The sequence below is a fragment of the Melospiza melodia genome, chromosome 27, assembly GCF_035770615.1.
Source record: "Melospiza melodia melodia isolate bMelMel2 chromosome 27, bMelMel2.pri, whole genome shotgun sequence".
NCBI lineage: Eukaryota > Metazoa > Chordata > Aves > Passeriformes > Passerellidae > Melospiza > Melospiza melodia.
In genome coordinates this window covers 5,783,159-5,925,663 of record NC_086220.1, presented here as the reverse complement: position 1 = coordinate 5,925,663, position 142,505 = coordinate 5,783,159, and the positions used below count along the sequence as shown (strand labels likewise).

At 49.4% G+C, this 142,505-nt stretch overlaps 2 protein-coding genes and 1 long non-coding RNA gene across 7 annotated transcripts; 2 read left to right on the top strand and 1 right to left on the bottom strand.

Annotated features, from left to right (window-relative positions):
* The first annotated feature begins 15,156 nt into the window (after positions 1–15,156).
* LOC134430044 (uncharacterized) lies at positions 15,157–24,762 on the top strand. 2 transcript variants are annotated; one of them, XR_010030710.1, is made up of 3 exons: positions 15,157–15,338; positions 15,429–15,557; positions 24,050–24,762. It is a non-coding gene; the product is annotated as an uncharacterized LOC134430044 (long non-coding RNA). The 2 variants fall into 2 exon arrangements; XR_010030709.1 differs by lacking the exon at positions 24,050–24,762 and adding an exon at positions 18,930–18,964.
* Positions 24,763–35,464: 10,702 nt separating this feature from the next.
* On the top strand, positions 35,465–53,021 carry CTPS1 (CTP synthase 1). The gene is made up of 19 exons (XM_063177239.1): positions 35,465–35,487; positions 36,063–36,239; positions 36,553–36,723; positions 37,356–37,456; positions 38,594–38,710; positions 39,329–39,412; positions 39,658–39,738; positions 41,767–41,918; positions 43,800–43,932; positions 45,344–45,432; positions 46,221–46,315; positions 46,793–46,855; positions 47,588–47,631; positions 48,318–48,414; positions 48,638–48,693; positions 48,778–48,874; positions 49,109–49,253; positions 50,263–50,353; positions 51,529–53,021. The coding sequence occupies exons 2-18, from the start codon at positions 36,074–36,076 to the stop codon at positions 50,345–50,347; spliced, it is 1,776 nt and encodes a 591-aa protein (XP_063033309.1). The 5' UTR covers positions 35,465–35,487; positions 36,063–36,073; the 3' UTR covers positions 50,348–50,353; positions 51,529–53,021.
* Positions 53,022–53,991: 970 nt separating this feature from the next.
* SCMH1 (Scm polycomb group protein homolog 1) lies at positions 53,992–120,197 on the bottom strand. 4 transcript variants are annotated; one of them, XM_063177579.1, is made up of 16 exons: positions 120,096–120,197; positions 104,454–104,560; positions 100,717–100,801; positions 98,118–98,186; positions 93,148–93,218; positions 90,867–91,101; positions 88,377–88,465; positions 87,630–87,873; positions 75,715–75,947; positions 75,058–75,184; positions 73,873–74,073; positions 73,153–73,338; positions 66,177–66,308; positions 58,418–58,621; positions 57,373–57,527; positions 53,992–56,007 (listed from the first exon to the last, which is right to left on the bottom strand). In XM_063177579.1, the coding sequence occupies exons 3-16, from the start codon at positions 100,739–100,741 to the stop codon at positions 55,882–55,884; spliced, it is 2,097 nt and encodes a 698-aa protein (XP_063033649.1). In that variant the 5' UTR covers positions 100,742–100,801; positions 104,454–104,560; positions 120,096–120,197; the 3' UTR covers positions 53,992–55,881. The 4 variants fall into 4 exon arrangements, with proteins under 4 accessions (XP_063033649.1, XP_063033651.1, XP_063033650.1 ...); XM_063177581.1 differs by lacking the exon at positions 66,177–66,308; XM_063177580.1 differs by lacking the exon at positions 104,454–104,560 and having other exon boundaries at positions 120,096–120,182.
* Positions 120,198–142,505: the final 22,308 nt, after the last annotated feature.

Here is a 142,505-nt window from a genome sequence, read left to right as displayed (position 1 = left end):
AAAATAATAAATCAGCCTTCTGAAACATGGAGTCAGATCCTCATCTCTTCCCCAATCTGAAAACCCCTGTGAACACCATCACAAGAGCCATGGAGCAGAAGGAAACAAACTATGGTGGTCAGTTCCATTTTCTAGTGCTGCAGAGAAAGACACCAAAGAACCAGAACAGTCTGAAATCCATGCAGGAGGAGGAATGGACACATTCAGCACGCAGATATCTCCTCCCAGCTGATGGATGGGATTGATTCCATTGATTCCATGGGTGCATTCCCTTCCTTTATCCAGCACCTGGGACTGTGAGGGCTGGAGGGGTTCGGAGCTGCTCTCACTCAGCAGCTCAGGTGAGCAGAAACAGCTCCTGTGGAACCATTCCTGCAAGCCCTTATTTTCCCCTGTGTGTAAATGATTAATGGAGGATATTGTGGGAAGCAGATGTACAGTTACCACAGTGCCTGGGATGAGTGGCAGGCAAGGCTTGAGCACATGGTGAGTGCTGGAGTGAGGAGCTTTGTGCATGCTGCAGTTATTTCAGCCTTCATAAGATTCTGGTTAATTATTAACACCATAACTCCTAACCTGGGGGAATATTTATAAGTAAGGATAAGTTCATAATGAATCCCTTTCAATTTTTTGTCCCTATTGCCCTCCCTCCCTGGATACCATTATAACTTTATCTCCCTAAAATCTCCCCATTATCTCACTTTCCACTACAGTAACCTATTACCATCTTTAATTTTTAAAAAGGATAATAACACAGAAGAAAATGTGAGCATGGGGATTATTCACAGTCACTCACCTACAGTGGCATTTCCTTGCTCTTTTCCCTGCTGTTTTCTTCCAGTTTCCAGGACTTTTACAGAAGCTGTGTCCCAAGAGAGGGAATCTGGATTTTGCTTTTGACTCCCTGAAGTGACTTTGCCTGTGCTGGGAGAGAAGCAGAGGGGTAGGATTCATATGAAAGACATTTAAAAAAAAATAAAAATTAAAAAAATAAAAAGAGCTACCCCTGTCCCACATTTTTATAGAGAATTGGTGAATGTCAAAAGTCGAGTCTTGGTGGATTTTATATTTCAAAACTCTTTTAGGAAGAGTTTTTCATTAAAAGAAAATATTCACCTTTCTAATAAAGATTTGTTCACACAACATAGACAGACTTCTTCATGACAACAGCTGCAAAACTCACTTTGAATTCACAGTTTTCCTGAATTTCCAGGCTCTGAGAAGGATGGATGGACCCCAGTGCTCCCAGCTGTGCTTGTGTCTGTTGCACCTGAGCAGCTTCACCTGGAGGAGGGACAGACAGACAGACAGACAGACAGACAGACTCCAAGGGGGTGGCTGGGTCACTGAGCACTGGGTGCCAACCAGGATGGCAGCAGAGGGGGCACAGGAGCAGCATTTTACATTAACATTTTACACAAATAAAACGTTACACAAATTTACATTAACATTTTACACAAATAACAGAAAAAGGCCCATCTCCAGCCAGCAGGCAGAACCAGGAGCAGGCTGTCAAGATGTCTTTTCAAAGACCTTTTTTTTGTCATGGAAAATGTGATTTCATCAGAAAAGCCTTTTCAGAAAAAGCCTCTTTCCTGGACCTGTGCAAGACTGCTAGGGAACTCTGCACAAAGATTCTGTGCTTGAAACCCAGACAAAAAATTGGCAATTTGATAATCTTGTCTTGTCTCTCACATAGTTTTTTATTTTTCCAAAACTGTCCTGTGTTTTCTCACTAGAAAAATGTGTCTCTGGGGTGTATTGAAGGCAGAGAACAAGGAGCAGTGAAAGTGAAGGGAGTAAAAAAAAATATTATCAAAGCAGTATTTCAAATATATAATGCTTCCTGAGGAAGTAACACGTTCAATTTTCAATAACCATGTACTCACTTTAAACCACCTGTGTCTTTAAATGAGTAAAAGACAAAGTACAGATCTTTTCCTGGTTAAATAATTAAAACATGGTGAGAGACAGTGTTTGTCTTTAAAATGCCTCAGTTCAAGCTGCTCTTCCAGTGGGAATAAAATATGATCTTAAAACAAGGAAAACCAGGAGTTTCCATAAAAAGCCCAAAGCAAAGGAATCCACCTCAGAGTGCAGCTAAAGGGGGCTCTGAAATGCTCAGAGGAATTGGGGTGAACCCACAAAAAAACCCTCTGGCCACCCTGCCCAGGGTTCTCCTGGAGGGATGGGCAGTGGGGGCATCTGTTGAAGGCGAAGGGAGACGAGCCATCCTTGTTGATCAGCATCGACTCCGAATTTATTGATCCAAAGGCACGTTGTTATAACCGTGTTAATTAAGATCATACGTATTGCAAAACTCGAGCTCACGATAGGCTACCAAGCAAACATTAACCCCTCCCTTTGTTTCCAATACCTGTGGTTTGTTTATTGAAACCAAGATTTTTGTTCTCACCCTGATATGAAGGGTTCTCAATCTCCATGTCTGTTCTCAAGGACAGAATGTTTACCTGTTATGAGAAGACCGTCTGAGAATCCTGCTGTTTATAAAATGTGCCTGAGAACCTAGTTATTTACAGAAACGGGCTTGAGAACTGCTGCTTTACAGCTGCCTTTTACTTTTCTATCAGCTGTATATTTTCATGGCCTCTTTCTTTAAGCCATGTCTGAGCAAAATTCTCCAACAGGCATCTCCTGTTCCCTGAGTTCTGCTGTGCCCCTCCTTGGGGAGGTTTTCATGCTGCTCACCCTTCCAGCATTGCCAGGAGGAGCTGGGGCTCTGCTGAGGGGCTGCAGCCTGTGCCGCCTTCCAGAGACACCCCCTTGGATGCCAGATGAGCCCAGGCTGGCACCTGAAATGCTGTGGGCTGGGCTGAGCTCAGCTGGCACCTTGGAGCCCCATGAGAAGCCTGGTGGGTTTGCTGCTGCTCCTCTGGATTCCATATCCTCAGTGACCTCAGATTGTGTCTGTCTTGGGTTTGGAAAGACAGGAGTCTGCTAAGGAAGGCAGGAACCTCCCCTGAAATGGAGAATGTAAACCCTCCCCACCCCTCCCAATTGCTATAAATTTTAAATTAAGGGGCTTTCAGGCAACAAATATGGGAGCAGAAATAATAGTTCTTTAATATGGAAAGGAAAAAAAATAAAAGGATAAAATAAAAAATGCAGTGAACTAAACCAGCACTGCCAGAGCCAGAACCCAACCTGACACCCTGTGGGTCAGGCTGGTGGCAGCAGTGCCATTGGAATTGTGGCTCAGCCCTCCTGCAGTGTCAGGGCTGGTTCTGCTGGAGCAGGGATCCTGGAGAAAGGTGCAGTCTCTGCCTCTGAAGATCCAGGGGCAGAGGCAGCTGCTGTTCCTCTGGGCAATCCAGTGCAGAAGCCGTGCTGGTGTTGCAGAATCTCCAGATTCTATCCGGGTAGGAATGCTTGGCTCCTCCCTCTGGGCTCCCATCTCCCAATGGGATGCTGTAGTTCTTATCAGCCATGCAGGGACATTCCATAGCTGTTATCAGCAGGTGTCCCCTCCTAAGGGAGGTGTGAAAGTGGTCACTCATAGAGAGAGATAAGGCAAACTGCCCATTTGACAAAGATAATCTGCCATACAGATGGTAATAGAAAACATCTTGCATTGCAATCTTCAACAGTGCCTCAGTGCCCCCCTGTCCTGAGGTGCTCCCACACCAGAGCTGGGGTCCCTTCTTCACCCACCCTGCTGCTCCCCAGGCTGGCAGAGGGGCCAGGGAGGCAGCAGGGACACAACTATGTGCAAGTGCCTCTTTGGGCCAGAGGAGCTGCAGAATCCAAGCCCAGGGAGGGCTGGAGATGAGGTGTGGAGAAATTCCATCTCTGCTTCTGCATTGCTGGCTCTCAAATCCCTGTCAGCTTGCTGGGTGGCGGAGGCACTGCAGGACACAGCTCTGGGAAGAAATCCCTTGGGTGATGGCACCCTTGGGTGATGGCGCCCAGTGGTGATGGCACCCTTGGGTGATGGCACCCCTGGGTGATGCCATCAGCTCCTGCAGCTTGGGATTTGTGTCTGGCCCATCCATGGGATCCACAGGTGGGATGGGCCCTGCCAACAGCAGTTGTGCTGTTCTTGGGGCTGGAAATACCTCCCTGTGCTGGTGCTCCTTGCTTGGGGCTCAGACTGGCCACAGCTTTCTGTTTCTGCTGGCAACATCTGGCCTCAACTAACTGTGACATTAAAAAGAGCAGAATTTGTCCCTTAAATCTCAAATTGCCAAGTTTAGTGTGGCTTGGGTGCTGATTTCAGTGCTGGCTGGGAGCTGAGGGGAGGCACAGCAGGGATGGGTCTGGCTGACTCTGAACTCCAAGAAATGTTATCAAATATTTGCCAAGATTTCCAGTGGCTTAAGGGTTTTACACCTGATTTATACCATTAAGAGGAGGAATTAGAAATTTACTGCTGTGCAGGGAGATGGTTTTATAGTAGCAGAATATGGTTTTTATGGTTTTATATTTTGGCAGAATGTCTTATATTTAGGTTTTATATTTAGGCCTCAGAGCAATGTTTTGTACACACTTTCTCACCACACCAGCAGCTCTGATTCAGCTCTTCCCAGCTGCTGCTTTTAGGAAAAGAGGCCAAAGCCGTGCCCTTCCCTGTCAGAACACTGCAGCATCAAAGTGCTCAGGGATAACAGCATATCTGGGAATTAGAAGAGAGAAAGGAAGAAAAAGGAAGAAGGAAGGAGTCAGAGAGTTATCAGTGTCCCCAGGCTGGCTGCAGAAAAGCAGGAGAGACTCTGAGAATCCCAGAATCTGCCCTTGTCCCCTTTCCCTGGTGCTCAGGGCTGGAATTCGAGGCATGCTGTAAGTTAGCACTGCAGATACTGGAATGAAAACAGGAAATGTGGAGAGGCTGCAGGCACTCAGCATGCTGGAGATAGCCCTGCAGAGCTCTGTGAGAGAAGGAAAAGAGTTACTTGTGCAGCAAACTGCTCTTCTGGGGAGGTTTTTGTTGAGGTGTGTGTCAGTGCAAGGCTCAGCAGCTCAGCCAGGGCTGCTGACACCCAAAGGCTGCAAGAATGATGAGCAGGACTCCATGATAGAAGGATTATATTATATTATATTGTATTATATTATATTATATTATATTATATTATATTATATTATATTATATTATATTATATTATATTATATTATATTATATTATATTATATTATATTATATTATATTATATTATATTATATTATATTATATTATATTATATTATATTATATTATATTATATTATATTATATTATATTATGGATGCTTACAGAAGGCTAAAAGATATTAATGAATCTTGTGACTCTCTCCATAGTCTGACACAGCTTGCCCCAGTTGGCCAATAAATCAAAACAATTCACAGCAGAAACCAATGAAACAATCACCTGTTGGATAAACAATCTCCAACCACATTCAAAGCAGCAAAACACAGGAGAAGCAAATGAGATAATATTGTTTTCTTTTTTCTCTGAGGCTTCTCAGCTTCCCAGGAGAAGAATCCTGGGCAAAGGGATTTTTCCAGAAAATGTGACTGTGACCCCCTCCCAGCCTTTCTCCTGCCCCAGCAAGAGCTGTGATGTGTCCATGTTCACTTCTCTGCTCACTCCTCTGCTTCCACCCTGCGCACTCTGCCCCACAAACACCACAATGGCCCCTGGCAAGCACAGGAGGGTCCTGCAAACACTGAGGCCAAGTGGCAGGAATTGAGAAACTGAGACATCTGCCCAAAAGAACATGGAGAAATGCAAAACACGGGGATCCAGAGCCAAAACTCAAGTGGGTGTTTCAAGCATTCCTTGGGTTGCTCAACCTCTACCACAGCTTCCTATTGCACAGAGCAGCGGGTGCTGGGGCCATTTGCTGCTTTCTCAACGAGGAAATTGTAGGAAGATAAACTCACCAGCATGCTGAGATCTCCAGGAATGCCAAGCACTTATTGACATCTGATTCAGGGTTCATTCATCTGGGTGAAAAGAGATAATGAAGGGCTGCATGTTTGCATTGCTTGGTGGCACTGAGGTGATTCTGAGTCACAGGGACCTGTCCCTGCACAAGCTCTGTGCCATCCACTGCCAGGGACAGATGGGGAAGGAAACCTTGTGATGGTTATTGAAACCTTGTGGTGGTTAATGAAGCCAAGGCGTGCCATAATTACACCTGTGGAGGTGCAATCCAAATCTGCCAGGCTGAAAGCTCTTTGTGGGATTTCTCTTCGGGAGCACACCTTGGCCAGGTGTGCTGCCATGAGAGCTGCACTGAGGGCTGCGATTACACACTTGTTTACAGCCAGGGGAACTGATTGCCAAGGCTCAGATCATGTCACTGCACCTACAAATGAAGGTTTTATTAATTCCTTCTCCATAACTGGCCTATTTTCAGTGACCAGTTTGTGAGAATCACTGCCCTGGTCCCAGTCTGGGGTGTGCTTCAACTGAAAGTGGTGGGGCTGACACCTGGAGAAATTGCCTGCTTGATTCAGACCACTTTGACTCACAAATGTGAACACTCTGTCCATAAATCTGCTTTAAAAGGAAGTTTTCCTTTGCTTTAATGGAAGTTTTCCATCACTCCTGAAGGAAGTTTTTGGTCCTCACTGATGAAACCTCCAGGAACTGTGTGTGTGAAGTCATTCCTGCTGGCCCCAAACCTGGGCTGACGACTGGTTATGTAACTGTGGTGTTGCTCTCCATGACTTTTCCACTTTTTCCAAAATTGTTCTCGAAATTGTTCTCAAAATTGTTCTCAAAATTTTTCCAAAATTTTCTCAAAGAGCCCTCAGGTGCTGTTTTTGAAGCACAGGCAAATAGGACACTCTAGGGGCCATTTCATGATGCGAGACCCATCAAATGTAGAGTAATTGGTACCTGGATAAGAAAAGAATATTTTCTGGACATCTGGAGCACTGAGCTGCTGTTCTGCAGCTCTTCCAGCCTCAGTGCTCCCACAGTCAGCACATTTTGATCCCTGCACAGGGTTGTTCTTGAGGGCCTCAACATTTTCCCAATGCCATCCCTGCATGCATCCAGCCACCATGGAGCAGCCATGGAACAATGCCATTCCCTCTGCATTTCAGTTCCTGCAAAACCTGATCTCTGCACAGGGTGGAGCACAGGCAGCTGCCTCATTGACTAAACAAATGTCTGAGAGCTGCCTGGCCTTCAATCTTCCCCATCCCCAAAGTGACCCCAGCTCAGAGCTGCTCTGGCTCTCATGGGGGAGTGGACACAGACAAGGTCTGTGCTTTGCTGGATTCCCAGCACATGGATGGTTGGGCTGGTGGCGAGTCACTGCCTCGTACATTCTGTGTGTTGTACAGTTACAGCAAAGTGAAATAAACTCATAAATGTGCAGCAGATGAGAGGATACTCAGGGAGCAGTAACTTCATCATCAATCCTACTGTCAGCTGGCCTCGCTGGTTCCTGAGTCTGACACCCCTGGTCCAGGGGTTCAGAACCTTCCTACAAAATGGTTTCTCTAAGCAGGAGGAAGGTGTTGGGACAAGTCACCTTAAAGGACACATCCTCACTCCAAAAAACTGAAAATCTGCTCCCAGCATGGAGGACACACAGCTGCAGTTGTGCACCTTCATTCACAACAACAAATCACAAATCTCTTGCACAATCAGGAGATGAAACCACCATCAATAGGTGGAGGAAAGCAGTGGGTGGAAGCTGCAAATGGCACCATCAACCACATCTGTGAGGGACAACTTGCAGCATCAGCGTCCTCTGTAACCACCACCAGCTGCCTAGCCAGTTTGCCAGGGATCAGTCTGGGACAAGTGCTTCCTATTCCAGGGAAAAGGAGTAGAAATGCTTCTAATTGCAAATATCAAAATATTCTGATGAAGGCAGAGACGTGCATGAACATAGTGCAGGAGTTTGGGGAAGTTGTGCTACATAATTAATGAGAGCCATTCCATACATCCGTTGACAGATGAGGGGAAACGACCTCAGGTTTTGCCAGGGAAGGTGCAGGTTGGACATCAGTAGGAATTTCTTCACTGGAAAAGTGTTTAAGCATTGGAATGGCTGCCCAGGGAGGTGGTGGGGTCCCTATCTCTGGAGGTGCTAGAGCAATGTCTGGATATGGCTCTCAGTGCACTGGTCTGGTTGACAAGGTGGGGATTGCTCACAGGTTGGTCTTGATGTTCTTGGAGGTCTTTTCCAACCTTAGTGATTCTATTCTATGATTCCATTGCAACAAGAGAAAGGAAATGCATTTGAAAAGGTTAAATCTGGCACCAAGACTCTCTATCTCTAAATCAAGTAACTTTCCAGTGATTGACACATTTCTTGTTAAATTGGTGCTCCCAAGTCCCATAACCTCCAGGTGAATATCCCAGCCTTTCACACTGGGAGCCACTCCAGTGGACAGAACAGCCCTTGTGGCTGTGCCTCAGGGGGCAGCAGGGAAGGAACCAGCATGGGAAGGTGTCTCAGGGTCCTGGTGGAGGGGCTTTCACTTTCTCTTCACACTCAGAAAAGTTTTGCACCTTTGCACCTTGAGTGAAGGTCACCTTGGCTTCTGCTGTGATAGGGGTGGGTGCACAGATTTGCTCCTTCAAGCAGAGGGGACAGAGTTCTGAAGTCACGTCCTTTGCAGGGCACAGCAAACCCTTCCACCAGCATCTGTGACATTTGGCCATCAGGGCTGACTTCAGGCAATCCTGCCCTTGGCAGGGACTCCCCAGCTCAGGACACACAAGCAAGGAGTCAACAAAGCCAGGACAAATGATTTCTCACTCCAGACCAGGAGAAGCTTCCAAATGCTCTGGTACAGCCACGGTGCAACATCCTCTGTTCTCAGGAAAACATGAACCATCCTAATTATCTGCGCTGCCTTCCAATTAAAAGGCTGTTGCTCCATCAGCCTCATTTCCTGCCCTTCCCCCTGCTCAGACCCTCAGCAGGGTCAGACCCTGACAGGCTGCTGTGTCCTGCTGGCAAGGAAAAGGATGGCTGCTTATTTACTTTGCTGATGGCTCTGCCTAATGTCCTCTGGTCTGACTTCATGTCATGTGGTGAACAGAAATGGTGACTGGAGAGTGTGGGAGGATCCAAGGAACTCAGGCCCAGTTTAACTGGAATTTTATCCTTAAAATAGAAGGAGAGGGAGGAGGAGGATATCCTCCTGCTCCATAAGTTAGGGTAAATCTCCCAGGGCATCTCACTCATCATGGGTACAGAAAGCATGATGAAGAGATAATGTGAGACAAAGCCACTGAAGACATACATCTCCCACCTCAGAAAATCTGTGTTTCTACGTATCTATTCCTATCCAGTTTCCCAGACTGGGTGCAAATCCTTCCCACTCCCTTTGGGATCCTTCAATTTGCCTCAGCAACATCCAACACGCCTCAGACTGGAGAGGTGAGCTGCAGAAAAGTTACAGCCCAGGTAACACAGGGAAAAAAGCCAGGAACAAGTCACCATTTCATCAGGTGTTGTTTATTTTTAAATTATTGTACTCTCTGCAACCTTCCTCCAAGCCATGGAGATGGCTGCCTGTTTGCTGCTCACTTCCCACAGCTGGAGGGTGCTGGACCGGGCCGGTCCTCACTCCACAGGGATGCTCAGGTTGCTGAGCCGGGTAATGCCGGTGAGCACCTGGCCAAGCTAATCACATCCCCCTGATTGAGGGGAGAGACACAATTACCCTTATTTGTCTTGTCAGAGCACGGATGCGATGTGTGGCTGATAGTAACCGGCAGCCACTTTGCCTCGGGGCTGCCCCGGGTAATGATTTACATAGAGCAGCCAAACCTGAAAATCCCACTAACATTCCCTTCTAATGAAGCTCCAGGTATCTTCCTCAAAGCCGCGGCAAGGCAGTATCCAGGCAACACAGGCGGCTGTCCCTCCACGAGGAAGCGCTTAGATGAGCACCTCCAAGGCTAATTAACCCTTGGGGCAGCGCTGAGCCCTCTGCTCCATAACAAGGGCTTTGCATCCCTGCATCTCGTTGGGCTCCGCATCCTCGTGGGGAGGGGCTGGCAGCTTGGTTCTCGGAGTAGCTCTGCTGACACGTGGAAGGAGTTCATTCAACCTGCCTTGAGTTTCCAGGCTCCTGAGCAGCTCCAGAGACTGAGGGAATTGCGTGTGACGCTGTTCATGCAGGGCAGGAGGAGCAGGAGCAGCCCTGCCTCTCGCTCCAGCTGTCCCACCAGGGGCTCCCTCAGAGCTCCATGGCACAAACTCGTGAAGCAGAGGAGCACCAGACTGTCAGGATTGTTAGCTGGTCAGAGTGACCCTGAGAAGAGTTTGAAACTCTCTTTTCCCAGCCTGGCACTTGAAGAAGGAGTCAGGGCTCTTCGTTTCTCGGTCTCAAGGCTGTTCATTGTTTCTTATCTATAAAATTCTTTTTCCAGCCCTGCCGAGGTCCATCCAGCAGGACAGTTCCAGGCACTCTGCCTGCCCCCAGGGCAGTGTTATGTCTTTATACTACAAACTACCTGCACAATATTTACAATTACTTTCCAATACCTATCACCTATGTTAGACAGTGAGCTTCTACTCTAAAACAATCTCTCAGTGCCAACATCACAGCAGAAGATGGAGGCCAAGAAGAAGAAGGAGAAAGGCTGGACAGGCCCAGATTCCTCCATCTTGTCTCCTGAACCCCCATACCAAAACCCCTAAAATCTACTTTTCCACCCCATGATAACTTCACTATTATTCTACCTAAACTGTTGTGGCTTGCAGATCTTCATCTAAGGTTGGTAATTTGCTCCACGGGTCATATTCAAACCCACAGGTGTTTTGGGCTCTGTGCCAGGGTCTCTGAGCCCCCTGGCATGGATCCTGGCCATCCTGGACAGCCAGAGGGATGTTCTGGGTTCCCACACCAGACACCACAAGGTCTGACCTGCACAGTGGCTGTGCAGAGCTTGGGTTTGATTGAAACCTGGAGAGGCTCCAGCAGTAACCAAGCCATGACCAGTCAGGAGGATTCCAGTGTGTGCCATGTGCTCTGGGAGGACTTGAGCAAGGGAGGTAGGAGCAAATGACCCTCTGTGGTGCCTTCCAACCTGGACCAGTCTGTGATTCTTTATGCTGTTGCCTACTGCTGGATGGAGGATTTCACACTCCAGCTATATTTTTGGATGTACTTGTGGTTTTTAGAGTAGGCAGTGGAAGGTGTGAGTGGACCAAGGACATGTGTACAGGAAACCTTCAAGTTTTGCACCCAAGTTTTGCACCTTCAAGTTTTTGCACCCATGTTGGCCATCCCCAGGTGAAATCCCATCCCTAATCTCAGTGGATTGTTTTTTCTTCCAGTACTGGAGGAGAAAAGAAGAAGGTCAGGAATTATATCTGCAGTCCTGCCAAGTCTTCAGAGCTGGATTTCAGTTACAGGCACTTATTTAGACCTAAGATATTAAAAGTTTTTCCCTGCAATCAGATAATGCCCAGGTGAATCACAGATGGAAGCAGAGATGATGTGATGTGCAGTGATGATGAGATTAGGCTGTGCAAGTGTAATGTAGAAGCCAAAGGGGCAAATGAAGCTTGAACAACTTTTCAGTCAGCATCTCTACACTTTCCCTGCTTGACTTTGCAGCCCTGTTGTTCTCAGCACAAACTTAATTTCTTAATTTGGACTCCACAGTGTAGACATTAGGTGCGTAGGTCCCAAGGAAAGATTCAGCATGTGAAGGTGAGAATTTTTTAAGGTGCTCACAAGAACAATCCTGCCATGGGAGGTGTTCCAGTTACTGCATCCCCAGATTTCTCTTGGAGAGTGCCACCATTGAAGTGACTCCTGGCTTGCAAGGTGACTTATTAAAGGCATCAGTAAACTCCTCAGAGAGCCTTGGGGGAAATCACAAGCAGCAGTTCACTTTCTCACACCTGGAAATACCTCCAGAGCTCAGCAAACCTGCAGTTCAGCAGGACTGGGTTTGATGTTGGTTTTGGGAGCGGCAGCCTGGGGGCACCTCTGCACGATGGAAGCTTGTAGCTCTCTCTTTAATTGGAGGTGAATTTAATTTCGGTAATGAGCCTGGCACATTCCAGTTCCTGATTAGATTTGCACAGTGATTAACCCAGCAGATATTCACTTGGCAAACTGCCCGGTCCATTCCAGTTGCAGTGGACTGAAACCACTTCTGCTGCTCCTCTCACACTGGGAAGGAAGGTCATCTGAAGGTCATCGTGGCAAGAGAGATATGGCAGGGCTCAAGCCTGGTTTTCTAACATTCTCCTTGGGAAGGGCCTGTCCAGCTCCTCCTGTTGGATCCCACTTGGACTGAGACCTGCAGTGGGCAGTTTCTGGTGCTCCATGGGACAGGAGCAGCTCCTTGGAGGAGGTTCCCAAAGACAAAGTTGGGCTTGCTGAGCTCCTGGGGATGCTGAGCATCTCTCAGAAAGTGCTGCCAAGCACTTCCAGATCTGTGTCCTTAGGGTGTGCAAGAGGACTCCTCTTGTTTTCTGTCCTCACTGAGAAGAACTGGAGCTGTGGGTACCTCCAAGGATGTTCACACCCTGCGCTGACCTGGCTCCTGGCCTTGGAACAGAGCTGGATGGAGAAAAGGGATGAGTTGTCCAACATGTTTTGCATGCAAAGAATCCCACCCCCAGGACTTCCAGGAAAATGTTCTTTACCTTCACTAATTGACTCCCAGAAGGAGAATAAACCAGAAGCTACTTTAAGATGTAAAAGTCACTTTAAGATGTAAAAGTCACCTGTGAGTTGATCAGAGCTTCCAAGTGATTTCCACATTCTCCCACCACTGCCCCAGAGCAGGACAAGGTGGTGGTCAGTGCCCTCTCTGTGGTCACTGCCCAGTCCCTCTTGGATAGCAGCTCCAGCTCTGGGCAGGTCATAGAGCAAACTAAGAACCACACACAAGACATCAAAGCATTTTCTCTGTTGTGATTTAATTTACTGGTTATTGTGTGTCTTCACTATGACTATTATCAGAGCAGAGAGTGAAAATGGCCAAACCTAGTAAATTTATTACAAAAATCCGTAGTTGGTTCAGGAGAGACACTGGGTGATGGCTCCACCCTCCCTCACACGTGGTTTATAATTTTATTTTGCTGACAAAATACATTTTTTTCCTTCTTCCATGGACTGTCTGAAAGGGAAATAAGCCAGAATCAAGAGATTAGCATGTGTGGCTCATGTTTATAATTTGGCACTGATAGGATATTATAATATAGTCCAGATGCCTGGGAAGATGTTTAATGTAAGCCAGAATGATTGACATGTCTCCATACAGGATCTGAAGGCTGTCAGATCTGAGGTTATTGAGTGCCCCACTTACTGACAAATATATACACCAGCTAAGTAGGGCACAGAGCACCAGTCCACCCTGCTGAGCTCAGGCCCTTCTCCTGGAGCTGCTCTCACAGGAGCTGTGAGGTGCTGATGGCATTAGCAGAGGATATTGGCAATTCCTAAAACCATTAACAGCCCCAAACCTACAACTTCTCTTGTGCAAAGGAGGTTTGGAAAGGGCATTGAGTCAGGTAAATTCAGTAACTCCCATTAATCCCTGACCTTGGGCTGCAGCACAAGTATAGGAGATATTTTCACCCCCCGATGAAGGGGAGAGAATGATGAGGACTCCATTGATATCAGAAGGCTAATTAATTACTTTATTATACTATATTAGTCTATACTATATAACATTACAACTAAACAGAATCTGCTAAGCACTCAACCCTGCACACACTGCACAGAATCTCGTGACTGTCACCCAACAGTCCTGACACACACACACACACCTGGCCCTGACAGGACAAGGAATTCCCAATTCCTTGGGGGGAAAAAGCACTGAGCTTCTGCCAGTAATTAACAACTTAATATAATTAATATATAATTAATTGATTATACATATTAATACAATTAATATATAACAATATAATATAATTCTTCCCAATTCTTCTTGGGAAGAATTGTGCCTTGCCTTTCTCTGTGAAGAGAAATGTGGGGCTGCACACTTGGCCCTGACAGGCCAAGGAACCAGAACCATCATTTTGGGTAAAAAATCTGCACATTGCATCCTGCTTTGGCACAAACACAGGCACAGCAAATGAGATAAGAATTGTTTTTCCTTTCTCTGAGCTTCAGAGAATGTGAATCTCAGAAATATTCTTGGGAAGTTGTGCCTTGTTTTTCTCTGTGAAGAAAGGACTTTGCCCCGCTGGCAGAGGCCTCGGCACAGCACCAACCTCCTTGGGCAGGGTGACAGCAGGCTCAGGTCGCACCAGGCTGCCCCCATCTCCCCTGGCCTGCAGGCAGTTTGTGTTGGCCAGGCTCTGCCCACGTTTGGGGAGGCCCCTGGGGTGCATTGCCTGTGGTTTCTGCCTTGGGAGCTGCTCCAGGTGGCTCAGGAGAGCAGTGGAGCTGGCACAGAGGGAGGGGAGCCCAGCAGCCACTGACCCTTGAATGGTGGGGGGACCAGGAGGGGACAGTGACGCCTCAGCCACACAGGAGCTTCTCAGGTGCACCAAGACTGTGATGCTTTGGGAATATTTCTGCACGTGGGCATCAAAACATCTCTGTTAGTGATGCCTTATGAAGCTACCTAAAACACAAGCTAGAGACTGTTAAAGGAATTAAGTATTTAATAAAAGGCATCCAAAGGATACAGCTTGGGCAGTGCAAGAGCCCAGCCATGGCTACACCCAAGATTCACCACGGGTCATGAGTTTTCACACTTTTATAAGTTTTGGTCCATTTATATATTGGAGTTAATTGTCCATAATAACAGCTTCAGGTTATGAACTCCCATTTTCCCAGTTTGCTCTCCTCAATTTGCTGTTGTTTACACTTTTTGGGCCTGAAGCTGCAATGGTGTCCTTAGCTGCAATGGTGTCCTTACCTGCAATGGTGTCCTTAGCTGGAAAAGGATTGTTCTGTCTACTAAACTGTGAGGAGAACTTGCTAACACTTCATACGAAGTTCAGAGTTACACACTAATGCAGCACAGAATCTGGAAAATATGAAAGCTAAAACTTAAGGCATCATTAGCATTCACTCACTTTTCTTTACACAATAAAGGCCAAACTCTGGGATTTACATTGTCCTAGAGATGTTTTTGCCTGCATCAGCAAAGCTTGGATCCTGCTCCCTTTGAACCCAACCAAATATTTGGGCAAGAGACATCCAAACAGATTTGAGAGCCATGTCCTGAGGTTGATGAACTGACCAGGGCTTAGTGGCTTTAACAATTATTCCCAGGCTGACTTTGCCTTGCTGCAGCTCCCACTCAGGGGGTTTGCCTTGGGCAGCATCTTTGCTGTCATTGTCTTGGGTTTGCAAGACACACAGCAGCACCCTGTGCTTTGGATCCAACTTAATGGGCTCAGGCAGCATTAACTGGGAAACGGCATCCTGGGGATAATGAACAGGTGTCAGCCCAGACTCAGGGTCTCGTGTTGAGGGAGGATTATTTTATTATAATTAATATTCTTATTTCTTATATTGTTAATTACTGGCAGAAGCTCAGTGCTTTGGGGAACGTGCAGTAATGCCTCCATCCGTGCTCCAGATGATCCTGCGGGCTTGGAGAGGACTTGTCAGAGCTCATCAGGTTTTGCAGATGACTGGCCACTACATAGCAACCAGAGGTGAGTGGAAATATTACAGACACACAGGGAAATCTTCTTTCAGACTAATCCCCGTGAATAATTTTGTTTGCATTCATGACCTCTTTTATATATGAGTATTTGGTAGGAAAACACTTCCTTCTAAAGAAGGACTCGTGAAAAACAAGCATGTCCTAATTACTCGTGCAAATATTCTCATTTGAGTATTTATGCAAATCTACTTGCCCATGTGAGCTGGTATATCAAACTACCATGAATATGTATTTTCTTGAGGAAACACATAAGCTGAAAAAACCTTTTTGTCCAACTTCCCTAAAATTCACTTCAATATTACAACACTTTTCTTGTTAGTATTGATAAAACATGGGGTAAATTATGACTATGCGAGTTTATGTCTGTTTAAATGATTGTGCAACTGCAAAGGATTAACAGGGACGTGCCAGGGAAAGATCACAGTACACTTTAGCCACAATTTGGTGCAGATTGTGCAGCTAGAAACCTCTTCTGAAGAAAGAATTCATTTTCTTGTGCAGGCCTGTTGGCATAGCTGAAGTGCACTGTAGCATGCTGATCCCAGCCCAATGGCCCTGTGTGCCCTGGAAATGAGATTTTTGTCCTGGGTTGGCTTAAAGAGTTTCCTGGCCCACCTCACATGAAACTCTCCAGACCCAGTGGGCTTCATTGAATCATTTAGGTTGGAAAAGATTGTTAAGATCACCAAGTTCAACCCTGGACTTAAGACTGCCAAGTCCCACAAAGCCACATCCCTGGGTTACACATCTACACATCTTTTTAACCCTTCCAGAGATGCTGGCTCCACCTGTGCCGGGGCTTGACCACCTTTTCCATGGAGAAATTTTCCTTAATACACAATCTAAACATCCCCTGGTGCAACTTTGGGTCATTTCTTCTTATTTTATTCTCTTTCATCTGTGAGACCAACCCCCACCTGGGTACAACCTCTTTTCAGGGAATTGTAGGGAGAGAGAAGGTTCCTCCATCCATGTCTCTCTGTAGATGGGCACCACATTTGAAAATCTAAAGTCAGCTGGGACCTCCACAATGAGTCAGGAAAATAATAATATAACAGCTATTTTTCGACTTCTGGATGAATTTTCCTGGAAAATTCTGGCAATTTTCCTACTGGAAAACAGTAGAAAATTGTCAACTAATTGTTGTTTCATTAATTTAAAAGTGTTAATGAATGTCTGTTTGATCTGTAGCCTTTACTGGAGGAACACTGGTGGATACTCACCTCCTGCAGGTACAAATTTTCATGGAGGAATTTCACGTTTTGGACTTTGACTATGTGTAATGTGATCCATGTTAGCCAGATGTGTTTTGCCTCTGAAGAGCTGAGTTTTGGGTCTGAGGCAATGCAGCTGAGACATCACCAGCCTTGTTCTCTCCCCTCTGTGGCAGATAGGAGAATTTGAGGCACGAGGTCAGCCCATGGACAGTGCACTGCCCTGCCTTGTCTGCCTGCAGGAGTCTGTCCAAGGGGAATTTGGAGCTGAGGGAGGATGTTAATCAGCCTTAGAGGGTCAGGTTATCCTGCACAGCACATCCCTGCCATGGATGCTGCTGAGGGCACACCAAGCCCCCTGACCACACAAGCTCTGCGGTGCTGTGGGAGCCCACAGGGCCACTCTGCAGCCCCCATTTGGGGACACTTTGTCTCCTGCTACACCTGGCACTGACCATGGGGCACACCTGGCACTGAGCTGTGCGAGGGGGAGAGCCTCAGACACCAGCCTGGCCAAGCCAAGCTCAGGCTCAGACACCAGCCTGGCAAAGCCAAGCTCCTCTCCCCCAGTTGCTCCCTCCCCCACGAGTCTCTGAGAGCTCTCCCTCCTCTCTCCGAGCGCGTTCCTGCAGATTGCTTTGTGGTAATTAGCACATCGGTGGGGCTGGGAAGTGGAACAGGAGGAGAAGCTAACGAGGTCAGAAGACAGCATGTGGCATCCCCGCGAGGAGAGGGAAGAGGATTCAAAACCTGCTGCAATCAAAGATGCACCTGCCTGGGATGAATCCCCGGGGCCAGGAGAGCAAAAGGAGAGGGAGAGGATTTCATTCTGCAACATAAGGCAGCAAGTCTTTCTCTCCTGTTTGTTTCAGAGACTAATTAGGTCAATGTTGCCCTTGTAGATTCAGCCTGGAAACCTGAGGTCTGCCTGCTCTGCAGATTGCAGGTCCTGGCAGGCTGGAGGGGATGGGGTAGGAGCATTGAGGGGTAGGATGGTGGGGATGGACAGAGAGCAGAGAACTGCCAGCCACAGCTCAGAGCAGGGACCAGAGAAGAGAGGGGTAGAGAGGATGAGAGGATAAGAGAGTAAGAGAGCAAAGTTCCCGTTACAATACAATAAATCTTCTTCTGTGCTGAATATTCTCATTCTCACTATCCAATCTAGTCCAAGATACAAATCCTACAGCATTTCCATACAGCCCATAAGAATCATTACATTCCCACACTGGGTTACATTTTAAACCCTAAAAACTCCTCTTTGGGCCCTTCTGCCAAGCTGGCAGGGTCTGCTCTGAGCCTTGGGCCTGTCTGCAAGCAGAGGGGATTGTTTGATCCAAAGGTGATCACCTTCAGCTGGCCATGCCATTGTTTTCCAGTTGTTCAGTAACTGAGGGATCTCAAAGCTTGCTTTCATTTCAATCTCACTTATAGTTTCTATATTCTCAAAATCTTTTGCCAGGCAATCATACTTATAAGGCTTTCCTGTTTCACCTTCCCCAACAGAGGGGCTGGACTGCAGGATGGGCACAGCTGGTTCTGGATGTGGATGGGACTTTTGGCCCCTTTGTACTTGGTCGGTTTCAGATGTTTTCCACCCCCAATAACATCCCTGAGCCTCACACATGGAGATTTACTGAAAAGTAAAACAGATCTGGCTTCAAACCCACATTACCATTCACAAGGTACCTAATGTGCTGTTCCCACCTCGCTGCCAGCCCTGAGTCAGCTCACAGCCGGCTTCAGCCACAGCCTCGTCCACCTGTTCCGTGTTTCTTATATACCACAGACATTCTGGGAAAGTTCTTAGGGATCATCTCCAGAAACCTGAATTTTGGGAGCATTTTGCTTCTGTGTTTGCTCTTGGTGGTGGAATGCTGAGCTGCACAGTGCAACAGTGGGTCAAGGAATGCAGCAAAATCAGGACAGGCCAGAAAGGATCAGCATGGAAGAGAGAGAAAAAAGATCCATCACCTCTCACCTCACCAGGATTTCTGCAGAAAGAAAAAGATAAAATCAAGATGTTACATATCCTGAACATGTTTCATAATTTTATTTGACAGCAATATACAAATATAAACCCTAAATCCCTGGGTATGAAGGTAGGAAGCAGCTGCAGAGGGAAGAAAAGAGGAAATTCTTTCTTACAGGGGTTATTATTGCCCAGAGAATCTGCTGATGCACCATCCCTGGAAGTGTCCAAGGCCAGGTTGGATAGGGGTTGGAGCAACTTGGTCCAGTGGAAAGTGTCCCTGTCCATGGCAGGGGAGTGGAACAGAATTCCTCTACAACTGCAGCCCTCTGCCAGCGCAGCTGAGGTGGGATTTCCAGGGATAGTTCATATCTCCAGGTAAACAGACACACATGGAGGGGCAAACCACAGCAGCTGTTGAAATGAAGCTCTCACCAAGCTCCCTGGAGCACTGCCTGGCACAGTGAGCCTGCGGGAGGGGGAAGCTCTTTCCCATCCCTGGTGGGTTCAAGCTCATGTGCTCACACGGGGCCCATCTCACGTACACCCTCCCGCCCAGCCCAGGACTCAGGCTGAGCTCCAAGCCTCCCAACCAGCCACCTCTCCATTTCACAAGCCCTGAAACCCCTCCAGGGCACAGACTCAGGACTCCAATACAGTTGTTTCAAATCTCATCCACTCAGCCATGCAGCTTTTCTTCTGGCGATGGTTTGTTTAGCCTGTCCCTAACAAGTGACCCATGAGGAGCCTGGCAGTGTTTATGCTACTGCTGATTAGCAAACAGCCCTGGGACCCGCTGGGAAAATCCCAGCCAAGTCCTTGTCTGGCTGCTGACCCATGTAAACAGCAAGAATTACTCCTGTGGCTGCAGTGCTGCAGGTCTGGGGTCAGGGGATTAAGCTGCAGGGAGTGAGAGCTGCTTTGCTGCTCAGTGACAGCATCTGCGCAGAGCTTTGGTGCCTCACGCTGACAGGCACCACCTTCCCTGCTCTGCCTAACTCAGCTCTCCCAGCTTGGCAGGCAAGCCCAGAGCACCCCTCTGTTTGATCTGCTCTCCTCATGGGTCTGGGAAACCAGCAAGGGGTGCAAAGGAAGCAAAAAGAGGTCACAGAAGAAGCAGAGAGAGAAAGCACACACAAAGGAGTGAGGGTCTCTAGATGTCAGGTGTGGGACATGAGTGCTTTGGGCATTTCCCACCCTCAGTGCTGTCCTGCAGCAGCTCTAGTGACCAGATCAGGGTGAGCATGGTGGGGTCACTGGGGCAGAGAGTGCAAAGGCAGCACGAGCTGGTGTGATGGACTCTGTGTGACAATCCTGCCGTCCCCACACAGCTGAGGCCACAAATGCTGACTCCACTCAGGGTTTCTGCTCAGGTCTCTTGAACACTTACTTCCTACAAGTTTGCAGCCATGCCTCTGGCTGTGCCTTCCATCCTTTGCATGCTTGGAAAGAATTATTCCAGCCAAGTGGCATTTGTGGTTTTTCACAGAGCCCAGGCAAAAACCAGAGCTGCACATGTGAACTGACAGCTCTCAGAGGGGATGCTGCACCAGGGACACAAAAAGAAACAGTCTCTGCTCCTCCTGTGCCTGCTCCACTTATTCCACATGAGAGGCACAGGGGCAAGGAGAGCAGTGGAATGATACAGGGATGATGGTGAGGTGCAGTTTTACTCTTTATTTCTTATTCCCATCTCCCTGTCTGGAGCTGACTCGAGGCTCTGCCCTGGAGCTGTTGCCCAGTGGGGAGCTCACTTCACAGCCCCGAAGTCAACAGAAACTTTGGGACCTTCAAAACCAAAAAAGTCTTTTTTTTCAAGAAGATGTTTCCTCTGATGTTTGCCACAGAAGGGAGAATGGGCACATGAAGGGCCAGGGTGACCCAAACTCTGAATACAGACCAGGAGCAAAGGGACAGCAGGTAAAGCCCTGGGCCATGGCTGATGGCAGGGGTACCCTCTCCAGGATCTTTGTTGGATCCAGTGAAGCTGTGGTGTCCCTGCTGGGCTCCCTCCCTTTGTCATGAGGGTGATGATGGTTGGTGCCTCACCAGACACAGTTTGGTAACACTGAACTTTAACCTGCCCAGGAGAGGTGACAGCATGGTTTATGCTCAGCAGGATTTCTGTGGTTACATCAAATGGGAGAAAGGAACACAAACCATGGGCTTGTCAGCTGAAATTCATGCTTGCTGGAGAAATTTCCTCACTTCCACATGATGGTACCAGGAATTGCAGGGGGAGCCAGCTGCTGTGACACAGCTGCTCCTGGCATGGTGCCTCAGACAAAGAGGATGGATTACTGGGACCTGGGGGACATTAATAAAAGATAGTTGTCCTGAAAGAATTTTGTCTATCTCCAGGCTCCATGCAAAGAGAGCTCTCCCTTCCCAGGCAGCGTGTCTGTAACAGGGCTGGGAACAGCACACCTTGTCCTGTGCACCAGCCCCAGGCCCTGCTCGTGGTGGCTCTGTGCTGCCCTGGGTCCTTTTCCTTCTCACTTGAACTTCCAACACCTCCCCATACTCAGGGGATAATTAATAAGACATGTTTTCCTTCATCTTCACTGTAAACTGATAACCCACCAGTGTCTCTTACAGTGGAAAGCCATCATTCACCTGCCCCAAGGGCTTATCTGATACCTGCTGCTCACCTTGGCTCAGCACAGGACCTGCCAGCAGGACTATTCAAGGACATGGTTTCCTGCTTTTTGCTGATCTGGGTCACTCATCAATTTAAATTCGAGTTAAAAGCCGTCAGCTGCTTTGCCTGATAAATACATGCACATGGGATTTGCTTCAGTTCAAGAGAAAGTAGCAATTTCTTTGACTAAAAGTTGCTTGGAAAAACTGTGGCTTACAGAAATTAGTCTTGCAACCTCCCAGCTTCGGAGACCTGCTTTCTGCCCTGGTATCGCATCGCTTTGTTATTCACCTCAGCACTCCGGAGTTAATTGCAGAGCTCACACTTTCTCTTGGCTCGTTCGCTTCCTGCTGTTTCATGATTCATTACTTGTAAATGAGTCCCTGCGGTTCCCACAAAGCTGATTCCCAGCCTCACAAAACCCTCAGATCTGTCCCTGGGCTGAGCTTTCCCTGCTCACGCCTGTGCCTGCTACTGGGGAAACTGTCGCTGAGTTACAGGTACATTTGAAGAATAGCTTCATCTTCTTGAAAAAAAGACTTTTTTTTTTTTTTTGTTTTTGGAGGTCCCAAAGTTTCTGTTGACTTCGGGGCTGTGAAGTGAGCTCCCCACTGGGCAACAGCTCCAGGGCAGAGCCTCGAGTCAGCTCCAGACAGGGAGATGGGAATAAGAAATAAAGAGTAAAATTGCATTTCACCATGATCCCCATATAATGCCATTGGTGTCCAGTGTGGATTCTGGCCACAACTGCTTCCCCTAACCAAAACAGCACCAGTGCTCAGGCACAACCCAATCCTGTCTCTGGGAAGAGGAATTCAATCACCTCTGAACTAGAGCAGTGATTGTTGTCACCTGAGATGGACAGACAATAACCAACCCAGACCAGAACCATGGATTTTGCTGCAGATTGCAATAATCCCCCCAAATTTCAGGGTGAAGCACCTGCTTCAGTGCATATGGTGAGTTCCTGTCCCCCAGGGCATCAGAGCAGGCTGGGATGGACAGGCCACTAAGAACTGGCTTCTTCTGGACCAGTCACCATGCTCTGAGTGGGGAAAGCCTCCCCAGGATTTGTGTGATTTGTCCACAGCAGGACAGGCACAGCCTCACCATGTGCCTCAAAGTGAACTCCTGTCTTGGAGCCCCTGTGGGTGTGGGCAGGCCCCTGAACACTGCAGCTCCTGGTCTCTAGGGCTCAATCCATCCCTTGATCCAGACCAGGACAACAGGGCAGGGTAGGAGTGACCTCAGTTTCCCAGCTGAGGGGTCAGGATTGCTCCTGACTATTCACCAGCAAAGGATGAAGGTTAAGGATCAGTCAGAAGCTTGCAACACAACCTGGCGGTCATTTGGGGCATCTCCCCACTTCCTGGGGGGACATTTTAAAACAACCTGCCTAACAGAGGGGTGTGCACAGCTTTGACAGTGAGTACCATGGATCACTGAATCCCTTCTCCTGGGCTGATGGTGGGGGATGCAGCCCTTAGTGCTCACAGCCATGTCCTGTTCATGGACAGCTGTTTCCCCTCTGGAATGAGCCCCAAGCAGCAAGCTGGCATGACAGGAATCTTCATCTCTGGACCCCTTCTCCTTTGTATTCAGACAATGACAATGATTTCATTTTTGTTGCACTTTCTTCCTTGTCACCAACATTTCTTTTGTCCCTTTCTTTCTTTACAAATGTTAATTTCCGTCTTTGTCTCAGCCCGAGCTGTTTCAGTGCATTGTCTTCTGCCAACTGAAATGAAATCCTCCTCGATAGACAGATCTGAGAAAATTAACATCATGCTGCAATTTGGAACAAGCACAGCTGCAGCAGCTGCTCAGAGAGAAAGAGAAGAGAAAGAGGCACAAGAACAAGAGGAGTGAAAAGCACCTCCGACCCAGGAGAGCTTTGTGGCCATACTCTGCCTGTGTTCATCAGAGTGGCATTCCTTTATGATTTGAAATCAGTAAAAATGCCTAGGGACAATGTCAGGCAGGGTTTTACATTCCTGCTGAATTTGCATCAGCTGGGGCAAGAAGAGGGCTGGGAACTCTGGGCCAGTCACCTGCCTATGCAAAGATAGATCTTGGAGCTCATCCTCTTGGGGTCCTCATTCAAATGTGTGCAGGATGGGGAAGTGACCACAAAGAGCTGGAACAGATTTACTGAGGGCAAATTGGGTTTACAGAGAGGCTGGAGAGAGACTTTGGACAAGGGCCTGGAGCGACAGGACAAGGGGAAGTGGCTTCCCACTGCCAGAGGGCAGGGTTAGATGGGATATTGAGAAGGAATTGTTCCCTGTGAGGGTGCTGAGGCCCTGGCACAGGGTGCCCAGAAAAGCAGTGGCTGCCCCATCCCTGGAAGTGTCCAAGACCAGCCTGGATGGGGCTCAGAGCAACCTGGGACAGTGGAAGGTGTCCATGGAATGAGAAAAGCTTTAAGGTCCCTTTCAGCCCAAGCTGCTCTGTGATTCTGTTATTCTATGAAAACACAGAGCTGCCTCTGCCTCCTTGTCCCATGACATTCCCATTAGCTTATTCTCATTCACACCAATTTGAGTAAGACCAGAATGGGCCTCAAAGGGTTAGAAATGATCACATAAAGTTTTTTGGTTTAAAATGTTATAGTTCAGGAACTCAAATTTAACAGAAGTGCTGTTATTACCTTCCAGATTACATCTTACATCTCCAATGTGCACAAATGCACTGAACAGAGGTGGAAGTCTCTCTGGGTATTGTATGATTTTGAGAACAAAAGCTGAACATCTTCCCAGACCACCAAGACAAATGCCAGAATCAGAGCTAATGAACAGCACAACCAGCTGCAGCTGCAGAACCAGGACACGAAGGAAAAAAGACTTTTCAGCACTTCTGCTTCCAAAGTGAACTTTCTTCCTTGAGCTGAGCAAAACAGCACTCAAAGAAAGGCTGGCAAAAAAAGGATTTTGATCCCTCAAGTTTCCAGCAGCCACCACTCCAGGGATTTTGGAGGAGGTTAATGGTATTTAGTTATTTACAGGACTGAGTCCAAACGAACTGGAAAGCTCCAACTCTGGGAAGCTGACTGATAATGTTGTGGTAACCAGCAGAATGCCTCAATTAATTCCTCAATTAAATCCTCAATTAACTTATCAGATGCAGGATAGGCTGAGCTGGACAAGGCAGTTGATGCCTCAGCAGAATCCTTTGCCAGGATGGAAGGAATGTGGAAATCACTCAGGATTAAAATTCCTCTGGCCCATCCAGTTGCCCCTGTGCAAGCACAGCAGGAAGGCAGCCCCAGGGTGATGGCAGGGACAAAAGCTTCCCTGATCTGCCCTCATGGCACATCCCCTCCTGCTGCTGGACTCTTGAGGACATGCTCAGCCTTATACTAAAGAGATCAAGAGGGAGACTGTGGTGGTATTTGCAGGGTTCCAAGGAAGAGATGAGAGATGAAAATATTGACTCCATGTTTCAGAAGGCTGATATATTATATTATATTATATTATATTATATTATATTATATTATATTATATTATATTATATTATATTATATTATATTATATTATATTATATTATATTATATTATATTATATTATATTATATTATATTATATTATATTATATTATATTATATCATATTATATTATATTATATTACTATACTAAACAAAAGAGAAAGGAGACATCAGAAGGCTAGAAAAGAAAGGAATGGAATGAATAATAAAATCTTGTGACTGACCAGAGTCCCAACACAGCTGGACCTGTGATTGGTCATCAAGTAGAAACAACCCACATGGACCAATCAAAGATGCACCTGTTGCATTCCACAGCAGTAGATAACCATTGTTTTTCTTTTCCTCTGAGGCTTCTCAGCTTCTCAGGGGAAAAAAAATCCATGCAAAAGGATTTTGCAGAAAATATGTCTGTGACAGGAGACAAGAAATAAAAATGGCAAATGCTTCCCTGTGGGGTGGGTATTGCTGATTTTACACTCCCAGAGTGATTTTACATTCCCAGGGCGGGTTCACTGCTCCCTCTCTCAAACACAGGCAATGGATGGCACTTGTTATACCTGCAAACAACCCAGATGCGCTTCTGCAGAGCTTCCTTCTCTTCCTGACCCACCTTCTTCCACTCTTGACTGAAGGAAATAAATCCTTTTACCCCCCCACACTCAGCTCTGTCAGGGTTGTGTAATTTGCACTGCCCCTGCCTGCAGGGACTGCCTCTCTCTTCACACCTTCAGCCCCTTTGAGCTCTTCATGCTTTTGTGCCTTTCACAATGTTGGGCCTCTTCTCGGCAAGGATTTGGGTTTACAACCTGCTCACACCTCACAAGATCCCGTCTGTGTGTGTGCAGGAATGTTCAATAAACGAGCTGGAAGCTTTAGCTTGGCTGCAGCACAGCAGGAGAGAGCACTCAAGCCCTTTGACTTGAGAGTTTCTTCTGTACTTGAGGGTTTCTTCTGTAATGACTCTCTTTGTGCAAGGAAATGTTATAAATGGAGGCAGGAATTTGTAGCACAAGTGTGTGAGTATTTCTTTATTGTCAGTTAAGCAAATCCAGTATAAAAATTAGCTGTGAAGTGGCCTCTAAGTGAAAAACTCATCACATCTCCATCAGCCCAGCAGAAGTAGAGTGCAAATGGGTTTGTGTCAAGAATACAAATGGTTTTATTTCAGGAGTTTTGATTGAATTAAATAGAAGTTGAAATTATCCTGCAATTGAATTAACTGAATGTCACTGTATTTCTCACACATTTCGTAGATTTTAAAGAGCACTTAGAGCAGGGTTTTGTGTCCTTAGGGCTGCATGAACAATGAGTGATTTGTCCTTTTCCATGAAGTGCCTTTTGAGATATCTCACACCGGTTGTGTGACACTCTCACTACCAACCAACAAAGCATGTATGCACTCAAAAAAGGGCTGAAATCCCTCAAGTTTTTGCCTCTTCAAAATTAGAAACTAACTGACACACCAGGAGGAAGAGTCCACCTGCAGAATCAGGTTCAAAGTGCAGAAGTCCAAGAAAATCAGTGGAAAGGAGTAAAAGACCTTTTGGACTGTTGTCCCTGCACGGTGGAGCTGCTGTGTCCCTTTGGGGGGATTCAGGGATGTCACTGGTGGTGACAGGCTGTCCTCAGGGGCTGTGCTGCTCAGTCATACCCTGTGTTGTGCTACACCCAAATGTTTTACCCAGGGCTTTATGTGTTTGATCTGGTGGCTCAAAGCCCATCCAGCTCCTGAAACAACCCCCCAGTTCTGCTGGTACCCTGCTCCTGTCACCTGCTGCAGCCAGAGGCTGCTTGTTAGAGGCAAGGCTTTTTGTTGGATTTCTTTGACTGTGGATAGTGACAAAAACTCCCCACTGGATGCTGGGGTGCCCATGGAAATGCCATCTCCCCCTTGGCATGTGACCTGCATGTGGCTGGGGCAGAGCATGAGCTCAGCTGCTCTGTGAGGTTTCCTTGCCAGCTTAGCTTCACCTTTATAGGAGTCCACCCAGGAACCCCCCAGGGCATTCCTCCTCTCTCAGGGCTTTGTGTCATCCTGCATTTCCTTCATCCTCTCACCGGAGCCTTTGTGTCTTTCCTCCTCTCACCCAGCTTGCCAGGAGGAGACTCACAGGAGTGACACTGTGGGACCTCATCTTTCTCAGGCAGCAATGCTGCCCTGGAAACTCTTCTGCCTGCATGTTTGCTCCATGCTTCTCCACCTCTCTGCTCATGCTGCTTTCCTCACCCCAGTTCCTCTGTTTGCTTAGCACTTTGTCAGTGGAGCTCCTTCTGCCTGTGCTGAGCTATGCTTTGCTGCTCTCAGGCCAAGGCTGGGTCCCACAGCTCCCACACATCACTGTGCTGGTGGCACACTCTCTCCTGCTGGTGGTCACATATGCTCTGCTCCTAAAATAGGATTCCACCTTTTTTTTACAGACAAAAAAGCCCCAAAAATGAGGGAAAGGGACACTGGGTGTGAGTCAGCTGTTCTGTGCACGAGAGTGATCTTGTCAGATTTGTGTTGCAGAGTGAAACATGGAGATCAGTTCTCACCCCTTAACTCTCTCAGAAATTGTGACAGTGTTCACAGGGGTCCGAGGATGAGGGAAGAGACAAGGATCTGACTCCACGTTTCAGAAGGCTGATTTATTATTTTATTATATATATTATATTAAAACTATACTAAAAGAATAGATAAAAGGATTTCCTCAGAAGGCTGGCTAAGAATAGAAAAAAAAGGAATCAATAACAAAGGTTTCTGTCTTGGCCAGAGAGTCTGAGCCAGCTGACTGTGATTGGCCATTAATTAGAAACAACCACGAGACCAATCCCAGATGCACCTGTTGCATTCCACAGCAGCAGATAATCAATGCTTACATTTTGTTCCTGAGGCCTTTCAGCTTCTCAGGAGGAAAAATCCTAAGGAAAGGATTTTTCATAAAAGATGTCTGTGACAAGAAATCCTATGGGACCTCCAGCAAACACTGAGTGCCTTCATTCCTAGATCACAGAATTACAGAGCCATGGAATAGTTTGGATAGAAAGAGACCTGAAAGCTCATCCTGCTCCACCCTCTGCCATGGGCAGGGACACCTTCCACTGTCCCAGGTGCTCCAAGCTCCATCCAACCTGGCCTTGGACACTTCCAGAGATGGAGCAGCCACAGCTTCTCTGGGTACCATGTGCCAGGGCCTCACCACCCTTACAGGGAAGAATTTATTCCTGATATCTCATCTAACCTTTCCCTCTGTCAATTTAAAACCATTTCCCCTTTTCCTGTCACTACTTGCCTGTATAAAAAAAAGTCTTCCTCTCTCTTTTTTCAGAGGCATCTACAAACTTTTGGGAGAATCTAACATTTTCTGAGAGCTTCCTGGCTGATCCTAGTCCCTAAAATTTACTTTTTGCACCCTGTTACCTGTTTGCATTCCAAACCTTCCTGTGTAGTACTGGGAAAAAGCAGCTCCCTTATGCCTCGAACAGAGCTGAGTCCCACACTGAGGTGAGACTGTTCCTAGAAAATGGGAAGACTCAGATATTCTCTGGTTATGCAGAATTCACCTTTGCTACAAGGCAAATGTTGAGGTGAAAGCAGAGTTCAATCATTACAATGCAAATATTGTCAGTACAGATTTAAAGACAGAAAAATGAAGCACTTGAGCAGAGCTTTAAATGAACTCCAGCTGGGCTGTTTTGTGTGGTCAGTGAGCTGATGGGACACTCACTCAGTTGTGGCAGAGAAACAGTATTTTAAAAAATTCCAGTCTTTGACACATCCATAAAAGCATCTTGGATTAGGGACAGGTATAATTTCACACCCCCAAAGCTCCTCTGGGATCCTGGTGCTCCCTCAGAGTGTTTTGCTGTGTCACACAGGTCTCCTATGCATGGTCACACCTGATTTTCTAGCCATGGTGGCTTCTGTGTGTGATAATCTGGACTTGACCAGACGGTTCACAGTCCATGTGTGAGGAGAGGGCTCAGCTCTGTCCTGGACTTTTTCATATGTTAGCTGAAAATGTCCTTCATGGATCAATTTTAAGATGTGCTGAGAGCCAAAAAGGTTCTGGGGGAACAATGGCCCTGGTGTGTGGGTGCATTTCTCTTCACAGAGAAAAGCAAGGCACAACTTCCCAAGGATTTTCTGGGATTCACGTTCTCTAAACCTCAGAGAAAGGAAAAAACAATTCTTACCTCAGAGAAAGGAAAAAACAATTCTTATCTCATTTACTGCTCCTGTGTTTTAGAACAAGTAGAATACATTGTAAAAATTGTTTACCTAAAAGAAATTAGTAATTAAATTCTAGTGTAAGTGTTTTAAATCATTAACCAATTAAATCCATGTATGTGTGTCAGGACTGTCAGCTGACAGTCACAAAATTCTGTACAGTAAAGTTAAGTACTAAGCAAATTCAGTGTAATATAGAATAATATAGTATAATAAAGTAATTATTTAACCTTCTGATATCAATGGAGTCAGATGCATCATTTCTCCCTTTGTCAGAGTTGCCCTGCTTTTACTACACTGGTGTGTATTTTAATTCAAGGAAAATGCTATAGAAAATCACATTTATTCTTTCCCCTGACTTTTCTGTTGAGAATATGAACTCTGGGACAGATGAGACCCCTCCCTGTGTGTCTGTGCAGTGCCTCCCCTCCTGCCCTGGGCATGGCACACTTGGTTGGCATTAATGTAAACCTTGGCCACACTCTGTTTATGTGTGGTACGTGGCAAATAGTGAGGCCAAAACCTGTTTTGCCTCTTGGCACCTCAGTGCTTTGCTGAGTGTTCCTGCCCTGCAGAGCTCTCCAGGTTTGCTGAACCTGACCCTGCCTGGGTGAGTGCATTGTTTTTCTAAGCACTGACACCATGTTCTGTGCCTGGCAGTGACATTCCTGCCCCCATGCAGGTCCCACCACAGCAATTCTGCCCATTTACCAAATGCCCAGACAGGCAACCTGTCCTGCACTTTATCACAACATCAAAACAGGTGTGACTGACAAGGTCACAAGCAGCAGGGATGGCTTGGGTTTGTTTGTGAACCTATAGGCACACCCTGACATCCCAGGGTGAGGTCACCTCAACAAATCTTCCTGCACATTTCTCACCCCATCCCTTCAGCTCTCTGGACCAAGCCTTTTCTTCAACACTTGGTTCATTACCACAACCATGACTGAAGAGCAGCTCTGTGAGATAATTTTATGATGGCTCCTTGCTGCTGCTAGAAAGACAGGGAACAATTAGTCTCCTTGGCCAATAAGAACAGAAGGTGCTACTTGACAGCAGATCAAATTTAAGACTTGAAAATACAAACTTAAGACCTGAAAATACAAACACAAGACTTGAAAATACCAACACAACAGTCAGTGAATGAAGATTTGAGTACCAGAGAAAACCCACAGAAAGTCAAGCTCACAGCATCAAAGAGGCAGATGAAAATGGACCTATGGAAATATGACAGGCTAAAAACATTAAAGGCAGATGATTGAATGGAAAAGCCAACCAGCATGCTTCCTGTGGGTAACAGGTCTCTTTTCCCCACACTTGGATGACTCACTACAGAGTCCTTGTCCCAGCTTCCCCTGGTCTCTACTAGAGGCACCCTACAGGCTGCAGGGCTCCCAGACCTGTCACAGCACTGCAAATCGTTACAAACCTAAATCTCATGGTTCATGTGCAAGGGCCAGGCAGCTCTCCTGAGAGCAGAGGTAATTAAATTTTGCTCAGTCATGCAGGTAGAGAGAAGCAGCTCTTGATAATCCTGCCTCTTGTCCTTGCATGTCTTTGTAACACACTCTGTGGCAGCTGGCTTGGCCTCTCCAGAATGCATGGGCTGGAAATGCACTCCTGCAGAGCACTGGGGGAGCTGAGGACACTCCTTAGGCTTCACATGGTCTGTGTGGCTTCTGTCCTCAGAAAAAAGGTGTCACAGAATCACAGAATCACAGGATGGTTTGGGTTGGAGGGAAGTTTAAAGGACATCTTGTTCCAAACTTCTGGGCAGGGACACTTTCCCCTGGAAAGGGGGCAAAACCACCACCAGTACAGTCCCCTCAGAGAAGGAAACTTCATTTGTTAAAGGAAAACATTCTGTTTAATTAATTAATTAATCTCATTCCGTTTCTACAGCTTCTCCACTCATCACATCTGCATGAATCTTTCTGCAGACATGAAGGTTCGGCAGAGCCTACACCCCCAGCAGGCTGGCCAAACAGTGACAGCAGCTCAAGCAGCTCCTGTCACCCCTTCAGCAGCAGCTGGCTCGGGCACATGTCCCTTTGCTGTGTGCAGGACAGGCAGCTCTGACTGAAATGAGGGAACCAGCACAGTGCAGGCTCAGCCCCCTGCTCTGGACAGTGCCAAGAGTGGAATTAAAGCCTCAACTCCCCAGCTCCAGGCACAGAGGGCACAATCCCACCAGTCAGTAATGAAAACAGAGAGCTCTGACACCCAGTTCATTGTAGATAACAAAAGACTGTTCCCAAAAGGTCAGAGTCCTTGACTCCATCTTACACAGGAGAAACTGAGGCACAGAACTGTGGCATGACCTCTCAGGGCTGAGGGCTGAGAGCTGATTTCAGTTCAGCACTGTGTCTAAGGCCAGCACTGCTCCATCACACAGACGTGAGAGCTTTAATCCCCATCACACATCTTCTGCACCTGCAGAACTTTTCCTCCCCATCCCCCTGTCTTTGGTGACATGCTGTCCCATTCTCATTCACAGTTTTCCAGCCAAAACATTCCCTTCCTGGCACGGATGAGCTCTGCAGCACACCAGAGGCTTCACTCCTTGCCCCCTAGGAAAAAGGCAGCTCTTCTCCGTGGAGAAAAGGAAGTGGAGAGGAAGAGACCTGAAGGTGAAATCTCCCTTTCTGAAAGAATCAAGACCTGTGGAAGGATCACAATTTTTTAGTCCCAGCGGCTTTGGGATGGCACCGCAGAGACTGATGGAGAGGGGGGCTCCCAAATGCCCCCCAACACGCAGGGCACGTGTGGTGCTCCAGGATCTGGTCCTGAGAGCAGCTCTGAGATCCCCACGGGTGCCATCACGGCCTGATGGTGTCCCTTTGTTACTGCACAAACTCTTTTACTGGTGCATTCCACCATCTAGTGGAGATCTCGGAGAGGACAGAGTGCAGTGAGGTGAGAGGGCAAGAGAAAAAACCACAGGACAACTAAAAATGGAAACGACCTCCAAGATCATCAAGTGCTACCTCTGCCCGAATCCCACCCTGTTCACAAACCATATCACGAAGTGGCACAGTTAATAATTTTTTGAACACTTCCAAGGGATGGTGTCTCCACTACTGCCCTGGGTGCCCTGTGCCAATGCCTGACCACTCTTTCAGTAAGAAATTTTCCCTAACATCCAACCTGAATCTCTGGCACAACTTGAGGCCATCTTCCCTTGTTCTGTCACTCATCCTCTCAGCTGCTCCTCATCAGAGTTGTGCTTCTGTACATGTAGTAACAGCTCTTGTTCCTACATAATTTTCTATCTTATTCAAGATCCTTTGGTTGCTCAGGGTAACAGATGTGTTTACTTTGCACTTAGATGAAAACTTGATCCAGTTCAGAGCACAACTGAAGACTAGTAAAAGGATTTGAACATTTTACACAAACCTTGATTAATCCTGCAAATGGAGACTTCAAGGAGCCATACAGAAGGCTCACAGGGAGCATCCTGCTGTGTGGAAGTGGGACTGGACAATGCTTGACAGTGATTCCACATCACCCCTTGTGAAGTTTATATTAATCACGAGGTGAAACCCAGTGATCAGCACTGGAAACCAGTGGAAACCAAACACAGAACAGCTTTCCCAGTGTGTTCAAGCACTGGATCCTGGCTTTGAACCATGTGCTGATGGGAGCTGCTGAGGAGAACCTAAAAATGGGAATTTTTACAGTCATCTCTATAGAAGGAAGTCCCCATCCTACCTCAGATAGTACACACCTGCATTGCTAAGAAAGAACTTCCACCCCAAACCACTCAAGAAGCCCTTCAGAAGGCTTTGGGTCACAGCAGGAACTATTTCATCACCACTTCAGCAGTCACAGAGGGTGAATATGGTGATATGACAATCACCCCCACGCCTTGATTTTTAGCTGTTTGCAATATTCTGTACTTAAAAATCAGCCAAGATTTTGCAGCTTTTCACAGGTACTCAGAGACAGAAATGCCCAGCACATGAGATGCTCTGCCTGGAGGTGTTCAAGACCAGGCTGGACAGAGCTTGGATCAACATGGGATAGTGGAAGGTGTCCCTACCCATGGCAGGGGATGGAACAAGAGGACCTTTAAGGTCCCTTCCCACCCAAACCATCCTGGGATTCTGTGATTCCAAGTGTGCTGTCTGTCCTTGGTGATACCAGAGTTCTGCAAAGCCCTCTGCTGCTAACAAGGGATGGGGTCAGCATGGATGGAGATGGTGACAGGGATGTCCTCACCCACACTGCTGCCACCTGGGGCATGTGCAGGGCATTTGGAGTAGGAATCAGTCAGAAGAGCATGAGCTGACACCCACGCACCATGATATGAGTGCTAAATGTACACATCAGACACCTGTGGTGATAAGCAACACTGGTAACAATAAAGACAAAGTGTTTTCTCTGCAGTGCTGCCCAGTGGTGGGGTGGCAGCCCCACAGGGGTCTGCAAGCTCCTGGATATTCTGTCAGGAACATTCCAGTTCAGGGCCATCTTCAGCCACTTCTTTGATAGGTCACAGAGAAAAGAGTCACTGCCTGAAAATGGTATTTCAGTCTCAAAATCTTGTTGCAACAGGTCACCCTGTCACCTTCAGGAGGGACCATGTAAGAGGAGGCTGTCCTGACTGTCATACATAATATATAATTTATTATTATCACTGTCATTAATGTTATATTAATGTAACATCACAATAAGCCTTTCCTTACAAATAGGCCCCTAAACTGCAAGGAAGTTCAAGTGAGTGTTTGAGGATTCCAGTCTATTCATTCCTTGCATAATCCCAGTAACATATTAACATTCCCCCCAGCTATGCCAGTCCTCCCAGCAATGTTTTCCAGTTAAGTTGTTTTGTCGTGAATCAAATCCTGTTAAATAAACAGAGCAGATCCATTTCATCTCATTTCACATTTCTGAAAGGGAAATATTCAGTCTGTATTTTGCTGAGAGCTGAGAACAAGGCACTGTGAGGGCAAAACTTACTGAGGGAAAAATTAAGGGTGAAACACACACATCCACATACACTTCAGCAAAAAGCAGATGTAATTTTGCATAACTTGAGATATTTGTGATCTGACTTTTCTGGGTCACTGTTATTCCACACCATTTAATGTTCACAATAGCTCCCACTGTGTGCAGTTCTCTCCTGAGCACCACGGGATGTCCAAGCCCTGAGGCCTTTAATGAGGCACTGAGAAGAGGATTTGTGTGTGCTGAAGTTAATGCTCCCATCGAGGTTACACACATCTCCACAAGAATGGACTTCCCTTCAGCTACAAGACACTTATCTTGTGCCTCACTCATGAAATGGGAAAAGCTGGGATGTCTAAAGGGAGAGCTCAGCCTCCCTGTGCCTTATCAGGATGTGCCACCAGGCAGTGACAGTGACAGCCCGAGCACACACAGCCCTTGCTGCTGTCACCCATCTCACTGCCACCAAACCTGTGGCCACCATTCTGCAGAAAATGTGTTGGAAATGTTGTTTTTTTTTTATTTCCCACTTAGGAGCTACTTGTGGGACAGCAGAAAACAGGAAGAGTGCTTTGTGGAGGAACAAATGAGCATGGCCAGGTAATTCTGAAAGCAAACGCTTCCTCCAAGGGGGCAGCAGGCACTGCACTCCTGGGCAGGGTCACCAAGTGCCAGCAGCGAGGGGACAGCCCCGGAAAACAAAGAGACATCTCTGCCCACAGAGCTATCAACACCCAGGGGACATATCCTTGGGGAAATGTGCTGGCAGGACACACGGACAGCAGAAAATGTGGCCAACAGTGACAGAATCCACCTCCGGCACAGCTGAGGGAGCTGGGAAGGGCTGGAGCCCCAGGAGGGGCTGAGGGAGCTGGGCAGGGGCTCAGCCTGGAGCAAAGGAGGCTCAGGGGGCCCTTGTGGCTCTGCACAGCTCCTGCCAGGAGGGCACAGCCGGGGGGGTCGGGCTGTGCCCCAGGGAACAGGGACAGGAGCAGAGGGAACGGCCTCAGGCTGGGCCAGGGCAGCTCAGGGTGGATATCGCGAATTTCATTGCTGAAAGATTGTCCTGGCCTAGACTGTCAGGGCAGCGGTGGAGCCCCCATCCCTGGAAGCGTTCAAGAAAGGTGTGGATATGGCACTTGGGGACATGATTAGCTCATAGGTCGGACTGGATGATGGCAAAGGTTTTTTCCACCCCACCTCATCCCGAGATCCCACGGCCGTGCCGGCCCTCCATGAGGGGGCCGGGGCGGGGCTATCCCGGCTCCGGCGACGCCCCCGCCCTCAGGCTCTGGACCCGCCCCCTGCCCGCCCCGCCCCGCGCATGCTCAGAGGCGCAGCTGGGCCTCATGCGGTTCCCAGCCGAGCCGGCCGGGAGCGGCGCCGCGCGCGTTCCGCACCTCCCGCCCGCTCCCCCCGCGCGCGCGCTGTCCGCGCGCCCGGCGGCCCCAGGTGAGAGCGGCGGGCGGGACCATCCGGGCAGCGCTGAAGGGGGGGGACGCGACCGGGGCGGGCGGCAGAGCGGGACCACGCGGACCCCGCGGGCCTGGCGGCGGGGCCACGCGGGCGGCGGTGGCGGGAATTTATGGCGGGAGGAGCGGGCAGCGCGCCGGCCCTCAGCGGCGGGCGGGACACGGCCCCGGGGGTCGCTGTCAGGAGTGTCAGCGGGCAGGGCACCGGCCCTCAGCGGCGGGCAGGACGCGGCCCAGGGGTCGCTGTCAGGGATATCAGCGGGCAGGGCACCGGCCCTCAGCGGCGGGCGGGACACGGCCCGGGGGTCGCTGTCAGCGATGTCAGCGGGCAGGGCACCGGCCCTGAGCACGGCCCGGGGGTCGCTGTCAGCGATGTCAGCGGGCAGCGCACCGGCCCTCAGCGGCGGGCAGGACGCGGCCCAGGGGTCGCTGTCAGGAGTGTCAGCGGGCATCACACCGGCCCGGGGGCCGCTGTCAGCAATGTCAGCGCCCAGAGCGCGTTCCCCCGGCAGAGCCCGCGCTGAGGCGGTGCCGTTCGGTGTCTGTCGTGTCCAGGCTCGGGGCAGATGAAGTACATCCTGGTCACGGGCGGCGTGATCTCGGGCATCGGCAAGGGCATCATCGCCAGCAGCATCGGCACCATCCTCAAGTCCTGCGGGCTGCATGTCACCTCCATCAAGATCGACCCCTACATCAACATCGACGCCGGCACCTTCTCTCCGTACGAGCACGGTGGGTGCCCCGCGGGCTCGGTGTCGGGGGCTGCCGGGTGGTGCCGGGGCTGCCTTTCCTCGCCGTGAATCGTTTCCTTTGTACGAGCCTTTGTGCCTGCTCCTGAGCCTGCCAGCACTGCGGGCCGGCTGCTGTGCCCACAGCACAGATGTGCTCTGCCTGTTCTTGCTGCTGCCTGAAGGGGTTCGGTCCCCAGAGCTGCTCCTCTCGGTTATGAAGGCTTTCAGTTCTGTTCGCTACTCCTGAACTCGTGGCAATCACGGAAGGAGTTTCCTTATGTTCCCGACACGTGTGCCTGTTTCTGTGCCTGCAGGGGAGGTGTTTGTGCTGGATGATGGAGGGGAGGTGGACCTGGACCTCGGCAACTACGAGCGCTTCCTCGATATCCGACTGACCAAAGACAACAACCTGACCACGGGGAAGATCTACCAGTATGTCATTAACAAGGAGAGGAAGGGAGATTATCTTGGCAAAACGGTCCAAGGTGATGCAAAACTTCTTTCCTGGTGCCTAGAAGTGCATTCTGTATATTTCAACCCTGGCCGGATGCTTTTGCCTTTCATCTTTGCTTGAGGCTCTGCACCATCCTGCCTGTGTTTGGACTGTGCTGGACTTGGGTCCAGCTGTCTAATGTACCCAGTGATAAATGTGAACAGACTTTCAGGCCAATACTGGGGTTGTTTTTTAGCTGGTTAAAATGGTAAATGCTTTTGTTAACTCATGTCATTAGAAAACCCAAAGGATTTCTGAGTATCAGATCAGTCTCTTTTTAACCACTCTTCACAGCTGGTTAACATCAGGATTTTTACAAACAGTTAAAAAGAGAGTTACTTTCTCTATTTAGGGCAAAGAACAGTTTGTGCTTGACTCTTTCAGCTTAAAGGAAACGTTGCTTACATGTGTTTAAATTAAGGCAGGGTTCAATTTCCTGCCAAGGCCCTTGAAAATCACAGCCAAGAATAATCACTTCAAAAATGCACAGTTCTTTAAAGACAAAAATTCCTGCTCAAGCCCTATGGGGAGCACTGGCCAGTGATTGTCAGTAATTTGCTCTTTAATGAGTTAAGAGGGAGAAACGTGTGGGGACTTTAACCCTTGCCTGGGTTTCTTTTCCAGTTGTTCCCCACATCACAGATGCCATACAGGAATGGGTGATGAGGCAGGCACGGATTCCTGTGGATGAAGATGGCATTGAACCCCAAGTTTGTGTGATTGAGGTTTGTAACTTTTCAAAAGTAGATAGTTTTGTTTCTTGTTTGCAGTAAGCTGATTATGTGCATATTTTGCATTTTTTCTTTGCAGAAATGTTCAACTTTGTGTGTTATTGAATGGGTTAAAAATTTCCCTTGTTATTTTCAATTATTCATCTTTTGAATTGCTGCCTCATGAGGGGCAGCCCCAGAGGACCCCAGGGAACAGCTGGAGCTGTGTCAGGGGAGATTTAGACTGGAGATCAGGGCAAGGTTCTTTCCTCAGAGGGTGCTGGCACTGCCCAGGCTGCCCAGGGAATGGGCACAGCCCTGAGGCTGCCAGAGCTCCAGGAGTGTTGCCCAGGGTGGGGTTGCTGGGGGGTCTGTGCAGGGTTTTAGACTGGACTCATTGGTCCCTTCCAGCTCAGGATATTCTATGAATTAACCTACAGAATGAATTTTTTTAGCTCAGTATTCCAGTCTGAGTTAATTGTGCTGTGCCCTCTTCTCCCTTGGTGGATGGAGGGAGGGGAGGTAAATCCCCCTCTGGGCTCAGTTGTGTTTCCTCCTGCCAGTGACCAGTTCAAGCACAGACACGCAGCAGGAACTGGCACAAGGTAGTGGTGGCCCTTCTCAGGGTGTTTGTGGAGCATTCTGCTGCCAGAAGGACACAGAGCAGGGTGAGGGCTCTGGGAGTGCTGAGCTGGCTGCTGGGATGTGCTAACACAGGAGAGGGAGTTTGTCACAGAGCCCAGGGCAGGGTGACTTGGACTCTGCCTGCAGCCAGTTTGTGTGCCAGGATCACCGGCCCAGATCTCAGGTACCCAGGAGGCACTGTCTGTCTTGCATCTGTTCCTGCACGCGTCCACTCTGTATAGTCCTAAAACTTAACAGGAATTTTGCTTCTCAGTGCCACCTAATGTTCATAAATCATAATTTTCACATCTAAGTCTTTTCTCTGACTAGAAAATAGAAGTCAAGCCGACGCCTCTGAGGCGCTGCCCATAGCAGAAGCTGTTTTTCTTGGGGATTTTTGATTTGTGGGGAAATGATGACAGTAGAATAGCACCTGGAGTAGATGATGTGTATTTTCATGTCTCTAGTGTGCCCCTTGGGCAGGTTTTGGCAGTAACTCCCACTGTGTGTGTGTGTGTGTGTTGCCAGCTCGGGGGCACCGTGGGTGACATCGAGAGCATGCCGTTCATCGAGGCCTTCCGCCAGTTCCAGTTCAAGGCCAAAAGAGAGAATTTCTGCAACATTCATGTCAGCCTGGTTCCCCAGGTAAGGACCTGGAACATACTGGTGGGCAGAACCTTCCTCAGTCCAAAATTTCCTAAATAGGTATTTCTGAAATGCTTAAGTGCTGTTACTTCTGTATTTCTGTGTATATATCAACTTCTGGAAGAAATGCAGAGATTATATGCTGATGTATTTAAACAGTCTCACAGGAATTTAAAAAGAACTTTTCAACGGGTGTAAATGTGTAATAAAGGTTTGGGAGTTGCAGAAATGCAGCATGAGGATTCCTTGTGTCAGACTGAACTGGATTTGACAGAGCAGATTGATAATTATGGAGTGCAGATCAATCTTTGTTCTCTTGTCCCTTTTCCCCCTTCTGTCCAGGCCAGGTGATTTATAAAGAAAAATCAGAAATATGAAAATTAGGTATTTGGAAGGAGCAATGGATAAACCTTAGGGTCCTGTCCCTCTCCTTCCTGCACTGCAGTGGGCAGATTGAAATTTGGGTTCCTGCTGCTGCTCTCAGTCCTGGGGATTAAATGGTTCAAGTGAATTGTCCAAGAGCTGAGTCAAAGTTTTTATGAGATGTCTGAGATATTAACCTGCTGAATCATTGCTGCTTATCACAATCTGATGCACCCACTGCTCTTCTCTGGCCAGCCAAGCTCGACAGGGGAGCAGAAGACCAAACCCACCCAGAACAGTGTTCGTGAGCTCAGAGGTCTGGGACTCTCTCCAGATCTGGTAAGGTTTGTGTAGCTTGGCTTTAAATGTAAAAATCTGGCATGTTGCAGCAGCAGTCTTGTCTAAGTAATTCTATGAGAACTCTTCTATAGTGGTGATAAATAAGGAAAAGAAACTGAATTATGTTTTTTTTTTTTTTTCTCAAATCAGAGGCTGCACAAAGACAGCTCTTTTCTAGAGGTTTGTTTTATGAATGCCTGAGTGTTTCTGTTTGCATCACAACCCTGATGTTGCTGCTGTGTTAGATTGTTTGCAGGTGCTCCACTCCACTGGATACCTCAGTAAAAGAAAAGATTTCCATGTTCTGTCATGTTGAACCAGAACAGGTGAGGATTGCTGTCTGTGCTTCCTTGCAGTAAATACTGGAGCTGCTTGTCAGATGCTGAGGGGAGTTTTGTCTAGTGCAGCAGTTCTAGCTCTGTGTTTTGGTAGCTGCATAATTCATTTGCTGCTTTGTCTTGCCTCCCTTCCTGACACATGAACCTGCTGCTAAACCAATTCTTTGTTGTGCCAGCACCCAGGTTTTCTTGTAAGGTGATTGGTATAAGGTTCTATGGAATCCACGGTGATTTCTGAATCACTGTTTTAACCTTAATTATAGTTCCACTTTCCTTCTGTGAACATAGAACAAGATTTTCCAGTATTTAGAGGTGAAAAGATTACCCAAAATTAGTTTTAAAGGATATATGACTGTGCTTCTGCTCTTTTCACAATATTATTGTTCTGCCCAAGAATTCTGGAGGAGAGATTTCTCAGAGAGGTTGAAATGGTGTTTGGGAGAAGCTGTGCTTCACTTGAAGGTTGTGATATACACAAATTCCATATTTGCACGATTCTTTCTGTACTGAGACTTGTAACACTCTAAGGTAGACCTTGGAAAATAGTCAGAAATGTGTAGGCTGAGTTTTAGCACTTTGCAATCCAGCTGGAGCTTGAAAAATGTTGTCTTTTTGTGAAAGACTGAGTATAAAACTTCACAATCCCATGTTCTGTCAAGTAATTTTCTTTAATCTGCTCTATAGCAAGACCAAACTTGAGTCCTGCAATTTCAAGCACTGCACTGCTGGCAATAATGTTGATGTGTCATCAGTAAAATATCTACCTCTTGTTGGCCAGGAATTCAGAATCAGTTGGCTCTTGTCCCTTTCCAGGAAGTTTAATGCAGTTCTGTGTAGTTCTTGCTCTGACTGCTGTTGGACTTGGATTGAGAAGTGAGCAGTAAAAGAGGAAACTGTGCAGCCAGAGAGGTTTGACTGGTGCAGAACTGAACTCTGCTTTCATTTGAGTCAGTGGAAATGAGGATTTTAAAAAGTTTTGCCAAAATGAGGATTTAAAGAAGTTTTGCCAGTCTGTATTGGATCCTCAAAGTACAGGTTCATTATTAATGGACAGGTGACATTTGTCCTGAGCCATCTTTTCCCATTTCAGTGCACTAGAACTGTTGATGTAGATTTTCCTCATTGACCTAAGAATTCTTTGCTCATAATTGTGTAATCCCAAATTGGATGAGGGGCACTGGGGTCACAGATTGCCCTGGGTTTCACTCAGACTGGGAGCCCTGGTTAGGAAGGACAGTGAAGGAAGGGGGAAGCTGTGCCTGTGGCAGTTTGTTTGTCTGGAGCTTCATTTGTGATTCTGCATCACAGGAGCCTCTCTGGGCTGTTCTTTGAACTTTGCTGAGTGCTGCTCACATGAAGTGCTGGCCAGCTGACTCTCCTGCTGGGTTACTGTGTTCTGCCCCTTCCAAGGGGCTCCAGGGAGCAGCAATACCTTGGAAGTGCTGAAGAAATGGCTTTTTCAAGTATAAACAAACCAGTATTAAACTACTGATAGTTATATTGTGGTGGTGTTCACAGGGGTCTTAGGGTGAGGGAAGAGATGAGGATCTGACTCCGTGTTTCAGAAGGCTGATTTATTATTTTATGATATATGTTATATTAAAACTATGCTAAAAGAATAGAAGAAAGGATTTCATCAGAAGGCTGGCTAAGAATAGAAAAAGAAAGAATGATAACAAAGGTTTGTGGCTCAGAGAGTCTGAGCCAGCTGACTGTGATTGGCCATTAATTAGAAACAACCAACATGGGCCAATCCCAGATGCACCTGTTGCATTCCACAGCAGCAGATAATCAATGTTTGCATTTTGTTCCTGAGGCCTCTCAGCTTCTCAGGAGGAGAAATCCTAAGGAAAGGATTTTTCAGAAAATATCATGGCTACATTACATTCTTCAAAATGTTATTGTCTGGAAGTTTAGGTGATCATATGGTTTTCTGCTAAGGAACACTCTGACTATCTGAATAAAAATGATTGTACAGGCACTGGATGGCTGTTGTAATGATTATTTTCTGAACAGGTCATTTGTGTCCATGATGTCTCCTCCATCTACCGGGTTCCTCTGCTGCTGGAGGAGCAGGGGGTTGTGGATTACTTCAGGCACAGGCTGGACCTGCCCATCGAGAGGCAGCCCAGGAGGATGCTCATGAAGTGGAAGGAGATGGCAGACAGGTGAGCTGCACTGCTGGGCACACTGCAGCACACTTCAGGATTCGTTTCTGTTCTTGGTTGTTGATTGTTTGAGATAATGTGTGTCTTTTCCTGTTCCTCAGGTCTATTCTTACATGCTCACATTGGTTTTTTACTTTTGCTCAGAGCCCCATCTGCACTTTGAATGTTTCCACAGCTGCTGTGGGAGGTTCTTCCCAAAGCATTCATGTTGAACTAACAAAAATTTTATTAATGCTTTCAAATGGAAATGAAAATTATGTGTTATCTCAGAGATGTCAGGCTTGATGAAACCAAAAATCCTACAGCTCCAATTTCTGTTCCTCCTGCTTTGTTTAGCTGAGCCTTAATGCAGTGATGATCCTGCAGACCCTTGGAGGTGAAGACAGAAACCCTGACTGGATTAGAATGTGGAATTTTTATTCCAGCTGAGTTTCTTTTGCTTGCAAGAGCTGCTCTGAACTTCATTCATTATTGTGCTGCTAAAACAACTGAATGGCTTTCAGACAACCTGTGCCAGTGCCTCACCCCTCTCATTGTACAAAACTCCATCCTTATATCTGCCTGAATCTCTCCTCTTTTAGATTAAAACCATCACCACTTGTCCAGGCACAACAGACCCTACTAAAAAGTTTCTCATAAATCCTCTTAACTGGAAGGCTTCCATAATGTCTCCCTCTCCCTGGGGCTTTTTCTTCTTCAGGCTGAACCACCCCACTTCCCTCAGCCTTCTCTCCATAAAATCCTGTGAGATAAACTTAGTGAGATCCTTATCTTCTGTTGGAAGTTTACTGTCTGAGTCAAACCCAGCTTGAAGTTATTAAAAGCTCTTGAAGTTATTAAAAGCTCTTGAAGTTATTAAAAGCTCTTGAAGTTATTAAAAGCTCTTGAAGTTATTAACAGCTGGACAGCTCTGCCCTCCCTTTTTATTAAAAAAAACCCCAAACTCTCAGTAACATTACAAAGTGTTGAAATCCTTTTTGTAGCTATATGGAGATGTCAGGAGTGTCAAAGAGTATCTCTGAGAGTGCTTTCAGGCAAGTGAGACAAGTTTGGTACCTGTTCTGAGACTCCTGAAATTGAGAAACTGAATTGTGGGGGGTTTTTTATTGTGAGGAATAGACTCACAGTTCATGGAGAAATGGTGAATACAGTCTTTTCAGAAAGTGCTTGAATGTCAGCTGAAGCCTTAAATATGCTTTTTCTTAAAATAAATTAATTTTCAAGATGTAGATGCTTTCCTTGATTTCCTTGACATAAGCCAGCCCTGTCAATAACATTTCTTGTTGATGGGAAATGCCCTTGTCACCAGCTGGGCTGAAGTTGTTTAGCAATTCTGAGAGAAACTTCAAACAAACTCTTGGCTGTGGCCAGGAATTCTGTGTGAATCCTGTGCTGCCAGGTGCTGGGGATTGAGGGTGGAGGCAGCACAGCCTCAGGGCTGCAGAAATGCTTTCTGTGTGTGGAGCTGCTGATAGGAGCTCAGCAGCAGCGTGGGAAGATGCTGTGCAGTACAAACATACACCAGGCTGTGCTTTGATCCTCTCCTAGGAGTTCACTGCAGCCTTTGAATCTGATACAGCTTCCTGAAAAGGCAGCTTGGATCTGCTCAGAGTGGCTTTTCATCATCAGCACAGAGGAGTTAATTTATGTGTGGCTTTCTGCAAGTGTTTTCCTCAGTCATTGTTCTGGGTTTGATCTCGCTTTGATGTTTCTAAATCATAATTATTGTAAAAGGTCACTCCTGCAAGGACGTCAGCTCTGCTGGACACACTGAGGAGAGCAGGAAAAGTTTGTTTGTTCCTTGGAAAGCTGAAGAGAATGGAAGATTGCACCCCTGTCCTGTTGCTGCTGGAATAACCTGTGTGCTCTGGTGTCCTGCAGGTACGACCGTCTGCTTGAAACGTGCTCCATTGCCCTGGTGGGCAAATACACCAAATTTTCTGACTCCTATGCATCTGTCATCAAAGCCCTGGAGCACTCTGCCCTGGCCATCAACCACAAACTTGACATCAAGGTAGGGCTGGCTCTGTGTGTGGGGGAAAAACTCCAACCCATCAGTGCTGCCCATCCTAACTCAGATTTCCACAAAGCCGTAGACAGAAAGGGAGAAGTGATTCAGCCACTGAACATCCAAATTATCCTTGCACCAAAACAGTTGTTTTGATTATAAGAGCTTTAAAACAGCTGTTATCAGGCCTAAAGCAGCTTCAGAGCAAAGCAGCCTGTCCTCCTGTGAGCTGGCATGGATGGAAACTCCACTGTGACAGTGGTGGATGGATTGGAGGTGGCACTCTCTGCTCTCATTTCTCTGACACTTGTTATAAGTGATTCTTTTTGTTGTTTTATCCTTTTTGTTGTTTTATCCTTTTTGTTGTTTTATCCTTTTTGTTGTTTTATCCTTTTTGTTGTTGTTAACCTTGTGGTACTCAGGTTTTATGATGCCCCTGCCTCTGGCTTTACTAAAGTTTTCATGCTGGTTTGGATGCACAGATGCTTTCAGGGGTCTTGGTCATAGCTGGATGCTCTGAAGAGGTGAAATAGGAATTCTACCTGTTGCTAGAAATTTAAATTTCATTTCAATAGATTTCTAAATGCCCAGCAGTTCCATGATGTCAGTGAGTCATGGAAATAAGTGATTGCTTTTTAACAGTGCTGATCTAGGTCAGGGTTTCCTTTCAACTTCCAAAATGAGTAGAGGTGAAAATAAGCAAAACAAGATTGGTAAAGTGCAAACCCTGCACGTGGATCTGTGGGTATTCCCTGGCACAGCTGTGTCTGAGTGGCTCAGGAGTGAAGTGAGCTCTGTGAGCCTTGTGCAGGGAGAACTGAGTAACTGTAGTTACTTAAAGAACTGATTGGTAGTTTTGCAACTTCCAAAAAACAAACAAAAAAGGAGGACAAAATTGTTCTTTTAAAGGGTCAGCAGCCTGCCAGACCATCCAGAAGTTCAGAGGTAATGGAATGCTGGAGATGAGAAAATGGAAAAATTGCAGGGTTTTTTCCATTGTCATAACACCCTTTAATTACAGCAGCCTGTTTCACCATAGCCTGTTTCCTCTGCAGTGCCTCTTGAAGGAGATGTTTATTTGATGAGAGAGGGACAGGTTTTTTTCCTCTTTGTGTGGTGGTTTGTGTCTGCACAGCCCCATGCTCCCACCTTCCTCACATTGACCATCACAGGCTGGGGCTCAGGGGCTGGGTGTGAGTCCCAGCAGGGCTGCAGAGAGGGGAGGACACAGAAACCATGGGTTCTGTTTGTGCACCAGGAACAGGGGGTGAGGAAAGGAGTTTTCTTGGCTAACAGATGGGAAATCAGCCCAGAAAAAAAAACTAAAGGATCCATTAGGAAACAAACCCAGAGGTTTCCAGGAGGAATGATGCTGTCTCAGTATCTCATCATCTTTTTTTTTTGGATTTCTTCCCAGTACATTGACTCTGCTGACTTGGAGCCAGACACTCTGCAGGAGGAGCCTGTCAGGTACCACGAGGCCTGGCAGAAGCTCTGTGGTGCTGAGTAAGTTCTGCTGTGGCCCTTTCCTTGGAAAATGTCTGATAAATCTGTTTTCAGCAGAATGTCTGATAAATCTGTTTTCAGCACACTCTGACAAGGCCCCAGACACCTCTCAGGGACATTTAGGAGAAGGTGTTAAATGGAGAATTGTTAAATAAGTGAGGGGGGTCGGGGGAATGGTCCTGCTGGTGAGGATATGCACACCTGCATGATCAAGTGGAAACAGAGGAAATCAGGAGGAAGGAAAGGTACTGATGAAGCCAGAGTGAGGATGGAAGATGTAAATGGGGTAACAAGTTCTTCAGAAATAGTGTGAGAGGGGGAAAAGCATTGGTATGCAGAGGAGTGCCAAGAATTAGCACAAAACCAAGAAAAGTGGGGCCTTTTACCCCTCAGGATTGGAGTGAGAGCAGAATAAAGAACCTCCTGCAGTTTGGTGTTGGGACAACCTGGCACTGGGCTTTCCTCAGCATGGGCCTGGCTGGGTGATGTGTTTGCAAACACGTTTGGGGCAGGGTGTGTGAGTCCCACAGCATGAACCATTTCTGCATGGGAACCTTTGAGATATTTACCTTTGGGAAGGTAAAATTGGCATTTATGAAATATTTCCCCCTCTTTATGTGACAGCTCATGTGGAAAGTGCTGCAGCCTGGCCTTGCCATGTGGCTGGTTCAGGGCCCTTTTCAGGGCAGAGAGGCCTTGCAAGGCCAGGATTTTATGGGAGGGAGGTGATTTGTGGGTTTGTGGTTTGGGGCAGCCATGCTGAATGGAATCTCTTCATCCTCATGCAGTGGAGTTCTGGTTCCTGGTGGATTTGGTGTTCGAGGGACAGAAGGCAAAATCCAAGCTATTTCCTGGGCAAGGAAACAGAAAAAACCTTTTTTAGGTGAGAATAATGTTTCATCCATAAGAAATAAAGGAAAGGAGGTTGAAGGTGTCTGTAGTGCTCTGCAGCAGGAGCTGCCCTGATCTTCACTGGTGTGTGGGATGAGCAGGCAGTGCAGCCTCACCCCTGCTTGGCTCTGAAGTGCTCACAGTTGGCTGGGCTGGCTGACAGGGAGTGTGTAATGAGGGGATTGCAGTCTGGGGATGTTTCACATCAGGCTCTGGTGATCTTGGCACCAGGAGATACAAGGCTGCATTTCAGTGAAGTGTCTGTGGTGAGAAACTGGAGTTTGAGCAGAGGGGATGGGAAAGGGAGGGAAGTGAAGCTTGTCAGGACTACAGAGCCCTAAATCCCAAAGATCTGCCTCATCCAGGTTTTCCTCTGGCTCAGGATCCTCTGTGAGGGTGTGTGTGCTTGCAGCAAGGGCTCAGAGGTCCCAGTCCTGACCTGATCCATGTCCTGTCTGTCCTTCCACAGGAGTCTGTCTGGGAATGCAGCTGGCAGTGGTGGAGTTTGCTCGCAGTGTCCTTGGTTGGAGAGGTAATGGCACAAAACCCTTCCTGCCTTTGGTCATTTCTTGGGTTGCTGTGACTTTTTTAGATACTTTTTAGACTTTTTTAGATACCTGTGATTTGAAGTTTTTCATAGGTCAGTTTATTTTTTTACCTAGACCTGTAAAAATCCCTATGTCTTTTGCTAATTCAACTTAAAAAAGAGCAATTTCCTTGCCCTATTTAAATAAAAATCAAAGGAGTAAGTCATGCTGAAAATGACAGAAAACTTCCTATTGCTCAACATGAGGTTCTTAGCTCCTGAAAATGAAACACCATGGCAAATTCCCACTGCAGCCAGTGGCAATGAAGCCCAAACAGCAGTTCAGGCAGTCAGCAGCTGCAGCTCCTTCAGTGAGTGGAGTTGTCTTCTGAGCCCCTCTGCTTGGATTGTTAACACAGCTCCCTTCAGAGGGTGCTACATTGAGTTCTCAGCCTGGCTCTTTGATTCTCTGCAGTAATGAGGGTGAGGAAAAAGGAATTCCTCAGACCACTGTGCTCCTTTCCCCCTCTCTGCCTTTATTTCTGTATTTGAGGGTGAGATTTCCTGAATGAGGGTGGGTTATCCTACAACTGCAGCCTTTGAAATTGGTGCTGAACTGTGCTGGCAGCCCTGTTCCTGCTGCCTGGGCTGTTCTGGGGATGAGGAGCAGCAGCTCCTGGAGGTGATGCCATGGTTTGAGCCACTCTGTGCCCCTGACTGCTCAATGTTACCTTGCAGATGCCAACTCAACAGAGTTTGACCCCAAAACTTCTCATCCAGTGGTGAGTTTATGGTGATTTATTTGTGATAGCCTTACCTGACTTTCCTGCACATGCCTGGGCATGATGGCCAGGAGAAGCTGTGGCTGCCCCTGGATCCCTCAGGGTTGGACAGGGCTGGGAGCAGCCTGGCACAGTGGGAGGTGTCCCTGCCATGGCAGGGGTGGCACTGGATGGGATTTAAGGTCCCTTCCAACTCTAACTGTTGTATGATAGCTGCAGACAGACCTGAATTCCTGGGAACAACTGTGGAAGGCTCTGTGTTTCTGGTCCAGGGTCTGCCACAATGATTGACTTCCTCAAAGTTGAGGAAGTTACCAAAAACAGCTTATGGTGTTATTTATCACAGAGTGAGCAAGTCTGATTTCATTTTCTCCCCCATAAATTTGCTTGTTTGTTTAAAATGCAGTTCAATAAACAGCCCAGTATTGGTGTGTGCAATCTGTGTAAACTCTGACTGAGGCAATTTCCTCTGTGAAAGTTCTCTGAATATCCACAAACCTCCCATAGGTACTGAACAACTCAGGCCAACCCCAGTTCTGTTGGTCTGCCTTGTTCTGTTCCTTGGGCTGGTTTCCTTGGTTTTTTGCATGAATGTTGGTGGGATTTTTTTTCCTTTTATGTGTCAGAGTCTGCCTGTTATTGTTATTTCTCCCTGATTCTCACCTCTCTCTGAATTCTTTCCACAGGTCATAGACATGCCAGAACATAATCCTGGGCAAATGGGTGGGACAATGAGGCTTGGCAAGAGGAGGACACTCTTCCAAACCAAGAATTCAATCATGAGTAAGGCCCTTCTTGCCTCTTCTGGAAATGTTTCCTTGGGGGGAAGTGAGGCCTGGGGATGTTCAAACATCCCTGAATGGCAGCTGTTCACAGACTGTTCTGCTGGGGAATGGGGATCAGGGAATTTAATCCCCTCCAGAAGTGGCAGATTCTGAAGGATGCTGATCAAATGGATGTGTTAAAAGCTGTGATCACTGCTCTAAGGAACATTTTACTTCTGCAGGGAAGCTCTATGGAGATCATGATTTCTTGGAAGAGAGACACAGACACAGATTTGAGGTAAAAATGCCCATGTGGGTATTGAGCTATCCTGTGTAATCCAGACACAAGAGATCATGGCTTGTCTTGCTTCTGATTGTCTAGGTCAATCCAGAACTGAAAAAGTGTTTTGAAGAGCAAGGTCTGAAGTTTGTGGGGCAGGATGAGGAGGGAGAGAGGATGGAAGTGGTTGAGCTGGAAGGTGAGTCCTTAACCAGCTGGTTTGTGTGTGTGGGATGGACAAGGGAAAGTGTTTGGAGGGGAATGGAGCAGCTTTTCATGTGAGACCATTCAGACTGTCTTGATTCCATCCATAAATGGTGGTAAAAATAAAATCCCATGTCTCTCTCCATTTATGGACAGCACAAAGAGGATTTCACCTGCAGCTCAGCCCCAAGCTTGAGAGCCTTGACCTGAATGTTTTGTTTGCTTTCAGACCATCCTTTCTTCGTTGGTGTTCAGTATCACCCCGAGTTCCTCTCCAGGCCCATCAAGCCATCACCCCCATACTTTGGGCTCCTCCTGGCATCTGCAGGGAGGCTCACCCACTACCTGCAGAAGGGCTGCAGGCTCTCCCCCAGGTGGGTTTCACACAGACCCCAGTCAGAGCTGGCACAGGACAGTGCTGCTTCCTGCAGGACAACCCAGAGCATCCTCTTGGCACAGAGCTCCTGGGGATAACTTGGTATTGCACCCTTTTCTTTCCACTTCTGTTCTCAAAGCTCACATCTGATGTGTTGGGGCTGCTTGTGGGGCCACAGAGAGGCCCTGGGTTCAGGGAGAGGATCTGCAGCCTTGTGCTGTATCAGTCAGGCTCTGGGGAAACTGAGCTTGGGCCTTTTACATGACTGGAGACCTCATGGGCTTTTCCCTGCATTCCTCACAGTCCCATGTACAGGCTGGTCCATGAGAAACCTTTGATGGTTTAAAGAACAAGCCCTGGTCCATGAGAAACTTGTTCCTGTTGCTGGTTTAAAGAACAGGCCCTGGTGGTTGCAGCCTCTTATTATTTTTTTTTTCCTGCTGACTTCAGCTTTCTTTGTTCCAGTTTGCAAAGCAAGTGGTGTTTTGGGTGGATTTAATGGTGCTGCTGTTCCCCAGTGCCTGCAATTCCCTTTGGCACTCAGGACTGTGCAAGAAATAACAAGCATTTGGTGCTGACCTGTTCTCCCCCTCACACTGAGGGCTTGCTGAGTGCTGACAGGCACTGAACAAAAACCAGACCAAATGCTGAGGAGAGTTAGCAGTGTCTGTATCAAACCCAGGCAAATGCAGTGCTAAAAATCAAGTGTGGGCTTTGTGGGCTGAGCTGCAGAGCAGCTGCACCACAGGATTCCTGTGTTGGTTCAACATCACAGTGCTCAGGTGTGCTCCAGAGGAGTTTCATGTGTGAGGCACTCTCATTTCAGTGCCTCCAAGGCTGGAGGGATATTTTAACTCTGCTTTTGCACATTTGAGTTTGAAATGGCTCCTTGCAGCGGAGGAGCTGAAGTTTTCCCCGTGCTGCAGCATCCCACATTAATTAATTAATTAATTAATCTGTCCTTAAAGCACTTGTGCTCCCTGACCCCAAATCCTTTACTCCTGCAGGGACACCTACAGTGACAGGAGTGGCAGCAGCTCCCCTGACCTGGAGATAACAGAGCTGAAGTTCCCTTCAGCAAACCACGACTGATTCCTGGTAATGTTTCATTGTCTCAGCCTCTTCCTTTGGGAAAAAAAAATTTCTTGGCCAAGCTTTGCACCTGACAACTGATTCCCACATTATTTGGTAGAAATAATGGAGACCATGAGATGTGCTGGTGCTCACAGTTGAGATGTGTTGGCACAGTTTGGATCTGTTCCAGCTGTGCTGAGGGCTGGGTGCTGCCTCTCTGGACCAGCTGGGGATGGGTGTCCCCTTAGCAAAGTGACACACAATAAAATAGAAATACACACAGAGGAATTTGGGGTTAGATTTGTATAAAAGCACCAGTGGAGCACTCCTGGAAACGGGGGCAGAGCTGCATAAGGGGTTCCTGGGTTTAGGAAAATCAGTATTTTGCAGTCCCTCACCATAGTAAAAGAACATCTTGGAAGTATCCATTGTGTCCATCTTGTGGGACAGGAGATCTGTCAGATCTAGGGCTCAAGCTCTGCTCTGTAAGGGCTGCAGGTGTTACAGGGATGTGAAAACTGGATGTAAACAGTCCTGGGAAGAAGAAGACACTAAAACCTGGCACTCAGACTGCACCAGCAAAACAGAGTTTACATTTGCATCCTCCCTCTGTGCAGTGGGTATCATGGATGTCACACCTGCCCCTGCTCTGGCTGCTTTGTGAGGGGATTTTGCAGGAGCTGAGCAGCATCTGCACACCCTGTGGGTGTGTGGGCTCCACTGCTGAGTGCCAGGGCACTGGAGAGCTCCAGGCCTTCCCTCCTGCCCTTCCAGAGTGCCCTGCAGGGGGAAGCAGGGTCAGCCCCAGTCTGCCACAGCAGTGCCCCCCATCCCTGGGCACAGCACTGGCACCAGATGGGACTGCTGGGTGTTGGACTGCTCCACAACACCAACAGCTGAAGGATTCATTCTCCCTGTAAATGTTGATCCTAAAGATACTCTGAGCCTTGCTCTCACTGAAGCATCCCCTGGGATTTGTGTCACCCAAATCTGGGCTGCAGCACAGTGAAAATGCTGCTTTGGTGGTGGCTGGGGCTGAGCTGTGCTCACTGCCTGTGCTCTGTGTGGAAGGAGCCGTGGCCAGGGCAGCAGTTCAGTGCCTCTGGAGGTGCCCCTGTGTCACACTCTGCCTCCAGTGCTCTGCAGTTCCAGCTGTGGCTCTTCCCTGTCAGTAATTCCTGCTCCTTTTCTCTCCCCAGGTGTGTCCTTGCTGCACAGAGGAGTCTCCATTAGGTTTTCCAGGTGTTCTTACAGCAGCAGCTTCAACACCCTCAGCTTTGGCCTTTCCTAACTTATGGGTTTATAATTTTTGTTCTGAGATCCTGTCCCTTTTTTCCCTCAGCTCTTCTGTCCTTCCTTTATTTTCTCTATAGATCTTGGTTATTTGTGGAGGAGAGTTCACAAAGGCAGAGTTCCTTCAGTTTTTTCAGTTGCAGCAGCTTGGAGGTCAAGGCAAGCTGGGTGTGGGATTTGCTGTGCTGAGGGGAATCCCATGGCACAAGTCCTTCCCAGGGCAGGGCAGGCAGTGCCTGGCACCAGGGTGCCTTGGGCACTGACAGTGGAGCTGCTTTCTCCAGTGTTCCTGCTCCCTCCTCAGTCTTTACTCACTGGTGAAATTATGGATGGCACAAGATTTTGGGGGCTGAGCTGGGCTGTGCTGCAGCTTCATGCAGCCTTTTTGGTTTGGTTTTTCTTTTTTTTTTATTTTTCAGGGAAAGGGGGAAGGGGATGATTTTTTTGTTTATTTTTTTTTTCAGTAGCATTTGCAGACCTGGTGCTCTTGGTGCATTCATTGTCACTATGAATTTGTAACAACCAGGAGGATCCTCCTGGAACAGTGTTAGTGTGGAACATGCTCAGCTCTGGCTGAGGTGTCACTGCAGGGGTGTGATGAACTGGGATCAGGCTGGGGGGCAGGAGAACAAAGCTGCCAGGGAAACCCAGACCTGAGGGGTCCCTGTGAGCCCTCCCTGTGCTCCTGGGGCTGGGAAGCTCCAACCCCTTGCATCAAGGGGGAGGTGAGCACAGAGTGAGCCCCTGAACCACTGCTGCCTTCAGCTGTGTCCCTGGCCTGGGGCACAGCAGCTCCTGGTGCTTTTTCATGGATTGAAGTGGAGCCTTTTTGTCCTCATTGCAGTCATGTCCTGGGCTTTGCAGCAGGAGCCCTTCTCCTGCAAGGGCTGTTCCTGAGGGAGGGGATCACCACCCCTGCCTGGGTGTTGCTGTCCAGCTGTGTGGGGCTGAGCTGCCTCGGTTCCCTGCCCTGTGTGGCCCTTGGTTGAGGAGAAAGGAACAAAGAATGGAAGGAAAGTTGTGTCCCTTGTCTGATGTTGCAGAGATTTCAGCAGCTGCATGGTCAGACCTGGCTGAGCCACCAAACCAAGCCCTGTCCTGTCCCTCCCAGTGATCCATTCCCTGCTTTAATCCTCGTTTGTTTTAAATATTCCTGTAAAGCTGCTGTGAGCCTGGAGAGCTGGGAGCATTCCTCGTGTGCCAGTTCCAGCTGTTGGGCAGGAATCCTCAGCTGCAGTGCTCTGCTGCTGCCCACTCCTGCCCTGGCCTGGCCATCCTGGGGCAGGGTCGGATCCTCCCTCAGCTGCAGCACTACTCTGTGGGGTTTTTTTTCCTCCTGAAATGTTTGTTTTGGCCAAAACTGTGCAACTGACTCGGTCATTAAATGCTCATTTGTAACAAACTGAGTGAGGAGCCTGCTCTGTTCTGCCTGCTTGGAGGGAGGGAAGGAAAGGATTGAAGCAAAAAACTTCCCAGTCTTGAATAAGCTAACAAAAATTTGTGAGCTGTATTCACAGTGGGTTTAGACGTGGAGCTCCAAAGTCTGAAGTTACTGAGCTTCCTTCCAGCCCTGGAGAAACGTGGGGAGCCTGGGCTGAGCCTGCAGGCTCTGCAGGGCAGGAAAAGGTTTCCAGTGCCTTGGAGCTGCCCCAGGAGGGTTTGTCCCACTGTGTCCTCCACACCTGGGAGGCTGCCCAGTGCAGGACAGGCAGGGCTGTGCACAACATCCACGGGGTGATGTGGGGCTGTCACTGCCACCACTCTGCTGGCCCCAGAGCAGCCTCAGCCCTGGCTCTGGGGTCAGGAACAAGTTCAGGAACGGGATTGGGATAAGACCTGTGGTTCAGGGGGGACAGGATGTGCTGCCCTGGCCTCACAATCACCCCCAGCCCCACCCTGGCCCCGCTCTCCCTCCCTACCCAGGGCAGCTGGGGTTCAGTCCCTGGGGTTCATTCCCTGGATTCAGTCCCTGGGCTCAGTCCTGGGTTTCAGTCCCTGGGTTTCAGTCCCTGGGCTCAGTCCCTGGGCTCAGTCCCTGGGTTCAGTCCCTGGGGTTCAGTCCCTGGGGCTCAGTCCTGGGTTCAGTCCCTGGGCTCAGTCCCTGGGTTTCAGTCCCTGGATTCAGTCCCTGGGCTCAGTCCTGGGTTCAGTCCCTGGGTTTCAGTCCCTGGGCTCAGTCCCTGGGGTTTAGTCCCTGGGTTCAGTCCCTGGGCTCAGTCCCTGGGCTCAGTCCCTGGGGTTCAGTCCCTGGGGCTCAGTCCTGGGCTCAGTCCTGGGCTCAGTCCCTGGGGTTCAGTCCCTGGGGCTCAGTCCTGGGTTCAGTCCTGGGGCTCAGCCTGGTGCTGCCATCAGTGCACAAACCACGGGGAGGAACTTGGTATCCTTTTATTTATAAACAAATCAAGGTAAAATAAGTGCAGAGGAAAGCACAGGCTGCCCTGGGGCAGGGACACACCGAGGGCCCCGCGAGCAGCGCAGGCTGCGCTACAGGACAAAAGCCATTTTGCCTTTTTATTTATTTGGGGTTTGGGGGATTTTTTCTTTTTGTTGTTTTTTTTTTTTTTTTTTTTTTTGCAACTTTGCCCCTTAGGGGTAAACCTGACTCAGTGCAAGAGCCTGGAGGGTTGGTCACCACCACAGGGGCTGGTCCTGCTGCTGGCCAGGCCCTGGAGGCTGCAGGGGAGGTGTGAGCTGTGGCTCCCATGCAGAGGCTGGGGGACAGGAGAGGGAAGTGCTTGGAGTGGAGATTCTGTCCCAGCCCCTGGGTCACTGCAGAGGGAGTGTGCTGAGCTGTGTGCCCTGGCACCATCAGCCCTGCCCTGCCAGGCTGGTGCCAGGGGTGCTCCAGGGTCTGGGCAGCCCCCAGCTGGCAGCTGCTGTCCAGGGGACACTGCGGTGGCTCCACTCTGACACTCCTCGTGCAGCTGCAGAAACCTGTCTGGGACCATGGGAAGCACTCAAGTGCCATCAAAAATAAATACATTAAACTGCCTGAGACCAATAGGTGCCTCGGGAAGGGCAAAGCCCTCACAGCCCTCACAAAGCCCTCTTCTGAGAGATGCCAGGACAGGTCACCATCCTGGGATGCTCTGGCCAGACCCAAAACCCTCACACACGCTGAGCTGGGACAGACCAAAACTCTATAGAGGAGCAGCAGTGCCCCTGGGAAGACAAACCTTAGCAGCTCTGGCTAAAAACCACCAAAAGCTGCGAGTTCAACACAGGTAGAAAAATCATCTCGTCGTTTGAAACAGACAACTCCTTAGTAGAAAAAAAAAAATTCCAAATTAAAAAAAAAAAAATTAAAAAAAGGCGAGAAGGATCAGCTGAGTCCTGCAGCATCCAGGCAGCCTCCAACACCAGCCCAGGCCCATCTGTGCCAGGGGCACGCCAGGCCCAGCCCTCTCCATGCTCCCACACGGCCTCCCCAGTCTGGAATAAATACAGAGGCCTGCACCCCCAGCCCAGTGTGCCCAGCTCAGGAGCTGGGGGCAGGCAGAGCTGGGTGCATGGGCTCCCCCAGTCTGGAGACAGGGCTCTGAGCTCTCTGTGGTGGCACAGGGCTGGGGGCAGGCTCAGTGCCCAGGGGCTGCCCCAGCGGGCACAGGGAGGGGCTGAGGCAAACCCCGGGTCCTGGGAGCCCTGCTGGAGCTGCTCCATCCAGGGAAGCAGCACTGGGAGCTCATGGAGAAATGCTGGCTGGGCAGCAGGGAGAGACCTCGGCTGCCAACACCCACAGCTCAGCCTGGTGCAGAGCCAGCTGTGCCAGTGCCCACAGCCCGAGCCTGGTGCAGAGCCCGGCTGTGCCCGTGCCCACAGCTCAGCCTGGTGCAGAGCCAGCTGTGCCAGTGCCCACAGCCTGAGCCTGGTGTAGAGCTGGGTGTGCCAGTGCCCACAGCTCAGCCTGGTGCAGAGCCAGCTGTGCCCGTGCCCACAGCTCAGCCTGGTGCAGAGCCAGCTGTGCCAGTGCCCACAGCTCAGCCTGGTGCAGAGCCTGGCTGTGCCCGTGCCCACAGCCCGAGCCTGGTGCAGAGCTGGGTGTGCCAGTGCCCACAGCCTGAGCCTGGTGTAGAGCCAGCTGTGCCAGGCCCCTCCTGAGCGCTGTCGGGGGCCCGGCTGGCGTCGGGAGTGTCCGTCTGTCCGTCTGTCCGTCTGTCTGCTGCGGCGGAAGGGGTGTGTGCATGCGAACCTGTGGCAGGTGAGCGCGGGTGGGGCGGCCGGGAGCGGAGCTTCCAGGGTCCATCCTGCCAGGAGTCCTCTCAGAACTTGCCTTGCTTTAGCTTGTCGATGTGGTAGGTGAGCTTCAGGGCTGGCCCCAGCTTCAGCCCCATGTATTTCATCATCATGTCACTGCGCAGCAGCAGCAGCGCCTTCCCGTCGATCTCCTGCAAGGATCGACCACAGAGCTCCTGATGGCACCCGGGAGCCACAGCCCTGCCTGAGCCAGGCCCAAAATGCAACAGCAAGGCTGGGTGAGAGAGCCCTGCTCAGCAGCATCCCAGTATGGATGTCCCAGTATGGACATCCCAGCAGGGACATCCCAGTATGGACACCACAGCATAGACATCCCAGAATGGACATCCTAGTGAGGAGATCCCATTATGGACACCCCAATATGGACATCCCAGCATGGAGACCCCAGCATGGACACCCTAGTATTGACATCCCAGCTTGGACACTCCAGTATGGACACCCCAGTATGGAGACCTCAGTATGGAGACTCCAGTATGGACATCCCTGTAGGGACATCCCAGTAGGCCCAGTAAGGAGACCCCAGACACACAGATCTCTGCACATGAACCCCAAACACACAGAGCTCTGCACATGAACCCCAAACACACAGAGCTCTGTACATGAACCCCAAATACCCACACAGCTCTGTACATGAACCCCAAATACCCACACAGCTCTGTACATGAACCCCAAACACCCACACAGCTCTGTACATGAACCCCAAACACACAGAGCTCTGTACATGAACCCCAGACACACAGAGCTCTGCACATGAACCTCAAATACACACAGAGAGCTCTGTACGTGAACCCCAAACACCCACACAGCTCTGTACACAAACCCCAAATACACAGAGAGCTCTGTACATGAACCCCAAACATCCAGAGCTCTGTACATGAACCCTAAACACCCACACAGCTCTGCACATGAACCCCAAACACACCCAGAGCTCTGCACATGAACCCCAAACATCCAGAACTCTGTACACAAAGCCCAAACACACACAGAGCTCTGTATATGAACCCCAAACACCCACACAGCTCTGTACATGAACCCCAAACATCCAGAGCTCTGTACATGAACCCCAAACACACACACAGCTCTGTACACAAACCCCAAACACACACACAGCTCTGTACATGAACCCCAAACACCCACACAGCTCTGTACATGAACCCCAAACACCCACACAGCTCTGTACACAAACCCCAAACACCCACACAGCTCTGTACACAAACCCCAAACACACAGAGAGCTCTGTACATGAACCCCAAACATCCAGAGCTCTGTACATGAACCCCAAACACAGCCAGAGCTCTGTACATGAACCCCAAACACACACACAGCTCTGCACACAAACCCCAAACACACACCCAGAGCTCTGTACATGAACCCCAAACACCCACACAGCTCTGTACATGAACCCCAAACATCCAGAGCTCTGTACATGAACCCCAAACACACACACAGCTCTGCACACAAACCCCAAACACACACCCAGAGCTCTGCCCACTCACGTGTTTTCGGAAGAGGTCGGCGTGGGGGCCCAGCTGCGGGTCGGCCTCGCGGATGAACTGCATCACCTCCTCCACCGTCCAGGCCGAGGGGTCGCGGCTGCTGAGGCGGGAGCTGTCCCTGGAGCTGTCCCTGGAGCCCGGGTACCTGTCCGAGCCTGGGGAAGGCACAGCTCTGTCACTGGGGCTCCCTGGCACCGCCCCAGCCACTGCCCCTCAGCCCCTCACTCAGCTCCTCTCCACAGCACGGCAGAGACACAGCAAGGGATGCCCCAGATTCCCCTGGCACAGGTCTGGCACCCAAACCTTACTCCCCCTCTTTAGGTCTGACTTTTCAGGGCAGCCTTCTCTACTGAGCCCCACTCCCCTTGTTTGGCCCCAGCTCCCTCTCCTCCCTGTCCATGGGCAGACACTTCCCACCTCAGCAGAACATCCCCTGCCATTCCCACATCTCTCCCAACACCTTCAGCACATTTAACGTGGCAAAACTGGTTTATGTTTTCACTGGCTGCATCTTCTGACGGACTGAACCCACAGGTGACCTCCCAGCCTGAACTTCACCATGCACAGTCCCTTGTCTTAGCTCTGCCTGAAAATCTGTGGGAGGCAGCAGCAGCCTGAGCTTTTCAGAGGCTTTTACTGATGCCATGCACCTAAAATGACATTATTTGCAACCCCACTTTCTACAATGAGCAGTTCAGCTCTCCTGCCCCTCTTCCCCCATACACAGAGGTGCCACTCATGCATCTGCCCATCCTCCCAGCCCCACCAGGCAACTTTCGACTCCCCAGCCATTCCCAATCCATCCTTGTGGACTCAGACACCCATTTATCACTTGGACACAGTTCAGCTCCTGCCTGTTCCTTTCTCCCTGCTGCCAAAGCAGAAATGTCACCTGTCCACGCTGCCAGGTGCCATCACACCTAACAGACTCTGCTGGCTGTGCAGAGCCCAGCCTGTGGTACTGGCTGAAGTCAGGAAGGTGTGACTGGAGTCAGCCCAGCCCTTCACTGCCCCACGCACAGCTCAGGGCTGTGTGAGCTCTTACCCCCAGAGCTCAGCCTGCGCAGGGCAGAGCTGCTGCCCTGGCTGAGGCTGCAGGGCTGCTGCAGGTGCCTGTATCCTGGCAGGCGAAAGTCTCTGGAGCTCCTGCTGTGGCTGGATGAACTGACAGAGTTCAAGGCAGAGTCCATGGGGTCCAGGCGAGGCTCTAAGGGCCCTGGGAGGCCATCTCCCAGGACAAAGGTTTCACCTGGAATGCAGCAAGCTGCAGTTAGTGCGCCTGAACGCCACAGCCATGCTCCTCTGCTGGGCTCACCCCAGCACAGGGATCAAACCAGGCCCTGCCACAGCCCTGGCATTCACCAGCTGCCAATGGTGTCACCATCTGCCAGTGCCAGTCTAACTAGTGTCATGACAATGGTCGCAGACTGGAGCAGCAGCTCCTTTTTCAGCTACTCTGCTCATGCCACCACCAGCCTGACTGCCCTGGGCCCCTCTGGACAGCCCAGCAGGGACATCCCTGGGATGGGCAGGGCTGTCCCCTCTGGATGCCAATTGTCCTAGAGTGAGGTTATGATGCTGTATCCCCATTCCTGTGTTCTGTTCATGCTGGATATCTGTTCTGTGCCTTCCAGACTGGCTCTGAAGAGCGAATGTTTTGTTTTGGTTTTGCTCTCAGCCGCTCCCCCACGGGACACACAGACAGGGCAGTGCATGGTGCTGCTTTTGCTTTTTGCTTTGCTTTTTGCTTTGCTCTTGATTCTGCTTTGCTCCTGCTTTTTGCTCCTGCTCATTAGTTAGTTTAGCTCAGCAGTCCAAATTTTCCCTGGGCTGTTTCTCCTTTCCCTTTTCTGGACCCACTCAAACCTGCTCTGGGCTGGGGCCTGGGAACACCGAGAGTTTGCACCTTGGGCCTAGTGGGGCCTACTCTGGGCAGCAGCTGCCCCAGCACAGGAGGGACTGAGAACAGAGCGACCACCCCCAGAGAGACTTTCTGAATTTGTCATCTTTGTCAGAGCGGTGACAGAGTGGTGTCACCTGGTATTGTTCATTCTGTGTGCTGGGGGTGCTGTGCCTGTTCAATAAACAGGTTCTTTCCACTTCTCTCTGAGGAATCCTTCCCAAACCAGTTGTGGGGAGGGGCTGTGTGGGTTTGCTTTCTGGAGGGACCCCTTTGGAGATTCTCTCCCAAATTTGCCCTAAACCTGGACACCAATGGACACAGGACTCACAGCCAGGCCTGAACAGAAGGGGAGGGGATGCTCCCCGAGGGGCTCACACACCAAGGGCTGCTTGGCATGGGGTGGCAGACACACGCAGAGCAGGAGGGAGCTGTGCCATCAGGGCCAGGCAATGCTCCCACATCCTGCTGCTCCTCTGGCCCCAAAAGCAACCATGAGCTGCCCCAAAAGCCAGTGATGAGCTGCTCATCCATCCTGGGCTCCTGCTGGGTTCTTTTCCAGCCTAACCACATCAGAGCCCAATTCCCTGTACTGGAACATGCACAGGAGGGCCTGGGCCTCTAATACCCTCCCCAGAGCAATGGTGGCTTCCTCATCTTCCCCAGAAATGCCCTGAATTTGCAGCTGTCTGTGTGGCACTGCTGGGATGGAGGGGCTGAGGAGGCTGTCCAGGGTGACAGGCTGCACTGGCTGAGGCAGCAAGATCTGGTGTCACAGACATCTTTTATGGATAATCCTTAGGATTTTTCCTCCTTAGAAGCTGGGAGGCCTCAGGAACAAAATGTAAACATTGATTATCTGCTGCTGTGGGATGCAACAGGTGCATCTGGGATTGGTCTCATGTGGGTGTTTGTAATTAATGGCCAATCACAGTCAGCTGGCTTGGACTCTGTCTGAGACAGAAACCTTTGTTACCATTCTTTGCTATTCTATTCTTAGCCAGCCTTCTGATGAAACCCTTTCTTCTATTCTTTTAGTATAGTTTTAATGTAATATACATCATAAAATAATAAATCAGCCTTCTGAAACATGGAGTCAGATCCTCATCTCTTCCCTCATCCTGTGAACACCACCACACAGCCCTGACCTGCCAGGGCTTCACACTGTAAGGACATGAAATGGGAACACCCTTGTGTGCCTGCTGGCCAGCCTGGTGTGGGGTTATCACTGGGAAACTGCTGCTCCCACCCCACGGCTTTGCCACTCTGCACCTGAGGCACTGCTGCCTTTGTTTGCTTTTGGGTCTCTGGGATGTGCCCAGGAACAGCAGCACAGCCTTAAAATCTCCTCTACAAACTGATGTGGACTGTTACCCCTGTGCCCTGTGCTGTGCTGGCCCTCTTGTCACTCTCCCCCTGCATGGACAGCTGTGTTCTCACCTGCTCTGCTTGCATAAAGAATGGTTTGCTGACTCATGGCTGCTCCTGAATAACCTCAGACCCCTCCTGCACTCTCCCCATTGCATTTCAGCCCCAGACTGGACACAAAGCAGAGCTTGGCTGCCCTGGCCTGGCCTAGTGGGGATCCCTGCCCAGCCAGAGCCACTTGTGGGTGTCACTTACACCAGTGGGGTTCCACTGCAGCTGCTTCAAACTACATTTGGTCTCCTCCTTGTGAAAAATGCATGTATTTTATGATTGGCTTTTTGAAAATATTAAAATGAATATTATATGTGTTGTGTCAGACAGTAATGCTGTATTAATTCTCTTAAGTAGTGTGGTAAATATAGTTTTAGCTTATAAAAATGTTAAAATAGAAACTATGCTATGTAGGATACTTTTTTTTTTTAAGAAAGGACCAACAGCAAGGTAGCAGCCACAGGACACCTGAATCTTTCAGAGAAAAAGAATTTACTGCCCTCTTATCAGAAGAAATGAACTTCTTCCCATCTCAAAGGCGCTGTTAGGATTCAGAGGAGGAAGCTGACACTGCCCAGACAGAATCCTGTGTTTGAATGGAATTTATGCATCATGTATGAGATGTATGAATACGCAACAACCTGTTGTTTTTAAGGGTTAATCAAACTGTGTCCTTTTTTGGGCTTATTTTGCCCAGAAAGAGGTACCTGGACTGTCCATAACTCTTTGTTTCTATTGTCTCATATTGTCCTAATTCAAATTGTCCAAATGATTATTACTCTAATTGTATTACTATTTTAGAACCATTTCATTACTATTAAACTTTTAAAATTTTAAAAACAAGTGATTAAAATTTTTCACACTCCTCAACAGGACAGTTCTGTTTAAACCCCAAAACTTTTCCCATGAAACACCTGGGGGAGGGTTCTGACTGCCAGGGAAGGACAGGGCAGGAGAGGGGTCAGTGGCTGTGGGCATGGGAACAGGTCCAAGCTGTGCATCTCAGCCCTCCAAGGACTCCCAGCACCTTCTGGGGTGACACAGAGCTGCAGCTGGCCAGGAGGTCCTGGGACACTCACCCAGATGTGCTGGGTCACACAAACACATGTCCGAGTGCTCCCAAAAACCCCAGAGCTCTCAGCAGGGATTGGTGTCAGCAGAAGGAATTTCAGGGCCCAGTTTGGGAGAGCACATGCACAGATTCCTGAGGATCCAAAATTCACCCTCAGAAATGACTTCACTCAACAATGAGCACTGTCATGACAGGAAGGTGCTGTGATGCATTCTGCAAACACAAAAGTGTGATCCTGTTCTCACAGCTGTGATCACACACTGAGGGCTGTGGGATCTCAGCACCTCAGGACTGATGTGCAGAGTGACCGAGACCACCCTTGGGGGGCTTGGAGGTCCTGGAATGTTGCCAGAAGTGTCTGGGGCTGGACTTTGATCCCACACGAGAGACGACACCTGTATGAGGATGGGAGGATTTCACTGGGTGAATGGTGAAGGGATAAGTTAATTAGAGTGTGAAACACAGGGTTTAGGATTTCTGTACAGGGGGGTCTAAAGAAGTAAGATGGAGGAATTGGGGCGTGTCCTGTTCTTCTTCTTCTTCTTCTTGGCCTCCATCTTCTGTGGTGATGGTGGCACTTTGGGATTGGTTATTACTAGAAGTGCACTGGTTAATAAGGGTAAAAGGTATTGGGGAAAATTGATAAATATTGGATACGTAACTTTGAGTATAAAGATAGGTGACCGCCCCGGGGGCTCTCAGTGTGCTCATGGCTGGCTGCTGTGCCTCTGTCGGGCTGAGAGAAAATCTTTTGGATAAACAATTAATAAACACCGAGACCGAGAAAAGATCTGAAGCCTTTTCTTGTCCTTTGAAGTGCGGGCTGTCCAAGGCCACCCCGGGCCTTTCCAGGGCATTGAAACAGCCGAGAAACCGACAAGGGCCACAGGTGAAGCCCTGGGGACACGATGTGCTTTTGCCCAGGAGCTAAAACTGAAGTGACCCCCAGGTTCCCTCACCCTGCACAGGGCAGTGCCTGCTTGGGCTGTAACTCTGCGGCAGGATCAGTGCATGAGGGAGTGAGGGTTTTCCTAAAAATACAAAAATACAAGTACACGGGGAACTGCTGAATGAATGATACCTCCAGGGAGGGGAGAAGGACAAGAGGGGAATGATTGCTGCCCTGGGAATCATCTGTAGATGAGACACTCCTGCACAACTGCACTCAGACAACACCCAGGATCCTTCACCCTTGATAACAGAGTGGGAGGTGGCTGATCCTCAGGCAGAGCTCCTTACACACACTGTTAGATTTAACTAAAGGCTGGCAGTTGGCACATTGTAGGGAAACATGCCACAATTAGTGGCTGAGAGGCAGGGAGCAGATAATTAAAGTTTAATTAAACAAATAGTGCTATAGACTCAACAGTGTCACTTTACTGCTAAAACATGGGAGTTTAGCCACAAGCACAAATGTGATTTGCACTACTCCTGAACACCCACTGCTTCCAGCAAGTGATGGGCTGTGAAGGCAGGTCCCCACTGTGCTGGGTTTCAGCAAAAAGCCACACAAACTCCACTGGATGCAAGAGGAAAAACAATGTAATATGTGAGATCCCTTCCTCATGTCTCTGCTTCTTGCCAAATGCAGAGTGAATGGAGATGTCCCACTGCTGCTCACAGCCTTCCACATGGCAAAGTGGGATGTGCTCAGGAGCTGCTGTGTGAGACAGAGTTCATTCCCATGAGAAGATGTGCCTTGTTCAAAAATATTCAATATCTGAGTATTTCAGGTGCATATTCTTAAAATATATCCTCTGAAATGCAAATATTCCTGCCTGAACCTCAATTTCATGGTGGAGGAGGATGTATTCATTCCAGCTTTTAGCTGTGGGATAAGAATGAATTTCTAGATGGAATTTGCACCTCATTTCTCCCTGCCTGGATGAAGAACTGCACAAGACCAAGCTGCTGCAGGAGGGATAAGGATCCCCCCTCACATGCAGCCACACTTCCTGCCCACTTGTCGGGGTTTTTTGGAAGAGGCTGGAGCATTCTGGCATCCAGATGGCACAAGCCACTCAAAGGCCAAGGAATAACTGAACAGACTTTGCAGCAGACTAAGAATCAATCCTGTGGGAACCTAATGAAGGCTCCTCCTTGGAATTACCCATTATGGAAGCCTTCTCTCTTCACTGACAATACAGAGTGGGCAACAATCACCACCCAACCAAGGCATCTGAACCTTTGGAGCAATCCATTTCTCCAAGATCAGGCTGAACACTGCCTGTCCCACCTGCTGGGGGAGAAGAAGGGGCTGGGCAGTGCCAGCAGTTACCCACATTCAGTGGCTGATGCATCAGAGGGGAACCAAGGAGAACAGCACCCATTTGGAGGTGAGGAACAGAAGGGGACTCTGGGGACAGTTTCTGACCTGTCTAGATGCTGGAATAGATGAAAGTGGTGTGTGGCACTGCTGTGACAAATGTACAGTTTTAATCACTGCAGATAAGGAGGCCACTAGAAACTGTTCACCAGAGAGCCAGGGAATGGTTTGGGTTGGGAAGGACCTTAAAGCCCATCCAGTGCCACCCCTGCCATGAGAACCAGGGAATGATTTGGGTTGGGAAGGACTTTGGGTTGGGAAGGACCTTAAAGCCCATCCAGTGCCACCCCTGCCATGGCAGGGACACCTCCCACTGTCCCAGCTTGCTCCAAGCCCCCATGTTCACCTGGCACTGGAAACTTCCAGAGATCCTGGGGCAGCCCCAGCTGCTCTGGGCAAGTTCAGCGTTAGAGGCAGGGTCAGAGATCCTGCAGAGCACAGGACACAGTGATGGACACAGACAAAAATCACCCAGCCAAACCAGGGAAATGGGCATTCTAAAGGGACACAGCAACAGAGCATGAAGCCACTGAACTGGGAGCCTGCCCAGGAGTCTCCAGCAATTTTTCAGGGATTTCAGTCACAAAGAATTGTGACTAACACTGGCAGATTTCACGATCCATTAATTAAAGGCCCCAGTAAGATTAAATCTTCAGTCTGCATTAGGAAGGGTTTTGCTGTTCAGTACAAAGTGGGAGGGTATTTATTGAGGATTACTCAGTTCAGGGAGTCCTCCAGCTGCCTGGATCTTCTGGAAATCTCCCACCTGTGCATGCAAGGGTCACCTATGGATCCCACAGCTAAAATAACTGAGTTCATGAAAAATGAACTGGGCAAACTTTGCCTCTTCCTGGGAAGATGAATTCTGCTGCTGATTTGCATCCCAGCTGTGAAGGGGTTTAAGTGTCCCTGTGCTTAGTAAGGAATAAAAGTGGCAATTCCTGCTTCTGCACCAGTGGCATCCAAGGGACTCTGGGAAGGAGCAGCAGTGTGGGATGGGAATGGTGTGGCTGAGCTGGGGGAGCCAGTGACACCCCACAGCTGTTTCAGTGAGGAACAAGATGAAATCCTGGGAAAGGGCAGCAAGTTCCTGCACATCAGCATCTGTACAACAGGCTGCAGCAAACCCTCAGGGAAAAATGCACAAATCAGACTGAGGCAGCTGGGCAGTCTGAGCACTGTTAATCCCATGCACAGTGAGGGAAACTAAACCAGATTATACAGTGAGAGATGATGCCTGTCAGGCTTAGAAGGAATTCCTGCTGCATTCCACATGCCTGACACATCAGTGTGGGGAACCTGGCTCACCACAGAGCAGCTCATCTGTCAGGACCCAGGACATCCCTCTGGCTGTCCTGAGCAGCCAGGACCTCTGCCAGGGGGCTCAGGGACCCTGGCACAGAGCCCAACACACCTGTGGGTTTGATTATGACCCGTGGAGCAAATTACCAACCTTAGATGAGGATCTGTAAGCCACAACAGTTTAGGTAGAATAACAATGAATTTATCATGGGGTGGAAAAGTCGATTTTGGGATTTTGGTATGAGGGTTCAGGAGGCAAGATGGAGGGAACTGGGTGTGTCCAGCCTTTCTCCTTCTTCTTCTTGGCCTCCATCTTCTGCTGTGATGTTGGCACTTTTGGATTGGTTTAGAGTAGAAGCTCACTGTCTAACCAAGGTGATAGGTATTGGGAAGTTATTGTAAATATTGTACAGGTAGTTTGTAGTATAAAGACATAACACCACCCTGGGGGCAGGCAGAGTGCCTGGAACTGTCCTGCTGGACAGACCTGGGCAGGGCAGGAGAAAATTTTTTATAGATAAGAAACAATGAACAACCTTGAGACCGAGAAATGAAGAGCCCTGACTCCTTCTTCAAGTGCTGGGCTGGGGAAAGGGATTTTTAAACCCTTCTTGGGGTCACTGTGAGCAGCTAAAGCCCCAACACTCACCCACTCCCCTCTGGAACACCAAGCACTACCCATGGCAGGGACGAGCAAAGCAGCTCCCTGCAGCCAGGGCAGTGTGAGCCTGCAGCAGCCAGGACAGGCTCTGGAGCAGCTCTGGGAACAGACACGCTGTGCTCACCTTCCAAAGGGTGACGGTCATTCTTTGGTACCTTGGGGGAGAGAGGAGCACTGTATGGAGGGGGGTCTTGGGAAAAGCGCTTTGTGCCCCGGCCTGGTCCCTGCAGAGAGCCGTCTAGGGAACTGCTTCTGTCTAGGAAAAGAGAACAAGGCCTCTTTAGTCACACCTCTGACTCTGGTTAGTTTATCTTTAAGTGCTGCAAACACTCTGAATCAGAGTTCAGGATGGGCAGGTCTCAGCATTGTGGCACATCTGGTGCTCTGCATTTCCCTGAATTCTGATTTCTATTTTTCCACTCTGCCCAGCAGCCCAACTCTTGGCACTGACCTCTCATGGAGGCTGGAAACTCTGTGTGTGAGCTGATCCATGCCCAGAGCTGGGTGCTTTCCCTCTCACTCAGGTTTTGCCCTCTCTCATGATGACATGGGTGTAGCCATGATATTTTATAAAAAATCCTTTTGCTAGGATTTTTCTCCTGAGAAGCTGAGAGGCCTCAGAAACAAAATGCAAACAATAATTATCTACTGCTGTGGAATGCAATGGGTAGATCTTTGATTGGTCTCATGTGGTCGTTTTTAATTAATGGCCAATCACAGTCAGCTGGCTCAGACTCTCTGAGAGTCACAAGCTTTTGTTATCATTCCTTTTCATTCCTTGCCAGCCTTCTTATGAAATCTTTTCTTCTATTCTTTTAGTATAATTTTAATATAATACACATCATAAAATAATTAATCAGCCTTCTGAAACATGGAGTCAAGATTCTCATCTCTTCCCTTGTCCTTGTGAACACCACCCCACATGGGGATTTCTTTAGGAGTGCAGACATCCTGGGAAATGCAGTCTTGCCAGAGTCCCCTGAGCCCTGTGTGCATCACCAGCCTGGGCACCCACCACCTGCTCAAGCTGCAACCCAGCACATCTGGCAGGGCTCAACAGAGCAGAGTTTGCAGGTTTTACCAGAGAAAACGGGTGGTGTGAGAAAACTAACACAAAATCTTAGCCACGTTTTGCCATATTTCACCCAAATTATTGGCTTAATTCCATTTCTCCTCACGGCTCATCCCACACAATTCCTGCTGATCCCACTGTCACCTTTCAGATGCACACAACCCTTGGACAACTGGCAAAGAAGCCTTGGATGATTTGTTGCTGGATTAAACCTTACTCCCATTTTCAATCTCCCCCTTCCATGAAGCCCCCAGGCACTGTCCTGTCTGCACTGGCAAACAAACCTTGGATGATTTGCAACTCCTCTGTGTTGCTGGATTAAACCTTACTCCCATTTTCAATCTCCCCCTTCCATGGAACCCCCAGGCACTGTCCTGTCTGCACTGGCAAACAAACCTTGGATGATTTGCAAGCCCTCTGCCATACCCAGTGCTGGATTAAACCCTACTCCCATTTTCAATCTCCCCCTTCCATGGAGCCCCCAGGCACTGTCACTGCTGCTCCTCTCCAAACTCACCATCCCAAGGATGGGACTGTGAGCAGAGCAGACAGGACACTGCCATGGCACTGTCCCTGCACTGTCACTGCTGCTCCTCTCCAAACTGATCCCAAGGATGGGATTGTGCCCATCCTGCCCACCAGACAGGACTGCCATGGGCTGGGACAGCTCTGCACACACAGCATCAGCGGTGGATGGACAAGGAATGGAAGCACTGACACTGATGGGGACAGCAGCCAGGTGAGTGACACAGGGGTGGCAGAGCCTGTCCCAGCTCAGGTGACCCCTCCTGCTGCCCCACACTGCCCAGCAAGTGCCAGCTGGGCCCTCCAGCCACCCTGAGAGCTCTGGGGTGGGCACAGAGGGTGAATGCTCTGCACAAATGCCAGGAGCCAGCAGCAGCCCTGAGAGCTGGCACAGGGACAGCAGGGAGTGACACCAGGGAGATGCACAATGCCCAGCAAAGGGAGGGACAGGTGGGGGAGCACCAGATGGGCACGACTGAGGTGATTAAGGAGAAACACAAAGGTGGAGAAGGTTCCTGTTCAATCAATATCCTTCAGGGAAATGAAAGAGCTGCTTGCACTGAGGATTCCAAATCACCAAAAATCACTGTGACATTGCCAGAAAAACCAATTCCGTCCTCAGAACCAGTCCCTGTAAGAAATACTCACTGCCCAGAGGGGGAACACATGCTCTTGGTAATGTCTCTGTGTCAAACTGCACAACCTTCTTCACCCAACAGCCACAGAACCACAACACAAGGTGATGCTTTACAAAGGTTTTTCCATCAGGTTTTGGTATTTCAGCTTGTTTTTTTAAGTGGTTGATGTTGAAATACTGCAAACACAACAGGTCAGGTTATAGAAGTTAGTCCTAGGAATGAGAAGTGAGGTTGGTGTAAATTAATGAGAGGATAAACCAAAAAGAGAATTGTTTTTAAAGGACAAGTTTTAAGAAAATAAAGAGATGGAGTAACAGACAGAGCTGTACTCAGATTATCAGGAATAAAAGGAAAATGTCTTCAGTCCAAAAATGACATAAACCTCATGAATGTGCTCATCAAAGAGGAACTAATCTGAGAGGGAAGGAGCCCAGATTTCAGTGGATAAATGCTCACTTTGAGAAGGATGCTGAGAACAAGCAGATCATTTCCTTGGATAAAAGCAGACTGTGCACCTCAGGATGGGGAGTGCAGGATGAAGGGAGGTTTTCAACTCATTCTGTGTTTTGAGACAGTGCAAAGGCAAAGATGGGTCTGTGTTTCAGCCCCAGAGGAACAGAGTGAGGGGACACTGTGCAGAAAGGTGAAAAGGGCTGTCTCCAAATGACAGCACAGCTGGGAGGGATATTCCACCTGCCTTGCCTTGGGGGGAATTGCAGCTCAGCTGCTGTGCCTGGGTGGTGCTGTGGCCACCCCAGGGCCATCAGCATGGACACCTTAACGAGCAGTGACAGCCACTCACCTCATCTCGTCAGCCCACTCCTAATTAGGGCTTCTCATTTAGGACAATGCACCTTGCACTGAGTGCACTGGCACCTCCTCCCTGGCTGCAGAGCACACCTGGCTCAGGTGTTGATGCATCCACCTGCACTCGGTGCACTTGTATGCTGAGAGATGGCAGATTTACACTGGATTTACGGAAGAAAAGTCTTCCCTGAGGGTGGGCAGGCCCTGGCACAGGGTGCCCAGAGCAGCTGTGGCTGCCCCTGCATCCCTGGCAGTGCCCAAGGCCAGGCTGGATGGAGCTGGGAGCACCTGGCACAGTGGAAAGTGTCCCTGCCATAGCAGGGGTGGAACGAGATGAGTTTTAAGGTTTCTTCCAACCCAAACCATTCTGGGATTCACTTCCAGCTGCAGCCATGCTGAGCACTGGGGCAGGGCTCTAAGGATAAAAGAAACAGGACAGGAACTAAAATATCCACCACCAAGTCACACAACTGAATGCCCTCAAATTGGAGACTTAAGGGTGCAGAGGAAGCCAAGAATGCCAGTGCACCTGAAACTCTGGGTCTGCTGCAGTAAATTCTAACAGAACTCAGCACTTAATTACTGAGACTCACTTGAAATGTGGTGCCAATATTTGAGAAAATAAGTGGAAAAAAAGATTTTTACAATAAAATGCCTATGTCTGACCTCAGCAGCACCACAAGGGTTGTGGCAGGCTCTGAAGGAAAGGGCAGGAAACACACAGGGCACATTTCATGGCAGGTGTTCATCAGAGGAGGCCATCCCAACATCCTCCCTGTGATGGGAAATCCTGATATCACATGAGGGAAGAGACATCAACCTCACACACCTGGAATTCAGCAAGATGCTACACACAGAGCCAGCTGAGACAGAACATGAATTACCAGGAGCCTTGCTCTATGCACAGAAACCTGATTTGAGAGGAAAAGCTGTTGGCAGCACACTGAGAAGGAACATGAGACTGGCAGTGAATCTGCCTGAGGATCACCCTTGAGCCCAGGCTCATTTAAGAACTGCAATTATCTTGGCAGAAATTTAAGAGATTTACCAATGAAATCTGCTGATGCCTTCCCATGTCAGGTGAGACAAAGCAGCATTTAAAACCAGGCAGGAAGGATAAATATATACATATATAAAAATATATATAACCAAGAATCAGCAAAGAGGAAAATCCAGCAGCCAAATCCAGATGTGCACTTGCAGCACTGTCCCATGTGACCTGCAGGTGACACCACTGATGAGAAGAACAGTTTCTGTGACCAAGACAGGCTGATCACCACCTGGTACAAGGACACAGAGGCTCAAAGTGACTGCAGAGACATCTCCTGTCACCATGGTGGTGCCAGGGCTGTGGCACCAGGTCCCCATGAGCTCCTCCCCAGAGTGCTGGGTGGCACTCTGAACGCCCCATGAAGGTTAAGTCAAACCAACATTGTCTGAGGAGAGCAAAAAGCAGAAGAGATGAACTCCTCTGAGGGCTACAACTGCTCTGCAACTACTTCCAGAAGAAAGAGAACCAAGTTAAGCTAAAAGACAATATTAAGATCAGGAGACACAGACACCAAGTTGCCCAAGAATAAATCAGGGCTGGAAATTACAACACAGTTTCTAAAATCTCAGCATAAAACCCTGGAGCAGTGGAAAAGCAAAATCCACAGCTCCAGAGTAAACCCAAGAAACTCCATGTGCTGTGGTGCTGCAGCAGCAGAAGCCAGGGCTCTGTGGCCCAGAGGGTCCCTCCAGTCCTGAGCTTTCAGACAGCTCCAGGTCCCATCATGTTCATGGTGAACAGCAATCAGGGCTGCTCCTGATGCACAACCCAATCTGCTCCTCCTTATTTCCATTTACTCAGCCAGAATGGCAGCACAGTGCTGAGCTAAGGGGCACTGCAGACCTTCCCCGTGCCCCAAGCACACACACCCCAACTCTCCATGGCACCCTCAGGGTGCTCCTGCAGAGCCACTTTGCTCTGGGAACTCAGAGCAGCTCCCAGTCCCAACCAGTGGCTGTTCACTGGGAGAACCAGCCCCACACAACACACTCCTGTCCTGCAGAGGGAACAAGGCAGGACATGCAGAGCTCAGTGTGAGACCACAGCAGCCTTGACACCTGGTGGGACTGAAGGATGTACACCTCCACCCTCATTCCTCCATGACCAGCTCAAACCTCCCAAAATCACCTGAACTGATTCCCTGCCCTCACCAGGAGCACTGTGATGTGTAGATCATCACCTTCTTTCAGGTGAGAAAGGTGTTCCATGAGCAGATGCCCAAGAAGCTCACAGATCAGCATGAACTGCAGGATTAGGTGCTGTCACACCTCTGACTGTGGTTAGTTTTTCTTTAAATGCTACAAACACTGAATCAGAGTTCAGGATGGGCAGGTCTCAGCATTGTGGCAGACCTGGTGCTCTGCCTGAGTTGCCCTGAATTCTGATTTCTATTTTTCCAATCTGCCCAGCAGCCCAAATCTTGGCATTGATCTCTCACGGAGGCTGGAAACTCTGTGTGTGAGCTGATCCACGCCCAGAGCTGGGTGCTTTCCCTCCCTCATGCTCTCTCTCATGATGAGAGGGCACCTCCACACTGAAACATGGGGATTTCTTCTATTTGAGGGTTCCTCAGGGGAAAGCCTCCAGCCCCAGTAACCAGTCATGGTGCTCCTGTCCCTGCATATCCTACAGCTCCTCTGCTCCTGGCCCTGCTGGCTCCAGCCAGGAGGAAGCAGAGGATGGGAAGATCCTCTTGCTCTCCAGACTCTGCCTAAGGTGCTTTGTGAGGTGCAATGAATCTTTGTGAGGTGCAATGAATCTTTGTGAGGTGCACTGAAAAGCACTGTGGCCTTTGGCTGCTGCTCCTTCACCTCTTGCTTAGCAATTTCTCTTTAAACAATTCTTCCTACGTGCTCATCCTTTTACATTCATACAACTTTTGCTTTTCTTGCCAGAACCATAATTATGCAAAGGATTAACTTTGGAAAGACCTCAAACAACACAACAGCCACTTGCTGACTATAGGGGGAAGAAAGCAAGACAGGAGAGGAGACCAGCACTTGTCAGCCACCAAAGAGGGTGCAGACAGCTTTGATCCTCTCCACAATTGACATTCCTGGAGCAGGAGCTCCTCAGTACCCCCAGACAGCCTGTGGGCAGCCATCACCCCCGGCCTGCTGCCACTGCCCAGCACTGTGGGGCAACTGCTGGGTTTGTTTTCCACTGCTTTTACTTCAGAGCAGTTTTGCAGCCTGACAATCTGCACCGTGGCATGAGCTGTCTTGCTGGGGTGAGCTGGAGCTGCTTCAATGCCATGCCAAGGAAAACAAAACCACCTCTGCCTTGGATTGAGCCTGAACATCACCCCTGAACAGGAACCCCACGTTGTTACCAGGGCTATGCCAAGGAAAACAAAACCACCTCTGCCTCAGATTGAGCATGAGCATCACCCCTGAACAGGAATCCCACGTTGTTACCAGGGCTATGCCAAGGAAAACAAAACCACCTCTGCCTCGGATTGAGCCTGAACATCACCCCTGAACAGGAACCCCACGTTGTTACCAGGGCTATGCCAAGGAAAACAAAACCACCTCTGCCTCAGATTGAGCATGAGCATCACCCCTGAACAGGAATCCCATGTTGTTACCAGGGCTGGATGCCTTGGCTGATGCCAGCAGATCCACGACCAGTGTGGAAACCACTCTGCTTTAATTCATTTCTAATTACAGCTTACTTGCTGCATGTTATCACTGTCCCTTCTCTTGCAATCTTTCACCTGAATTCCTAGCTGGATGAAGTCACCACAATCAGACCACAGGAAGTGGGAAGGGCTGGGGGACGAGGGGAGGAGGGAAGACAAGGAGACAGCATGGATGAGCGGAAACCTCCAGCTGAGATGGAAACCAAACTGACAGGCAGAAAATGCAACTGGAACCCTACACAACAAGAGTGTGTACACGACACTGTGATGTAATGAACCCTGGGAGTGGGCTCTGGAACAGGAGCCTGCCTTCTGAGATAAGAGACAAAACCTGGGTCCCTACAGTGCCACCCCCCCAGCTCCTACCTGGTAGATACCTGTCGTGGTCGTACTGGTGAGAGCGCTGCATGTGGCTGTGCTGAGTGAAAGGCTGGTTCCCAAAGAGGTTGTCACTGCGCAGATTGTGGCACAGCTTCTCCAGGAAGCGGAGGACGTAGGTGATACTGTTAACTGCTGGCAGGTTCAGAGTGTGCTGTTCCCGATCAAACACAGCTGGAGACAGAAACAAACAGAGCCCAACACGTGAACCCCCTGCCAGGGCGGGAGGCTACGCCCAGGGCCGCGCAGGCAGCTCCTGGATCTCGGCATCTTTGGGCTCTCAGAGCCAACAAAGCCTTCCTCTGCCAGGGCAGGCCAGGACCAGCCTGCTGCACCCAGCGCGGGGCCGGGGCAGCCGCGTCCGAGCGAACGGAAAAGATTCCAGGAGGGGCAGATCCAGCTAGGCACGGGCTTAAAGGAGATATAAAACCCGGGGTATTTCTCGTCTTTCCGTGAGGAGCTGTGCAATCCCCCCTGGTGTGGCTCTGGGATTGCTGCCCAGGCGGGCCATGGGAACTGCTCCGCTCTGAGTCAGCCGCCAGCTGTTGCTTCACTGACACACACGTGTGGCAAGAAAGAGAAGACAGAACTCTTGTGTCTGCCCCTGGCCTGTGGCTGCAGCGAGCTTCAGGACAGAACATCTTCCAACGAGAGAATTCTTGCAACAACCTCTCTGGAGGAGACCAAGTGCTGCGGGCCCGTTCTCACCTGAGATCACCTCTCCCCCGTGGCCTTGTTTTAAGAAGGAGAAGACTGTTTTCTGATGATAAGCACAATCAATGCAGGCCTGTACTGCTTGCTGCAGGACAACAGAAGCTCGAGCTGGTCCAAAATGGTCTGGCAGCTGCTGAACTTTCTTCTTGTCTAGGTGGGGCCCAGTGCTGCCGTTCTTGTTCAAGTAAATGCAAACTGCCAAGATGAGAAATGTGTTTGCTGTTAACCCACTCGAGAAAGCAAGAAACAGATGCCTAAAATCCAACCTGAGAGATGCTGAGATATTAAGACTGTGCAATCACTGACAAAGTGGAATCCACCATGACTGCCTGACTGCATCCTCACAGTGGAGCCGCTTCTAGAGGGGAAGGAATCCCCTCCAAAATCTTCCTGCCTCAAGCTCACCTTCCAAACTGCTGCTGTTTCTCCCATGCTCTCCCCTGCAGTCAGGCTGTAAAGTGCTTTCCATGCCAGCCAGGTAAGGTGGCTGTGATGTTCAGAGGGGAAGAAGGAATGCAGCCCTCACTTTCTAGAGGTTCCCACAGTGTTTCCTTTTTAGGGAAACTGGCTTCTTTAGGTTCCTCTGAAAACTGGCCAATTACATTCTAGGGAAACAGAGGGCTCAGCCCATACCCAGTGCTTGACTCAACATGTCAAAAGCAGCTTCGCATTAGACCTTCCTGACCAGATTCACCCTGTAGCACTGCATACTCTTCACTGCTACTCCTTCTCCTCCCCTACTCCCTCCTGTCCCTGTGTGCCTTGATATCCTGGCTGGAGCTGGGCAGATCACAGACCTTCAGCACTCCTCTGCCCCTTGTGCAGTTCCAGCAGCTGTGCCTTGCGTGGTGTGGCACTCACAAGGGGGGCTGCACACCCGACTGCCCCAGGGCACAATGGACCACAAATGTATCTGGAGAGCTGTGGAGTCACCAGCATGCAGGGGAAAGGGGTCCTTGCACTCAACAAGTGGGCTTGCAACCTTCCTACTTCATTATTTCCAATAGAAAGATAAATGAACAGCTGCTCTGGCCTCCCTCAGGCCAGCCTTTCTGGAGTGGTAAGGATTGCTGGTTTACAGGCTTAGGCAGAAATGGGACTCTCTGAGTGTTGCTGCCTGCCTGCTGCAGCTCCTAACTGTGCAATCCTGTCAAGAACGTGGTCCAAGACCCTCCTTACCTGTGGGAGCCTGCATGGCAGAGCTGGGGATTGTAGCAGCGTCCTGGGGCACAGTGCTTGTGTCTGGCTCTGGGGTACTGGTTGTTGGAGAGGTGGGTGCTGGGTTCAGCAATGTCCTAGGTTTCCTCTGCAGAAAAAGAGGAGATATTTCTCCTTTTACCCCTGCTCTCCTTTACCACCCATGATCACTACACTCTCTCCTCTGCATCCAACAGACAAGGCACTGTGGAACATGACACATTTCTGATGGTGATGATGGGGTGTCTCAAGAACCTAGTAATCAACACGTGTGTATTTTAAAAACCACAAGCCTGGGATCTGCCACCTCTGTTTGACTCAGACTAGCCACACACAAAGGACAGGAGAGCTTACTCTACCCTTTGGCCATCCTGGCATGCTCCCAGCATCTGCCATGCTACTCCACAGCCAACGCACTTCCAAAGCCACGGATTCTTGATGGAAATGATCTTTAGGACACAGACATTCTCTACAGCTCTGGGGCTGGGCTCTGAGGACACTCCCAGCCCACACACCCCTCTGCTCTCCTACTTGCTGCAGTCACCCAGCCAGAGGCTGAGCCAGACGTGCACAAACACACGCATGCACCAACCCATGGCAGGACCTGCAGCACCCGCCTGCATCAGCATCAGCTTTTACCTTACTGCCAGGCTTGGGGCCTCTCTTTCTGGGGAATTTCAAAGGCTCCACTGACTTGGAGGGTGTAGGCATGGGGTGGTGGATTAGTGTTTTGGTCGTTCGACCACTCTTCTTCCCTGTTTTGCGACGCCTTTGCCCTTGTTGATGCCCCAAACCAGTCTTTGTGCTACTGTGCATGCTAGGTTTCTCCGAGTTTACTTCGGAGGCAGGTAAAGGGCTCTTTGGAATCACAACTGAAATAAAAAGAGAAAAAGCAAATGTAATTAAATCAGGTGAGAATCAAAACAAGAGCAGCCTCCATCTTTATACACATGGAAAAACCTGGAGAACTCGCAGACCCCTGCGTGGGGGGACTGCTCTCCATGCCGGAGTTAAAATCAAACATACAGACCCCCAGCTCAGAACTCGAGCTGGGGGACACTGGGGCTTAACCTGGATGGGCTGAACTCCAGAAGGATCATGCCTGCAGCCATACCTTCCTTCCTGAAAATAACTGGCACCTACATCTCTTCCTTCTGCAAGCAGTGACCTGCCAGTGGCCAAGGAAAAGGCTCTGAGAGCATTCCTAGGAGGGATCAGCCAAGACCTGTCTGACACTCACAGAGCCAGTGCTGCAAACACTGGAAATCCCCTCTCTCAAGGCTGATGTCAAATCTGTCCCTAAATTCCCAGCAAACTGCAGTGGAAGGGACCAGCTCCATCCTTGCTGCCTGCAGGGATTGCTGCTCCTGGTCCTGAGCAACAGCTCATCTCTGCTGGACCAGCTGCCCTGCTCATCCACAAACCAGAGCCAGGTCTGTTCCTTCTTATCTTCTCACTCTTTCCATCACAAAATCAGGTTTCTGCTATACTTGCCCACACATCCACTAAATTTGTTCAGCCATCTTCCCCAAGCCTGCTAAAGGGCAGAGATGTGCTGGCCCAGCCTAGCAGACCAGTATTTCCTTCTGTTTTAAATTTCTGCTAAAAACAAACAAACCAAAATCCTGCTGCACTTTGAAAACTGCAGCGTGATCTTTAGGATGTCTTGTTTCTCACACCTGGAAACCTCAACATAGGGGCAAGGAATTAGGAAAAAACACAGGCAAACACTCTTGAAATCAGGGGCCTTGTAGTGAAGGAAAAAAGTCTTAGCCAAGGAAAAAAAGTGCAATCAGATTGATACCAGGATGGTACAACTGTGGGTTTATACAGAGATTTTTAAGGTTTCTGTAATGAGGTTTTAGGAGCAGTTGCTGTGAGCAAGGATTTATTCCCCTGGCTGCCCCTGGATCCCTGGCAGTGCCCAAGGCCAGGTTGGACAGGGCTTGGAGCACCCTGGGATAGTGGAAGGTGTCCCTGCCATGGCAGAGGGTTGCAAGGAGATGAGCTTTAAGGTCCCTTCCAACCCAAATCACACAGTGCATCCAGGATCCAGCCCCATTCTGCTTGCCATGGGGGCAAGATTAGTTTCAATTTGATTTCCTTGCTTTTGTGCATTCTGTATCAGAAGCTGGGAAGAAACACAATCATCAGGATGTATCTGGCTTCCTGAATAAAGACTTTTTTGTTTCAGGCAGACACAGGGAATGTGGCAGAAACTGGGTTTTACTACTTTTTGCCTGAGCTGATAGTGTTAAAAGCAAGATTATTTTGCTGTTAAGAAAATGAGTGTGATAGCTCAGGTGCTTCTTGGAGTTGATGGCACTCCAGAAGTGTCACCTGCTCCAGGTGACAGCTGGCACTGAGCTGCAGGAGGAATGGCACAGGTAAGGCAGGTGCTGATCCTGGAATCGTGGGGCCTCTGGCTTCAGGTGTGCAGTGACTGATCTCAGCAGAGAAATGTTTGTATCAAACCATTTATTAGAAACCCACAAGTTGACAGAACAAGGATAAAGGCTGAATGGAACAGGGTGCCCAGAGCAGCTGTGGCTGCCCCTGAATCCCTGGCAGTGCCCAAGGACAGGGCTTGGAGCAACCTGGGACAGTGGCAGGTGTCCCTGCCATGGCAAGGGTGGGATGGGATGGGATTTAAGGTCCCTTCCAACCTACATCAATCCAAGATTTCACGATTCTAAAACTCTCCATACTTCAAAGAAACTTAAATATCAAAAGGATGTGGAAGCCAGGGCAGGGAGCATTTCATTTGAGATCAGCACAACACTCAGTGTCTAAACCAAGCTGTGCCATAATGAGGTTTCTCTAATGTGGAGAAAAATTGGGAATTCTACAGACAAGCTGCGAGGCAAACATGTTTTCTCAGTTTTACTAGTAACAAACCCAGAGAAATGGTGCATTTGGGAAGCTGGCATGCAGCAGGCAGAGCAGCTGGACTGCACCCTTTGCTCCCAGGCTGGGACCACATCACTGCCAGGAAAAAGGAGACTGCAGTCAGATTAAGTCCTGGTGAAAGCTTTCACTGTATAATCTTATGTTAATAAGTGATTTTAATATGTGATTTCATCTTTTGGTGAAATAAATGCAAGAAAAATTTGTTGCCCACTTCAGCTGTAAAGACAGTGCACATGACAGTAATTTACCAGGCTTGAAGAACTGGTTGTGGGATTTGGACAATAAAATCCCATAACTGGGGACACCTCATGTCATTCAGCCACCCTGAGGAGTTCCCACTGTGCCTGTGGCCCTGGCAGCACATCCCTGGTCCCTCTACAGCCACAGCTCCTGCAGGGATGGAGGAGCTGCCACAGCAAGGGAGGCTGTTCACTCAAACAGGCAAAATTACATCTAAATGTGCAGCCAGCTCAGGCCAGAGAGACACAGACTGTGACCCAGATTGGTGCTGTGTGCCCAGCAGGGCTGCAGAGCACAGCCCTGAGCACAGCCCTGCACAGGCACTGATGTTTTCCCTGATGCAATGCACAGACATTTTTCTGACCTGCAGTGATTTAATGAAATGAGCTCTTATCCTCCCACGATCCAGCAGACTTGCCTGGCTTTTTGTTGGATTTGAACCAGAATCTGAGCAAACACCAGGCTGTGCTAACACATTTCTGCTGCCCTAGCAGATGCACTGAGCAGAGTCCTGCCACCAGCTGTACCTGCACATCAATGGTGCAGCCCCCAAAGCACAGGGTTACAGCTGGCCACACTCTGCCTCACCCCCAAGGCACCACTTCTGTCACAGACATCTTTTGTGGAAAATCCTTTCTTTAGGATTTTTCCCCCTTCTGGGAAGCTGAGGCCCCAGAAGAAGAATGTAAACAATGATTATCTGCTGCTGTGGAATGCAACAGGTGCATCTGTGATTGGCCCATGTTGAATGTTTACAATTAAGGGCCAGTTAAAGACCAAGCTTTCTCTGGGACAGTATCAGAGAGGGCTCCTTTGTTGATTCATTCCTATTCTATTCTTAGCATAGCAAGTTTCTGAACTTCTCTCTCTATTCCTATTAGCATAGTCATAATGTAATATATATCATAAAATTCATAAATCCAGCCTTCTGATCATGGGGTCAAGATTCTCGTCTCTCTCTTCACCCCTGAGGAACCCTTGCAAGCTCGGTAACACATTTCCAGTGACTGCATGCTCCCTAAAGGAGCCTGTAGCTCCTTTTCAGGTGCCTGTTATTTTCCTGCAGGATTTCAGCCCCTGCTGTCATGCAGATGTGGTCCAGAAACACAGGATTGCTGTGGAGGGATCAGTGCCCAGCCCTCAGCCCTGCCTGCACCCATTGAGCTCCAGAGGTGGAAACAGCTGTGCCCAGCAAGCAGGATTATCTCACAGCTCCAAGCACTGCCAAAGTCTCCTTTAACTGCCAAAAGCTTCATTTTACTGCATCTTATTCTTACTATTCTTACATCTTAATTATTAAGGATCTAAAGGTATCAAAGAGTGTCCAAAGAGGGGGCACAGGAGGAGCAGCTGAGGGCTCTTGGTGTGTGCAGCTGGAGCAGGGCACACTGAGGGCAGAGCTCGGGGATCTGCAGCTCCTCCCGAGGGGCAGCTCCCATCCCTGCTCTGGGACAGGGACAGCAGCCAGGGCACGGCTGGGGCTGGGCCAGGGCAGGCTTGATGCTTTGTGGAGGCTGACCCAGAGCAGAGACTGGATGGAGTTAAAGAATAAAGCAGGGATTTATTAAAAGCCCTCACTGGATCCACCTTGGGAGCACAAGAGCCCAGCCAGGGCTGCACCCCAGGTGAACCAAAATGGCCCCAAAATGCACAACCAGTCATGGGGTCTGTCACTGTGATCAGTTCTGCTCCATTTGCATCTTGCAGTTCATTGTCCCATTCCAGCTTTAGCCCCTGCAGTCCCACCCTGCTTGTTTTTCTCTCTCCAGCCCACGGTGTTTGTGCTCTTGGGCTGAGATTTGGATCATTTGTCCTTGGTCCCCAGCTAGAGCAGGAATTGCTTTATCTCCCTACTCTGTGAAGAGAGCTCAGCATCCCATAACATGAAACCCAGACCCACACACTAAAGCAGCACAGAATGTGAAAAATAGAAAAGCTGAACCTGAGACATCAGGCTCAGGCTGGAGATCAGGGCAAGGCTCTTCCCCCAGAGGGTGCTGGCACTGCCCAGGCTGCCCAGGCAATGGGCACGGCCCCGAGGCTGCCAGAGCTCCAGGGATGCCCAGGCTGGGCTTGCTGGGGGCTCTGGGCAGGGTTTGGCTTTGGGATTGATCATCCCTGTGGGTCCCTTCCAGCTCAGCACATTCCATGATGGTGTGAGAGTGAGGGATGGGGGAGATGAAGGATGGGGGAGAAATTTGGGCAGCGCTGCAGGGATGGCCAGGGTGGGGCTGTTGGGGTCTGGGCAGGGTTTGGGGCTGCACTGGATCATCCTTGGGTTCCCTCCAGCTCAGGATATTCTGTCATTCTATGATTCAGCTGGTGACAGAGGCAGCCCAACAATGAGCAGCTGCCAGAGACATTCTCACTTTCTTCTTCCTTGTACAAGCCACTAAGAGGAGCCACATTTTCAGAAAATCAAGTGAAGCCTCTCTTACAAAAAAAATCAACTCTTCCTGAGTAAAGCAGCATCTCTGTGCCACAGCTTTGTTGATCACCTGATCTCTGAGCAATCTAACCATCCAAAGCTGGCCTTGCTTTGCAGGAGTTGAGCCATGCAACCCTGAGCTCCTTTCTGACCTGAATCTGAACTCATGGCTATTTCAGCTCATTAAGGGGACAGAAAACTAATCACTGGGAATTTTCTGCTGGCTGAACTGTCTTGTTTTGGGTCACACAGGCATGCAGGACAATGGCAGACATGGAGGAGGAGGAGGAGGCTGGCTGCCACTGCATCCATTTGGCACAGTGAGAAACATCACCCTGAAAATGCAGCTCAAACACAGCTGAGCTCAGAGCCAAAGGGAAGCTGGGCACCACTGATGATGTTATTCACCACTGAAAGATTAGTTTAAACAACAAAGAGACTGGACAGAGAATTCCTGATTTCAGGCTCTACTTCCTAATGCCAAAATATTCCATCAGCTGATACAGACACTTGCAGCTGCCCACCACCCAGGGACTGAAACCTTTGCTTACAGAGACTCTGCACAGTTGCCATCCACACTCTGAGGGTTGGTCAATGCTAGGAAGCAGTATTTGTCACCCATCAGGTTATCTGAGACTTGTCACAGCTTGAAGAAGACAAAATTATGTCCTTGGGACAAGAATTACAAAGTCAAAACATAGAAAAATATGGAAGAGAAAAGTTTGAAGTTGCAGAAATGTTTCCTGCCTTTCTCTCCTATTTACAAGGTTCATTTACCAAGAACTGCAGGAGCACAAATCCCAAATTCCCATTTTCTGTGCCAAGGGCTCTGTACTCTCATTTGCAGCTGTAGCTCATGTGCTTCTGCCTGGAGATGTCCACAGTGGCCCCTGCAGTGTCCTGAAGTGCAGGGGGAGATTTCTGAGCACAGCACTCATGCCCACTCTGACACATGTCCTGCAGGCCACCCTCATGTGTCCTTGGTGCTCACTGCCCCTGGTCCATCTTCAGCACTTCCCAGGCAGAAGCAGCACTCAAAGAGGTTAAACAGACCCATTTAAGATAAGCAAATTTGCCAGAGCAGAAATCTTGTTGAGATCTGGCCGAATCCTTCCCTGCATGAGGCATTTCAATCCCAGACATCCTGAAGGTTGGAGCTGGACAGGAACCAGAGCTCATTGCCTGTCCCAGAGCAAAATGTGAAAGCTTCCAAGCCCTGTGATTCCTCCCAAAGCAGAGACCACCATCACTGGCCACCATGAGCACAACTGGGACAGAAATAGAGGCCCTGGAAAGGCACCAGGCTTGGACTGGGCTGAGCTCTCAGCAGACACAGCACAGGACCAAGGGTGTGAGACAAAGGCTCCCTGCAAGGACAGGGATTAAGAACAAGACTCCAAATCCTGGAATTTAAAGGGTGACCAAGCTCCTGTCACCAAGGCTGGAATATGGTGACAAACAGAAACAAGGTGAGGAGCGTGAACTCCTTGAAATGTTTTGTAAAAGTGAGTGTTTAAACCCTTCCATCCTGATGGGAAATTCTGCTCTCCTTGTGGAGAGCAGAGCCAGCATCCATCCCTGGCCCGTGGCTGATGTGGAGAGAGGACCAGCACCCCCACCACAGGCACAGGCACTCCCAGAGCTCCATTTCCCCATGTGGTGTGTTGGTTTGGATCCCCCAGCAGCAATTCTTACACAAACTTCCACCCTGGGCACACTTCAGGCTGACTCCACTCTGCTCCCAAACCAGCAGAGGATGGCTGGGAAGAGCCACCAGCCCTGCCTGCAATCAGAGCTCAGTCAGGCACTTTTAGACCCCTAAAAATAACAGCCCTGGAGCACCCTTCTTCCTTGAGGTTGTGCAATTCCATCCTGGAAGCACTCAGACCTGCACCATGTCCCAGTGAACAGGAGTGTTGTTACTGGTCAGAGATCCTGCAGAAACAAAGTGATGGCCCCGGTGCTGTTCAACCAAAGAGAGGGAGGTTCCAGCACCAAGAACCTCCTGCCAAGGCTCAGGAACACCCTGAGATATTGAAACTCTGATTTGGGCCAGGAAGCACAGTGGAAAAGGGAAGGAAATATCCTAAACAAAACCCAGATTCTCTGGGATATGAAATATTTCAAAATAAAACATGAGGAAAAGTCAAGTTGAGAGGAAGGTCTGGACACTGAGAGTAAGGACAGGCTGGAGAGCAGAGGAAACTGCTTCTGCCAGGTCAGTTCTTCTCAGGACATCACTCAGCACCCTCAGGTCTGTGACATGCCATGGTTCCCATCTGCTGTTTGCTGAGCCACAGGCACTGTCAGCACCCCAGAGCCTCTTACCCCAAACCCCACATCTGTATTCCAGGACACCATCCAAGCTGAGCCAGGGTCACTGCTAAGAGCCTTGGCTCTGTGCTCCAAATAACTCAAGAGATTTTCTTGGGACCTTCCAAGAGCAGCCTCAGAGGCAACACCCTCAGGCTCCAGGGCTGTTTGTGTGTTACACTCATGGATAAACACCTGAAGTGCTCTGTGTACCCTCCTTCCTCCTGCTGTTGGTGCATAAACTCGACCTGTGTGGACCCCCAAACCAGCCATGCCAGTGCAAAGCAATGTCACCCAGCTTAATGTGTGAGCTCAGTCCTGAAGAGACAGGAATTAATTAATATTTTCCCATCTCCTCCAAGCAGGAAGGCACAGGAGCTCACCTGAGCTCTTACCCTGCCAACTACTCCTGATGAGGCTCCTCTTCCCACCACTATGTTCTCACCCTGAAGAAGGAAGAGAAACCAGGCAATGTCCAAAATAAAATAATAAAATCCACATTACCTTTGCCCCTGGGCAGGAAACCTAGCAGATGATCATCATCTTCCTTTGAGGAGACAAAGCAGTTAAACAACAAATCACATGACAGCAGTGGTGGTGAGAAATGCAGAACTTGATGAACTTTCTGTCCAGGATCAGCATCTTGGAGTCACAGCAGGCAGCTCTGGTCTCAGGGTAACACAGAGCTGTGAGCCCAGGGTGGATGGAGCTCCCCTTCAGCCCATCCCCATGGTAAACACCTAAAACTGCTCACATGGGCTGGCTCTGCAAGCAGAGGGAGCAGGGTCTGAGGGCACACACAAAGCTGTGCAGGCACTGAGCAGTGCCCCCAGTGGCTCCCCCAGCTCCCACCAGCCCTGGCACACTGGCACAGGATGAGCTCTGTGTTAGCTCTGCCCTGCCTGGGCTTGGGGCTCTCTGCCAGCTGGGCTGCAGCCAAGGCAGCAATTCCAGTGCTCCAAATTCCAGAGCTGGAGCAGCTTCCAGCTCTGCCTGCCAACCTTAACCCCTTCAGCACTGCCCCTCTCCCACAGCACAGTCACCCCTCTCTGTGTCCCAGAGCATCCAGAAGGGTGGAACAGGGGGTAGCAAACCCATCAGGAATCCAGAGCAACTTGGCATCAGGAAGGATGGAGGAGTAGCACAGGCACCTTCTGAGATACAGACAGTGAGGGCTTTACCTATGTCCCTGCTTCCCTGGGTTCAAGGTGACAGCATTCCCCTGCCCTCCACAGTACCACATGAAATACTGGTGACACTGGTGTCTGTATGTGTGTGTGGGCAAGGTCCCTTCAGGCTGCTTTGATTGTGGCTGTCCTGTACTGGGCCAGGAGCTGGGTTTGATGATCCTTGTGGGTCCCTTCCATCCCAGGATGTTCTCTGACTCTGAACCCTCTGAGCAGAGCTCCCAGCCAGCACTCAGCTGAACAGAAAGTCCACTTCACCTTATACTCCTAAAAGGTATGTACAGATGTGTATTTAAGGGTAAAAAAGTACACGTATAAGAGGCATGAAAAGACATGTAAGGTGCTATACACCACATAGGAGGAGTGGAGTAGGGATTCCTGGCCAATGGACATCCCTGGGAGCACCCCAGGTGTGGGTGGGGTGCTGAGGGAAGTTTGCTGCACACACACAGAACTCCCCTCCTTTGGGACAGCCACTGGCACCTGCCCCCCCAGGCTGAGCTGGAGAAGCTGTGGGTGCACAGGATGAACTCCCCCACATTGTGCCTTGCTCTGCAGCCCAGCAGAGCCAACATCCATCCCTGGCCCATGGAGAGAGGACAAGGATCCACCACAGGCACTCCCAGAGCTCCATTTCCCCTGTGTGATGTGTTGATTTGGATCCCCCAGCTCCAAGGTGTGCAGCATGCAGACAGGAGCACCAGGAGATGCCCAGGAGCCCACAGCCACTGCACAGGCAGCAGGCAGCACTGCAATTACCAAGCAGGCATGCAGCCTGCTCCTCCTTGCTGTCTGACCTTCCTTTCCTCCTTGAACACACCTAATGAAAGCTCCATGGAGTGGCTGGGCCCCAGCTCCAGCAGCTCCAGCTCAGCAAACACTGCTGGGACTGGGAGGCCCTGGAGATGGAGAAGGACCTTGGGAGATGGAGAAGGACCATGGGAGATGGAGAAGGACCATGGGAGATGGAGAAGGACCTTGGGAGATGGAGAAGAACCATGGCTGGGAGAAGCCCTGCACTCCTCCACCTCTGCTGGCAGCCAGCAGCAGAGCCAGACTGGAGCTGACTGGAGTTACCAGCATTAAATAAACATGCCTGCCCTCTTTGAAGTTGTGCTTCCCTTGAACATGAGCTCATTCCACGAGGCCTCTTTTTGCTACTCATTCTCCATGGAGTTAACTCTTCACAGGATTCCCCACCTTCCACAAGGGCCAAAGTCAGCCCAGTAAACGAGCACAGAGCAGTTTCCCACAGCAGCAGCTACTGCCTGCATGTCTCTCCAGTTCTCTTTAAGAGGAATTCCCACCAGGAAAGGGAAACTGCCTGACTCCACCACATGGTGCTGCAGGCTGGCACATGGAGAAGGTTTATTGGAGCTCAAGGAAAAGGCAATTCCTCTGTGGTGATGCATCCTCCCACCCTGCCAAGAACACTCTCAGGCCTGGGAGGGCTGTGCTCAACCCTCCACCACAGCAGAGCTGAGGAAACACAGGAGGAATTTCATTAGAGAAAGCTCCCAGCACTCCGTTCCTTTGGTTTAATCCCAAAAAGTGCAAGTCAGAAATTCTCGGTCAGGAGAGGGAGCAGACAGTCACAGAGGGAGAGGCAAATGCACAAAGACAAGGCTGATCTCAACTCCCTGGCATTTGTGCATGGCTCATGCAACCCCTGCCAACCCCTGCTCTTGTCCCAGGAGTTGCAAAAAAAGGACAAAGAGAGGAGAAATTTGCCTGAGGGTGAGTGGGGAGATGTGACTTCTTGAGGGTCACTGGTTTTGTACACGAGCAGGAAGTGCAGAGTGACTGCACATGGAGCCAGTGGGAAAGGGAGAAGCCATCCCAGCCACCTGCCAAGGGGTGGCACAATGGGATCTTGGTTCTGGATTATTGACTGGGCCCTGCTCACTCACAGCTTCAGCCCCTGGCAGATGAAGTGAGGAGGAGGCTGGGGAGGAACAGAGCTGCCTGTGCTGGGGCTGAGGGTCAGACAGGTTCCCACTTCTCCTGAGGAAGCTTCCACCATTCTCCTGCAACCTTCCACCCCCTGATTATTGCCAGGAAAGCTCCCGCCAAACACAAACACGTCTTGAGCCACTCGTGCAGTACTGAGAGACACCCTGGAGATGCCTGTGAGAGCACCAGGGCACCACTGGAGCAGTCAGCCACTGCCTGAGAGGGCCCCAGTGCTCAGCCGGGACACAACAAGCAGCAAGAAGAGAGGGAGAGGCTGGGAACAGCAAGGCAAAATGTAGAAATCCAAGATAAAGAGGAATCCTCCTCAGCCAAGGGGAGCTCAGAGCTTGGCTTGCACACAGATCACCTCAGGCAGTGCAATGAGACCAGCCCTGCAGCCCTGAGCACTGACCTGGCCCATGCCAGGGACACAGGGCAGCACCAGCCTGACAGGGCAGCATGAGCTGACCCAGGGCTTCCAAAAGGAACAGTCCTGTCAGAGAAATGCCCTTCCTAAGCAATCCTTCAGCTCTGGCAAACAGGCTGTTCTCCTGGCCCTCATTCCATTGACCAGCCATGTGCAGGGCTTGACAGCCAGAGGGATGTGCTTGGGGACAGTGACAGCCCCCTGAGCCCAAACACAACTGTGATGTGAGAGAGACTGAGACAGGTCTTGAGAATCAAACCAGCCCAAACACAACTGTGATGGGAGAGAGATTGAGACAGGTCTTGAGAATCAAACCAGCCCAAACACAACTGTGATGGGAGAGAGATTGAGACAGGTCTTGAGAATCAAACCAGCCCAAACACAACTGTGATGTGAGAGAGATTGAGACAGGTCTTGAGAATCAAACCAGCCCAAACACAACTGTGATGTGAGAGAGCTTGAGACAGGTCTTGAGAATCAAACCAGCCCAAACACAACTGTGATGTGAGAGAGATTGAGACAGGTCTTGAGAATCAAACCAGCCCAAACACAACTGTGATGGGAGAGAGCTTGAGAGACAGGTCTTGAGAATCAAACCAGCCATTGCTCAGGGCTTTGCAAGGCAGCAAGTTCCCCAGCACTGCTCCCACTCAACAATCATAGCCCCAGGAACAAGGCAGGCACAACCTGTTCCACACCTGCTTTGTCCACGTTCACAGCAAAGAAAACTGCTCAAAGCACAAAGAGGAGCAGTCCTCCAGCTTCACACTTCTCATTATTCCCCCTGAGAAAAGCTGCACAGCAAAATGTGGTTCAAAGGCGCAGGAAACACTTCGAGGGAATTCCTGGAGAGGAGCAGACCTCAGCAATGTTGTATACATCACCATCCCTCCCCAGAGCCACCATCCTGCCCAGCTTTATGGACAGCCACTCCTCAGCACCCTGGTGCCAGTGCTATAGCTCTGATCACCTTTACCGTGCACAAAAACCACACAGAGCACCCAGGTGTCCTTGCTGCCAGTCTCTGCCTGCTTTGCTGCTCTTTGAGAGCTGAGTGGAGGAGCCAAGCCAGCTAAAAAACCAACGTGGGCCTTACCTTTTGTCCCAGGGGGCTGCAGATTATCTCCAGTCAGCGAACACCAGCCTACGGGAAAGATGTCCCGGGAATCATATCGGCACCAGTAATCGAAGGCACCTCTCCAGCCATCAAATGTTATCAGGACCTCAGAACCTCTCACCTCCCCAATGGTGGCCGGGCAGATGAAGTGAGGGTTCTTCCTGTCCACTGCCTCCAGCTTCATACCTGTCTTGAAGAAGTTTTGGGAAGGAGATGGTGGTTCCTACAAGAAGAAGTGGAACATGTGCTCAAAGGGGATATGGCAGTGCCTCCCCACACCAGGGCTGTGCCCTCACCAGCAAATTCACCTCCACAAGGAGCTGAAGGGAGTTAGGGGGCTGGATTTGAACCCCAATAGGCTACACAGCCACTGCCCTTTGATCAAGAGGCAGCAAAGTCCACCACTCACTGCTGGACTGAACCCAGGAGTGGGACATTCCACAGAGGTGCTGATGCTCCCACCCTGCATTCCCCACTTTGAGCAGCACCTGCACCCCAGTGAAAAACCAGCTCCTGCCTCAAGCCTGAGCCCTGAAGCCCAGACACTTCCTTGGCAGACCTCTGGCTACATCCTAACACTGCCATGACACAGAGGACACAGCTCTCTGTCCTAGAGCAGCCCTGAGCTGTGCAGTGTCACCTCCTATGGGACCAGCACACCTGTGATGAGACAGCAGCCCTGAGTGTGCTGCTCTGCCAGAAGGATCTGCACAAACAGGGAAATACCTTGTGAAAAATCCGGACAGGAGCCATCTCTGCTCCATTCAGAGTCTTCAGAAGGAACATGGGCCAGGAGGAGGCATTGAGGCGGAAGCCTGAGGGGAGGGAAGAGGAGATGGACACTGTTAGACTCTGGGGGTTGATGGATCTGGCAGCACATGCCTGCTCTGATGGCAACTCACACAACTGTGATCCCACACCACCCTCCTCCCATGCTGGAGTCAGGTGGGACTTTAGCCAGTTATTCTGAATGCAAAGCATTTGTGTTATTGAAAAGAAACATCTGGAAACAGCTGTCTGACTGCAATATTCACTTATCACAACAATCCCACTGACCATCCAGACTGAGCACTTTGTGCAGCATCAGTGCTGCCAGCTCCTGCTGCAGGGGAGACATGAATCAGCAAGTGCACACTCAGGCTATGGAATTTCTGCCTCAACAGGGAATCACAGCTTCTGGGTGGCCTCCTCCACCTCTAGTGTGAGCTGCAGGCAGGCTAATCTGGAGAAATAGAGGCTGTGATTTGGCTGGAACACATTACAGGGAAGGAAGGCAGGTTTTGGCTTGACACCTGCTGTGAAACAAGTGGAGAAATAACAAGAGAGGGCTTATGGGAAGAAAAAAGCAATTTCACATGCTCTGAAGTATGTGGCACTGACTATACAACCAACAGAAGGCTCTGGATATCACAGAGTATCTTTGCTAAACATGCATCTTCCTGTACAGGCAATTTCTGCTGCTCAGCTGTGTTTGGGGAGTTTTGAAGGTAATCCTGGCTCTGCACCCGGACCAAGAACATGGCAGAACCTTGCCAAGGTTGCAGTGCTCAGCACAGGTCACTGTGCCAGCCCTGAGCTCTGTCAGATCAGCTTGGAAACCAACCCAAGTAGCCACAACCACAGGGGATAGGAGAGCTCAGCTCCCACAGTGGCAAAGAAAACATTTTATGTGAATCACAAAATATCCTGGGCTGGAAGGGACCCACAGGATCATCCAGTCCCACCCCAAACCCTGCCCACACCCCCCACCAACCCCACCCTGGCCATCCCTGCAGCGCTGCCCAAATTTCTCCCCCATCCTTCATCTCCCCCATCCCTCACTCTCACACAATCATGGAATGTGCTGAGCTGGAAGGGACCCACAGGGATGATCAATCCCAACCCCAAACCCTGCCCAGAGCCCCCAGCAAGCCCAGCCTGGGCATCCCTGGAGCTCTGGCAGCCTCGGGGCCGTGCCCATTGCCTGGGCAGCCTGGGCAGTGCCAGCACCCTCTGGGGGAAGAGCCTTGCCCTGAGCTCCAGCCTGAGCTGCCCTGGCCCAGCCCCAGCTGTTCCCTGGCTGCTGTCCTGGAATTATCTGCGTAAAGAAAGAGCAGCAGCAGATGTGTGCACATGGAATATACTACAGGAAAGAGAAAACCCTTACAGAGTTTTCTAGGCCCTTGAACTCTGCAGCAGAAGGACACCTGCAGCACTAGCTCAGTCTTCATGCTGGGTGCAAAATCATCCAGTTCCACTCCCTGGCTATGGGCAGGGACACCTTCCCTGATCCCACTATGCCAGGGCCTCCCCACGCTCACAGGGAAGAATTTTTCCCTAACACCCCAGCTAACCGTGGCCTCTCCCCTGGCACAAGGTTAAGCAGTAACAGAGCAGAGCTGGGCACACGGGGCAGCACTCCCGGACCTGTTCCCGAGCACAGCCAGGGCTGCTCCACCTGCACCCCGTGCCCTCTGCTGGCCACACCAGGCACAGGAGGGACCCACCGGCCCACAGGGCTTTGGAAGAGATGGGCAGCACAATCACTGAATGGTTTGGGGTGGAAGGGCTCAGATGACCAGTGACAGCCACCTGTGCTGAGGCTGTGAGCAGTCACAAGATTTTAGTATCATTCCTTTTCATTCCTTGCTAGCCTTCTGCTGAAATCCTTTCTTCTATTCTTTTAGTATAGTTTTAATATATAATTTTCTTTTTCATAATATATATAATAAATAATAAATCAGCCTTCTGAAACATGGAGTCAAGATTCTCATCTCTTCTGCCCATCCATGTCATCAGCTGATTAGTAGGAAGGACATGATTCCAACTCCTTCTCAGCCAATGAACAGGATAAATAGATTACTGGCAATGATTAGGATGAGTATGGCAATTAGGAAGAATAGTAGGTAGGTGAAAAATTTTGAAATATAGGGGTCTGAGGCCATATATCATGTTGCAAATTGTAGGATAGATCATGATACAAAGAGTGCAACGGGGAAGAAGGTAAGGGAGTAGAAATCTATTTTCAGGCTGACGGGATTTTGAAGTTTATAATGAATTTTCATTCTCAGAAGCTGGTGAGGCTTTCTGTTCTGCTGTGGATGCCCCCTCATCCTGGGGCCCCTGTGAACACCACCACATTTGCTGAGCCCCGAGCGAGGAACATTCCCACATCCCACACCCCAACTTTCCCCACCATCAACTCCACCCTCGTTGGACAGCTGAACTCCAGCTCACCCAGAGGAGGCTGCAGCATGCCTCCATTCTTCTCACAGTTGCCAATGGGCTGGATCTCAGCAGAGTCCACCAGCCTCCAGAAGTCGTTCTTGTTGTCGCTGCCGTCGAGGCGCAGGCGCAGGCGGGCGCCCGTCAGCCCCACCACGGTGGCGATGCACGTGGACGTGGTGTTCCGGGGGTCCTGGGCCTCCAGCTTCATGCTGATCTTGAACTCGTTTGCAGGTGGAGTGTAGGACTGAAAAGAGTGGAATAAAGGCTGTGGTGTTATGTTTTAGTTCAATGGTTTGCTCTGTGTCACCCTTGGAAAATGTAGGGTTTGTTCCAAGCCTGTGATCCTCCCCTGAAGCATCATGGATCTGTAAATTCCATTGGCCCAAGGATTATTCTGCACCCACTTTGAATCTCCCTGTTAAGCCACAGAATCTCTCTTGGCCCTTCTCTCTCCCTAGGTTCTCCCTCTCTCCCCCTTCTCCCTCAAACCATGCTGCTCCAGAGGTGGGACCCCCAATAAACCCTCATCTAATCAGCACCCTCAGAAGCCACGTGGATAGAAATTTTCCAGGGTAGAAATCCATTTTGTTATAGGTGAAATGTACATTTTTGAGTTGAGTCTTTGATTAGAAAATATAGCTATTTAGCCTGACTGCAAAGCCTAGGCTCAGAGAAACTGCTTCAGTGAAGGACAGAGATAAGGGGGGGGGAGACAGAGGGTGACAGAGAGAGACAGAGAGACTGCTGTGAGAGCAGGTCAGCCTGACCTAAGAAGTCCTTCTGATAAAGAAGAACTAGCAGCAAATGTCACATGAAATTCATAAAAATGAATATGTATGAATCTATTGTGAAATTGTGTGCATATGTATCTGAGAGGGGGATAAAAAGGGACCTGAAGTCCCCAGAAGTACACATGTCATTTTAGGGGAATGATTCCCACGTGTGTCCAGCGCTGTAATAAACATACCAGCTTTACAACTTTCACAAAAGTTGTGGAGTTTTGATTATCTCTGCAAAACATCTCCTTGCCTGCCTGCTTCTACCAGTGTACACACAGCTCAGGGGGCTCCCTGGGGACCCTCCAAACCAACAGCAACAAGGGCCAGTCAGACCAGGATTACCAATACATGCATGCACCAGCTCAGGCACAAAGCTTCCAGCAGCAGGAGCACCCAAAGGGGTCTGCTGAAGGCTGACAGCCCCTCCAGGCACAGCAGAGGCACCACTGAGAACTCAGCCAGTCCTGGCAGGTCTGTAACAGACCCCCATCCTCCCATCCTGCATCATCTAGGCAACTAGTCAGTTCTCTTGGAATCACAGAATCATTAACGCTGCAAGACACCTCTAACATCATCAACTTCAGTACTGCCAAGCCCACCACTGACCCAGTACCCCTAAACACCACAACTACATGTCTTTTGAACACTTCCAGGGATGGGGACTCCACCAGTGTCCTGGGCAGACATTTCCTTGGCCTGATCACCCTTTCAGTGAAGAAATTTTCCTGATATACAACCTGACCCTCCCCTGGCACAAGTTGAAGCTGTTTCCTCTTATCCTGTCTCTCGTTCCCTGGGAGCAGAGCCTGACCCCACCTGGCTCCATCCTCTTGTCAGGAGCTGTGCAGAGCCACAAGGTTCCCCCTGAGCCTCCTTTTCTACAGCCTGAGCCCCTTCCCAGCTCCCTCAGCCCCTCCTGGGGCTCCAGACCCTTCCCCAGCTCTGTTCCATTCTCTGCACATGCTCCAGCCCAAAACTGTTGTGAGGGACCCAAAACTGATCTCAGGATCTGAGGTGCAGCCCCACCAGTGCCCAGTGTAGGGGATTAACCCTCTCCTGGGAAGATCACCCAGCCAAACCCAGTCCCACACAGACACTGATGCTCCCTCCTGCCCAGACCCAGGTGTCCCACACTGATTGACTCCTGTACCTGCTACCCAGGGGCTGCTATTCTCTCAACAATTCACAACAATTGGGTGAATTCTGCTGAAAATCTCCTGATTGAGCAGGATCCACCAAAAGCTGGATCCCAGCCTACTCAGGACACTTTCTCCAAGGGCTTGGCAGAGTTAGTAGCACACTCATGCTCACAACATGCACATTTGAGAGGAAAATCTAATGTTCTGCTCTAAATGAATCTTTTTAATCCTTGCTTCAGCACTTGGATTTCTGTTAATTCTCCAATATCCTTAAGTAGCTTCCTTTCCAAGCCAGGGGTCTATCCCAGGCACAGAATTCCAGGGCCCCCAGCAGACCACAGCCCTTGACCTTTCTTGTTTTCACCCTCTTACCTGCTTGAAGCAATGGGCAGGAGCTGGGATGGCACATGTCTCTTTCAGGTACTTCTCCCACGTGAAGTGACCTAAGAAGTAAAAACAAAAGGATTCAAATAGGAACAGATGAGCAAAATTCTCAGCAAAAGAACTGGCCAGACTCCTGAGCTGGCAGTTCTGCACTTCTCACAGAGGAGGTGCTCACAGGACACGTGTTTTCACCAAGAAGCTCTGATGTTTGTGAGCACAGAAGATTTACAACTGCAAGTGACAGGCAGAACAAAGCACAGCTCTGCCTTGGGCATCCTCCTGCCTCGGTGCTGCTGAGAAGGGGCTGCACAGAGCCAGGATAACAACCTGCAACTTAATGGAAACCACCCAGCACAGATGGGAATCTGCTGAGTCCTCCAGACAACTGTCCCTTCAAAACCGTTCATTAAACACATCACTCAGTCTGGGGACTGCAAACAGTCACTGTGGGCTGTGAGCAGCACAGCTTGGGGGCTGGAATGAGATTATCTTGAAGGTTATTTCCAAATCCAAGCCATTCTGTGATGCCATGATTGTAAATCATGGATTTAGAACGGGAATCTGCTTTGTGGTGACTGGATGGTCCCCCTGGTCCAGCCCAACCCCAGCAATAAGTGGACAGCACAAAAATTAACTTCCTAAGTGCCATGAAGTCCACAGGATGGGAGCAGGGATCCTCCAAACAAGGATTTACTGAGCTCAACACCTCACACCCAACCTCAAGCCCCCTTCCCATGTTGCTGCCAGGGGAAATGCATTTCATCCTTGCCTGCACCTTCCTCATGTACAGCAGGAAGGGTAAAAGCAATATGCCACCCAGGGAAACCTGTTATTAAATGAGGAATTAAAAGCTCCTGTGATCTGAGCAAATCATGACTTTTGCCATTTAAACTGAGCAGCTGGGAGAGGAACCTTGCAGCATGACATTCACTTGTATTCATCCCAACAGCTCCCGGGAGACCACTGTTTTCAAGGCATTTCAAGAGCAGTGGTGGCAGCACAATTAAAGTCAGCCACTGCTTCCCCGAGTCAGGCAAGTTCTTAATCAGTCTATTTTCAAAACAAAAGCTACATTAAGAGCCATTTTAGCTACTGCAGCACACACCACACCTCTGAAAACAGAGGCAGTAAGGTCAGCACACATTGCTTCAGTGCTGCCTTGTGCACAGAGGAGCCTTCAGAATCTACAAGCTTCAAATAAATACAAGGAATGCTGCTTTCTCACCACCTCCCATGCAGATGACTAGTACACTGTTAAAAATGGGGAAAATGAACAGAAAAAATACAGTTTCATTGCCACACTGGCTGAATATTGCTGTTTGCAGACTGACAGCACTCTCCATGCCACAGAGTACTCAGCTCCATCCACTGGCACATATTTTCATTTCAGCCACAGCCTCACACTGGGTGAATGAAGAAATTCAGTGAGTTACTGCAAAGATGCTCTCACAAAATCAAAATTCTTTTGCTTTAATTGAAGATATGATTTTATACTTGGTTCTGTCAATGAAACTCTTTGTATGAATAATGTGCAGTGAACACCCAGGCAAAGCAAAGCTGGGCACTCCTGGCCTGGAAATGCCTTAACTCCTTAACTCTGGTGGCTGATCTGGGCTCATCTCAGACTGGGGTGGCCCTTCTTGTCCCCAGAGCACAGAGGACACCCAGGTGACAGTACTGGGTGAGCAGTGCCAGTCTGAGCCCCAGGCCCTGAGCCAGCAGCCTGAACAGGATCAGCTGTGCTTGATAATTTTATTTTAAAAAAACCAAACAAACTCCCCTCAGCTGGTTTCAATCCATCACTATTAAAAGTTGTCATGGTTTTAATCTTCCCACTTTCCACTCCCTCCACACCAAGCCAGGCCATCCTGCTCCCTGCAGCAGCTCAGCCCACAGCCCAGATCCATGCTGCACAACCCCAGTGGGAGCAGAGAATTTCTGACACAGCTGCAGGCCTCTAAAAATAGTGTTTGGACATGGAACTTATTTGAGATTAATTCTAAAGCCTGCTGGGATTGAACCACTGCATGGAGACACACACAGCACTAGAACTGCAGCTTCTCCAGGACCTGAGGGAACGGCTGGGGCTGGGCCAGGGCAGCTCAGGCTGGAGCTCAGGGCAAGGCTCTTCCCCCAGAGGGTGCTGGCACTGCCCAGGCTGCCCAGGCAATGGGCACGGCCCCGAGGCTGCCAGAGCTCCAGGGATGCCCAGGCTGGGCTTGCTGGGGGCTCTGGGCAGGGTTTGGCTTTGGGATTGATCATCCCTGTGGGTCCCTTCCAGCTCAGCACATTCCATGATTGTGTGAGAGTGAGGGATGGGGGAGATGAAGGATGGGGGAGAAATTTGGGCAGCGTTCCAGGGATGGCCAGGGTGGGGCTGTTGGGGGGTCTGGGCAGGGTTTGGGGTGGGACTGGGTGATCCTGTGGGTCCCTTCCAGCCCAGGATATTCTGTGATTCTCTCATTCCTATCACTAATGGTTCTGGTGATTTATTTTGCAAAGAAAAGCAGGAGCAGCAGAAAGACTTCTAAGAAGAGACAGAGCTGATACAGCAGTGTCACTACCATCCCCTTACACACAGGTGACAGGGCAAGCACAGATAGAACCTGCACATCTTCTTCAAGATTACCCTCAGACCAAGGTAAAACTGCAAACTGCACTTGGAAGCTGCCACAACACCCTTAGTATGAGAAGAAACCCTGCACTTCAGACCCTTGTCCCAGGTCCCTCCCTGCTTCTCTCCAGCACACTGGATCTTCTTCACAGGAAGAAACGAGAGAAAGACCCTTAAATGAGAAACATCCTCTTTGCAATTCCATCTGTGAGCCAAACCAAAGGCAAGGATTGGGAACCTGTGTGATTCCCTGTGCCTTGGCTGTGGAAATGCCACTGGGGTGACTGTCTGTCACTTGTGCTTGCCTTGGGAAAGCTCCCTGTCCTGTGCTCATGCCAAAGGCAGATATTACTTCCAGGCAGAGAGTCACATTTGGGCTCTGATGTCTTAACCTCCAAAAATATTTACTCCAAACAAAACACTCCACAAACCCAAGGGGTCGAACTGCAGTAGCTGTGAACAATGCAGCTCTGCACCCTCATGTTTTGATTTTCTTTATGTTGCACTTAACATTGATCCTTTGCCCAGAATTTAAATGAAGATGGAGTTTGTGTTTATATCTTTAACTGAAGTCTGCTTTGGGCTCCATTAGCATTTTGGCTCCCGAGGGGTCATCAATCCAACTGAAACAATACATGTGTGTTTCAGGTCACATCTGTGAAGGAGAACGTGCCCTAGCCAGATCAAGGCATCCCATTAAAGTCTGCAGCCCATATGTGTGGCTGCTCAGGAGCACCAAGGCAGCACATGAAAGCAGCAGCACAGTTTGAAAATGAGCAGAGCATGCTCTGGGCTGGCAGATCCCAGTGACAGTGACAGTGGCTGTCCCTGATGTCTGAGCATGGCTCTGAGGGGTCAGCTCTCCCACAGGCTGTCCCACCCTACAGGAGTGTGCCTTTTGATGACAGAGTGACAAAACTCTCCTCTGTCCCCTCAAAAAGGAAAGAAGCCCACAAGTTTCTCTCCTCCTTTAGGTGAAAAATCCACCTCATAGGCCTGGGGGACTTCACCTCAAACTTAAGGAGCCAAAAAGTCCCACCTGGGCAATTTACTAGAAAAAGAAGTGAACAAAGAAAATAATCACTTTTGTAAGGTGTGTTACCAGGAGCAAGGACCTCCTGCACCTAGCTCAGTTTTTCTCTGTTTGTTATTTTGCCTTTTATTAAAACTTTTTGTTTCCAACACTGCAACAGAAGCCATCCTGCTGATTTTTATGGCTCCAAAGGTAGCTGAGCTATCTTGAATGTGTTATAGGCCTCTGAGAGCTTATGAGACCTGGGTTGAGGAGGCTCCTGCAACACAATCCTGCCCCATCCCAGGCCCTTTGCTCAGCCATCAATCCAGCTGCACTGGTAACATGACCCCATTGCTCTGTCCTGCCCAGTAAAATGTGACAATCTGTGAGTCAAAACTATCAGCTCTGAAACACCAGGGTGCTGTCTGCTCTGTCCTGCTCTCCTCAGAGGTGTCCCAATGCAGCTTTGACCCGAAATCCTTCCAGCCTGGATTACAGGGTGCTAGATGCTGCAGTTTTACCCTCTCACTGTGCAGAATCACAGAATGGTTTGGAAGGGACATTAAAGCCCATTCCTTTCCACCTGCCATGGGCAGGGACACCTTCCACTGTCCCAGGTTGTTCCAAACCCTGTCCAACCTGGCCTTGGACACTTCTAGGGATGGGACAGCCACAGCTTCTCTGGGCACCCTGTGCCAGGGCCTGCCCAGCAGGGTAACAAGAATTTATTCGTAATATCCCATCTAACCCTGACAAAATCTAACAAGAATTTGTTCTAAATATCCCATCTAACCCTAACAAGAATTTATTCTCAATAATAAATAGAAGAATTTAACTAAAATTTATTCTCAATATCCCATCTAACCCTAACAAGAATTTATTCTCAATAATAAATAGAAGAATTTAACACAAATTTATTCTCAATATCCCATCTAACCCTAACAAGAATTTATTCTCAATAATAAATAGAAGAATTTAACAAAAATTTATTCTCAATATCCCATCTAACCCTGCTCTCTGACAGTATGATGCTGTTCCCATTGTCCTGTCACTTCAGACACTTGTCCAAAGTCCCTCTTCAGCTCTCCTGGAGCCCCCTGAGGCACTGGAAGGGGCTCCATGGTCTCCTCAGACCTTTCCCTTCTCCAGGCCCAAACCCTGTAAGGATGTGCCCACACTTTGGGCAGTGATGAGCTGCTCAGAGTTTCTTACAGGTGATCACCAATATTCACTGCTGCACCATGCACTTGTCAAAAAAACCCTTCAGAAATCACAAAAGGCAGAAGGGAAGGCTAAAAGAAGCAGGGAGGAAGAAGGGAGCTCTCTTACCTTGGTACTGGGAGGGAGACTCTGACGGGCGGCTGCACTTGTGCTTTTTACCATCTTTCCAGTCTATGGCTGAGACAAGAAACAGAGCATTTGTGTCAGGGAAAGGAGGCAGGCAATGCACCCTTCTGCACTGTCTGTGGGGAGCAGTGACCTCTCTATCCTGACCCCAGTGATGTGGATAATTTGCTTCCATCTCTGGGTGTGCTCCCTTCCTCTCCACAGGTACCTGACAGGAGGGATTCACATCTGCACCTCAGTCCCTGTTCAGTTCCCACCAGCCACTGTTCTCCTTTAGTGACGAGCAATAAAGAACAGCAAACCCCATCATTTTAGCTGTGAGAAGAAGGGCCTGAGAGGAACAAACATAACAGCCACTAAAAATGGCTCATGTGGATCTTTGGTGCAGAATGGCTCCTTGTGTATCAACTCCAGGTTATTCCACACAAGCAACGTCAGCCCTTTGTGGTGACCTCTCTGAAAATCTGCACAAGTGCCCTCTCCACACACAACAGCAGTTTCCTTGTGTCCCTTGCAGCTCAGAGGAGAGCACAGCAAAGCAGCACCAGCTCTGCAGAGCAGCTCACATGAACTGTTTTTGCACATGACAACTTTGGGTCTCAGAGGCCCAAAAAAGTTGAAGTTCTCAAGACAGTTCTGGAAAGTGATAGAGCAAAAAGTGGGGAATGCTCATCCTGGCCTCCAGCCCTGTGCCATGGCAGAGCTCACCCTGAGCCAGCTCCTCAACCTGCTGCTGCCAGGTTGGCACCCTGGGATTGCTGCTGCACTCCAGCTCCTTTATTTTACAGTTCATTTTTAGGGTTATTGTAGACAGCAGCTTGGTAGTGCCTGTGAAATGTGCCTTGCCCCCATGAAGAACAGTTCCTTGTGAAAGGAAAAGGTTTGAAATCTGAGCAGTAGCTGGAAGAGGCAGGCTAAGAGCTGCCTCTAAAGTGGCCTGGGGTGTCTTGATGTGTCTGGAATTGCTTTGGGACAATTATTTTTACAATCTTCTCTTCTTTTCAGCACAATGGACAGGACAGCATGTAGGTTTTATGGCTCTGGAAAGTGATAGAGCAAGAAGTGGGGGATGCCCACCCTGCCTCCAACAGCCTCCAGCCCAACAGAGGGATGCCAGATCAGCATCCCTTAAATGAACACGAGGGACATATGGAGTGTGGCCACAGATTCATTCCCTAGACATGGGCCAGACAAAGAGCCTCCTTGGAGAGACATAAATGAATGAAAAGGATTGAAGGACACCCTTCCTAATAAATGCATTACCACGAGGCACAGCATTGTGCCATGTCCCTAAGAAAGCAAGAATAAAGGACATAAAGTATTTAAGGCAGAAGCAAAAGAGTCCCCTGGGTGGGTAAGGCTCCCCTCAGTGCTGCAGGACAGCTCTAACAGCATCCATGCACTCAAAGGAGCTTCTCACCACACTCTGCAGGTGAAGGTACATTTTGTTCTTAACCTTTAACATGCAAAAATCCTCATTAAGCAGGGTACAAAAGCAGCAGAAAAGAGAGCGAAACAAGAATTTCCGCCGACAAATAAAGAAACAGAGCAAGTTCAATGCATTATTAAAAAAGCAGGTAAGTAGGACAGAAACCCACATGTGCACAGTGCAGGTGCTGCCTCTGCAGCCCACAGGCTGGCATTGTGAGCCCAGGTCACAGAGGCAGGCTGGCTGCAGGCTCCAGGAGCACAGAGAACAAGCTGTGAGTGAGGCTGAACCCAGCCAGCCTGGCCTGGGCCATGCTGCTGACTAATCAACCAGGCTCCTTTATTGCCAAGCCCTCCAGCTGCCTCACAGCAGGGTCTCCCCATTCCCTGCTTTCCTTCATTTATTTTCACTTCATTAAAGGACAAGCAGTGTTAGGAAGAGGATAATGCCGCTGTAAGATGAACCACGACAGAAGCAAAGGAGACATTAAAAAAAAAATAAAATAAAGGGAGCAGAGAAATCGAGCATAGAAATCTCCTGCAATAAACCTTGGGAGTGTGGAGCAGATGTGAACAAAGAGCTGTGGAGGATGCTCCATCCTCTCCCTTCTCCCTTCCCCCCTCCTCCCTGATGAGATCACTCCAGTCAGACGCACATGCATGGCACAGCACTAAAGGAAATCAATATTTCTGTTCAGCACAAGAAGCCAGAGCAGCTCAGCCTGCTTGGCTTCACCCTTTTTGTTGGGGATGCAGGACCCAGGAAGCACGTGCTGTGTGAGGGGCCAAGGGACTGGGTGGCAGGGGAACCTCCTGACAGATTTCCTCTCCACAAGGCAGGCTGGTTTCTGGTTTCATGCCTCATTAGAGGGGGAGGCTGTGCCAGCTCAGGCAGTTTGCCTCATGCTGGGAGCTCTGCCAGATGGTGCCCTGGGTTCTGCAGGGCACCCTCCATGAGCTGCAGGGATGCCCCTAAAAAGACTCTTCTCTTCCTGTCACAGAGGGGATTGATGAACTGCTCTCTGCACATGGATTGAGAAACACAACTCAGTTTTGGGCTTCCAGCCACATCCCCTCAGCTCCCACCCCACTGAGGCACTGAGGCCATGCCAGCTCACTGCAGGGCCCTTGGCTGTGCCAAATCACTGCTCACCTTTCTGAGGGCCTGGTTTCCGCATTCTACCACCTGCTGCTGTCCTTATCCTGGGACTGGGCTGCTCTTACAGGACTGAAGATGTCTAGGACAAAAGAAATAAAGATGAGAAAATCCCCCATTCTGGAGCACACAGTTATCTGCAGCATTAACTCATCACACAGTAGGGGGAAAAACACATTCTGTCACCTGGGGTAGCACAGAACACACAAAACTCATTTCACCCCCTCAAACTTTCTCCAATTTGTGGACAACACCAAATTCATGGCAGCAGGAGCAGCATGAATAAGCACAAGGAACACATGGCTGTCTCTGTGCTAACCCTACAGCGGGCCCAGGGCGTGTGTGTGGAAGGAGGGGCTGCTCCCACTCACTAACAAAGGGAGGCAGAGCTGGAATTTATGAAAGAAAACACATGGAAACATAACATTAACTCTGGCAAAGCAGCACAGCAATCCCCAGCTTGCCACTTACAATTCAAATTGCTCACAGCAGTTCTGGGGAATAAGGATGAGAAATTGGACAATGACCCAGGAAATACTTTTGCTGTTAGTACTGCCACGAGTGTCCAAGATCTGCTGCAATTTTTGTTCTCCTGGTTGGAGAAAAACTGGCTGGACTTTGCCCAAAAATCAAAGGCATTTGCACTCTTGTTATAAAGAAATATTCCTGAAAAATCAGAGCTCCTGGGAGATGTGTACAGGGATCCAGTGCTCCAGCACAAGCACTCTCACAGGGCAGGGCTGCCACAACCACACAGCCCTGCCAAGCCCTGCCACAAAACACCCAAATGAATGGCTGAGCCACAAACCAGCCCTTGGGAAAGCCACGAATAGCATGTTTTGACACTCCACTAACTAATGAAAGATTAATTGTATCAATATAATTCCATTTTGTTCACAGTGGGGCAGTCAGGAGAAGGAGGAAGCTGTCTCAGGACGCAGCACTGAGTGGCTGCTTAAAGGTTATTTACAGATCCAACTTGGCAAGAGTTTGGGGTTTTGAAAACCAGGCTTTTTCTACATGTAAGAGAAATAGAGTTTAATTTTCTGTAACAGCTCTACAAACTACAGCCTCTTTACATGCAACACTGAGCAATACTCTGAGAAGAAAAATACTGAAAGAATATTAAATACTGGTTGTTTATTAATCCAAATCAAAAGGTGCACAGTAGTCACTTATTGCCTCTCTCCTAAATAGTGTGTGTGTCTGTACACACTTGTGAAAGGAGTAAGGTTGGTTTCCCTTTCAATAGCAAAAGGTAACCTACATGTGAAAGGTTATTTACAACTTTTAAGGCTTCTTTTCATAATTTTCTTCAGTCATTTTTATTAAAGGCTAGCAGTCCTGGCAGGAAAAGTGCCCTAGACATAAAAACCCAGGCTGAAAGGTGTTTATGTATAGAGGCAGCAGACAAGCACTCTCCATCTCTGGCTCTGCCCCTCTGCTTTCTCAAGTACCCACACACATAAATCTCAGGAGTTTCTGTGCCCCTCTGAGGGCTTCTGAAAAGCTGCTTCAGCCTGAGCACCTCAGAACCCTGCTGGCAGGCATGTGTGACCTGTTCCTTTCAGAAGTATTGGAAGAAAAAACATTGTGACTGTGTTTGAGCTGCTCAGACAGGGTTTGTGAAAGGTTATGGCCCAATAACCCTAATGAGGTTAATAACAACCCTAATGTGTCACCCTCCACAACTCCCTGACAGGAGGGGCAGGCAGGTGAGGGTCTTCAAGGGAACAAGGGATAGTTCAAGAGGAAACAGCCTCAAGATGTGCCAGGAGAGGTTCAGGTTGCACATCAGGAAGAATTTCTTCACAGAAAGGGGTGTAAAGCATGGGAACAGGCTGCCCAGGGAGGTGGTGGTTGCTGAAGAAGTGTCTGGATGTGGCACTAGAGCTCTGGTGTAGTGGACATGGTGGTGCTCAGTCTTGAGGTATCTTCCAACCTTAATGATTCTATAATTCTGTGATAAAGCACAGAGCTGACTGCTGGTATCCCTCAGCCAACACTGCAGCAGGCTCTCAGCAAGATGTCGTGTCATGGAAGAGAATCAGATGTTGTAAATGTCCAATTTAAATAAATAAATAAACAAATGGTGACTCTTCCCCAAAGGAGAAAACCTAAGCTGCATGGGGATCCCACTTTGCTGAGAGCCACATGAGTGTCAGCTCAAGGACACTGCACTCTAAAATCTGCTTCCAACAAACTGCCCAAATGTGACAGCCCCAGCCTGACTCCTGCCAGCCTCCATGAGCCTCTGACACAGCTCTGCACCACCCAAATCCCTCCTATATCTCACATCACAGCACAGCAACATGTGGGTTAATCCTGCAAAATCATAACTCAAGGGGGAAAAAAAAGAGCAAAATAATTGGAGTGCTCAGAGCCACGTAATGCCTAGAGAAGAGGTAGAGCCAAACTCCATGATGCAAACTCCAGGGGCAGCTGGACCTACACAGCCAGGAGCCACCAGCCTCTCTGCATCCCAGGGACAGGGACAGGGACAGGGACAGCTCCTGCCCTAGGTTGCAGGGATGCCCTTCTTCAGCCATGGAGACAGACCCTGTACAATCACAGCTGGGAGGGATCCACAAGGATCACCAAATCCAGCTCCTGGCCTGTCACAGAAGCCCCAGCAGTGCCACCCTGGGGTGTGTGACAGTGTTGTCCAAATGCTCCTGGAGTTCTGGCAGGCTGAGGGTCATGACCATTTCCTGGGGAAAGAACCTTTTCCTTACATCCAGCCTGACCCTGCCCTGACACAGCTCCAGCCACTCCCTTGTCACAGGGAACACAGACAGGAGCTGCCCCTGGGCTTTACTAACACAGGGCTTGGGAATTGATCATTTCCACTGACTGTAATTTATAGCTGCCCAGTGGAGCTGTAAAATCTCCACCCTTGGAGATACTCCAAACATCAGCAGCTCCTTCCCCTGCCAGCCTGATCTCACCTTGTACCTGACTCTGACTTCAAAGTCAGCCCATCTCTGCATGCAGCATTGGACCAGACAACCTCTGAAAGCTCCTTCCAGCCTGAAACACCCAGGGACTTTATCTCACTGCATGGCAAGGGGAATCACTCTACAAGTTTTGACAAGGCTGAAATGCCCCAATGAGGAGAATTCAGTGTAGAGAGAAGAAAGTCAAAGGCAGAACAGACAAGCCCACAGGCACCTGTGGACAGGAGAACCATGGTACCAATGGATGTGACCTTTACTCCATTCAGGGACTGAAGATTGAAAAAATGTGAAGGTAATAAATAGCAGAAGGTACAGACAAGGAGGAAAACCAGGCTACCCACAGAGACAGATCTTCCAGATCACCTCAGGCACAAACATGCCCCTGATGAGGACCTGCTGGCTGGATCCATGGCACAGAGGACACAATCTTACTGTTGCATCAAATAAAGCCTTTGAGATTTCCAGAGCCCAGCACACGCTGCAATGCTCCATCTCCAGAGCCTGACACTTGCACAGAGCTGCACACCAGAGTTCAAACTCCCCTTGTTTTCAAAAGCTCTGTTTCTCCTGCTTGTGGAGATCAAGATAATCTCCCAAGGATGAACTACAGCATTACAGAGTGCTGGTTTCCAGAATTTATAATCTGAAAGGACAGATCAATGTGCAAATTCACTTCAGCAGGATGCTACCTTAAAAACGTAAAAAAGACCAACTAATTTGCTGCCTTTAGTAGCAGATGAAGTTCCTCTCCCAGAATTTCAAACAACTTTCACTCACCAAGATATCAAAAGTGCCAAGGGCTCCACTGAACTGTCATGGGCTCTAGTTCCCCATCACTCCTACAAGACAGCAGAGTCAGTACAAACACTGCGGCATAGCAAAACCTGAAAGCACAGAGACAAAATGAAAAAGTTTGCATTTAATTGCAGAAAGGCTAAGTTACCAGCTGCATTATTCATGTTCATATTTAATTCATTTAAAACATCCAAATTTAAATTTAAAGACAGCTGTAACAAACATTCCCACTTGCACTCACAAAGCAGCACAGAACTTGACACAATTTAAGTTGAGCTTGCAGTGAGTACACGGCACTGCGGCTGTTAAACACCTTTGATATGAGTAAGATCACATCAACTGAGCTGATAGAAACTAGTTCAGCTTTTGTAAAATGAAACTATCGCACAAAGGAGGATTGAAAAGACTAGACCTGATTAGTAATGAAAAGGAGAGAGACCACAGGAGAGGCATATAAAATAATGAGTAGCATGAAGAGAGAGAACTGGGGACTCCAAATTATCCCTTCCCAGTGCAGCAGAGCAAACCTACAAAAGTAAAAAACTCCCAAGTATATACCAGGGAGAAGGAACAGTTCATTGGAAATTAACAGACATGCAACTTCCTTGTGGAGGAAGTTATCGAGAGAAGTAAATGCGTAACCTTAGAAATGACAGACATTGAAAAGCAAAGCAGCATTTGTAGGAGTATCAAAGTATGAGACCCCTGGGCCATCAGCACCCAGGCCCCAAGAGCTGAATGAAGGCTGGTGCCCAGCCAAACCCTGCCCACCACATCACTGCCTCAGCTGCTGTGCTGGGGCAAGGAAAAGCTGAGCCTTACCCTGCTGCCAGGCTGCTGGCCCCACTCACAGCCAGGGGCAGGACACAGCTTAGGACATGGTTTGTTCACTGCCTGGTGAGTTACACTGAGATTCACACCTCTGACGCACTTTCCTTTTTCTCAGGCAGGCAGGCAGGGCTGGAAGAGCAGCCCAGGGCATCCCCAGCTCCTCCAGCACTGCACAGCCTTCAGCAACACTGTGGAAATGCATCTTAATCTAATTAAGTTCTCCCCCCACTGCTCTTGCCAACAGGCTCTTCCAAAAGCTCATCCCTAAGGGCAGTCAGATTCAATTTACCTGTGCCAGATTGGAAGGCAACTGCAGGGTTACAGAGGAGCCTACTCTGCAATATTCTTCCACAAAATGTGGCAACTGCAATATCAGTAAAACAAAAATGAGAAAATGTGGATGGAAGATGCTGTCCCATCTTTCCAGACCTCATGAGATGCATGTAATCCCTTTATCTCCAAAGCCTCTGCTCCTTCAGAGTGCATAATTATCAAAGGAGTTAGAGCTGAGGCTCTTAATGTCTCTTCCAGGCACTTCTTTGTTCCACTCAAGGCACCAGTCACATCTGAATTATTTCCTGGGGTTGTTTGGACTTCCTATTATACAAGGATGATTATGGTGAACCTTGGGATGGAGTCCAAGTGGGATCTCAGCACTCCCATGTTTGACTGAAAGGGAACCTGAAGGTTTGCTGACAGAGTGCCAAGCTTCAAACCTCCCTGGACAATGGCACTGCCAGCAGGCCAGAGGCTTTCAGAGACAAGAGGAAGAAAACCACCAGCAGTGAGGCTGGAAAATGGTTTTATTAGGTCAGATACATACCCACATATTAGGATTCAGGGGAAATAAAAGGGAAACTCTGCATATTGACAGAGGACTGTGAGAATGACGCTCCTTGGAAATCCCATGGGGCTGCCACAAGAGAATCCTGACAGTTTCTCATGATGCAAAGTGCCTGCAGTCATTGATTTGTTCCCCACAAAAGCACAGGGCTGGAGCACCACGATCACTGCAGCCACTAAAAATCCCTCCCAGGTAACCTCTGCTTCAGCTGAGGTTTTCTCCACAGTGATGTTTCCATCAAACCCCATCAATGTTTGCAGCAGTAAAGAGCTGTCCCTTACAAATTCCCTCAGGAAATGTGAGGGCAGCCCTGTAAGCTCCTGCCTGTCACGGGTGATGGCAGTGCTGCCATTCCAGCCTCCCTGCTGGAACGTTTCAGCTCCATTCTGGAAGCCCCTGTGTGATACAGGCACATCCAGCGCAGAAAATCAGGCACATGATGAGCAGATAATGGGAATTACAGAATATCCTGAGCTGGGAGGGATCCATAAGGAGCATCAATTCCAACTCCTGATCCCACACAGGATACCCCAACAATCCCACTCCGTCCCTGAGAGCATTTTCCAGACTGAGCTTTGGCATCCTTGGAACCATGACCATTCCCTGGAACCCTGTTCAGTGCTCCATGACCCTCTAGGGGAAGAACCTTTTCCAAACTCAGCCTGCTTGCTCATTTAACACCTTTTTTGCCATTTTAAATATCTATGGTGCAGAAAGAAAAGCACTTCCAGCCTACCTGAGAAATCAGAGGAATGTCAGTGCACGATCTGACTCCCCTTTTAGTTTTCACACCAGACTTGGCTCCTCTGATTTCTGCCTGACCTGTGGACACCAGAACTTTTGCTGGTCTAAACCCCAGTTTTTGCTGTCAAGGCATGCTTTGATGAGCCAATTTACTGACCCCTTTCCTGGGCAGAAGCCAAAGACCAGCTCCCAGGACTGAGCTCCAGCCTTCTTGGAGCCAGACAAGGAGTCCTAACCAAAATGCCAAATGAATGCTTATGTGGAACCTGGAGCAAACTCTCAGGAGTGATCAGCTTCCAAGTCTGAAAAGGTGAGTCAGAATTTATCTTAAACAAGGATTTGAGTTCCTTCCACCTCCCCGTTCCCATCCTCCTGAGCAAGACTGGAGTTTTATTTCTCCTAGTCTGTGCAAAGTCACATTTTTGGCAGCTCCAAACAAAGGCTGATGAACATACAGCACCTCTGGAAGCATATCCCCTCATGAGATCAGGGGAGCCCTTACATTCACACCAGCGACTATTTCTAAGTAACACTGTACAACGAATGCTGTATTTCCATCTGCAGCACTGATCCCCTTGTGTGATCTGAAATACCTGATGGCTGTAAACCATTACTCCTCTTTCTACCAGAAGGATTTTTTGTTATTTCCAACCTCTCTCATTCTCTGGAATTAATTTTATCCTTCCATCATGTAAGAAGTGGACTGATGAACTCCAGACTTCATGACAGGCTCCTCACAAACACATTCTTGTGTTAACACACTGAGGTGTCTCGAAGATGTGATCACAAGGAAAACACTTCCTCAGCCCCTGAGCCAAGTCTCATGGGATTACATATTTTAAAAGACAAAAACACGTGAAAAACTTGGATAGACCATGTTTCTACAATGAAAATATTGATTTTATGATTTCCTTTTGAACACCTTCAGGTTGGTGGGGAGAGGAAATAGGTCAGTCCCCCAGGAAATGGCAGCTGGACCACCAGACACTGCTGAGTCAGACTCAAGAGATCACCCTCAGGGTGAGTACAAAAACCAGGGAGAGGAACCACTACTGTGAGCAAAGCTACAACACCTACCACTGCTCATAGCTGTGGAGGAAATTAAATAAAACCTTGCAAGATTTCAATAAAAATTTCCTTCCTATGCAAAAATAAACCCAAAAAACCAACCCACACACACACAAAAAAAAAACCAAACCAAAAAACAAAACTAAAATAAACCAAACAAAACTAGCATGGGCCTTGGATCAAACCAAAAACATTCTGACATGTATCACTGTGAGCAGACCTAGCTCTCCACAAAGACTGAAGAGGCTGCAATAAAGACAACATATTTGGCACACTCCAGGAACAGGATACCAGGCTGAGAGAAATGGAGAGATGAAAGGGCTTCAAATAAAAGACAAATAAGATAATCTGACTTGAGTCTGCTAAAGGAAGCCCCTTAACAGGATGAATTTTCTCAGCACAGACATGTTTACTGATGAGCTGGGGGTTACAGCTCTGTGGCTGCCATTTCTGTAGTGAGGGGGGTGAGCACTCCAGCCCTGCTTGGAAAAATCCTCCTTGGAAAGATGCGGATCTGTAGGAGAGATGGGGGTAGCACGGTGGGGATGGACAGAGAGCAGAGATCTCTGCAGCCAGGGCTGGGAACTTGTGGGTTATTGCAAAGGGCCTGGGTGCAGGGCCCTGCTGGGAGCTGCCAGCCACAGCTCAGAGCAGGCCCCAAAGAGGGAGAGAGAGATAAAGAGAGTGGGAAAGAGAGAATGAGAAAGTAAAAGAGAGGATCAGAGAGTGAGGTTCCCGTTACAATACAATAAATCTTCTTCTGGTCTTGGAATTCGGGGTTTATTGCACAGGGCCTGGGTGCAGGGCCCTGCTGGGAGCTGCCAGCCACAGCTCAGAGCAGGCTGAGAGAAGAGAGGGGGAGAGAGGGTGAGAGGGTGAGAGGGGTAAAGAGAGCAAAAGGGTAAGAGCACGAGGTTCCTGTTACAATATCATAAATCTTCTTCTGTGTTATAATATTCTAATTCTGAGAATTAGAATATTCTCATTCTCACTTAACCAATCTAGTACAAGATCCAAATCCTACAGCATTTCCATACAGCCTATAAGAATCATTACATTCCCACACTGGGTTACATTTTAAACCCTAAAAACTCCTCTTTGGGCCCTTCTGCCAAGCTGGCAGGGTCTGCTCTGAGCCTTGGGCCTGTCTGCAAGCAGAGGGGATTGTTTGATCCAAAGGGGATCACCTTCAGCTGGCCCTGCCATTGTTTTCCAGTTGTTCAGTAACTGAGGGAACTCAAAGCTTGCTTTCATTTCAATCTCGCTTAGAGTTTCCATATTCTCAAAATCTTTTGCCAGACAATCATATTGATAAGGCTTTCCTGTTTCATCTTCCCCACAGAGCTCGACTGCTCTGAGAAGTCCACACACTGCTGAAAAATCAGAGCTGCTTTTAAGAGTGGTATTGGTTTCCCACCCACTCTAATAGAAAGAAACCAGTGCAAAACCTAATGCAGGGAACAGGGAGTCATGGAGTGGTTTGGGTCAGAAGGGAGCTCGAAGATCTTCCTGTTCCAACCCCATGGACATGGGCAGGGATTCACAGCATTCACAGCATCCTGTGCTGCTCCTCCCCAGACAGGACCATGTCCAAGGCTTGGAGCCAAGGCCTGGGCTGCCTCCCCCACTGGACAGGCCCACCTTGAACTCGTGCTGATGTGGCACAGACCTTATCTAATCACACAAATCCCCTGTGGTAACAGCTGGGGGTGAGGAAGCTTCACTGTGCTTCAGAATTATTTCAGCAAATCCTTCATGACTGGTCCTACTGCTGAAGTCACTTTGAGGTTCTCCCTCTGAGCTGAGCAATGCCCATGTCCCACATCCCAGTGTGAAAGATGCCACCAACACTCTCCATGACTCTTCTGGAGTTTTGAGAAAAGCTGCAGATCTCTGTTTCTGGGTGTTAAGCAGAAATATTTCTGACTGTACCTCCACAGAGCTCTCCCAAATGCACTGTAACAAAACTCAACACAGAGATCTGCTTTTTGAGCAGGTAAAGTGCCTGTTACACATAGAAAAGCAAAGCACTGCTGGACTTCAGTGCCTTATGGGAAGAACATACCAAAACAAGGAACTGAATCTGTGCGCCCAAGGCTGCTCTTTCTAACACTGAACCATCTGTGTCACAGCTATATTGTGTCAGCAGGACTCCCATAGATAGCTAAAAGTTAAAGTCTCCTGACTTTAGAAGAGGAATGGCCTGGGTTATAGACTGGCACAGCAGTGTACCCAAACCACTGAGGACAACTTGAAGTAGAGAAGATTTATCACACATGGGGCTCTGGCATATTCTGCCCATCTCCTGACACCCAGGTGACTGGGAACCAGCCCACAGGCCGGGTTTGCAGTACCTGAGTTTCCTTTCATGGCAATCCCAGAACATGGAGAGGTGCAGGACATGGTGCACCCCACACTCCTGCGCTGGGTCATGCCCCCCTTGCCTGGGGACAACCTGGAGGGTGAACCTGGTGCTGCAGGGCACCCTGAGGGTGCACCAGCCTGTGCAGGCATAGTGGGAAGCCTAAACTGATGCAGGCAGTATAGGAAGTTTTGCAGCACTGTGGCAATTTCAGCCTGCACTGAGCCACATGCCAAAGCTAAGAGCTATTACTGAAAGCAGATGGCTTCCAGGAGACCTTGAAATGGGATTCTGCCCAGGGCACTTACAAAGTCACCCCTCACAAAAGCACACAATAGGATGCTTCAAAGTCTTTAAATAAGAATTTAAACAGGAGTACATTAAAAACCAGTGCATGGTTTCCATATCAGCCCCAGACAGGCCAATACAGCCCCCCTTGCACAGTCAGCTGTGGCTGCTTTCCCAGACAGCAGTTACAGGGGTTATGGATGTGGCCCCAGAAAGGGCTACAGGGTGTAAACTCTTCACAGGTCTCTATTTGACAACCAGTAGATGTATGTATAACATGTTTAATCAACCTTTTATCCTTACTTCTCTACTGGACTCTATTAAAAAATAAGTCCTCTTATTATCTTATTATTGTCTTCCATCTCTTTATGGGATGGAAGATATAGGAGGACAATGTATTCCTATGGAAGGAGAAAGAGGAGGTAATCCAGCAGGAAAGGACTGATTTCCAGTTGTGTCTCTATTGGAAATGTCAAGACAGACTGTGCAGCGATGCTGCAAGCAGGATGTGAGAATTCCTCAAAGAAATTTTTGCATTAACTATTTCTAGTCATGTAAGTTTGATAAAGTTTCAGCAGAACATCCTCAGGAGACCATAAGCAGGGAAAGGCAGCTTGAGGGGGAATAAAAAAGCAAAGGGATGGTAATTAGGGGACACAACAGAAATGTAAATGAGGAAAACTCTGCAAAGAGAGGGGAAGGAGATGACCCAATCCTTTAAAGTACCCTGTATCCCACAAGCACGAGGGAGGAGGGGGATCCTCAGGGAGAGACACACGGGGCAAGGGTTTCCACTGAAATGGCAGGGAGAGAAATGAGAGCTCAGGGAGAACAAACCAGCCCTGAAGAAAAGGTGAGGGACAAAATCACCACTCTCTAATGAGCTAAACACTGAGACATGGGGGAAGATGATGGTTACTACACCTACAATTACATTTTCCTTCTCCTTTCCTCCTATAACCAACCCCAACAATTAAATGGAATGTTTAGCAATATCCCTTGGGAAAATACAGGGATGAAAACTCATCCTCAAGCCTCACATGGCATCAAAGCAATTGCTGAGGATGTTACTGGAGTGCCTGAAGTGCTCTCTTTCCTCATCCAGCACAAAGGAATGACCTTCCATGGAGTTAAGCATTTCTTACCTTCCTGAGGTCCAGCACCAACACAAACACGTCCTTAATGACAAAGGGGAGGAGGGAGGGGGGCACAACTCCAGTCACACTCAAGGCTGAATCCTCCACAGATCCACATACAAATCCCTGTCCCTGACTCAACATCCAACCTGCCCAAACCTTCCAAATGCAACTCCCTCCACCCTCCTGAACCTGCTCTCTCAGAGAAAACCCCTTTAATGTGTGTGTGTATATATATATATAAATTTACCCTTAGACAAAACTCAGGGTCTCCCTGGCAGGAAGCACAGCCAGACTCCCCTCCAACCCTTCCAGCAGCTGATTCTTCTTATGAAAACAAAGGACAGATGAGAAATAGTCCCTACTGATCTGCCCCATCTGCTAAAGAAATGAAAAAGATAAAATCTCCAAACCCTCAGGGTATGGAGCAGAGCCACAAAACCTGGATTTACCCTTGTTGGAGCGGAAGGGGAGTCAGTCTCTGCTGCTTGGAGCACTGAGACAGAGATAATCCAGCCCTGAGAGAGGGAAAGGAGGATGTCTGGGGAGGGAAGGATGTGAAAGCATCATTCCTCCCAGTGCCTGGTCTGCTCCAGCCCAGTCAAGGCAAAGGGCTGCCCAGGAGAAGAGCTCCTCAAACTCACTGTACCCCGAGGGAATGGTGTGCCAGGGCAGGAAACAAACATCTTTATTTTATTTTCTCACTCATGTAGAGAGATATTAATTCATCTATTCTTAGGAAAAAGAAAGGAAATTGTTACAGTGCAACATGTCAAGAGAAACCAGCAGAGCCAGGCTCACTGAGGATGGGTATTAATTACTGCTTGCTATTTTTAATCTGTGTATAACTCTGGTCTCATATGTGACTTAAGAAGATAAAATCCCAGTATTCAAAACTATGTATCTACTCAAATTGAAATATCCTCTACTGGGTACAAAGTCTGGATACAGAAAAAGTATAACATGCCCATCAAAATTACACTCAATTTTAATAACAAAAGAAAGAACAATCTAGATGTAGACAGAAATGTTAGCTCAGGAGAATTACTCCCAGAGAGGAAAAATCACTAGCCAGCTCCTGCAGGAAACCCTGAACAGACTGCTGTTAATTGTGTAATGAAAAAGTTGTTAGGCTGCTTTACATTCCTGAAGGGCCAAGAGTTTGGACAACTAAAAAATATCCTGTGAGGCCCTTTTTTAAAAAAACCCAAATCATGACCACAAGCAACCAAAAGTCCATCCTGCAGCTCTGCAAGTATGTTCAGTGTCTGCCAAGGAGCTAATGAAAACAAGGCACTCTTACAGACTCTATCTGCTCGGCATTCAAGTACCTGCTGGACATTTTGTACAGCTTATAAAGCCATAAAATATCACAGGGCATTTACAGATTTTCCAGCTGACAAGAATATGAAATAAGTGAGCAGCCCCAGAACACACTGAGTGCTCTGGTCAGGCACAGGATAATGCTGAACAGATACCACCACACACACACACACACACATATATATATATATAGCTGGAGACTCTGCCAGCAGTGTGCAAGATGTGACCAAAGCTCATGGTGATGGAAAAGGAGCCAAGATTCAAAACCTCCCCCAATTAAAGGCTTCTTTATTCATAATATTCTCCACCATCATTCTCAAGTCAAAGACTTCCAAGATTTCAGCAATCTGAGCCAGTCTGGTGAGGTCTTTTTCATTTTCATCCAGTTGGCCTGTGTATAAAAACTGCAAAACAGTTTTAAAAGGTGCAGCCTGCATAGAGGAATCCATTTTTACCACAGTTACAGGACACGTCCTCTTTGAGACAGGATTCACTTGCATTTCCTTGTGCACACTAACAAACCCCTTACCCCAGCAGGACAGAGATCTTGCTGCAGAGTTTGTTTCACCACATTCAGATTCAAGCACGTTTAAAGACTCACTACTTTCTGGTGGGGGAATTTTAACATCAAGAGATTTCAGGGATGCCTCGTCACTGTCACTGTTTGTCTCAAGGTGACTTGTCAGAACATCCTTACTTGTATTTTCTTTATTACACTGTGTTTCATCCAAGTATGGACTTTCCTCACATTCCATTAAGAAAAGGTCATAAAACTTTGAAGAGGAGGTAGCTACCCCCCCAATAATGCTGGAACAACAGTGGCACTGCCCAGATTCACAGTGCAGGGCTTGGAAATGCCCAAGGGAAACAAAGCCCTCCTGCCCTCTCCAGGCACAGCAATTCACCATCCAGTGAGCTGCTACCTCCTGCCATGCTGGAGGAGATGTGGCACTGTAAAAACCTCCAGTGTGGGGCTGTGGCAATGACAAATGACCTCAGGAGCCAAGTGACAAGCCAGGTCAGCCAGTTTACCCCACTTGTGGTAAGAGTTAAGGGCTCCAGGTGAGCAGCAAGGTAATGGAAGTGACACCTGCTGCTCACCACTGGCCAATATCCTCTGTAAAATGTCAACTGTACATAACAAGCACTACAGCATTTTTTCTTCTCTTGGTAGCTTGCCAGAAGAGAATGTGAAATATCAAAATGATTGGGTTAAAGTACAGCAATACCAGCCTGAAATCAAGCAAAGCTCCTTAATCTCAGAATAGTCAGGCACTGGAGTGAATTGCTGAGGAAAGTAGGAATCACCATCACTGGAAATCTTAGAACACCCTAGAGAAACCTCCAGGAAACATTAGGTATGGGTGATCCTTCAAGGTCACTTCTGGAAACACTGAAACCACAAGATTTTCTGCATAGGTACCTCCCTGATCACACAGCCACTGCACAATTTTAATGGACTGCAGCATCTAAGATTTGCTGTAAAAAGACCAAAAAAAAAAAAAAAAAGCAACCACAGTGAGCGTACAGAGAGCAGCAGTCTCTGGGATGTGTGAACAGCCACTCGATTTATTTTTAGAAAGCAGAATTGGTACAACTTCCTCCTCAGTCCACATCACACTCCATCAGCTCTTCTGCTTGCTCTCTACTCCTTCACTTAACTAACGAGTATAGAGCAGAAATTTCTCCTACCTTATGTGTTGCAGCTGGGCAGGAAAGGCACAAACGGGGAGCGAGGGGCCCTGCAGCAGTGAGTGAGCACTGCGGGGAGATGCCAGCACTCTGCAGAGCTCCCCCAGTGCATTCAGCCCGAGCTCAGGTAGCCACCCTCACCTTGAGCCATCACCTCTGCAGTCCAGCTGCTATCAGGACATTCAACTGCACTGTGGGGACCTTTTGTGCCACCCAGAGCCAGAGCCAAGCCTGGGTTCCTGCCCCAAAGTCCCTCCCCAGTGAGAGTACTGATTGTCTATGAAGAAGACAACTCCAGAAGTTAATAAATTCCTTCTAACTATCATAGGAGTGGCTGGAAGTGAAATGCAAGTCCAGCATAACTCAGCAGAAATCCTGACTTTTACTAAGGAGCCAAAATACTAGCTGTAGACAGGTCAGAATTCAGTGATTATATGTGGGTTGCTTTCGAAAACTCTCTGAATATTTAAGATGGATATATACACATGTAAGGTTGTCAATGACAATGAGCCATCCTAAAGTTGCTGCTCATCCGTGTCCCCCACGGTGTGTGCAGCCCCTGGCTTGGCTTGGCTTGGCTTGCCCACAGCTGCAGGGACACAGGGAGGGCAGGCAGGCCCTGGCAGCAGCCCAGGGAGGCTCCCGCAGGCAGGAGGGAGCGAGGGGGAGCAGGGAGCACAGGCTGCCCTCCCGCTCACCGCACACACAGCTGGACACGCGTGCCACCGCTGAGGGCTCAGCACGGGGGAGGAGGCAGGGGCTGCTCCGAAGGGTGAGGGAGGGAGGCCAGGAGCAGGGACACCCTGTACAGGGGAGGGCAGAGCAGATGGAAGCTGGGCAGGCACTGGCAGCAGGTGTTCCAGCATGAGGGGACTGCAAGCAGCAGCCGACCTCACTCGGTGGAGCACTGATGGGCTTCACCCTGTGCAGCCTCTGCCAACACTGAACTCAAACACTCTAAGTGTCCCCCAGCTCTTCCCAGGCACAAAAGCCATTTTTCCTGGCAGGATCTTTTCCTGTGGTCAAACATCAGCAGCACCCTGAGCAATCAGAAGGATGCACCCACTTCCCTCCACCCCCAAGCAAACCGCAGCAGATGTCACTCCAGAAATGGGTGAACCAAACTTGTTCCCTTGCCACAATATCGAGGAGAAAGGACCTGAAGGGCCAGGAGAGAGGAAGAATTTCAGGAAATTCAATGGGTTTGCAAATTTCCACTGCCATCTACTCCTACAGTTTCCGTTGTTGAAAACAAACCCCAGCCACAGGGAGGTTTCTGGGCTGTTCCCACTGTGGCAGTCTGGAAAATGTACAAGCTAACTGGAGCTGGCTAACTCTGAGCACATTGGCTGGGAGGAGGCACCTCCAGCAGGAGTTTCTTTTCTGACTGGTGATAACACCATTCAATCTATAAAACAAACAGAAAAAAAACTTCTGAGCAAGAAATGGAGAGCGGCAGCAGCACAAACTTGTGCCAGGGAAAAACAGCCCTGCCTGAATTCCCACGTCAGCTCCCTTGTGCTGGCAATGACCACACTGACTGTGCTCTGCTTCCTCATCTCCAGTGACATATTACCAACCAGCCTGTGGAGCTGCAGGGGCCACGTCCCTCTGCTGATCAAGGCAGCTCTGAGGAATCAAGTGCTTTAGATTCATTCCCCAGACATCACCTGTCCATCTGGCCTGTTGGACGAGGCTGCCACGCAAACAGCAGAGGCAGCAAAACAGACATTCATCTTTTCCTTCAGCTCTCAGCCAAATTCTTGATTTTTTGCTCAGGATGAGTCTGCATAAAAGTGTGAGATTCAGCCCAGTGAGAGCAGAGGCACACACAAACTCTGCTTAAATCCCTGCTAGAGAGGCAGAAACATTTGGTAGTGAAGACTGCAAACTGTGTATCACTGTGTCTAAATCTACTAGAGGTGGTGTGTGTAAGAAACCTGGGTAAAAGAGGTAAATATTACTCTGTTTTTAAAGGGAATTGAATGAAAATAGAGATCTCTGGGAATTAAGTGCTTTCAGCACCAGCCAGGCTGCAGTGATGTCCCTGTACTGATCTCTCCTTCTGCTCTGAAACCACCTCTGAAATGTCCTGCTAAGGGAGATAGCCACCCAGGACGAGCACAGCGTTGCAAAGAGGAGGAGGTGCTGATCTCCAGGGTTCAGGTGTCCCCACCACTCTGACACCACTGTTCAGGTCACTGGATTTGCTCACTCCAAGCCCAGGGAGACCTGGTGATACACAGGGAAGATCTCTTTGCTTCCTGCTGCTCTCAGACTTGCACTATCTGGTTAAACATAGTGCAAATGTTTTATAACAGCTTCCACTGGTAGATATTTAAGCTGGGTAAGAAAGGGATTTTTTACAACTGTATTAAAGCCAGAAAAAGCATTTCCTTTAGGATTAGGCTGTGCTATCTTGTAAATGAAGTGGGATGAAGCATTTATGTCCCAGCTTGGAGTGCAGGTGCTACACCCGGACGTAGTGCTGGGGTGAAGGAGGGGTCAGAGCTACAGTTCTGCTACACTGAGAGTTCACTTGTGGAGATAATTTTTACCTTGGCATGTCTCTGAATTATATATATGCAGGAGATTAACCACCTCACAAGAGAAGCTGGCAGCCAGAGTTGCTGCTCTGTCCTCAATGCATCTTCCCTCACTTCTCAGGGATCCCTCCTTGTCAGGAAACTTCTCAAGCACAAATGGATGCATAAAGGACTCAAAATCTTTTTGTCTCATCGCAAAAACTGAATTGCAGTAGCAGGCAAGGAAAAGGAGAAAAGGCAGGGTGGAAGATGCAAACATTACAGCTCAAACAAGAGCCCCAAACACACCAAGGTTTAACTCAGCACAGCTCTGAGCTCACGTTGATAGCACGCTACTCCAGATTTGCAAACAGGAGCTCACCGAGCACACCAAGTCCTGTCACAAACACACAGCTAACAGCACAAACAGGCAAACATGTGATGTGCATTCCTTGTCATGTAACAGTGCTGAGATGTACCCAAACGGGGTCATTTGGGCCCAGCTTATTACAACTGCTCTGCAGAGTTCTGCTCTGACTGACCACGGTACTTTGGGTGAAGTGTGAATGGGAGCAGAACCCAAATCAGAGACAGAGGTCAGCACGGCTGACATGCCCATGTGAGAAGAAGTGAGAAACTGATCTTGCTCAGCTCAGGGAAAGGGTAAAGAAACCTTCAAATGCTTCTAACTGAGATGCAGACGTAGGAAGTGGAGTGATGTGCCCTTCGTGAGCTCTGTACATCAGAAAAAGAACAGGTTTAAAGTGCAAGACAAAGATTTAGATTAAAACCCTGAAAAATCTCTGTAATGATGGGGAGGCCTAAGTGTTGGCATACACCACCTGTACAGGATATGGAATTGCCAGCATGAAGAGCTTAAAAGAAGAATCATTACTTAGGAAGGGTTTAGAAGCCTACCTGACCTTACCCAGGGTTGGGAAACAACCAGGACATCTCTGGAGGTACCTGATGTCTGAGTCTACCAAACAGTTTCAGACATTCCTTTAAATTAGACATACGGCAGGGACACAACTCCCACAGCACTCCTGTCTAGACTGAAGCACAGCTACTTGATGAATAAGATCATCATTTAATACCTTAACAGAATCTTTTATTTACAGGCACCATATTGTCCTGCAAAATTCATCAGGTTTCCACAGAAGTGCCCCAAGAAAAGCAGATAATCAAGATGCAGAATTGTTGAATGCTAAGATGTAAATACCAAATCAGGAGCACCAAGACTCAGCATATCTCCCACAAACAGAACACACTCAAACTTTTAATTAAATAAATACTTTAAATAGCACAGAAATACCTGCATTTCCCTGGTGCCCATTGTAAAGGACTCCCTGATTTCCAACTGCATTTTCATACCATCTACTGGGCACATCCTGAACTACCCACCAGCACATGCAGGGCTGCATACCACGGCAGCTTGTCCCAAGCTGAGACCCCCATGAGCCGAGTTTTGTTCCCCATATTAACACCAAGCCACATACCAGTGCCTGAAATAAAGCACAAGGAATGACACCACCATCCCACGCTCCCAATATTCCCAGCAAACACATATGGACAGCACAGCCTGGCCAGCAGAAGCTGAGAGTAAGAGAGGAAGGCGACAGGAGGAGGCCCAGCCCGCAGCGAACCGAGGTGGGAGAACATTTTCCCCCAATATTACTGGCTGCGAACTGCAGCGACCACATGGCTGTTCCCAGCCACTCAGTGCACGCTGTTTACTATAAACAACAACAGTAAACACAAACTCAGCCAAAAAATCCAAGCCGGAGACCCCAGAGCTGGGTCTGCACATCCCGACGCTCCCCATGGAAATAGTTTCATGTTCAGCTGCTGAACCTAAACCACCCGAGGCCCAAGGGAGCCAAGCTGCTCAGCGCATCCCAAACTCAGGCTGCCTGCTCGGATTTGCCAGCTCTACCTTCAGTCATCCACACTCCAAAGTGCTGCCACAGTTTTACACGGGAGCTTCAAAGAGCTGGCGGATTAAACCTGCGCGGCAGGAGCCAGCCGTCACCGGGGTTATTTTTAAACATCTCGCTGTGCACGAAACGCTCAAATCTTGTCTCGCTCCCAGCTCTACCCCAGCGCTGGGCTCGGGGCGGCTGCGAAGGAGGCGCAGCTTTCCCCCAGGCACGGCGGTGATGGGATTTCTCCCTGGGGTCAGCAATGCCACCTCCAGCAGCAGGATCTGCTCGGAGCACCGGGCACTAGCTCCACACACACACTGGGGTGATAGCACGGTGTCACCGAGCCCCGAAGGGCTCACGGGGGAGGAAGGGCACAAACCCCCGCGGGCACAGCTCGCAGACAGGGCCACCTCCTGCACCTCGGTCCCGCTTTCCCTTCCCTGCCGGGAGCGCCCGGCCGGTACCGAAACACGCCGGGGAAGGGGCAGCTCCGGCCGGCCCCAGAACCGCTCCGAGGCCTCGGGGCGAGGCGGTACCGCGGCTGCCCGAGGCCCTGCCCGGGGACACCCGGCACAACAACAAAGCCCTGGAAGAGGCTTCCCCGGGAGGCACAGCCCGGCCGGGCAGCCGCGGGGCCGGGGAGCCCCGAGGCGCTGCCCGGCCGCCGGGAGGGCCGGTCCCGGACGGGCACCAGCAGGTGCGGCCGGTGACAGCCGCCCCCGGCCCGGGCACCGCACGGAAGCGGCGGCCGGGCCGCGCTGACAGGAGGGATGAGATCCGGGCCGGGCTGCGGGCCCGATTCTCGCCCGAGCCCCGCCGCGCTTCCCCGGCCGGGCCGGACCGGACCGAGCCGGGCCGAGCCGCCCGCCCCGGGCCGCCCGCTCACCTGCGCGGCCGCCGAGCGCTGGCGCTGCTCAGTCCCTCGCCGCCGCCGCCGCCGCCATGTTCGCGCTGCGCAGGGAGGCGGGGAGGGAACGGGAGGGAACGGGAAGGAGCGAAGGGGGAGCGGCGGGGGATCGGGGAGGAGGGACCGGCGGCCCGACCCGGCCCGGCCCGGCCCGGCCCGGCCCCGCGCCGCCCCCGCCGCCGGGACGGCTCCGGCCAGCGCCGGCGCTTCGGCAGCTGATCGGCCGAGGCTCGGAGAGGCTCGGCTGGGTCCGTGCGGCTCCACTCGGTTCGGCTCGGTTGGGTTCAGCTGCGTTCGGCACAGCTCGGCTCGGCTCGGCTCGGTTCGGCTCGGCTCCGCTCGGTCTCGGCTGGGTTCGGCCCGTCCTGGCTCGACTCCAGTCGGCTCGGCTCGGCTCGGCCCGTCTCGGCTCGGTTCGGCTCCGCTCGGCCCGGCCCTCACAAACCCCTCCACTGTAGCTGAGCCCCGCGGGCCGCCCCGGCCATGCCCGCTCGGGACCGTGCTCAGGCAGGGACAGACCCCGGTCCGTACCTGCACTCTGGGCACGGGGCAGACCCGCGGTGTCCTCACCGTGCCGGGGAGGAACCTCTGTGCCCTCAAGGGACCCCCAGGCACAGGGCAGACCCCCACCGTGATCTTCAGCCTGGGCACAGCCCTCTCCAGCCCTCCCCTTGGGACAGCACAGACTTGCTCTCCCCTGAGCCCCAGCCTTGGGGTAGACTCTCCTGCCTAGCCGGGACACATGGGCAGACCCCTACCATGATCTCCAGACCTGGGAGTGGGTGCCCCAGTGCCCCAGTCCCTATTTGAGGACTCAGTATCCCCAAATTCCCCCCCTGTGACTCCCTAAAGCTAAAAGGATCCCTTGTGCCTCTGTTGTACCATGTACCATCTCCAGGTTCCATGTGGAGGGAACCGTGTGCGAGCTGACCCCATGAGCATCCTTGGTGCTGTCCCCTGACCAGAGATGGACCTCACTGGGGACCTTCTCTGTCCTGTAGAGCCACCAAAGCCAACACATGGTACCCCAAAACCATGCTCTGCCACCCCTTAGCTTGGGAACTCCCAGGTAACGAGAGGAAACAGCCTCAAGTTGTGCCAGGCGAGGTTTAGATTGGATATTGAGAAAAATTTCTCCATGGGAAGGGTTGTCCAGCCCTGGCACAGGCTGCCCAGGGCAGTGGTGGAGTCATTGGAGGGATTTAAGACACATAGATGTGACACTTGGGGACATGGGTTAGTGGTGGCCTTGGCAGTGCCAGGGTAACTGTTGGATTTGATTTTAGAGGGCTTTTCCAACTCAAGCAATCAGTGATTCTTGTGGTCTGGAGATTCGGTTCACATCTTTTATTATCCTCAAGTGAGTGGTCAGTGAGGCTAAAGGACTCTGGGAGTAGGTATTCCAGTGGGGCAGAGGAAACACCATAGAATCTCAGAGTGGTTTGGGTTGGAAGAGGAAAAAATATCCCAGTGCCACCTCTGCCATTGCAGGGACACCTTCCACTGTCCCAGGTTGCTCCAAATCCTGTCCAACCTTGGACACTTCCAGGGGGTTGCCCACTCTGGGCAACCTGTGTTAGGGCCTCACCACCCTCACACGGAAGAGTTTTTTCCTAATATATTTTCCTATATATTCTCCTACCTACTTTTGGAGTGGCACAGACATGTGTGACACGTCTTCTCAGGGAGAAAGCACTGAACAATTTCCAAAGCACAGCTGATGTAGGAGTCTCCCCCGAATGATTTTTTGTTCTGGGAGATTCCATGGAGGCTTGAGTGCTTTAGGTCAAAAGAAGATCAGAAGGAAAACACCCCTGGTGTGGACAGGGCTTGATGGAGTCTGGAAAGCTCTGTGATATGTGTGGCTTCCTGCATGACTGGTTTGTTATCTGTGACAGAGAGAAGGCCAAGCTGTGGTTTATCTGCACCCTGCCATGCCTGGTGCCAGCCAGGGAGGCACAGGGCGGGCAAAGGCTCCAGGGTGGGACCTTCCCACCAGTACCCAGCATTTCAGGAAGGGTTGGAACCACCTCAGCCCATTCCTGTGTTCCTCCCTTTTCCTCTGGGGGAGTGAATGGCATTGCTCTGATGGGCTGAGGGCTGCAGTGCTCCCCAGGGAACAACTGCACTGAAGGCCAGGGACACCCTGTAGGTGCTCACGCTGTCCTGGTTCAGATGCTGGACTTGGTTCAGTTTGTGCAAGGCTGAAAGTCCTACCCAAGGCCAAAGGAGCTTCTGCCTGATCAGCAGCTAACTTCTGGGGTCCACCAATTTGTTCACAGCTCTTTGATTCCCTTCTCAGGGGAAGAAAAGAGGGATCAGTACTCTGAGAACAAAAGAAAGCTGCATTTGCCTGTCTCTCACCCCCAAAAAATTATAAATAAAAGCATATACTTCATCAAACAGGGTGGGATTTCTAATAGTGTGGGGGGGAAACTCTTTGAAACTGTTCCAGAGCTGCTGTTTGGAGATTTCTCATGTTTTCTTCTGAATGGTGACACTGACCACTGCTGAGGGCTAACACTGGCCTGGAAAACCTCTTGTTCTGAAATACATTGAGGGATGGACAGTTTGGAATGCTGGTGAAGGCATTTATTTTAAGATGTGGACTACTTGGTTGAGATTGGACATGGAGATGTGTTTGCTTCAGCCTTGCACCTGAGCACCTTCTTTATAAATTCACAAGTATTACCAACGCTTCTCATGGGTGTCATCAACTCTGGTATTCCCTCATGTCCACAGTGATCAGGATTTCATGAATGGAATAAATGCACAAGAGCTCAGAGCTGCAGGATGGAGACAGGAGTGAAATTTCTCCATTGGCTTCAATTTGGAATGAGCAGTGGATTTACATATGACATCCATATGAGCACCACAGGACTTCAGTTTGATTAATATTCCAATGGAAACGAGCTGCAGAAATGGTTTGCCATTTATTCTGAAGCGTTGCCAGGAAAGCTCAGCACATTTCCAGCCTGCTTTGGGCCAGCTCCTGGGGATGAACAGCCAGGAGGGAACCCTCAGAGGGGCACTGATGGTCAGGGTGTTGGACACACTGGAGCAGCACTGCAGGAGGAGAGGGTGCAGTGGGATATGAGGCAATGTGGCTGGGAAGAAAACCCCCTGCTGTCTTCCCTTCTTCTCCCTCATTAGTGCCTTGCAGCAATCTGGCATTGAATGTCCTCCTAAGCTGGTTCCCACTATTTGCAGTGCTCCCATTAATGAACTTTGTTTTCTGCCACAGATTGATCCTCAGTCTGGCATGGATGAAAATATAGAGCATGTTCTGCTTGAAAGAAAAAGCCTAATGTCCCCTGGTCCGTGACCTTTTTATCCTGAATCTGATACTTCATAAAAAGGTGAATAAGAGGGCACAGGGATGGATGTAGAGAAGGAAGATCTAAAGGAACATGTGCACCCAGTATTCCTGCTTCTCTCATAGATATGTTCTTTGACCTGACGTCTTTATTGGAGAGGGGAGATGGGAATCTTCTCCCCATGCCTCAAAAAGGCAGAGGAAAAGGTTATTTACAGAGATTAAAGCCCCAACAATCAGCAGATCACTTTGCAGGGCCTGCCATAAGTTTCCTTTCCCAAAGCAATCTCATATTGACACCAGCTGTTGAATTTGCCCAAAAGAGTCCATTTTTGTTCTGAAGACTTCATGGCCTGGAAAATCACCTTTGTGAATACCAGAATGCTCTCTTGGTAGTGGGAAATCTCAGCCTCATGTCCCAGACATTTGCAGGCAGCTCTGCCTTTCCCTGTCCAATTGCACAGAGACCCTCTGACAAAGGCTGCCCTCTGAAAGCCCCTGTGAGCCCCAAATATCCTCCTGAGGCAAAAGAACACATTTTCTCATTTATTTATTTATTTCTATATTTATTTCACTATTTATTTCTCCTGTTTCTCATGGCTCTTTGCAACTATTTCTATGTTTTCCACATGCCAGATTGATGCCGAGCCTGGGTCCAAAGTGCCAGGGTGTCACTGTGCCATGTCCAGGGCTTGCACCCCCTGTCCTGCTTAAATGTACCCATTTCTGTCAGTATATACACCTAAATTTAAGCTAAAACCCCTCTGTTACAGAGGCACCCCTTGCACTTCAGCTCTGCTTTGCTCACCCTGAATTTCTCCCCAGAGTTGCTGCTTTTTTGATCCTTCCCCACCTTTGCTGCTTAACACCTCACCAAGCTTAAGTATATATTTATAATCCTTCTGTTATTCTAATATGAAATTATTATCTAATTATTACTTAATATCAATATACAACCCATAATTACCTGATTTCAGGCTGTCACAATAGCTCAACTCAGCTGTTGTCTGGTATTTCCAAAGCTTGCTTTACACTTCTGTCAACACTTCAAGCATGATAGTGTTTGGGTTATCTGGCTGTAGGTGTAAAATATCAGTTTATTTTGGGGTATGTGGTTTAAATTTCTTGGCTAATAGCAGTCTTGCAAGTCCTTCATCAGCTTTAAGAAAAGCGATCTGGTTTCTCTGCAAAGTCAGAATTTAGGAAGTTATTGAACACTTGATTTGTTGCCGCTGTTAATAAATTTCCTCTGTCTATTAATAGGCTCATATGGCTTTGAATTCCCTTTGTTCCCAGCGCCTTCTAAACATTTCCTACTGCTGCTCTTTGATCCTGCCAGCCACGAATCCTTCCCCTAATAGCTCATTTCTTCTGTTCCTACCCTTCACAAATTACTGCACGCCTTAATCCCAGCCGACCCCTCGTCCTCCCGCAGGGATTCGCGGCTCCAGAGCCCTCTTTGATCCCATATCAGAAAGAGAAGCCATTCCCAGGCCAAGCTGCTCTGCTGGGTCATTAGCAGGGGGCTGCAGGGAAGGGGCAGGGGCACAGGGACAGGGGCACAGGGACATGGGGCACTCCCTGCTCCGTGCCCGGTGCCTGTGCCTCGCTGGTGCCATCCCAAGGGATGTGGGAGAGTGTAAATCGCCGCCCCAAATCCTGTCCTGGATACCCAGCAAAGCTGAGCTGGGTGAAAATTTTTATCAGTTTTTGACGTTTCCACTCCCACCCAAACTTTAAAACTCTTTTCGGTATTTAATTTAATTTAATTTAATTTAATTTAATTTAATTTAATTTAATTTAATTTACGAGTTCTCATGTTCAACCCCCCTCCTGCACTTTCTCCCCTCTTTCCTTTTCGCCGTTTTCCCCAACACAGCACCTGCCCAACTTCTCGAATTACTGTAAAATATTTCAAGCAAGGGATTTTTCAAAATCATAATAAGCTGCTGGACAAAGGAAGCAGCTCAAGGTATTGATTCAATTTGAGTCATCTTTTCTCAAGCCTCCCATTGAATTTCTGGCATTGCTTAGATTCAGGGTCATCTTGTACTCACTGATCAATATAAAATGTTATTATTTATGTTGCTATTTGTTTGCCCTTACTGCTCTTTGACACATACATATCAATTTAGGATTATCAATTTACTATTTGTTCCTCTCATTTTCCAGTGAAATAGGATGGATTCCAGCTGTTCTTCTCCTTGCAATGATGTGACCAGTTTGATTATCCAAAACCAAAGTTTCACTGGGAAGTCTCCATCTTAATTTAATTTTTCTGACTAAATTTTTCTCCTTAATAAATAAAGCTAATAGTTTGCAGCTCCTTCCTTGACTGCTGGCTGGGATCACCCTCCAGAGGTGACATTCAGTACAAAATATCCCTTTAGAATGCAAAATCATATTAATTATTTTAGCTTATTGGAGGAATACATAATCAACAAACCAGGATGTAGAGTCCACCTGTGACTGAAGGTTGGATGTGACAGGACAAGGGAGAATGGCTGCCAGTGCCAGAGGGCAGAGATGGATGGGATCTTGGCAATTGGGAATTGTTCCCTGGCAGGGTGGGCAGGGGCTGGGCTGGAATTGCCAGAGCAGCTGTGGCTGCCCCTGGAGCCCTGGCAGTGCCCAAGGCCAGGCTGGGCATTGGGGCTGGCAGCACCTGGCACAGTGGCAGGTGTCCCTGGGCTGCAATCAGCTGCCATTGAAGATCCCTTCCCACCCAAACCACTCTGGCATTCACATTCCTGAACCAAGGATGGAAACCAGCACCAAAACCCATTGCAGCAAATGGAGAAAGGAAAGGAAAGAATGATTTCCTGGCTGGTTCCAGGTGCCCCCAGTGCCATTTGCCACAGGGGGTTTGTAGCCTGGCAAGGCCTGGTTAGAGAGGTTTGGGCTGTGCCAGGGTGCCCAGAGCAGCTGTGGCTGCCCCTGGAGCCCTGGCAGTGCCCAAGGCCAGGCTGGAGCCCCTGGCACAGTGGGAAGTGTCCCTGCCATGGCAGGGGGTACAACCAGAGGGTGTTTAAGGTCTCTTCTAACCCAGCTGATCTGTGGTTTTGTGATTCTATGAAATATTGCTACAGCTCAGCTGGTTTTCCTTGGACAATCTGGCATGTTGCACTAAGGAGGGTGCAAGCCCTGGGACATCCAACGTTTTCAGGTTGATGCTGTGGAAAGTCTAAACCTGGGATGCACAAAGGTGTCAGCTGGGAAATTTGAGTTGTGAACCAAGAGGTTTAGCAAGCCTTGAAAACTTGGAGAATCCCAAGGGTCTGGGGATTTACAAAATTATGTAAATGGTTTGAGAAAGGAAGCCATGAACCCAGATCTGGTGTTAGGAGGGATAATTGAGTTCCTGCAGCTACACACTGGCAAAATTAATGGCTTTTGGTATGGAAAGTGGCTCTGGCTGGACAGACCCATGGTGAAAACATCCAGGCCATGTCCCATCAGTTCTGAGTAACCCCCTGGCAGCACTGTGGGGTAGGGAAGCTGGACACAAATCCCTGAGGATCCAGCACCAGCAAGGACATCATTAATGCTGTAAAGTGGGCATGCCAAATGTCAGCTGTGCCCAGCTTTGTGCCAGAGCCTCTGCCCAATGCCAACCCTGAGATGAAGGAGAGCTGCTGCCCCTACTGGGACTGGAAATTAGAAAGACAGAGCTGTGAAATAATTTTAGTAAGGATGATAACAATCATAAAATTGACAGTAAGGTTTGCAGGTGACAAAAATCCTGAGCAGGGCAGATTATGGCTGCCAAACCCTCAGGACCATTAAACAGCCCCAGTCCAGCTGCTGAATTTGAAGAGCCATCTACAAATCCACCCCTGAGAGCCTGGAAAATGCACTCTCCAAGATGAGAGACTCAGTCTCACAAAGCATCATTCAGGGCAGCTTCAGAGTCATTCTGTGGATCTGCCTGACACTGGGTTTATAAAAAGGGGAACAGCAGAGAGTCAGGAGTGACCTAAATCCTTCACACGGCGTTGGAAAAGCTATTCCAGGAACAACACAGCAGCTCTGCTGTCAGCTCTGACAGGGCTGCAGGAGCACAAAGAGGGCTGCAAGAAAAGCTACAAAAGTCTTCTGGGGGCTAGAAAACCTCCTTGACTCGAGGTCAAGGAGCTCTTCATGCTTGGCACAGGAAGCTGGAGGATCTTTGCCATGGATGGGTGCCCTGCTGGTGTGGAAGTTGCTGCAAGATGCAGTGAGATGGAGGGGCTGGAATGAAAATGGGGGTGATGCAGAGAGGGGAGAGATGTCAGTGCCAGGGCCGGGGAAGCTGAGCATCTCACTCTGGGGCTCTACCCCTTCACATTGATCCTGTCTGAAGAGAGAAATTCCTGCCCCAGAGCAGGGATTGCATTTAAATAGCACATACTGAGCTTCTGTTTGGATCTGCAGAAACACTTCTGTTGGGGAAGGTGAAACAGGAAAGCCTTATAAATATGATTGCCTGGCAAAAGATTTTGAGAATATGGAAACTGTAAGCCAGACTGAAATGAAAGCAAGCTTTGAGATCCCTCAGTTACTGAACAACTAGAAAACAATGGCAGGGCCAGCTGAAGGTGATCCCCTTTGGATCAAACAATCCCCTCTGCTTGCAGACAGGCCCAAGGCTCAGAGCAGACCCTGCCAGCTTGGCAGAAGGGGCCAAAGAGGAGTTTTTAGGGTTTAAAATGTAACCCAGTGTGGGAATGTAATGATTCTTATAGGCTGTATGGAAATGCTGTAGGATTTGTATCTTGTTTGGGTATGATGGGTTAGTGAGAATGAGAATATTCAACACAGAAGAAGATTTATGGTATTGTAATGGGAACCTCACAGTCTCATCCGCTTTACCACTCTTTTAAGTTTTGCAGTCCTTCTGTGTTTTTTTTTTTTTTGTTTGTTTTTTTTTTTTTTTTTTTTTTTTAACAGAAATAGCCATACAGTCCATTCATATCTTCCAAATTTCCAAATTAAATATAGTTATTTCCCATTTGCATGTGTTGAGCTTCTCCCGGGTCAAGAGAAATCAGCCATTTTCTCTGGGTGGGTGAATCCTGCACCCAGGGGTGGTGGGAAAGCAGGGCCAGCCCTTGCTCATTCCTGTGGGGCTGGAAGTGCTTGGATTCCCCTGCAGGCTCCTTGCTCCAGCAGCATCACAGGGATGCTCCACCAAGCTTGGCCACTCCCTGGATCCACAGCTGGAACCATTTCCACCTTGTCTTTGCCTTTTCCTCATCACCACTTGCAGCAGATCCTTGACTGCAGGCTCAGCTCAAAGCTGTCGCAGACAACTTTTATGGAAAATCCTTACCTTAGGATTTTTCCTCCTGAGAAGCTGGGAGGCCTCAGGAACAAAATGTAAACAATGGTTATCAGCTGCTGTGGAATGCAACAGGTGCATCTGTGATTGGTCTCATGTGGTTGTTTTTAATTAATGGCCAATCACAGTCAGCTGGCTCAGACTGTCTGAGATGCCTTTGTTATCATTCCTTCTTTTCTATTCTTAGCTAGTCTTCTGATGAAACCATTTCTTCTATTCTTTTAGTGTAGTTTTAATGTAATATATGTAATAAAATAATAAATCGGCCTTCTGAAACATGGAGTCAGATCCTCATCTCCTCCCTCATCCTCACACCCCTATGAACACGGTCACACAAGCCTGTCACAATAGGCCACAAAATAAAACAGTGTAGACATTGGAACTCCAAGGTAAGAAGAAAATTAAGAATGGAAGTTTAATTTCTGACTCCAATATTTATAGATTTTCAAAAGTGACAGTGGGTTCGAGGATGACAGTGCCACCTCTCCAATGACACTGGACAAACCAACAGTCCATCAAATTTCTCCTCCTCCAGAAAAGAATGTAAAGCAATAATTATTTACATAAAAGTGCGTGAGAAACTCCATTACAAGAATGTAAACTTCAGAAGGCTTAGAAGAACTTAGAAGAACAGGGCAACAGAAGCCAGTTGGAAATTCATTTTGGTGAATGAATTTATGAGTTGTTCATTGGGATTATTCACAGGTGGCCGGGCTCTGTGGGGACACAGCTCCCACACAAGGGGGCCATGGGCAGATCCTGGGCTTGGAGCACTTTCCAGGGCATCCTGTGCTTTCCTGCAGATGTGTCCTGGGTTATTCACTGCCCATCAATACAGATAAAAACACAGAGGCTGTGCTGGAGAAAGGGGGAGGTTCCTGTGCAATCCTGCTGGGAAATGGCTCCGGGGCTATTTCAGGACACGAACTCCGAGGGGCTGTTCAGGATGGAAGTGGAGCTGTTTGCTTTCCAAGTGCTTTTCCAAGGAACTCTCTGCTCTCCTCGGGACGCTGCCAGCATGCTGAGGACGCTTACACGAGGAGTTTTTTAATTTCCAGGGCTTTGCCTCTGCCCAAAGCCCTGCCTGCAGTGGGTTGTGCTGGGCAGGGGTTTTGAAGGGAAGTGGGGTTGTCCTGTTTTCTGCACTTTGGCACTGCCAAGGCTGCTACTAAAACACATCCCAGGTGCCACATCCACACGTTTTTTGGACACTGACTCCACCAGAGCAGCCTGTCCTAATGCCCAGCCACCCTTTCACTCTTTTTCCGATTATCCCCTTTAAACCTCCCCTAGCACAACTTGAGGCAGTGTCCTCACAAGGCTCAGAACGGGCTCTGATTATTTTTTAAGACCAGCTCCCCTGTTCCACTTAAATTAAAATTGCAGCATCCTGCTGCTTCCAGGAGCATAAAACCCACTGGATGCACACACAGCTGAGTGACATCATCTGATCTGATTCATGTTTTTGAATCTGTAGACTTCAAAGTTGATGCTCTTATTAGCAGGCAGATTTATAAGTGAAGTATCATGTACTTCTGTACCAACTTCAGGAGGGGTTAAGCGCTGTTTTATGACACAAAAGGTGTTTCAGGGCATGTCTGAAGCCACCCCCTGGTTATTTAGGGAATCCCTGTGTGTTTGGGGTCTTTCCCTGATCGACTTTGAGCCCCTAAGAGAGGCAGTGCCAGACTCCTCTTTCCATGGGAACTTGCTTTTCTGAGACAGGAGGGACCTGGGGATGCTAATTTGCCTCTCCCAGAACATTAATTGAATTGCAGATATAAATTGATATTAGGGTAGTCTGGAAATAAGATATAAAAAGATTTCCTGGCATGGTGCTGCAGATTTTTCTCTGTTAACATTTTGCAGAGAACAAAACATGGCTCACAAATACCTGCTATTAGTTTCAGTGTTTATTACAGTGTCACCAACTGTGCCAGAGACACGAGAGCTGCAGGATGCTGAACACAGAGCTGTGCTGGCCTATGGGAGGCAGGAGAATGGGCACTGCCAGAGCCTTGAGTTTCTGCTCCTGCTTGCCAAAAATTAGGGAAATAAGCAGGATGAGCAGGAAGTGAGGGATGCTGTTATGTGAAGGAAGAAAAACTCCCTTGGTTCTGTTTGACCCAAATTTTGTGGTGGAGAAGACACTGGAGTAGTGTTCATACAGTAGCTGAAAATAAAAATAAAATTGTTCTTTTTTTAAAGAGTTCTGTCTCCTCCTTAAGGATCAGCTCTTGTTTTAGGGGCAAAATAGTGCTGAGCTGAGCTTGTGTGTGCTCATGGCATGGTGGAGTGTGCCCAGCAGTGATTTCCCACTGATAATCCAGAATAATGTGATGTGGCTGTGCAGGAAGGGCAGGATGGGATGAGCTCCAGGAGGGGCTCAGAGATCGGGGCAGAATCTCCAGGAGGGGCTCAGAGATCAGGCACTCTCCAAGGGACTGGCTGGGAGCAGCTGTGAGAGGGAAGAGAAGCACTGTGAGCAGTGTGGAGCTAAAAACCTGGGGGAATTTTGGTAAGGCAGCAGCAAAAAGCCCATAAAAAAATATAAAATCCTAGACAGAATGATCTGCTGATGTGTAAGTTCAATCAGGATATGGGAAAAATGGAAGAGCTAAAATTGGGAAAAACACGGGGCAGCTCCAGCGGGACTTGTGGGTGTGAAAGGGGGAAAGGCAAAACATGGGGCAAATCCAGTGGGACTTGTGGGTGTGAAAAGAGGAAAAAACACATGGAAAAGAGAGAGAACAGATAGGAGATGAAAGCCTCACAGGTGCCATGGGCCTCCATCTGCTCCCACAGGTAGGAGACACTGTGAGCAGCCTGGAAGCACAGCTGCTCACAGGGATGTTCCCCTGCCACAGAGCCTTCAGTTAAATGAGGGGGAAAAATGCCTGGAGAAGCTTGTCTTTCACATTTCCAATCTGACAAAATTGGCAGGGAAGAAAAGGCAGCTTTGGGGTCTTGCTTTCATCCTTTCCACAGTACAGTGTTTCACAGGGTGGTGAAAGGGGGAGAAAACACTTAGAAGAGAAAAGGGAAACAAAAATTCCAACCTATTCCAGCTTATTTTTTGGAACTGATGGAATTGTGATATCAGGATTTTAAAATGAAGCGCTGCTTTCCCTTCTGGGCTGGCCAGGAGGCTAATTCTTGAAAAGCCTTGGGCCTGACCATATCAGAGAAAAGGAAAAGAAGATGGGTTGGAGAGCTTGGTCTGAGATGGGGAACAGATGCTTTTAGTTTGTTTGAGTCTTTGGGGCTGGACTATTTTTATTGTACAAGGGAGGAAACTGAGGCAGCAACTGAACCAGGCTCTCCATATGCACTCCAGGCTCTGTGTGGTGCTGTCATTTTCTTCCTGATGCATCTTTTATTCAGAAAAGCCTGCTGGGGACATCCAGAACAGACAGACCCGAGGCAAAGCCTTCAGTTCCTCTCTGTGGCTGAGCTCACAGTTCTGGCTCTACAGCACCCACAGCTGTGGGGTGGATGGTGTCACTTTTAACACAAGTGTTTCATTTATTGCAATCCCTCACCTGCAAGGCAGAGAAGAAGTCCAGGACTGGAATTTTTGTTTCCCTTTTCTCTTCTAAGCATTTTCTCCCCCTTTCACCATCTTGTGAAACACTGTACTCTGGAAAGGATGAAAGCAAGACCCCAAAACTGCCTTTTCTTCACTGCCAAATTTCTCCAATTGGAAATACAAAAGACAAGCTTCTCCAGGTATTTTCCCCCCTCATTTAACTGAAGGCTCTGTGGCAGGTGGACATCCCTCTGAGCAGCCTTGAGCTCCTGGCCCCTGTGTGCCTTCCAGGAGGATGGGCAGGCTGGAACAGAAGGACTCAGGTGTCCCAGGGGTTTTGGCCACGTGGTCCCACCTGGTCAGCTCATGTCCTCCATGGTGCTGTTCACTCCCTGAGAGGAAGAGATGAGGCTGTGTGAGCCCAAACCCAGCTCTTCCCTCCCCACAAATCTCCAGCAAGAAGTGGAAGCAGCATCCTGCCATAGGGGGTAAAAGATGCAGGCTGCTGAGGAAGAGAAATACAGCCCATAATAACAGCAAACATCCAGCTTGTGTGTTGGGGAAGTTGAAACAGGAAAGCCTTGTAAATGTGATTGTCTGGCAAAAGATTTTGAGAATTTGGAAACTATAAGTGAGATTGAAATGAAAGCAAGCTTTGAGATCCCTCAGTTACTGAACAACTGGAAAACAATGGCATGGCCAGCTGAAGGTGATCCCCTTTGGATCAAACAATCCCCTCTGCTTGCAGACAGGCCCAAGGCTCAGAGCAGACCCTGCCAGCTTGGCAGAAGGGCCCAAAGAGGAGTTTTTAGGGTTTAAAATGTAACCCAGTGTGGGAATGTAATGATTCTTCTAGGCTGTATGGAAATGCTGTAGGATTTGTATCTTGTACTAGATTGGTTAGTGAGAATGAGAATATTCAGCACAGAAGAAGATTTATGGTATTGTAATGGGAACCTCATGCTCTTACTCTTTTACTCTCTCACCCTCTCACCCTCTCTCCCCCTCTCTTCTCTCAGCCTGCTCTGAGCTGTGGCTGGCAGCTCCCAGCAGGGCCCTGCACCCAGGCCCTTTGCAATAACCCACAAGTTCCCAGCCCTGGCTGCAGAGATCTCTGCTCTCTGTCTTTCTCGACCATCCTACCCCACAATGCCCTTTTACAGAGGCCATAAATCCTGCCAGACCTTCCCCAGGTGACTCCAGCTTGGTGTAAGGGGCGAGCTGAGCTCTGGCTGCCCAGTCCAGCACATTCAGGAGGTGAAATAGCTCCAAATTGCACAGCTGATGGTGGCACGAATTATCAGCAACTGCTGTTGGGAAGTGTGGCCCAGGCATGGATCAGATGGTCCTCCCTCTCCTCATTACAGGCATCCTTGCAGCAGCTGAAGCCACCAGAAGCATGGGCAGGGATTCAGGCTGTTGGAGGTGGAAAGAGACACAGTTCCCAAGAATTGATTAAAAAAAAAAAGCTCAAAAAAATAGCTTACAGTGTGTGTTGTTTCAAACCCAGTTGGAAGCAAAGGGATGGTTGTGCACCATGCCAGCGTTGTCCTTCACTGCTCAGCATGGCTTTCCTGCTGGAAAACCTTAAATCTGATCCCCTGGCCCCAAGGTCTGAGGGGGTTTCATCTCTCAGAGAGCATTGAGGTGTTCAGGGCAGGCAGAATTGTCTCTGAAGCAGAGGGACATCACCTCAGGAGATGCTGTACAGCAGAGCTGAGGTCCCCTGGCTGGGGAAATGCTTCCAGGATTGTTGGGGAAGGTGAAACAGGAAAGCCTTATAAATATGATTGTCTGGCAAAAGATTTTGAGAATATGGAAACTCTAAGCGAGATTGAAATGAAAGCAAGCTTTGAGATCCCTCAGGTACTGAACAACTGGAAAACAATGGCATGGCCAGCTGAAGGTGATCCCCTTTGGATCAAACAATCCCCTCTGCTTGCAGACAGGCCCAAGGCTCAGAGCAGACCCTGCCAGCTTGGCAGAAGGGGCCCAAAGAGGAGTTTTTAGGGTTTAAAATGTAACCCAGTGTGGGAATGTAATGATTCTTCTAGGCTGTATGGAAATGCTGTAGGATTTGTATCTTGTACTAGATTGGTTAGTGAGAATGAGAATATTCAGCACAGAAGATGACTTATGGTATTGTCACAGGAACTTTGCTCTCTTGCCCCTTTTACTCTCTCACCCTCTCACCCTCTCTCCCCCTCTCCTCTTTGGGGTCTGCTCTGAGCTGTGGCTGGCAGCTCCCAGCAGGGCCCTGCACCCAGGCCCTTTGCAATAAACTGCAAGTTCCTAGCCCTGGCTGCAGAGATCTCTGCTCTCTGTCCATCCTGACCCTCCTACCCCCTGACACTCCTACACAGGATAACTTTGGAATCGCAGCCTGGAGAATTGTGATCTCCTGATGGGCAAGGGAGCTCCCTGCCTACACTGATTTCCTGAAATGTGAGAGTGACTGAGAGTGGTGGGGGCTCTCCAGCCCCTGCCAAGCCTGCTGAGGCTCCTGGCAGTGCCTGCAGGATGCTCTCCTGCCTCCCAGCTCCACCCTGCTGGTGCTGGGAGCTGGGGCTCCTGCACTGCCTGCCACTTGCCAGGCTGGCAGATGGGCACCGGTGCCTTCCAGGCTCGCTGAGTGCCCAGCAGCTTGCCAGGCAGGTTGCTGCAGAGCAGGGATTGCCAGCCTGCTCCACGGCGTGCCAGATGGACCACGGGGCTGGCAGGGATCCCCTGCTCCCTGCTGGCTCCCTGCAGGCTCTCAGCATCCCCAGGCTGGCCTGCTCCCCGGGGCTCCTGGCCCAGCACTGGGGTGCTGCTGTGCAGTGAGCTCAGGACCTGCAGGTGCTGCCTGGCCAGGTGTGGTGCAGCAGGGAAGCTGTGAGCTGGAGGAACCCCAAACTAAATCCTATTTTCTCAGGATCTCTGCTGGTCAGAGTGACTCTGAGATATGTACAAGCCTCTTTTCCCAGCCTGACTGCCGAAGAAGGAGTCAGGATTCTTCTATTCTCATTCTCAAGGTTGTTTATTATTTCTTATCTATAATATTCTTTCTCTGACCTGCTGAGGTCTGTCTGGCAGGTCAGGAAACATGTTCATCCCAAACCTGTGGCTGAGTCAGAATTAGGTCTGTACCCCTGACACCCGGAGATAATATAATATAATATAATATAATATAATATAATATAATATAATATAATATAATATAATATAATATAATATAATATAATATAATATAATATAATATAATATAATATAATATAATATAATATAATAGTATATTATATAATAGTATATTATATAATATATTATAATATAATATAATATATTATAACATAATATAATATAATATTATATAATATTATATTATGTTATGTTATGTTATATTATGTTATGTTATATTATATTATATTATATTATATTATATTATATTATATATCATAATATAATAGAATTAATATAATTCTATATAGGATAATGTATATAATGATTATATGTATATATAAAAAGATAAATATATTCTATTATATATAATATATAATATATAATATATAATATATGATATATAATATATAATATATAATATATAATATAATAATATATAATATAATAATATATTGTAATATATAGAATAATAAATATTATAATATATGTTATATTATATTGTATTATATATATAATATATTATATATATTATATAATATAGCATATGATCATTCTGTGATTATGTGTTCCTGGGCACTTACATCCTCACCCACTGTCAGGCTGGGAGGCAGCTCAGGCCTCCTGCAGAGCTTCTGGAAGGATCTGGGCCTTGTGGGGATGTGTAAGGTGCTGAGCAGGGGGTGCTGGTTCCTCCAGAGCTCAGGGAGGATCCCCTTGGTGCCCTGCTGAGGGGTCACCCTGTGTGTGCTCACTCTGTGCCATCCCTCCTCTGGCTCTGATGGCACAGCCAGTGTGGTCTGGGGGCTGCTGGAAGGGATTCTCGGGGCTTTCTCCACACTCCCCTCACCCCCAGCAGTCTGCCAGGCAATTCCATGCAGGAACATAAGTGAGTTATTGAAAGCCTTGCTGGCAGAAACATCGGGATCTAATTTCAGCGTGTGAGTGAAAATATTATTCTCCAGTGTGAGGGGAGAAGTGATGAAAGAACAAGAGGCTTTTTGAGATGAGTAGGGAACATCGAGTTACACCAGGACAAAAACTGAGCAAAGAGGTTTCCCAAGCTCCAGACTTCCTGCAGAAAGGATTTGGTTGTGATTAAAGCATTGTTAGGAGCTTCCCTTTGCTCCAGGGTGTGATTTCTGCTCCTGGGGGAATGCAGAGGAGTCTGGAGCAGGAGCTGCAGGGTAATTGCTGGTTTAGAGCTGGGTCATGCATGGCCTGGGGTGTGACTGTGTTCACAGGGGGTCTTGGATGAGGGAAGAGATGAGGATCTGACTCCATGTTTCAGAAGGCTGATTTATTATTTTATGATATATATTACATTAAAGCTATACTAAAAGAATAGATGAAAAGGTTTCATAAGAAGGCTGGCTAAGAATAGAATAAGAAGGAATGATAACAAAGGTTTGTGGCTCGGGGTCTCTGTCTGAGCCAGCTGACTGTGATTGGCCATTAATTAGAAAGAACCAACATGAGACCAATCCCAGATGCACCTGTTGCATTCCACAGCAGCAGATAATCAATGTTTACATTTTGTTCCTGAGGCCTCCCAGCTTCTCAGGAGGAAAAATCCTAAGGAAAGGATTTTCCATAAAAGATGTCTGTGACAGCCTGGGGCAGTCCCTGGGAGCTGGCCTGGGCTGCTGTGGGGGCAGCAGGAGGAGGATGCCCTGTGCCAGGGGGCTGCTGGAGCATGGTCGGGGCAGAGATTGGATCAGTGGCTCCATCAGAGCCTCAGGGGTGGGACATGCACAGCCCTGCCCTCATCTGCTCTGGTGCCAGCCTCACATGGCAGAGGGTGTCCTGCTTTTCTCTGGGGTACAGCTAATTTCCTTCCCAGTAGCTGGTACAGTTCTGTGTTTTGGAATGAGAATGATGGTGATGAAGTGATGTTTTAGCTGCTGCTGAGTGCTTCCTCTAAATCAAGGATTTTTCAGTACCCAATTCTCTGCTGATGGCCAGGGGATCTGGCCCAAACTGGCCAGAGGACATTCCACATCACAGCAATATTGGCCAGGAGATATATATTCCACACCACAGCAATATTGGCCAGAGGATATTCCACAGAAATATTCCACAGAACAGAAACTGGGGGGAGTCACCTGGGGGCTGTTGGTGGAAGCTGGGCAGTGGGTGGTGAACATTTGTACTGGGCATCACTTGTTTCTCTCAGGTTTTACTCCTCTCTCTCCTCTTGCTATCTTCCTTTTCATTTTCATTATTATTATTACTATTATTATGATGTGTTACTTCATTTCAGTTATTAATCTGTTCTTACCTCAACCTATGGGTGGTTCCTTCATTGCAGGCTGGGCTTGAATCCCATCAGAGGGGACAGGAGCAGCAACCAGGGAGCACAGGAGGAGCTGCTGCTGTTTCCAGCTGCTGGTCCCTGTGAAGACCAGGACAGTGGTGGAGGTGTTGGGACAATGGGCAGGGGACAGCTGTGCTGGCCATGGAGATGTCACTGGTTTGTGCATGGAAGCACCAACCTGGGGGAATGACAAGGGACATCCAGGGGGTGTCCACAGCGTGGCAAGAACAAGGATTAGCTCAGTGCCCCTTGCTGCTGGAGGAAGGTGATTTTTGGCAGCAGGAAAAACACAGCCCTGCCTTGGCAGCGACTGGAGGAACCGTGGGGCTGGTTCCTGGCTGCCACCAGGACCATCCAAATGCTGTACATGCATGGGTGCTCCCAAAACAAGCAGGAACAGCTGAGAAGGACTGATGTCCTGAGGATCAGGGCCATTCCCTCAAACTGAAGAGGCAAAATCGCCCAGAGGAGCTGTGGCTGCCCCTGGATCCCTGGCAGTGCCCAAGGCCAGACTGGACAGGGCTTGGAGCACCCTGGGACAGTGTGAGGGGTCCCTGCCATGGCAGGGGTGGCACTGGGAGAGCTTTGATGTCCCTGCCAAGCCAAACCCAGCCCATTTCTGCTGCGGAGCCTCCGTGCACTGGGGGCTCACGGTGGGCAGAGCAGCCGTGCCCTCGGCCTCGGGGGCAGCCCCGCACCGTGCCCAGAGCAGCCGGGCGTGCCCCGGGCCCCTCCGCGCCTCGCTGTCCCCAAGGGCTCGGGGTGACAGGGATGTCCCGTTCCCATGGCAACCGCGGGGCCGCGCGTCCCCACCAGGGGGCAGTGCCCGCGCGCGGATCGGGGCTGGCCGGGAGGGGCCGGGACGGGGACACGGGGACAGAGGACAGGGGTGGGGACACCGGGATGGGGACACCGGGATGGGGACACCGGGATGGGGACACCGGGATAGGGACAGGGACAGGGATGGGGACACCGGGATGGGGACACCGGGATAGGGACAGGGATGGGGACACAGGGATAGGGACAGGGGACACAGGGGATAGGGACACCGGGATAGGGACAGGGACGGGGGCACAGGGATAGGGACAAGGACGGGGACAGGGGATGGGGACACCGGGATAGGGACAGGGACGGGGACAGGGGATGGGGATAGGGGATAGGGACAGGGGATGGGGACACCGGGATAGGGACACCGGGATAGGGACACCGGGATAGGGACAGGGGACACTGGGACAGGGGATGGGGATAGGGGGACAGGGATGGGGACACCGGGATGGGGACACCGGGATGGGGACAGGGACGGGGACACAGGGATAGGGACAGGGACGGGGACACAGGGATAGGGACGGGGACACAGGGGATAGGGACACCGGGATAGGGACAGGGATGGGGACACCGGGATAGGGACAGGGATGGGGACAGGGGACACTGGGACAGGGATGGGGACACCGGGATAGGGACAGGCACGGGGACACAGGGGATAGGGACAGGGGGACAGGGGATGGGGACACCGGGATAGGGACAGGGACGGAGACAGAGGATGGGAACAGGGACAGGGGATGGGGATGGGGACAGGGGATGGGGATGAGGATAGGGACGGGGACAGCGGGACAGGGGATAGGGAGGGGGACAGGGGATGGGGACAGGGACACCGGGATGGGGATGGGGGATAGGGACACCGGGACAGGGGATAGGGATGGGGACAGGGACAGCAACAGAAGATAGGGGCAGGGACAGGGGATAGGAACACTGGGACAGGGACAAGGATGCGGGACAGGGATGGGGGATAAGGACAGGGGATAAGGACAAGGACAGGGGATGACCATAGGGACAGGAGACAGGGATGGGGACAGGGACAGGAACAGCGAGACAGGGGCATGGGGACAGGGGACAGGGACAGGGAACAGGGGCACCAGGACACCAGGACAGGGACACCAGGAGAGGGGATAGGGACAGGGCACAGGAACAGGGCCACCAGGACAGGTGAGCTGGAGGTGGGACAGGGGGTGTCCCTGCAGCCATCCCAGACAGGGGGCCCGGCCCTACAGCCAGTCTGGCACAGACCCTGAGGTCAGCCCAGCACGGGGTGACCCGGCCCTGTGCACTTGGGGACAGGGATCCAGGCCTGGTGCCCTGGGGATGGAGAACTGTCCCTGCTCATCCTCAGGGCACCCGGAGCCATCCCCCGTGGTGACCCCACTGGGCCACGGAGCTGCTGGGGGTGACCAACGCCAGTTCAGCTGGTGGCAGGTGTTGGTGGTGTCACCTCCAGGGCTGAGTGCCACCTTCACCCACCCTCTGTGCCATCGGCTCCTTGGGTCTCCCTTGGGCTCCTCCTGCTGCTCTGAGCCCCACTGCCTCCCCTGGACCATCCCTGGAGCTCCTGATATCCAAGGTTACCAAACTGTTCTTCCAAGTGATACCAAAGCAGGTCAGAGTCTGGGCAGAGCCATGGAATTTTTCAGGTTGGGAGACACCTTTGCGATTGAGATCAGCAGTTCTCCAGCACTGCCACGTCCCATCTCTAACCCAGGTTAGCTGCCACATCCAGACTCCCTAAATCCCTCCAGGGACGGGGACTCCATCACTGCCCTGGGCTGCTGTGCCAGGGCTTGATCAGTGAAGGAATTTGTTGTAATATTCAGTCTCACCCTCACCCAGCAGAACCTGAGGCCGTTCCCTCTGCTCCTGTCCCTGTTCCCTGGGGCACAGCCCGACCCCCCGGCTGTGCCCTCCTGGCAGGAGCTGTGCAGAGCCACAAGGGCCCCCTGAGCCTCCTTTGCTCCAGGCTGAGCCCCTGCCCAGCTCCCTCAGGAGTTCTCCAGACCCTTCCCAGCCCCATTCCCTGCCCTGGACTCGCTCCAGCCCCTCCAGGTCCTTCTCATCCTGAGGTATCCAAAATTGACCCCAGGACTGGGGGTGCCCCAGCAGTGCCAGCACAGGGGGAAGGTCACTGCCCTGGCCCTGCTGTCACCCCATGGCTGGCACAGGGCAGGTGTCACTGGCCTTCTTGGCCACCTGGGCACACCTGGGCCCATGTTCACCCAGCAGATCTCAGCTCTCTCTCATTCCATTTTGTGCCAGGCAGTTTCACACCCCCCTGCCCCAAACCTGCTGGGAGCTCTTGGTCCTGATGCTCACAAACAGGAATGTGCCCCAAGGGCTGCCCAGGGAGCAGCTCAGGCCATCCCAGCGAGCCAGGCCATGCTGGGGAGGGGCTGATTGCTGCCATGCAGGGACAAGACCCCTGCTCAGCTCCCTGAGTGCATCTCTGGCTCCGTCCCGCCTCGGCACCGGAGCCAGCTGAACCGCTGCCAGCAGCACATCACCACCATCAGTAACATCGCTAAGACAAGCCTCTATTTGCATATTTTATAGCATTAAACATGCACTGCAGCCCACAGAACACACCACAGGGGCTTTGTGTCCCCTCAACAGCCTCTCCTCAGCCTGCTGGGGACACCAGCTGGCTCTCCCCATGGGTGACCAGCCTTGCTCAAGGAAAACCTCAGCAGGATCCCCCGGCCCAGCTCCTGCAAGGGAGGATGGTGACTGGGAAAGTCCCCTCTATCAGAGAAAAGCTGTTTTGCTCTGGCAGCAGGGTGACCAGGAGCTTTCCCTGACTTCAGCCCTGTGCATTTATAGATGCTCTGCTCATAATTTCAGCTCTGTGGGAACCCAGCACACCCCTCTGGCTGGCCAGGATCCCTGTCAGGGGTTTAGAGACCCTGGCATGGAGACCAAAACACCTGTGGGTTTGATTGTGACCCACGGAAAAAATTACCAACCTTAGACGAAGACCAGCAAGCCACAACAGTTTAGGTAGAATAATAGTGAAGTTATCACAGGGTGGAAAAGTAGATTTTGGGGTTTTGGTATGGGGGTCCAGGAGGCAAGATGGAGGGAACTGGGTGTGTCCAGCCTTTCTCCTTCTTCTTCTTGGCCTCCATCTTCTGCTGTGATGGTGGCACTTACAGATTGGTTTAGAGTAGAAGCTCACTGTCTAACATAGGTGATAGGTATTGGGAAGTGATTGTAAACATTGTACAGGTAGTTTTTAGTATAAAGACATAACACTGCCCTGGGGGCAGGCAGAGTGCCTGGAACTGTCCTGCTGGACAGACCTGGGCAGGGCAGGAGAAAATTTTTTATAGATAAGAAACAATGAACAACCTTGAGACCGAGAAATGAAGAATTCTCACTCATTCTTCAAGCGCCCGGGCTGGGAAAAAGAGACTTTTAACAACCTCGGGTTGCAGCAACCCAGAAAGGCCCCCAGGCCCCTCCTGCTTTGCCTGGCCTGGCTGTGCTCCTCCAGCCCCATCATGTCCCAGAGCCTCGCTGGGATGGCTGCACCACTGGGGTGTGGAGAGAAGCCAGAGCAGCCCTGCATGGACATCCCTGCCTGCATGGACATGGGGGGAGTGAGGAAATTGGTGATTTCACCACATCTGGGTGGGTTTTGAAGGAATCAGAGCAAAATGTGTGTGTGTGGGTTTCAGGCCTCATTTGGATGCAGCTCGGTGCCACAGCGTTCCCAGGCTCAGAAGGAGTTTTCCCTGGTCTCTCGCGTGGCGCCGTAGCCTCAGGCGCACGAGCACAACCAGAAACATCTGCCCTTCTTTCATGCAATCAGTTTCAATCACTAATAATTATCTCTCCTCTTCCCTTTCCCTCCTCTGCTGGCTGCTGTCCTAGCGCAGCGTGGCACTGCTGGGCACCAGGTACCTGCCTGCTCTGTGCCAGGGCTC

Coding starts and splice junctions, on each gene's coding strand:
- CTPS1 (XM_063177239.1), top strand. CDS start 36,074: ATGAAGTACATCCTGGTCACGGGCGGCGTGATCTCGGGCATCGGCAAG. Junction 46,316..46,792: donor ACAGAAAAAACCTTTTTTAG/GTGAGAATAATG, acceptor GTCCTTCCACAG/GAGTCTGTCTGGGAATGCAG. Junction 49,254..50,262: donor GGCTGCAGGCTCTCCCCCAG/GTGGGTTTCACA, acceptor TTACTCCTGCAG/GGACACCTACAGTGACAGGA.
- SCMH1 (XM_063177579.1), bottom strand. CDS start 100,741: ATGCGGAAACCAGGCCCTCAGAAAG. Junction 91,102..93,147: donor CTGCCCATTGCTTCAAGCAG/GTAAGAGGGTGA, acceptor CACTCTTTTCAG/TCCTACACTCCACCTGCAAA. Junction 73,339..73,872: donor CGGGGGAGAGGTGATCTCAG/GTGAGAACGGGC, acceptor TTCTGTCTCCAG/CTGTGTTTGATCGGGAACAG.